General features: G+C 45.4%; 2 long non-coding RNA genes across 2 annotated transcripts; one reads left to right on the top strand and one right to left on the bottom strand.

The window, feature by feature from the left end:
* Positions 1 to 88,663: 88,663 nt before the first annotated feature.
* On the bottom strand, positions 88,664 to 116,849 carry LOC136651996 (uncharacterized). The gene is made up of 4 exons (XR_010794554.1): positions 116,786 to 116,849; positions 94,043 to 94,169; positions 91,390 to 91,450; positions 88,664 to 90,176 (listed from the first exon to the last, which is right to left on the bottom strand). It is a non-coding gene; the product is annotated as an uncharacterized lncRNA (long non-coding RNA).
* On the top strand, positions 112,047 to 143,673 carry LOC136651997 (uncharacterized). Its single transcript, XR_010794555.1, has 3 exons — positions 112,047 to 112,167; positions 130,246 to 130,329; positions 143,588 to 143,673. It is a non-coding gene; the product is annotated as an uncharacterized lncRNA (long non-coding RNA).
* Positions 143,674 to 144,179: the final 506 nt, after the last annotated feature.

Below are 144,179 nucleotides of genomic sequence, written 5' to 3'. Positions count from 1 at the left end.
TAAAAATCAAATTGCCACTCCCATGTTCTTTACAGTATTTTACAGTAAAAGCTCTTTACTTCCTTCTCTTGGGCTATCTGGTCTCCTTCCAGCCCACAGCACATGTGGTACATACTCCATCAGCAGAGCTGCATGCTCTGGCTGGAGGGGATAGATTTGGGCTGTGTGGCTGTTTCCACTTACTATCAATCCATCACATTTTTCTGATTTCTGGTAATTACCTCACTGATTACTCTGTCCTTCCATCCTTCCCCTAGAACCGCAGGCCTTTTTATCAGAAGGATGGAAAGAGAGAAGGCAGGTGCTGCAGCTGACTCTCAGGTGACTACTGCATGATGGGAGTTCTATGCTCAATGAAGAAAGAGTGCATAGTGAGGTGCTGAGCAAGCCAAATGGAGGTGGCCGATGACACTTGCACAGTGCCTAGAAACATACCCTGGCAAGGAATAGCTAAACAATCATTTCAAAACACATCCTTTTCCTACAGCCTTTAAGTCAAATTTTCACTTTTAAATATCAAAAGCATGCTGGTATTTTTTTTTTTAAATAGCAGTCTGTTATCATTCACTTTTTTAAAATGACCACATGCAGAGTGCATGAGTGATAACGTGGATATTCAGTTCCCAAATCAGAAAGTCAGTACTGGGAGTGCGCAGTTTTTGGCAAGTACAATTCAGCAGCATTTGGTGAAGATTCAGTAAAAGCAACTTCTAACGCTATTGGGAAAGCCAATATACTGTGTACTTATTAAATGTGTCAAGTTGGAGGATGTCTTGCATATCTCACCCCAACAGAAACTGCTCACATGTCTCAGTGCCCTAACATGATGCAATTACGTAGGGGGAAATGATAGAAGCATGGTAAGATTGCACTATTGCCTTTTATATTTGACTTGCAAATAGCATGAAATTGCTTGGTAGCCCATGTTTCAGCTGAGTAACAACAGATCAGATAAGCTTCTCAGTTGATGAGGGAGGATCATGGAAAAAGTCCACCCTATTTGTGGAATGGCAGGCAGATTTCTGCCGCTCTTTGAATGATTCAGATCTCCTCCCCTCCTCAGCCACAGTTCAGGCCTTGCCCATAGGACAAAATGCTACAATGGGCAGAAGATCAGAGAATGCACTTTTTTTGCTTTTTTTTTTTCCTGAGGGGATAGACATGCAAAGACGTTTCATGCTCTTCCTGTTCCATGCATGGGGCAATTGTGTGGCCCCCCCCCCCAAAAAAAATGCCCCAACATTTATATGAGGATAGATCTCTTGCACAACCATCCATATGGCTCACAACCACCTATGAATCACTTTGTCTGCAGTGAGGATAGAAGGAGAAGTCTGCGTAGACTGTGCAGATAGAGACATATAACTTGCAGGGTTCCAGTGGCACACCTAGTGTAGGGCAGGGATGGGTTGCCCCAGATTCCACCCCAGAACATCACATGAAGGGGTGTCACTGTGAGGCCAGCCATGATGATGGTGGTCGTGATCGCAATTTTGAAGGTCTTCGCAGCATTGGGAGCTCTGCAGAGGCTGGCGCAGGACCTCCCCGCACCCCTGGGAGTCTGCTGCAGGCTCTGGTAAGCGACAGCAAGCCTCTGCGCCCCTCCAAGGCAGCACGATCCAGCAGATTGTGTCACCGCCTTCCCCCCACCCCTACCCCACACACTTACTGCAACTCAAACTCTCCTTGAGAGTTTGAGAACGCTGACCCATGTCCAAGCTGTCAGTCCTTCATGATCCACTCCGAAGGATCTCACTTCCCCCTAAGAGGGTCTGCCCCAAAGTTTGAGAAATACCACCATACTGTATCATGTTGATGATAGCAAACTAATTTTCCAATTACTGCTTAGAGAGCTGAAAGTGGTTAGCAAACTGTACCAGGTCAAATGAGTGGGAGCTAAATGTGCATTTTGCCTGCTGCAATATTGTCCCCATTACGTGCTTTAGCTCAAACTGGGCAGTAGAGTGTGCTACCTTATTCATTCCAGATAGATTCCAATTGCAGGGTGATGTTGCAGAAACTCATTTAGTTGCATTAACAGTGTGTTAAAAGTCAATTTTTAAGAAAAAAAGTATTTTTAAGGAGTTGCTATTTTAATCACTGGTCTCAGCTAATGTGGACTAGAATGGAAGAGAGACTAGCCTTAATATACATGTAAGCCTAACTGAGTGCAGAGATGTCTTAGGGCCCAATCCTATGATTTTCCGTTCCACTGCACAGGACTTTTTTCTTTTCTTTTTAGATATGACAACCAGAACTGGACATGATATTCCAGATTGATTTGTACAACGGCATAATAAGATTGGCTGCTTTGTTCTCAATCTGTTTTTTAATCATCTCTTGAGCATAGAATTAGCCTTCTTCACAGCCGCTGCACAGTGGGTTAACACGTTCATTGAGATATCCTCCACAGCATGTTCTCCCACCATAGCATGCAGGTGTGCCAAAATGGGCTGCTCTGCATTCTGTGTTAGGAGCGGGGGGTGCTAATTGGGAGGCTTGGGAAGGGAAAATACCGCCACTGTATTGCCTCAGACCTATGCCAGCTCTTTACTTAGCACAAATCAGAGTATGTCAGCTTGCTCCAGAGAGAACAGCATCAAGCACAAGTTGACTGCGCAAGGTGTCACCCCCTCTGCCTCCAACATACCTTCTGCCCTCCCAACATTCTGCCCTTCCCCCACCCCACTGACTTACCAGAGTTGGCAGGAATCCTTTTTGCTGCTGCCACATTCAGGGTCCTCTCTGCCATCTGCGGCAATGACCTGAAAGCATATGGCTCTGAACACTCCTGAAACATGACAGCAGAAAGCATGTACTGTTGCTAGAACACTAGTTCTGGTAGCGGTAGTGCTATGTTGGATGGGGCTCTTTCTAACATTGAAGTGTGTCTGCCATTTTGAGGCCCATTCCCCCAGATTGGAGAGAACCTTCTGGAGCTCTTCATTCTAGAGTTCACCACCTGAAAACGTTTCCTGTCATCTGCAAACTTGGCCACCTCGCTGTTCTACTCCATCTTTGTAGTTCTGCTATGCTGTGCATTTCACTCTGTATAGTGGTGCACTTGCTGAAATAATGCAACATGCCAGCAGTAGTGATGCCACTGTGCAAATCAAGTCTGCGCTGCACATTCTTGATACAAAAACTACATCTCTGTATAGCAGTGATTCCCAAACTGTGAACCGTGGCTCCCCTGGAAGCCACAGAAACCAGGCAGGGAAGCTGTGGAATCGAAAAACTCACTGCCCTATACAATGTATAGGATTGTAGCCCTTATGGGAGCTGCAGCCTAGTAGGTCAAGGGAGCCACCAGTCAAAAACGTTTGGGAACCACTGCTTTATTGGAAGGCCAACCACATAGAAGCAAGCCTAAGCAGAAATCTGTCATGTTGGAAAGGGCAAACAAATGATTTATTTTGGCAAGGTTGGCCTCTTTACAAAGCTGTTTAGATTATTTCTACAGGTCAATGTTTGAAACCAAATCAAAGTGGAAAAATACTAGTTGAGCCTAATGGAGAAACTGTGTTTAATCCTGTAGACCATCTGGCCGGCTGATGCACAGTGATGTGACTCCCTTGAAAGCAATAGATTTATAGCAGTTTTCATAAATGCTGGTCTAGCTTATTTTTATTTCCAGTTTTTTGTGGGTTTTTTTTTGCTATGTGTGTTTTTTGGGTTTGCTTTTTGTTTTAAGATTTGGAAGCGAGATTGACTGGTGCAATGGCTCGTATATAATGAGAATCACGGCCTTCCTTTGGCACTCCCTGAGTCTTTGCCAAAGAAAGGAACGAAAATCAACTCGGGCTAATCTTTTTCTTAGCTTTGAAAAAAGAACAGATGGGTCCTGAAGCAGAACTGCCAGATTTGAGTGTGAAAGTCTGTTCTCGTGATATTCCCAGCCTAAGAGGAGAAGCTGCAAAAGCAAGAGGAGCTGGATCCTTAAAAGGAAAAAAATATATTAAAACAACCCTGCCAAGTTCTGTCTGACCATCATTTCTATTAAGTTCACTGTGGGTTCCTATCAGCATGTTTAATTTCTTGTCCCAGAGCATCTGAGGTCCAACCGGGCGTGTTATTGAAAAGATTGTTCTGCATAAACTACATGTCAATAATGTTGGTTTAGACGCCTCGTTGGAGGAATGTATTTTTTACCTAACAATGTCGAATGCTTCTTGTTCAGTGTTTCTCAACCAGTGGTACTTGTACCGTTGGTGGTGCTTGAAGTGGTGTCCACTGGTATGCAGATCCCCACCATCTGGCAGCGAGACCAGCAACACAATGTCACAAGCAGCAATATGAGACTCAGGGCACAATCCTAACTTGCGCTGGAACAGGCAAACCAGGAGGATTGCACTGTATCCAGCACAGGATTGTGGCCAGCAGTGGCTTAGCCAGAGGCAAGGAGAAACATGTCCCCTTACCCCTGGGTAAGGGCTGCTGGCCACAATGGATCTCCTCTGACTTGCGCCACTGCCTGAGGTGGCACAAGTCCGAGGAGAGCAGAGTGACTTGAAGCCGCTCCGTTCTCCCCAGGAACAGGGGTTGGGATCCAGCATAAGTGCTGGATCCCAGCCCCACCTTCTGCTCCCCACCTGCCCCCTGGGCTGCCCATTGCCCTCCCTGCCCCCGCCCAGGAATGCCTCCCACCCTCCTCCTCCCCGCCCCCCCACGCCTACCTTTTTCGCTTCGGAGGGGAAGCCGGCACAGAGGCATCTGTCAGCCTCCGCAGGCCAGTGCTTCTCGGAGCGCCGGCTTGGCTTCCCCTTGAGGAGGCACAAACATGGCATCAGCCTCCAAGCCTGGCATAGCACTTTTCCTCACCGGGGATTGGACTGGGACTACTGTTCACAGCTTTCCTAGTGAGAACTCTTTATATTTAAAGGATTTGTATCCTGCTCTTTAATCAACAAGGCTTCCGGAGCAGAGGAGTCACAATGGAGAATGCCACCCAGACCGCAACTTACCTTCCGCAGCTCAGTTACCCGGAAGTTCAGGGGTGATGTAGCAATGTTATTACATCGCCCCCAACCTTTTAGGCTATTGCATTCATGTAATAACTTGCCTCCAGATCACCTCCATTTGGCAATCTTCAAGCCCAGACAACTCCCAGACCCTCTGGTGAGTGACAAAAACACAATCACTGGCAAGTGCAGGAGGCAACTGGGCCTGAAGATTGCTGAAGATCACCAAACAGCAAGCAATGTGGCCCCAAAGTGCCCCCTTCTGGCCAGTTCCCAGGCAGCCTGCACCAGCTGCCCCAAAAAGCGTACTACACTACAGTTCCAGAGTGACTTATATTCAATCAATGAACGTAAGAACATAAGAACAGCCCCACTGGATCAGGCCTTAGGCCCATCTAGTCCAGCTTCCTGTATCTCACAGCGGCCCACCAAATGCCCTAGGGAGCACACCAGATAGCAAGAGACCTCATCCTGGTGCCCTCCCTTGCATCTGGCATTCTGACATAACCCATTTCTAAAATCAGGAGATTGTACATGCACATCATGGCTTGTAACCCGTAATGGATTTTTCCTCCAGTAACTTGTCCAATCCCCTTTTAAAGGCGTCCAGGCCAGATGCCATCACCACATCCATGACATTGTTCACAACAATGACATTGTTGCAACAGAAAAAGGGGTGAAGGTGGGGTTACACGTCATTGCTTTCTCCCCTTCTACCTTATCACATGGCGGTTTCTGGTACTATGGACTCTATAAGTTGGGAAGAACTCCATTCAAAAGCAGGAACAGGTGAAGGTGGCAATAGAAACTCTTCACCTTGCAGGTTTTTCTCCTCCTCCTCTTCACAGAGCACTTGGTGGTTTCATCTTATGGTTTTCGCTGAAGACTTCTCTCCAAGGTGGTCCTCCCCCAGGGCTTGGGTAGGGCAAAATTTTTCATTTACTTTAGACCCCATTAGTGCAGCAGCCACTGCTGCACTGTGCCAAAAATGGGGGGGACGGGACACCATCCTTCCATACATGGGCAATCTTTTTTCTGCTGCTGCTGTTACTGTCTTTATCACTGCTCCCATGGGACAACGATACTATGCTGGGCTAAAGTAGGGGCAAGTGCTCGCCCCCTCTTAAATATAAGGGAATGGCCACTTGGACTCTTTGCTCAGCTAGCAGGGAAAACTGTTGTGCTTCCGCAAACTGGGAGAAAACAGTTAGCTGTGGTAACAATCCAGACAAGGCAGAGGTGCTGCTAGCCGATAGGATTCCTGACCTATAGTAGAGAGTACCACTTATTTTGGATGGGGTTGCACTCCCTCAGAAAAAAATCAGGCTCACGGTAAGGAGGTGCTCCTTTAAAGGTCTGACTTTGCCTGGGATGGTCAGGTACTGGTCGTGCTCAGGAGTGCTGGGGACACAGATTTAGTGAAAGCAGATCTGGCCAATGTAAACATGCCAGAGTCACATCAGAATTGGTCTACTATAATGAACTCTACATGGGGCTGTCCTCAAAAAGCATACAGAAGTTTTAAAGGTCAAAATCTAGACCTTGATATGAACCTGAAGCACACTGGAATATTTGTCTCTTTCCCATGTGAATCTGCCACGATTTCCATTCATTAGTTGAGACTCTGCTCCACATTCCCCCACCATCAGAGATTTAGTTGGGGGTAACGTGGGGTGGATTTTTTTCAACTGCAGCCCTTTGGTCTTAGAAGTTCCTTCCCTCGGAGGCTTATTTAGTCCCTCATAATTGACATTACAGCACCTGGTGAAGACTAATTTGATTTGTCAGGTATTTCAGTGCCGTGGAATATCCCACGGTTGACCTGGTTTATGTTTCCCTGATGCTTTTTGTCTTGATTATTACCATCAGTGTATTTTTATGGGTTTAATTGCTTATTTAACTGTTTTAACACTGAGATGCAAAAAGTGGTTTTATTTTGCTTTTGCAAACTGCCGGGAACCTCTCTGGAAGACCAGCATCGGGATTAAACTCTGTAACTAAATAAACAAGCAAACCAACATATAAACTGGACTACTTTTTTCACATTTGAAGAATAAGACGTTTGTCCATTGTGCTTGAGCATCCACCCCATTAATTAAAAAAGATGATATGCCAAATACATTAATCACATGCCGTTCATATACGCAAGCGAGTGGAGCCCTTCGGCTCGTGGTGTATTCCCCATTTGGCCCATAATGCCGAACTTCAGTCAGGGCCTGGTGCCCCTTCCAGGAGGCTGAAGTTATTCCTTCTTAAATCACCAAAGCCTTTTTGCAATTAGTAGTGTTTTCACAGTTGTTCAAATTAGGCTTGGCCGTTTGAGACGTTTAATACATATTCCCATTACAAGTGCTGCGATTAGAGGGAAGGTCAGAGAGTTTATGCGGTTGACAGCGCCTAACAGAATACAAATGTTCGGGAGCATGTTGCCATGGAAACCTGGTGTGTACACATTTGCCTGGGCTGTTTCACGCTAATGGCCATGCCCTACCTAGGCCCTTGAAGATTTGTCGGTATGTTCCGTGAAGCACTAAGTGTTTTTTGGGTTTTTTTCCTGGCATGCTTCCTTAAGCTAATAAAGTACCATACAAGGCACAAGCTCAGGTAAGAGGCCTGCCACTTATGCGAATTGTTTAGTGCTCGCAACTGACGCTTGGGGCTATTTCTAAACACATTAGCCATTTAAGCAGCATGAGGCTTTTTGATTGGCCACATTGCCATGCATTAAGCACAGTTCACACTGGGAACCTCTCTCTCTCTCCCTGCTCTGCCATTTCGGCGCATTTTGCAAACTGTGGTGACAGTTCTTTGTAGCAAGAGACAAAACATGCTTCTTGTGGAGAATGGGGCTTCCAGGACATGTCCTCTGTATGCATGAATGAAGCAGATGAGGTGAGCCCCTCCTGGAAGTCACATCTCCAGAAGTTATATGCCTTAGAAGGCATCCACATCAGAGGTCTTCAACAGGTCGGTCAGGATTCACAAGTGGGTCATTGACTGACTTCAGCTGGGTTTCATGGTTGCGCTGCCACCACCATTTTGTTTTGAGAAAGAAGCTAGCCTACTTTGATCAGTAGCCAAAATACAGGCCCTACATGAGAGGAATTCTGCCAGAGACTTTGGTGAGGTTGCTTTGGTAAAGACTCCCACCAATCTTCAGTGACACTCCCCTCTCAGTTTCCTACCCACCAATAGCTCCCTGCCACAACACTCCCACAACACATCACAGCACACTGTCTTTCCTCACCTCCTCCTTTTCTCATAAGAACAAAAGAAGAGCCCCGCTGGATCAGGCCAAAGGCCCATCTAGTCCAGCTTCCTGTATCTCACAGTAGCCCACCAAATGCCCCATGGAGCACACAAGACAACAGGCACAACCTGCGTGCTGGTGCCCTCCCCTGCATCTGGCAATCAGAGACAGCCTGCCTCTAAAACCAAGAGCTTGCACATACCTACTATGACTTGTAACCCATAATGAACTTCTCCTCCAGAAATTTGTCCAATTCCCTCTTAAATGCATCCAGACAAGATGCCACCACTACTTCTTGTGGCAAAGAGTTCCACAAACTAATTACACGCTGGGTAAAGAAATATTTTCTTCTGTCTCTACTAACTCTCCCAACACTCAACTTTCGTGGATGTCCTCTGGTGGTATGTGAGAGGGAAAAGAGCGTCTCTCTATCCACTCTGTCCATCCCCCGCATAATTTTGTATGTCTCAATCATCATCAGCAGCATCATCATCATCATCATAATACAGGTATTTATATACTGCCTTTCTTGGTCCTCAGATTTCTCCTTAGACTTTATTCAAGGTGGTTTACATAGGCAGGCAAGTTAAATCCCCATAGGGATTTTTACAATTTGAAAGAAGGTTTCTATCTTTCAAGAAACCACAATATTCAGATGTTTCTTTCTGATCTGGTCGCACATTCTGGCCTCTATCCTCCCATGCTCAGAGCAGATGGAATAGCTCAGCTTGTCAGCTGCTTCAAGGTCGCACGGTGCCGGTGGCTTCGAACTGGTGACCTTCGGATGCTATCTTCAGGCAAATGGAGGCTCAACCCTCTAGACCAGACCTCCTGCCCCATGTCTCTGCCTTTCAGCACTGAGTGCAAGTTGTTGCCATGCCACACCTTCCACTGCCCCTCCTTTCGTCCTATTGATCTGGAAGGAACTATCAATGGGCACAGTAGTAGCACATGCTGATTGGCCACTTCCAGGTGGGAATGTTCATTCACCCCTCCCCACTGGACTTTTGCAAATGGAACCCATGTTTCAGGATGGCATCATTTTGAGGTCAGACTCTGTTCCTGACAAGCTGAAGATCAATGATCTACAGCAGGGGTGCCCAAACCCCAGCCCGGGGGCCACTTGCGGCCCTTGAGGACTCCCAATCTGGCCCGCAGGGAGCCCCCAGTCTCCAATGAGTCTCCGGCCCTCCCAAGACTTGCTGGAGCCCATGCTGGCCCGACGCAACTGCTCTCAGCATGAAGGTGACTGTTTGAATTCTCGCATGAGCTGTGAGACAAGGGCTGCTTGCTGTTTCACATCTGTGATGTAGTAGCAGCAGCAAAGGAAACACCGGCCTTGCTTTGTGCAAGGTCTTTTATAGGCCTTGAGCTATTGCAAGACCTTCATTCATTCATATAAGTTCCATCTCTAATATAGTCATTTATGTAAATTTATTCAAATTTTATTCCCGGCCCCCGCTACAGTATCAGAGAGATGTGGCCCTCCTGCCAAAAAGTTAGGACAGCCCTGGTCTACAGACAGTGATCAGAGAGGATTTCTAGTATCCCTTTCCTGTTGTAGCATCCAAATTTAGAACTTTCATGAGGACTTGAAGCAGCATAAGTCACATCATGGCAAAAATAACCTATAGATCAGCTCTCAGTCTTCACCTTTACTCCAATCTAGACACTGAGGGTACTTTGTATTGGGAACCAATGTGCAATCCTGTGAAGTATAGCCCAGCCTCCAGTCCTTCCCCACCCTCACATTCTTTAGACTAGAAGAAACTTTCTGGAGGTGTGTTTTAGATCCTTGTAGATAAATCAGTTAAGCAGCCATACAAAGAGCCCACCTGAATCATCAGGTCCGGCTTTCTAGCTTTCTGCTTGTTTGTGCACCCCCCAATGAACTCTTGAGACAACAGACCTGGGAGAAAGGGCCACTTTATTAGCAGTTATAGTACAGAAGGAGAGGCTGAGACTCACAGTTGCTGTGGCAGCAAAGCACCTGTGGTGCGGAGGCTGGACCACTGGAAGACACCAGAATCACATCTGCCCCCCAGGCTGGGTGTGCACCCGACTCCAAGCCTTGCCCCTTTCTCAGGTGGCGCAGCTCATCCAGGTACATCCCATAAGGGAGAGGCAGCCAGACCGTGAGCCATGCCATCTCGAGCCGCTGAGCCTCTGAGGCAGACCCCGCGGTGCCGGCCAGGGCCCCGTCTATGTCCTCGTGCCACTGAGCCCCTGAGGACTGCAAGTGGGTTCTGCCCTGCCTATGCTGCCTGAAGGTGCATGCCAAAGTCCATCTTACGCCTTCTAACCCACACCATCTGCCATCATAAAGTGACCGATGTTAGTCAGCAGAGGAAAAATCCCCCCAACCCTTGACAGTCTGATGTAGGTGAAAAAGCTACCCACCATCAGCCAATCCTGGCAGGCAGCAAAAAATTCCTACCCGGCCCTGAACGGTGACCAGTAGAACTCAGACTGCTCTGGGATGGGCGGGCGGGCGGGTGGGTGTCAGTACTGTGCCCACGTGCAAGAGGAGGAAGAGGGCTGGGTGCTGGTGGCTAAAAAGCCCTCTCAGACTGCCCAGTTCCAGCCCTTCTCCAATCCCCCCACAGGGGAGGAGACTCTCATGTTCCAGGATGGGCCAAACAAACCCTGATCCCTCGGCTTACATTGAGTGATCGGCATGGTTTGTTGGCCCCCCCCCCCCAATGAACACTCAGACCTGGGAGAAAAGGCCACTTTATTGGCAACTTCATAGTGGCCAATCAGATGTCTCTAAGAAAACCACTTCATTATAGCCCCCTCTTACTGTGACCAGCTGAGCAACTGGTATTCAGAGGTATACCATCTCTGATTTTGGAGGCTCCAGATAGCCATCATGACAACCCAATCCTGTGGCCTTTCTGCGTCAGTGGATTGTGCAGTCCATTGATGCTGAAGGCCCAGTGACCGTGGAAACTTTGTGTTTCCATCACATTGGCAGAGACAGCCAGCAGCTCCATGCATCACTAGACTCAACTGGACACTCTGCTACTGCCAATAAGTTGGTGATAGAAGTGGGCAAGGGCAGAGAATAAGAGAATTTGGGGGGTGGAACCCCAGTTCTCCTTGGACTTATGCCAGTTCCATAGCTGGTGAGGGTCTGAGGTAACACAAAGGCAGCCAGAACACCTACATGGAAGTAGTACTTACCTATCATTGGCCTTCTGGTCATCCCCACTGCACCCCCATTGTATGCAGCACAGCCTCCACTGGTATGGCTGCATTCTATGGCACAGCAGGGGATAGGATTGGGCTGTATAGGCTGTGACAAATTTCTCCTGCATGAATTTTTCTAACTGTCTTTTAAAGTCACCTACAACAGTGGCTGTTGCCTTATCCCATCACAACTAATTCCATAAATTAATAACGTACTTATCTAGAAGATTTATATTCCATCTTTCAACTGAATGTGGCTTACAATAACTTCCCATAATGCAATAAACACATACACTCTCTCCAAATCCAGCAGCTCTTAGTCCTCTGACCAATAGCAGAGACAAATGACGGGCAGCCCAATCCTGAGCTGCCCGGAGCTCCGGGACCCAGCAGCTCCACAGAGGGCTCCCACCGGATCCTGCGCCTCCTGTGCTACCGCAGGAGTCTCCTCAGGAGAAGGGGACGTTCGTAAGTAAGGGAAGCAGCCCCACAATGGGGCTACTCACTTTAGAGGTGACCTTTTGTTCACAGCTAAAGCAAAGGCGCTCATGTAGGGTAAGCAGACCTGCCCGAGCACTTTGGATCCTGCAGAGCTCGGCTCCACGGATCCACCTCTTCCCCTCCCCCGACACATCTCCCCCATGCCCCTGGCCATGCCTCCCCCTCCCCGGAACTCCTCCCCCACACCCCCCGACCACGCCCCATCTCCTGTTCCGCAGTCCAGTGGTCCAGGGGACCACCGAGCCACAGAACCCAGGCATCCGCTGCACACTGGCTCAGCAGCAGCCGGAGCTGAGCTAGCTCTGGCAGGAGCCCGGCGGTAAGCCCCACAAACATGCCTTACAGCACATTTGCAACTGTGGTCCATGGCACAGAGCCGCGGCGCAGACCGCAGGATCGGGCTCTAAGTCTCTTCTTTTCTCCAGCACCAACTTGCAGCTGGAACAGAGGTTGAGAAGAGAACTTTCTGGCAGGGAGGGGGAAATCAAACTCCTTGCAAACTTCCTTCTTAACTGACCAATGGTTGGAATCAGACTGGTCCTCCTCTTGCCAAGATTTTCTTTCTGGGAAGTGAGGAGAAACTCTCAGGGGCCCTTACTACTCTGGCCGATGGGGGAGGCCAGAACTTGTTTCCCTTCTATTCTGCAATCCTGACTAATGGAGAAAAGTACTACCCCTTCAGTTTGTTCTGAACCCCCTGCCAATCAATGTCATTACTAGAATGTCAAGTTCTAGTATTATGAAAGAAGGCACATCTAGGGTGGAATTCTGTCATCAAGCTTCAGCAGTGGGAATGAGATGAAGTTGAAGCTGAGATGAAGCATCACTTGAGCACCTTGGTTCTGGCTGACTCAGAAACAATCCAAGAAGACAACTCCATCCAGAGGTTTATGTAGCAGCGTGCTAGTGGGACAGCACATGGAAACTAGAGAGACTGTAACTCAGTGGTAGGCTGCATGCTTTGCAAGCAGAAGATCTTAAGTCCAATCCCTGGCACCTCTGAGAAGGCTGAGAAAGTCCAGTCTGTAATATTGACCTAGATGGACCAATGATCTGACTTAGTAGAAGGCAAATTCCTATGTGGCTCAGTTTATCCTAACACATTTGGAAGTCTTGGTCATGGAGCCCTCTGTCATCATTCTTTTATTGTATAGAAGGCAAGTACTCAGAAGAGAGACAGTTTACCCTTCCAAGGAAGAATTTTATCAATGTGTATCACTGGAAGTGGCCACAAAGTCATTCCAGTCTCATCCCTGCTATAAGCAGGCCTGTCAATCCCTCAACGTCTTTCCCCTCCCCGCCCCTCCCCAATCAATTTCTACAATCCAGGCCAGAGGATGCTACAGGCAATGAAGAAGTGCTGCCGAAAGATGCTGGCAAAGCAAATGATTCCAAAAGTCTTAAGCAAGCAGATTCCTCCTGGCCATTAGGAACCAGCATAGTTATTCTTCAAAGGGAGCATCTTATGGTAGGATAACAACAGCTGGGACATTTGTACTTTGATAAGAGGATTAGACGACCGACACACACACACAGTCAAGCAATTCTGTAGGTTTTTCTTCCCTCCCCAGAAAATTTGGAAATGATGATGTGTTATATTGTGTTATATGATGATGTGTTATATTGTGTTATAATATATATATATATATATATATATATATATATATATATATATATATATATATATATATATATATTGTGTTATGTGTTATATTGTGTTATATTGTGTTATATATTGTGATGTGTTATGATGTGTTATATTGTGTTATGTTGTGAACTTTTAGTTGAAAAGCGGTATATAAATACTGTTAATAATTATACTGTTCGAGCAGCATGAGGTTCCCCTTACTCTCTTCCAATTCAAGAAGCAGGGAGAGGAGGACCTTTGGAAGTGAGCAGGCAGACAATGACATTAGTCAGCTACATGGATGGTCTGACCCTGCCTGGCAATTAAGAGCACAATCCTAAGATTGTGCTGGGTCGGTGCAGGTTCCTTACCTGCTGTGCTGTAAAGCACATTTGTGCCTACTCCAGTGTCAGCCATGCTGGCACATGGAGGTGTGCTGGTCCATGGAAGTCAGAAAGAGTCTCCACTGCAACAGAATGGGGTAAGTCTGCACCGGGGAGTTCAGCCAGCACTGGGATCTGGGGAGGGAGAGAAGGAGGTGTTTCGGGGCAGGGGGAAAGCAGATTGTGGGCAGGCCCGTGGACAGGCAGCTTCCCCAACACTTTAAATTGTACTTCCAGAAAACTGGAAGCACAGTTTCCGACTCCGTCTGGAGTCTCAGAGAGACTTCTGCAGGCTCCTAAAGGTGTAAGAGGTTCCACGCCCAGGGCATTTGCCCCATGAAATGAATGGGAGGTCTGCCACTGGTCCTGATCTCAATTACTACCCTATGGCAGCTGTTACCAGGGCTAGTGACAGGCTATTTGGCTCCCTAGGCAGGGCTACCTGTAATAGAAATTTTTCATAAGAATTATATTCCATAGCACTGTTGTGGTACTTACCTTAAAATTAAAAACATGGTCATTTGCATTTTGTATAAAACTGTGCCTCTCAAAGGTCAGTATCACACTGCTCCAATATCTGCACCTTAGGCAGCTTGCCTAGTTGGCGTAATGATAGCACCGGCCATGGTTGCTACACATAAGTAACCTTCAGTTTGTAAGTAAGGCATTTGATGATGTGTGCAGTTTGTCTCTCAAACATCTGCTTCTACTGGGCCACCTCCTTCCCACTTCTAGCTGAGGCCATCTAACACCAACTGGTCTGTCAGGAGAACACCAGGAGACAGAGACAGGAAAGCAGGCAAACATTCAGACCACCTGCTCCTGCTTCAGCTTTGTTATTGCTGGGTTGTTGTTTTTTAATTGAAAGTGGGTTAATAATATAGTGATTGTACCTTCTCAACACTCTGAGAGGTTTGGGGGACTCTGGCCCAAAAGCAGAAGGAAAACCAGACTAATAAATAGGGACTGACTACGTGTCATGGGGATGGGCTGGCAAGAGGGATGGAGAAGATGAACATGGCCTAGGGTGTGTCAGGAAAGCTGTTATGAAACGCACTGTCTTGAGGAAGAAAGTTCTCTGGACAAGAACAGGGAAGTGGCTTGACAGACACAGATAGTGGGGACATTACCACCTCTTGTTGCTATCAACACAGTGTGTGTCTTGAACATTCTGAATCCAGGAAAGGGGGGGAAGGCTCCTTTGACAGTTTCTGCAACTTTCTTTTTCCTGATTAAGAGAGAGGTAGTTCTACATCTGGATGACTTTTGGGGGGGAAAAACAAAACTCTCAGTTACAGCCATTTCCTCCCAATACACACCCTGAAGTCATCTTTATTTAGAGCTTCTATAGTTTACATCAGACAGAACGAAGGCTTCACACAGACAATCTAAACAGGGTCACATCAAAACGATCTTATGTGGCTTCAATTTTTTTTTTAAATTGAAGATAAAGTTTCTGGCACTGCAGTAGGGGAAGGGTAGGACAGCATTTTGGATGCACTTCACACAGCTCTTTTGCGAGTCAGCTTCAAAGGCATTTTACAAGAGGAGAAAAAAAATCGAATCGGGATGAGTCAGTGGCTCTGGCAGGAGGTAAAGTTATTAAAGGCCAATATGGTTCATACAGACTTGGAGGATGAAAAATGGCAAAAAGGAGTCAAAAAGGAGAACCTTACTTGGTCTATCTAAACGTTGCTAACATGAAAAGCTTTTGTGTTGCCATGTGTGCCGGCAAAGGTAGTGCATGACATAATGCGTGCACTCCAATACACTAATGAAATACATTACAGATGTACAATCAACTCAGATCTCAACCCTGAGGCAGTGACGGGCCCCAGATCACCAGCCAAATCCATGAAAAGAATTTTTAACCTCGAGGCCAAACCAGACATGACATGGGTGAACTGTGATCAGATCTTCCAACACCTTTTTCTTTAAGTAAAAGCAGCCATGGGAGCACCCAGACGTGGGCTGTGGCACCTGGGGAGAGGGGGGTGTCACCCTGATCTAAATCAACCTCGGTTACTACAGAGATGAAAACATACAGACACATACAGGTTTTCCCGGGGGGGGGGGGGAGAGCATTAATACTCCCCCCCCCGCATGCACCAATTTTCCAATGTAAATTGCCTCCCAAGTCACAATTGTGACAGGGTATAAAATATACAGGCCCTCACATCATGTCCATGTGTTGTCTTCTTCGCAGACGGCCGGCACGCACTGTCGCAAACATGACAGGGCGCATTTGCGGGAGTTAACATGCAAAGCAACTGGTGAGGAGAGGTAAGTCAAGGCATGGGGGGAGGTGGTGAGGAGGCGTGGCAGGGAAGGAGGGGGGCAGGAAGGGAGTGGGACCAGAGGAGCTCAACCCTGCCAGATCCTGAGCCCTATGTCTATGTCGCGTGGCCTGACATCGGCTTCTTGATTCTGTGCCGGCTAAAGAGCTGCCGGCAACTGCATAGGATTGGACCCTTACTTGCTCCAGCTAGCGATGGGGGATATCTATCTATCTATCTATCTATCTATCTATCTATCTATCTATCTATCTATCTATCTATCTATCTATCTAAGAAAGAAAGAAAGAAAGAAAGAAAGAAAGAAAGAAAGAAAGAAAGAAAGAAAGAAAGAAAGAAAGAAAGAAAGAAAGAAAGAAAGAAAGAAAGAAAGAAAGAAAGAAAGAATACTTCTGTTCACCAGCTCAGGGCGCAATCCAAACCTGAGCTGGAGCAGGTAAGCCAGGAGGCTTGCGCTGCATCCAATGCAGTTTTGTTGGATGCAGCGGCTCAGCCAGCGGCAAGGGGAAGCTCTTCCCCTTATCCCTGGGTAAGAGCTGCACGCCCCAATGGGTCTCCTCGGACCTGCGCCACCTCTAGTCCAAGGACAGCGGATCGACTGGAAGCCACTCCATTCTCTCTGGGGACGGGGGTTGGGATCTGGCATAACCGCCAGGTCCCAGCCCCGCGCCCGGCTCCCCGCGTGCCCGGCTCCCCGCGTGCCCGCCCCCAGGGCCACTCATCGCCCCCGGGGTCGCCCTCCCCCCACCCAGAAATGCCCCTCCCACCCCTCCCCTCCCCCCCACACCTACCTTCGCCACTTGTGCCAGTGTGAGCGTGCAGACACAAGCGGCGGTATGGGAGCTGCCGCAGAGGCTTCTGCCTGCCTCCACGCATCAGCACATCTGAATGCACCAATGCGGCTCCCGCCCATGGAGGCACAAACATGCCTTACGTTTGCGACACTCCAGGGCCTCCTATGCCGGCATAACTGCCAGTTAGGATTACGCCCCAAGTAAGAACAAAAAAATTCACAATATGTTTTACACAGCAAAGCAAATAAGACAATTCACTCTTCCAAAGAGATTCTCAACCTAAACAACATACACACCCACCCCACACACACTCATATGTGCATGCAATGGAAACATCAGCAATGAAAACATCAGTAACAGCCACTGGGATAGATTCCATGCTGCGATAAATAGGAACAGTTGCTCTCTCCCTGCTGGATATAAGAAAGCCACCCCATTAACAGGTGTCTCTTTGTCCAGTTAGCAGGGGCACTAACATGGGATTGCATTCAAGGAATGATTGCCCCTATGGTCTCTCTCTCTCTCTCTCTCTCTCTCTCTCTCTCTCTCTCTCTCTCTCTCTCTCTCTCTCTCTCTCTCAGTCCTACAATAGCTTCCTGAGACTTCTGTTTTCCAAGCGGAATACTCTCCCTAGACAGCTTTGCAGGGCTATGACACATACACCCCGCCTCTCTTTCCTGGGACTGCCTTCTCTGCAGTTTTATGTAAAAAGTGCTGTCAATTTGGCAGCATCTGGAACGGAGGGTTATAAAAAAGTAGGGCAATGTTTCCTAATGAGATGCCTGAATTAGTCAAATGATCTTCTGTATGCCAAGGATACCACCGAGCGGGGCTGCCGTCACCACCCTCTTCTCCCCCACAACTGAGCATTCAGATTTAGAAGACTGCCCCATTGCCAGAGGTGACTCTGCCCGCTTGGGTGATCAAACACCTCATGCTTTGATTGGCTCATCAGGTCATCACTTTCTACTCATTTCTCTTATCTCCTCTCTGCCTTCCCCACACTTGAAGAAGCCACTTCATCACACTTCAATGCCGAAGGATGAGGGATTCAGCCAATAACAGTTCAGATGTCATTTTCGAGAGATTGCATTAACCAAACCTGCTGCTTTAAGTGGTCCACCCTTCGTATTATTTCTCTGGACCTCCTCCACTGAAATAGATGGAGACAATAAAGCTGTAGAAGGGGATCATTATCACCATCTGAGGCCCAAGCGTCACATTATAGGGAGATTTGTAGGCATGAACAACCTGTATCTCTCTCCCCCTTGTATCTTTCAGCTACATGAAAGATGAAAAAAGAGGAATGTACACAGAGGACTGGAACACTGGCAGTCCTGGGTGCCCTGCCACCCTGGGACAGAGCATAAAAATGCTGCCCCCCAATCGGAAGTAATTGTGGTGACGTAGTAACACAATGACATCACTGCAATTACTTCCGGTATTATCACATTGCTCTGATGACTTCCCCCTCATAGTTTTTCTTTCAAAGGGGAAGAAGCGGGCAACCCTCAGAGTGGTGCAGAACCACACCAATAATTGCTGCGAGTTCACTAAAGGTGCAGTTCCATGTTGCTCTGAGGGCTGCCCCCTTCTTCCCCTTTAAAAATAAAGTGGCAGAAGGGAGCAGCTGTCAGAGTGGTGTGGTCCAGAACTGCACTGCTAGTGGCTGCGAACGACAAAATGGATGGCTGAGGCAGGCAGTGGATGGCAGTGCCGCACCCCCGGGGGCACTTGTCCCCCTTGACCTCCCTAGGTATGCTAGTGATGTGGAATCATTATGTTAACCTTTCCCCATCCCTCACAAGGGGCATCCAGTGAATCGGAACGAGGAAAAGGGACACATTAACATGATAATACCACATGTTCCTTTTTTCCAGTCACATGTTTCTGGGGAGATGGGGGGAACATCAGCAGTCTTCCCTAGAAGTACATGTGATGGGCAGTCTGCAAGAGCCTATGCCAGCGATTTTCAACCTTTTTCATCTCGTGACACACTGACAAGGCACTAAAATTGTCAAGGCACATCATCAGGCTTTTGACAATTGACAAGGCACACCATGCTGCCAGTGGAGGGCTCACATCCCCATTGGCCCTATTAATAAATGATCTTCCCCCAGGTTCCTGTGGCACACCTGTGGACCACACGCGGCACACTAGTGTGCCATGGCACAGTGGTTGAAAATGGCTGGCCTATGCTTTTACACACTGTGTACCACTTATAATGAAAGGCTCTCTGTACATCACTTCCACAGGCTGTGGAACTTCACCATCAAACCATGCAGCCAACCCATGATGTCAAGAACCTCATGCACTGAATAGATTTGTCTCTCCCATCATTGTAAAGTCGCCAACTCATTCTCAAAGCTCTCTGCGAGTTAGAGGCTCTGCAGTCCAGTCGCACTATCTAAAAACAAGCAGTCACTACACAAACAGATTTCTACAGGCGGGTTCTCTGTGTTGGCCTCTAAAAAGGATTACAGAGGGTCTTAATTTAGATCTCACACACTTGGCCAATGTTGAGCAAGGCATGTTAAAAGCACCGGCTATTTAGGCGAGTTTTCAAAATACTATTTACAGAGCTCTCGCCCACACTGTAATCCTAAGGAGAAATGTATTTCCAAAACGGCTTTGGTTTCACACTAAAACCTTAAAGCCTCCTAATCCTCAGGAGGGTCTACATGCTCAAACACATTAGAAAACAGAATGAGTGCTATTCCTAGAGGCCGCTTCCCAAAAGATGTCAACATGATTGGAGGTCTTGCTTTTTCTGCTGTTTTCAGGGGCAAGGCGACGGGGTAATTTAAGATTGCACCAGCTGTGAAAGTAGCAGTAGATGCATTTGTGAAAACTGAATGAGAACACTGATCATTGTTGGTGTTAACATAGTGCTATCCGGTGAGTGTGGAACTCTACAAAGTTTACAAAGAAAGTGACAGAACAAGGAATCTGGGAGAAGCCCCTCCCCACTTCTTCTCCAGGCTTCCTTTTTCCAGTCCAACCTTGCTGCTGCATTCAAAACATAGCAGAACAGGGAGGAGGGGACAGGTAAGCAGAAAGGATTGAAGGACCTGGCTCCATCACTGCTGAAAAGGCAGCAGCAGTTCCTTGACTGGGCAGAGGACCACCAGCACCACTGATTCTTCTCCTCCTCTGTTTCTGGAGAAGAATCTCCTCCTGATTCTTCTCCTCCTCTGTTTCCAAACTGAAGGGAAGAGGAGATGGCAGGAGGGCAGGACGTTCACCTTTGTCACGGCCACTATTGTTGTCGCCGCCACTTCTCTTCCACTTCCAAACTCAGGAGGCAGGCAGCAAGGGTAAGCATGCCCATATGGGGCAATAGCAGCAATGGGGACACAGCAGAATTTTCTGCCACATTTCAAACGCCCTTTCCTGTGGGGCTGGGCCCCACGGGATCAGAGCTATTATAAACTCCTTAGAAAGCACTAAATATCTTCTTTCCACAAATAAGATCCCCTGCCCGTTACTCATGCAATGTATGTCCTCACACCAACACTGAGAGTCCTGGGTCCTGTATTTATGCCCCAATCCTACCCCTGATACTTGCACCGATGCAGCTGGGCAATGGAGGTATGCACTGCATCCTATGGTGGGGCAAACAGGAGGCCTCCTTGAAGTAAGGGAACATTTGTTCCCTTACCTCTAAGTAAGCCCCCTGTTGCCCTATATGTCTACTCAGCTCTGTGCCAGCTCTTTGGCTGACACAAGTCTAAGTGGATCCATGGGGCTGTGGCAAGATCAGGCAGGGGACAGAGGCTATTAGAGGCACCTCTGCCACAGATAACCGCGCTCTGTCTGCCCTGACAAGGCTCCCAGCAGCTCTAATTCCAGCCCCAATCCTCCCCCTGTCTGCCCGGTTACTCATACTGCCCACCCACCACCTGCACCATCTTACTGGCACCAGGGGAGCCAGACAAGCCACTACCATGTGCCCAGCGCCACTGGCGCTGCATGCCATTTGTGGCAGCAGCTTGGTAGTGCACCACATTGCATTGCATTTTGCAATGCTGCAAACCAGCACAGCACAGCACAGACTGATAGGTGATAGGACTGGGCACTCAATCTGTGATCACTTTACAGTTCAGTGTGGATTCATGTCCTGAATTCCCTGCCACCATCCGCTGTCATCTAGACACACACACCAAGTAAGGCTCTGTAAAAAGTTGTGATCTGAGAAGGAAATGTCCAGGACTTCCCTGCAGAAAGACTATAAGACAAATGCTGGCATAAAAATGTTTTAGCACATCTTTATTTTTCCACTCACAGAGCAGGCTACGCCCCCAGCTCCAGCTCTGAGGCAGGCTTCTCCAAGGAGGTGTGGGCAGCAGTTGCTAAGAGAGATCTGAAGCAGAAAAGGAGGAAAGCCAAAGAAAAATATAGATTAAATACAGAAGTGCAGGAGGAGGTAATATTAAAAGGGAGACAGCAAAAGAAGCAAACCCCTCCAATTACTTGGGCATACAATGCAGACCTGCAATCACAGTGTGTTCTCACTGGGATTCTTATTTTGATTAACGATGAATGAGGGTGATATGTTATTTTGGTTTTGTTGTTTAAATATTGCATCTGAAAGACTATAAATGTCACAAGCTCTGCGGAAAATACTGAACCATGATGTACAGATCCCACAGTTGGTTCTGGGAAATCACACATTTAGGGCGCTATCCTAACCCCTTTCCAGCACTGACATAAGGGCAATGCAGCTCCGAGGTAAGGGAACAAACATTCCCTTACTTTGAGGAGGCCTCTGTGAGTGACACCCAACTGCAGGATGCAGCACATGTCCCATTGGCACCGCTATGCCAGTGCTGAAAAGCACTGACATAAGGGGTTAGGATTGCACCCTTACTGACTTTAATAGCAAGGCATTCGAAGCAGCAAGGCAAACCATTGTGCTCTGTCTTTGTTAGGGGGCCAATCCTATCTGGGCCTTATGCTGACAGATCTCACAATCCATCACAGTAAGACCCCATGCATGGTAAGTGCTTCACTGTTCTGTTGACTACTACCACCAGTGCAAAACCCTGGAGTCTATACACGGGTGACACTGGCCCACAGAACCTCCACTGTTGCTGCTGAGTCACTGGCAGAAGCAGTTCAGGGCAGTATCATGGGCGGATTAGGGAAGGGAGTGGGCCTTAGGGTGGGATGGGACAGGAGGGGGAGAATTTCAGTGGAAGCCATACATGCCGAGATTGTATCCCCCTTCCCAGACTGCCCGCAAGGCACTGCAATCCCAACCTGCCGACCGGCTTGGCTGTATCCAGTGCAGGTTAAGTGCGGGCTGGGGCGCAACTTGGAGTAAGAGGATTTATGCGCCCTTAGCCCAGCCAACCCAATGGAGCTACTCCATTGGCACAATTACTGGCACAAATCTGAGTCATGTAAGGCTGCCAGGGACAGGGGTTAGGATTTGGCCTAAGGGCTGGATCCTGGTGCCACCCCCCTTCCTGGACTGTTCTGCCCACTGTCCCACCTGCCGCCTGCCCTCCCCTCATCCTGGAATGCCCATTCCACCCTTCCCCACCATCCCCAAACCTCTGTACAGGCCTACAGAGACCAGCGCGAACTCATTGAGCCGCATCAGCAGGGAGGTCAGATCTGGTCTAAGTGGGCCAGCATGAGACCTTGCACCAGCCCAGCTGACTCAAAAGGAGGTGCAATGCTGATGGCATATTTGAGACACTCCTGAGCTGGTGCAAGGGACTTGCACCAGCCAAAGTCAGCTCAGAATTGTGTCCAGGGTCTCCTCAGACTTATGCTAGCTAAACACCGTAGAGTCATATCAGGACTGACTCTAGACTGTACCCTGTGGGTTCCCCCATCCAAGTGGGCCCCTCCACCACATTAAGGATTTGAGCACAGAGGTGGTCTCAGGGATAGACCTGAGTAATATGGCAACACTTGCTTGCCAAGAGCTTAAGAACCTCAGACCCTTCTGAGGTTCTTAAGCTCTTGGCAACCAAGTGTTGCCAACCTCTTATGCCAGCTCTGAATTATGTCCTTGAGAGGATATATTTTCTTTTTTCGATGCCGGACAAAAAATAATGAAGGGAAGTATATACTTGGGGTACAGTGAACCACAATGTCATGTTTAAGTGGAGATCTGAAAGATGACTAGAGATCATTTCATGAATGGGACTCATGAGCTTTAACCGTTCATTACCTCACCATGGTTTTCATGATATTATTGATGTCAGAGTAGCATCCCAGAGCACCAGATCAATAAAAAAAAAAAGTATTGCTTTGTTAGACAAACTGAAACAGGACCAGCCCTAAAGACATATTCTATTCTATAACACCCACTTCAAGTTGTCTGAGTATTGGAAACCTGCAGAATATGCTCCAAAAGTGTTCTCCCAGATTTCTAACTGTACTGTGCACAGATATTATATTTTTACTCATAGATGAAACATTGATACTCATCCAAAAAATAAAAAAGCCAGATAGATAATATTCAGCTCAGAATGGTGAACAGGAGCTCACTCTATCACTTCCATTTACCTTGTTCCATTTCTCATTTTACTCACATCTTTCAATAACAATATTTTTACTGTACGCTCATTTATAATCAATTTTCACAGAACAATGTAAAACATGGACATAAACGAAAGGACAAAAATTAAACTAACCTTTTACCGTATTTTGAAGTCTGGAGAGATGATGTGTAGCATACTGACTATGTGACTCTGCTGTAAATCAGAACAGTCTTGGTTTATTGTCTCTGCCATGTCTTTGCCATCTTGTCTCTGCCATGAACCCATAAGGGGCCCAATCCTATTGGGCCCTAGCACTGGCACCAAGTTCCAGTGCCAGCACTGGATGTCAAAAACATGCCGTAAAGCACATTTCAGCAGAATAGCCCTGCACGTGCCCAATCTTGTCTGATCTCAGAAGCTAAGCAGGGTCAGGCCTGGTTAGTACTTGGATGGGAGACCGCCTGGGAATACCGGGTGCTGTAGGCTTATACCATAGTCTTTCGAGACTGAATGCTGCCAACCAGGGAGCACTGGCACCAGGACAATGTCAGCTGATGCTGGACCCAGTGCCCAGTGGAGGATGCTTCTCAGCCAACCCAAGCAAGGTAAGAGTGCCGAGCAGAGGTGCAGGCTTTTGGGCGGGGAGAGGTGTTCCAGGATGGAGGAACTGGCCTGGGAGGAAGTGGGACCAGCAGAGCCCTGCTCCACTGATCCTATCCTCCATGTTGGGCTGCAAAGCTCAACATGGAGGTTCTCCAGTATGCGCCAGCACAGACTCAAGTAGCCCCATTGTGGGGCCTGAGCCCAGGGCCTCTGAGAGGAATTGTATCAAGGGGTACAAAGTTTCCTTTGGGCCCCTTCCCAAAGGGGGAAGGGTGAAACAGAGTGGGGGCAGAATGGGGTGGGCAGAATGGGGGCAAAACAGGCATGGAGAAAGAGGCAACAGCTGGAATAGTCTTTGGAGCCCAGGTCTACCAGTCTTCCCAATGCAGAGCTCAGGTCTACCTGCCTGCCCAGCGTTGGCAGCTAGATACAGTAATATGGAAGGACCACACTCCTAAGTCTCTCTAAAATATTTCAAACATAGAAAATCATTGCAGGAGATTAGTATCATTGTGTTAGGCTCACATAGAGTGGAAAGTGTAATGTGTAACCAAACTGACTTCTGCAACAGCTGCAGTCCCACAGCTGTGTCGCTGAGCTCCTCTACCCTCCTTCATGGTAAGTGAATCCACAAGCCAAAGAGCTACTGTAACAGGTCTGTTTCTTCCCAGATGTGACACTGTAAAGGAATGTATGCATTCCTGGGCCTGGTATGTATGGCTTGTGACGGCAGTTGCTGCCAAGCGCCCATGGTAATGCCCCCAGCATCCCACGTGGGCAGTGAGTCTGGATAAGATTGGAAAATGTAAGATCCCAGGAAATTCCTGGGCTCCCTCCTTTGACTCCTGGGTCTGGATACAAATTACCCCCTTTACCCCCTCTCCTAGGGGGAGACCCTGGGCCTGGGTACAAATTACCCCCTTTCCCCCCCCCTCCTAGGCCCTAGCCCTTACTAAGGGGAAGGGTACAAATGTCCCCTTCCCCCAAAAAGATCTTCAGTGGTCTTCTTGGGGCCACGGGATACAGAGGTTGCCATTTTGGCACCACTGCACCTGGTAGTCCCGCCAAGGGTAGGACTGGACTGTAGGTTACCTTAGGCAAGCCTCAGTTCCCCAGCTGCAATATGGGAATTATAAAACAAAAGTGTTTTAAGAGTTGTTGTAAGGAGTACATTAAAACAGTAGAGACAAAGTTCTGTACTCATGCAGAAAGCGCTATTCAAATACTAAGTGTTATAATCTGCCGTATACTTCATCTGAATTCCTCCAGCCCTCAGTCACTATTCAACAAGCTCTAGGTTAGCCCTGATAGCATCAGTGTTGATAAGTAGATTTAAAATGTGCAGATCAAATTTAAAAAAAAAAAATTAAAAAAAGCAGGTAAGCTCTGGAGGAACTTATTAGCAATTGCTACACTAGCCTCTGGGTCAATTAGAAATGTGATCTGTTCTACATAAACTCACAAGCTTCGCTTGGTTTACTGCTTCTTTGATTTGATATAAGAAGTTCTCCATAAAGTGCATCTCCCACACTTTATTATTCACGAATGGAATTTCATCACACTCCATTTGACTGGGGTGGGAAGGAGGTAGATAAAGGCTGGGAAGGGAGAAGTATCGGCAAGTATCCTATTCCCCTTCCGGATCCCATTCTGCATTCCCAGATCCACTCTGACTTGCTTCAGAAAAAGAGCTGGTGTGAGTCCAAGTAGTTCCATCCAGGCATTGTAGGCTTACACCTGAGCAAGGAAACAAATGTCCCCTTGGAGACCTCAAGGACTCCCTTCCCCCCCCGCCCCCCAAGAATCAGCATGTGCTCCAGTGGTGTGGCTGCATCAGTGGGTTGGTAGATATATTTGGACTGCTAATGTCCAAAAGTATCTTTTCAGCACAATCCTAACCATGTGTACTCAAGGAATTGTGCTTAGTGGGGTTTGCTGCCAGGAAAGATTGTATAGGATTGCAGCCTTTGTCTGTTATGGAGAAAAGCTTGAGTGTGTGTGCCACTCGATCAATTTAAACATAGATATGAGAAAGAATCTATTGATGTCCATTCTGAAAGTATTCAGTGACCAAGTTTACAGACCAGCACAGCTTCATGGAACACACACTGAACACACGGAGTGTGTTTACATCACTACATCCGACAAGTGACCCCAGGATCCTTCTAGGTCAGCCAGGTGACAACAGCCTTATCAATCCAGAGGCTGCACCACAATTTCAATTAACTTCCTGTGCTATTAAACTGCCATTCTCAATATGCTTTGTAGGCAGAGCATTATAATGGCACCCTGCTAGTTCATCTTTTCACCTCTAATTTCTGTAAGCATTCAGCCCAAAGCAGGCACTAATAGGTCTTCAATGGGGAGGATTATTTTAGAATTGCACAATGATAGGAAATCACAAGATTTCCTAAGAAGAGCATGAGTGTGAATGGAAACAAGACCTTAAAAGGTAAAAAGAAAACCAAACTTGGAAGGCATTGTTCTCCATTGTATTACCCTTCTCAGTATGCCATTGGTAACTTAAGAACATAAGAAGAACCCTGCTGCAACAGGCCAAGGGCCCATTAGTCCAGCTTCCTGTGTCCTATCAGATGCCCTAGCAAACATTCAAAACAATAAGATGCTCCTATCCTGTTGACACTCCTTTGCATCTGGCATTCGGAGGCAGGCCACCTCTGAAACCCAGAAGTTGCCTACCATCATCATGGCTCGAAACCTGTGACGGACTTTTCTTCCATGAGTCTGTCTAATCTCCTTTTAAAGGAACCTGGGTTAGGTACCATCACAACATGCTGTGGTGAGAAGTTTCACAGACGTGAGCAAATATGGGGTCATTACATGCTGTAATTTTCCATGGTTCCAATCCAAGAGTGTCTATTCTTCTCCCACAATTTGGAGGGTGGGGGGAAATATCCAAAAAGCCTGTGAATGCTTGTGCTTGAATAAAAGCTCCTTTCGGAATCTGCCCTTATACTATTTTAAAATGAGGAACCAACCTCGCTTTCACTGATTTATTTTATTTATTTTTTAATTCTGCCAGCAATGGCTGACTTGAAAAGTAGGTCCTAAATTTAGAATGGGAGTAGATTGCTGGAGGAATAATTAGGTATTGTTACACAGTTTAAAAAGAATGAAAAGCTGTCAGAGACTTGTTCTACTCATAGTAGTTGTATAGTTAATTATATGCTCTTTTCAGAGTAATTGAGTCTGATCAGTCAGTTATTCTTGCTATATGGCACGCCTGAATAAAGTGATCCATTTCAACGAAGGGCTAGAGCACAAATGAAGAGCTCAACATTTAAATGAACTCCTTGCACTCTTAGAAGGAAGAATAACAGTAAATTGCCCCAGTCCAGCAATTTGCCATGGTAGAGATGCTCCTTTGTGCAGTTGCAGCAGCGGAACTCCCAAGCCCCGTGCCTGAGGGCAAAGGTCCTCGATGGTGCCCCCGCACAGGATGCAGCCACCCCCTCATGCAAATTCCCCCACCCACCCACTTACCTAGAGTGCACAGAGCCTTGCACAACTCCAGAACAAGTTGGGGAATCCTCCTGAAGCTTCCCTAATGCTTTAAACCAGGGGTGCCCAAACCCCGGCCCTGGGGCCACATGCGGCCCTCAAGGCCTCTCAATGTGGCCCTCAGGGAGCCCCCAGTCTCCAATGAGCCTCTGGACCTCCAGAGATTTGTTGCAGCCCACACTGGCCCGACACAACTGCTCTGAGCATGAAGGCAACTGTTTGACCTTTTTGCATGCGCTGTGGGATGAAGGCTTCCTCCACTGCTTGCTGTTTCATGTCTGTGATGCAGTAGCGGCAGCAAAGGAAAGGCCAGTCTTGCTTTGTGCAAGGCCTTTTATAGGCCTTCAGCTATTGCAAGACCTTCATTCATTCATATAAGTTCATCTTTAATATATTCATTTATGTAAACTTATGTAAATTTATTCAAATTTTAAATGTAAATTAATTCTTTCTTTCCCTGGCCCCCGACGCAGTGTCAGAGAGATGATGTGGCCCTCCTGCCAAAAACTTTGGACACCCCTGCTTTAAACTATGCTTCCGGCAAACATTTTCCAACTGTGTTGGGAGCCTCAGGGAAGCTAAAAGCGTGTGAGGCTCTGCGCCCAGGGCATTTGTCCAGTTCATGTAATGGCAGGTCCACTGCTGTACAGTCGCTCATAACTAAAGGCTCTGAACAGGCATTGCTTCCAAAACGTGGAGATGTCTCCCCTGAAATCAATGGAGTAGGCCACACAAACCTCAGATATGTACACATACGTAATAAAAATATTTAGCGTTTGTATAGAGGTATTCAGAGCGCTTATCCTACAACAGCCCTGTAAAGTAAGGCATTATTTTTTCTACAGCTCCATCAATGTACACAGTGCTTTACATAAGAGTACAACTTCTTTGATGGGGTGGGGCTTGCAATCTAGATGCAACAGAGGAAAGGGAGGAAAATAGAGTTAACTTCATATTGTAGATGAGAGGAGCTTACTACCTGGAGAATTCAGATTCAAACTGGGAACTGCCTGATTTGTAGCTCACTCTCCCAGCTGTATAGGAGTCTTTATTTTTATTCATTTTATTTACTACATTTGTATCCCGCCTTTCTCCCTGAAGGGCCCCATGGGATTTTCTTAAATTAAGTCTGACCCCCCCCCCATCTCAGTATTACTTGCAGCAACAAGCAGTATTTCTCCAGAGTTCCAGATAGGAGCTCTGCCTGGAGATACCAGGCAGTGGCTTTGCTACGGGGGTGTGGGCCACACTGGGTGATGCACACGGGGGCAACATCATTACTCAACAAAATATTTTAAATATTGGTATTTTTTAATAACACCATCATGTATACACCAATTGATGTGTAATTTCATGCATAATTCAGTGAAACAAACCACATTGAAATATCTCTGTTCTATCAAAAGTTATATCCAGTAAGGGCAGGGTGATGGTACATGCAGAGGAGGTCCATCAGAGGAGTTACACACTGGCCTCCCGCACAGGGTGACACAAACCCTAGTGATGCCACTGATGCCAAAAACAATTGAGTCACTTGCGGAAAATGACCTCTCTCTTCACCCAAAGAACTTCATGGCTCAGTTCTTGGCTCAGCTAAGAACTCTCCCTTCTCCCTCACCTCCCCAGGTCAAACATGCTATAGATCCACTGCATCATGCTGGTTCCCTTCAAGCATTTGCTGGTAATCCACTTTAGATACAGCTCCAGGAGAAAAAATAACTAAAAGTAGAAAAGAGGCGTTTGCTTTCAAAATTAGGTTTGTGGGGTAAATCAAAGGGAAAGGGATGTCTCCAGCCACTCTTTACCTTGGTAATGGGGGCCTAGTGAGGTGTAAGCTTGTCAGTTGGGCATGTTGGCTCAGATGCCTTTCCTCACTCTCCACTATTGCATGCTCTTAGGTAACTTCTAATTACAATGTTCAGAATGCTTGTAAAACTAATGGCTCCCGGCTCTGTTGCAAAATGGACACGTTCGGGTGTGCCGTTTGCACAAAGATTTCATCTCTTTTTCTCCCTCTTTGCTTTGTCCTCCCTCCTGACTTTCTGTTTAAAAAATTACAGCTGAAGCAAGCATGCTCATGTGCTAGAAGCAATTCCAGAGCATTCCAGAAATGTTACTTAGTTCCATTAGGATCTTGGGAACCTTGGGGCAAAGCCTGCCTCAATTTCAGCACTGGATATCGCAGGGGCATTGCAGCCCTGCTGCGCCAAGGCTGAATCGGATTGGGCTGCCCATCTATTTTGAGCCATTTGCGTGTCTACTTTGAACTTATCCCAAGTTTCCAGTCAGGGATTCCCTTAAACATCACTTCAGCTGCTCAAGGAACCGGGCAACCCAAAGCAAGAGCTTCTTTTGAGCATTGGCAGTACTGGTCAAGAGGCAGTACTGGTCAAGTGAGACTAGCCCTCCCATTACAAGTGAGCCCCCAGTGAGGGGCTCACTTCTTGCCTGTAGCCCTACAGAAAATTGCAAGTCTGCCATAATCTTTCATTGTGGTTGGACACTTGTATTTCCCTGCTCCTTTCTATTCTCTTCTCCCAATTCTCCACCTCGACTTCTGCTATTGCAAAAACGCTGGTGTTTCAGCCCCAATTCCCCCTGGATACTTCCTGATTTCCCTAAATCCTGCTCTCCCTTACTTTGCAATCCTTTGCTTGCACCATTACTTGCCCCTTCCCCTTGTAAGGATTTGCCCCAACTCCTTTCTTTTACCTAAAATTTTGTTGGCAACCTTCAGTCTCGAAAGACTATGGTATTGCTCTCTGAAAGGTGGTTCTGGAACAGCGTCTAGTGCGGCTGAAAAGGCCAATTCGGGAGTGGCAGTCCCTTCCACACTGGTCTGTCCCTGGTCTGTCTCTCTGGCTATGGGCCTTCCTTCTTTGCCTCTTAGCCTCAGACTGTTGGCCAAGTGTCTCTTCACATGTCTACCTAAAATTGCATGTGTCTACCAAGTGTCTACCTAAAATTGCATATGTTTAAAGCCCAGTAGTTCAGGGATCAACTCTTGTGTACATTTATGTGTGCACATAAATCTCTTATTACAGTGGCATCCCCATTTATTCCAGTTGGAGGAAACCAACCATTCCTTTGCATATGGGTGACCACACAATGAAAAACTTCTGATGGCATGAATGAGCCAGCATCTCATGCTACCCCACCATTTGTGTGCAGATGAATCTCTGGCCTGGAGCACGAATTTAGAAATGAATGTTTTGTAGTGTCCAATTATTATGTTACCTAGGGTTGAAAGACCTTTCCCTAATTAACTAGATTAGTCATGAATGGCAGTTTATTCGCCTACCCCAGACTGACATGGGAGGGTAGGTTTGTTCAGTAAATTTCATGCATTAAAAATTAGACACTGTGGTGTCTTCTTGAGGGGTGTGAAAGTAAATAGATTGCTAAATGCAGAGGAGTGGTAGAGAGATGCAAGTATCTTGTGGTCTTTTGTGCTCCCTGACGCCTCTGGTGGGTTGCTGTGAGATACAGGAAGCTGGACTAGGTGGGCCCTGGGCCTGATCCAGCAGGGCTCTTATATTTTTATGTTCTTATGTTCCTTAGGACGATTCTAAAAAGCACAAAACTTTGATAACACAATTCATTGTTTTCTCTGTCTAGCATCTTTCTAGATAATTCCTACGACCTATGCAATCAAAAATCAAAATGGGCTTTCGGGTGCCTGCAATTTGTTTCCTAATTGGGATATCACTTTCAAAGGCGTCATTAAAGAGATTAAAACACTTGGTGTCAAAGCAGAAGTGTCAGTCCCCAGGTTAGAAAGCTTTCACTTCTCATTTATAGTAAACTTAACAGCTTCCCTAATTAGCCCCCCCAACGATAACACATATGCAAAAACACTACATTACAGAGGACACCTACATGCCCTTTTAGGTAATCAGATAAACAACTACAGGATTGCTTTCTGTTATTGGCTTAGTAGAGCATCTCTGAAAAGGTTTCGTTCCGATTACCAAGACATGTTCCTACAAGTCCAGCGCACAGTCCCAGGACTGTGTCTTGGCTTGACAAAGTGGACTGTGAAATTAATGTGTTCACAGGAAATATCTGTTCATTTTTAAATTTATTTTTAAAATATTTTCATCCCACCTGTTTTAAAACAAGTTTAATGGGCTTACAGACTTAAAAGCAGCCTTAACTCATATTTGCCTGGCCCGCAGGTGTACACATTTGGTCCCTGTTGCGTATATGCAACGTTGGGCAGAAATGCCTTAAAAATAACATCACTAACTGCAGTTACGACAAGGAAAAAGACAAAAGCAATCTAAATACAAGGAAAAAGCAACATCACACTAAACAGAACCTGAGAAAGCACATTTGAGGAGGTGTGTTGTAAGCATCCTCTGAAACTGTGGGCAAGAGGAAGCCAGACACAGCTCCACATGGAGAGAGCTATTACAGAGAAGGCTCTCTCATGTGTCCCCCAAGCCACACTTCAAAGGGCAAAGGGCATGCACAGGAAAACATCCCCAGAGAATTTCAGAGCATGGGTAGATTCCTATGGGAGTCTCCGACTACTTAACACTTTTCCACTGGTTAATATGTCAGTTTTCATCACATCAACAGATGCATTGCAGTTCAAGAGCCACTGTTTCTGACAGGGGGATGCACAAGTTTCTCAGTGTTTGGCCAGTTCTTGGGTAGAGCTTTTTGCACATATTCTAAGCAAATGTCCACAAACCGTTCAGCCTTTTCAAACCATCTGTTCAGTTTGACTGCTTGCGAAGGCTCAATATGCTCATGAAAGGTCAAACGTTTGTGAGCATCAATCACAAAGGTTTGAATGAAAAAGAACTTCCCCAAATGGTTGATTCACTCACAAAGATTCAAACTTTTGTGGACTGGTTTGTGCCAGTCACGACTGCAAATATTCAAGCAAAGGTGGGGGAGGCGGACTGGGGCAAGGTGGTGGGGGAAGGATGAAACGTGGTGAGGGTGGACAGAAGGAGGAGGCAATGGGGGCAGGGGATGAACAGATTCAGTCCACAGGCAGATTCAGAGGCAGTAACAGCCTGACCTCCTTCCCAGGTTTGATCCACCTTCACGAGTCATTGTGGACTTGTGCCAGCAATATTGCTGGTTCAGGTCCAGCTTGACCCAATGGGCCAGCAGGGGCTTACCATGGGAACAAATGTTCCCTGTCCCCGAGGAGGCCTTCGGAGGCCAAAACTCCCCTGTGGGTGTCAGTGGGCACCTCACTGGTGCCACTGTATCACTGTACAGAGAGTTCCAGTAAATAGGACTCGGCCCTCAGTCGATTTACTGCAGGTCACAGAGAATTTATGATATAAACTGGATGTACTGCAACTTCTCTATCAGCTTTGTTTGTGTGCATGTGAGTACAGATAGATACAGATCAGTGATTTTCAACCTTTTTCATCTCTTGGGACGCTGACAAGGCACTAAAATTGTCAAGGCACACTATGAGGTTTTTGAAAACTGACAAGGCACATGGTGCTGCCAGTGGAGGGTTCACATTCCCATTGGTCCTACTAATAAATGACCTTCTCCCAAATTCCTGTGGCACACCTGTGGACCACTCGGGGCACACCAATGTGCCCTGGCACAGTAGTTGAAAATGGCTGATATAGATTTGAAAAAAACTTGGGGAAAATACTGTTTTAGGGTCCTATGACATGTTTCCATTCGCAGCTTATTTTCAATGCAAACCCCATGCATGTCTACTCAGAAGTAAGACCTATGGAGTTCAATGGGTCCTATTTCCAGGTAAGTAGGTCTAGAACTTCAGCCATATGCATGCATACAAAATGATTCTATTAAAATGCTGCATCTAAATGTCTCAGCTGGATCACAAAATTTTAGCAGAATATTCCATTTCATTTACTCATGTTTGTATTTGTGTTCTGGTGTGTCGTTGTCGTCCCCGGTCCATGTGTCAGAGTTGCAACTTAGTTCTTATCCTGCCTGAACTACTTGAGATACCGTATTTTCTTTACACTGTGAGTGTGTCAGGAGTTGCCATAATTGCATGATGGATGCTGTTATTTATGTAAAGGGGATTGTGACTTTTTCCATTATAAAATATGAAACACAAGTGTGGATAGCATGCACAGCAGTTGCTCCTCAACCGGTTTCTTTCACACAGTACCCAAATGAATGCTCCCACATTTAGACCGGTCATGGTTTGCTATTCAGAATACCTTAAATGTAATGCAATTACGGTGCAACATACAAGCAAGTGAAAATATGTTTTTCTTATTTTATTGGCTATCCCATAAACACGGTAAACAAGCCAGCTTTTCAAAATTTACAACGCATGCTTGTTTGAAATGCCCTTAAGCAATCGGTTTTGCTCAGAATATCTACTTCAAAAAGTAATGATCATCCTGGAGTCTTTTTCCAACAGAATGAAACTTATTAATTTGGACGATGGTCTTTCCATTTCCAGGCAGAAGAAGGACCAAACCAGCCCCCCAAAAACTACCAGTCCAGATCATTACCAGCTATGTCATCATTTTAGGCTGTGTTCTTTTTTTTACCTTCTAGTGCTAGAAGCGCTAGAAAGCTGTTTTTAGTTTTTTAAAGCTTCCAGCACACTTGGTCACATTCTTTTTTCAGGTTCCAGCATGCTAGCTATGCTAGAATTTCTCTGAGCAAGAAAGGATGGCTGACTCTATGCTTACATCACTTCCTCCTATTTTCCTACCTCAAGAACTGAGGAACCTGTCAAAAACATGGTGGTCCCCAGAGTGTATGGAAGCAACATGGCAACCTGCATACAATTGACTTCAATGAGGAGATGCCATTTTGTTGTTTTTAAATTAACCACACTGAATGCATGCTAGTAGCATGCTGAAAACATGACTTCCACCAGTTCTCCTTAAAGAACGCAGCCTTAATGACGGTAATAGCAATTGTACAAAGCTAGATGTTGCCTGTTGACTTGGCATACTCCATTGAAAAGCAGTATTCTGGATGACCGAGCCAACGCAGGCGTCTCTGTTTCAGCAGTGCATACATGCTAGGGATTCCAGCACATTCCAGGACTGTGTTGTTTGGAACTTTGTCCTGCCAGGTGATGCCGAGAATGCGTCGGAGGCAGCGCATGTGGAAAGCATTTGGTTTTCTCTCCTGTTGTGAGCGAAGAGTCCATGACTTGCTGCAGTACAGAAGTATACTCAGGACGCAAAGGTACTCAGGATCCCAAAGGATCTCCTCTATGGAGAACTCGTGCAAGGAAAGCGCCCTACAGGTAGACCACAGCTGTGATACAAGGACATCTGCCAGAGGGATCTGAAGGCCTTAGGAGTGGATCTCAACAAGTGGGAAACCCTGGCCTCTGAGCGGCCTGCTTGGTGGCAGGCTGTGCAGCATGGCCTTTCCCAGTTTGAAGAGACACTTGGCCAACAGTCTGAGGCTAAGAGGCAAAGAAGGAAGGCCTGTAGCCAGGGAGACAGACCAGGGACAGGCTGCACTTGCTCCCGGTGTGGAAGGGATTGTCACTCCCGAATTGACCTTTTCAGCCACACTAGACGCTGTTCCAGAACCACCTCTAAGAGCGTGATACCATAGTCTTTTGAGACTGAAGGTTGCCAACACCCATTCTGGATGAAATACATACTCACAATGTGTTAATGGTACAGGCGCTGTTTTACAGCTACTGTGAACATCTGTTACTGGCAATGTTAGTTTTGCAAGGGGCATTTTCTTCCAATATCAAAATCTAAATTTGTATCAACATTCAGAAAGAATACTAAATCAGCACAAGTGGAGTTGGTTTTATTCAGCAATCTCAAGCAACCAAGTCGTGAGCCAGACTAGGTAGAAGGTCTGAGTCTCCCCCTAGGGCACAGTCCTTCCAGCATTCTGGCATGCAGCATCCAATTTGGAGCAGGATCAGCTGCTGAAAGGGAGACCGAGAGGCTGTTGATGTTCTGTGCAGAAGAGTGGAGTGTGGAGGAGTGAGCTGGCAAGAAATGGGTAACGTTCTTGAGAAACTGGTTTGAAGCTTGGTGTAGCTGCCTGCAAGAGCTTGGAAAGTGCAAGAGCCAGTAGCCAGAATGACAACTGCACTATGAAGGGAAACACCTGCAGGAATGGAGGTTCTACAAGATTTTCTCATGGAACAACAACTTGTAAAAATCTCACTGAAAAATGGATTCATGTTCAACCTACCTATTTAAACTGCCTTGAGTTTATTGAGAAAGAAAGAAAGAAAGAAAGAAAGAAAGAAAGAAAGAAAGAAAGAAAGAAAGAAAGAAAGAAAGAAAGAAAGAAAGAAAGAAAGAAAGAAAGAACCACAACATGGCAGAAGGAAAGGGAAGCTGGTGTCCAACAGGCTGTATTGTTAAGAACATCCTTAACTCCTCAGTACCAATGGCAGTGGTATCACCCAATGCACTAGGACACCAGAGGGCCGCATCAAATATCTGGCATGGTGTTGAGGGCCGGAAAAAAAATTTAAATATAAAATTTAAATAGATAAATTAGAGATGGAATTTAGATGAGTGAATAAATGAATGAATGGGGTCATTCATTCCACCTCTCTGGCCCTCAGAACACCCTCCAGACACAACCAGAGCACAGCTCTGGTCATGTACATTTGAGTGGGCCAGAGGCTTTCAGGGGACAAGAGGCTGGCCACGAGCCAGATAGAGGCTTGTCGCAGGCTGCATCTGGCCCCCGGGCCAGGGTTTGGAGACCCCTGCATTAGGAGATGGTGAGTGCCATGTGCAAAGTTCTATCTCAGGGCTCCCATTCTTTGGCATCGCCACTGACTTCCATTTATGCACTAAAGTACTAAACCTGGAGTAGGGAAGCTTCTCATTGCTCACTATCAGAAATGCAATTAATGAAACAAGGATTTTTTTGTCTTTAGATCTTTCCAGGCATTTTCTTTTGCATTTTAATCACTGTCGCCTGGCTTGCATGCCTTACAGGGGCATCAATTGTGAAAACAGCCATGCCTCCAAAATCTACAATCAAGTTCCTGAACTAACCATAGGTGAATGTTCAGTTCATTTGCTGAGGATGTAATTGAAAATACCTCTAATGTGTTAAGATGAAAGCACTCCACAATCTAACAAGGCAGATTAAGCAGTTGCACCACCAAAACTCTCTTCACACTACATGGGAGGTTAATGTCTCAAACAAATGGTGAGAGTCACAGTAGTCAACTGAGAGAAAATGAGAGAAGGAATAGCAGTGAGGTTGTTTTAATCCTCACAATTAGAGCATTTGCACCAGTGACAACCTTAATAGTTGCAAGGTAAATAAAACAAAGGAATCCCACAGTGTGGGAGATAGCAAGCCTATAGGGCAGTGGTATTCAAACTGGGGCATCGCAACGCCCCAGCCTGTGGGTCCTGGCCTCTGCCCCCTTAAGGGGCGGGGGCAGCCAGGAGACAGGGGGAAGGCAGCAGCGTGATCCGCAGGATCGCACCACTCAGGGGGGCTGCAGGGGCTTGGGTGCACTTGCCCAAGCCTCCTGCAGCCTCCCAGGGGTGCGGGGAGCCCTGTGCAACCTTCGGCAGGGCTCCCCAGGTCAGGAAAAGTGAAAGTGGAGCGATCACACCCCGTTCCGCAAAACCGGAAGCAGAGCACGATCGCTCCACTTTCCCTTCTGATGGGGCTGCAGGGACTGGGGTGCACCCTCCAGTCCCTGCAGCAGCCGCCCCTGTGTGCGGGGAGCTGTGCAAGTGCCTGCAGGGTGCCCCAAGTCAGGGAAAGGGAGAGTTGGGCGATGGCGCTTCGCTTCCGCTTTTGCGGAGGCAGAGCAGATCGCTCCACTCTGCCTTTCCCTGACCTGGGGCGCCCTGCAGGCGCTCGCGCAGGGTTCCCCACACACAGGGACGGCTGCTGCAGGGACAGGAGGGTGCATCCCAGTCCCTGCAGCCCCCAGAGCGATGCAATCCTGGGGATCGCGTCGCTGCCTTCCCCCTGCCCCTACTGCCTCCCCCCCACCCCTGCAAAGACTTACTGCAGGTTTCAAAGTCCCAGAGAGTTTGAAAACCACAGCTATAGGGCTATTAAGTGAGTTAGCATCTTACTAACTTGATACCTTGTTTGTTCAGCTGAAACGCATTTGGCAGCACTTCTAAGTCATTTTTGCATTTAAAACAAAAGAGGGAAATACTGTAGAATAAGCAGTGTCCAACCACAGTGTCATCATTTCCATAAAGGACACCTTCCTCATAAACATCTTTCCCAATATGTTGAAGCTACAGCCTTTGCCTTACATCCCAGGCCCACCATCTTCCTGATGACTACTGAAGAAAGTAATCTTCCCAAGAACTTAGGACCTGATCCTAATGGGACCACGCCAGCCCACGCTGGCATGGAGTGTCACAAACGCCATAAGGCACATCTATGACACTTACTACTGGGCCAATGAGGGTACTGGCTCAGCATGAGCCCGCACTGAGCCAGCACTGAGCAGAAGAGTGATGATTGCTTCCTGGAGCTTTGGACAAGTGCCAAATGGTGGACTGGTAAGTTGGGGCATGAGGAGAGGCATTCGGGGGGGAGGGCAGGAAGAAGGCATGGTGGGGGAGGGAGAAGGCAGGAGGGGGCAGAGATGGCAGCAGACTCTCCCACCATATCCTAACCCCCCTCCCGACCTAGGAGGCCTGACACGGGTCTCCTCATAAGAACATAAGAACATAAGAACAGCCCCACTGGATCAGGCCATAGGCCCATCTAGTCCAGCTTCCTGTATCTCACAGCGGCCCACCAAATGCCCCAGGGAGCACACCAGATAACAAGAGACCTGGTGCTCTCCCCTACATCTGGCATTCTGACTTAACCCATTCCTAAAATCAGGAGGTTGCGCATACACATCATGGCTTGTACCCCATAATGGATTTTTCCTCCAGAAACTCGTCCAATCCCCTTTTAAAGGCATCTAGGCTAGATGCCAGCACCACATCCTGTGGCAAGGAGTTCCACAGACCGACCACGCGCTGAGTAAAGAAATATTTTCTTTTGTCTGTCCTAACCCGCCCAACACTCAATTTTAGTGGATGTCCCCTGGTTCTGGTATTATGTGAGAGTGTAAAGAGCATCTCCCTATCCACTCTGTCCATCCCCTGCATAATTTTGTATGTCTCAATCATGTCCCCCCTCAAGCGTCTCTTTTCTAGGCTGAAGAGGCCCAAACGCCGTAGCCTTTCCTCATAAGGAAGGTGCCCCAGCCCCGTAATCATCTTAGTTGCTCTCTTTTGCACCTTTTCCATTTCCACTATGTCTTTTTTGAGATGCGGCGACCAGAACTGGACACAATACTCCAGGTGTGGCCTTACCATAGATTTGTACAACGGCATTATAATACTAACCGTTTTGTTCTCAATACCCTTCCTAATGATCCCAAGCATAGAATTGGCCTTCTTCACTGCCGCCGCACATTGGGTCGACACTTTCATCGACCTGTCCACCACCACCCCAAGATCCCTCTCCTGATCTGTCACAGACAGCTCAGACCCCATCAGCCTATATCTAAAGTTTTGATTTTTTGCCCCAATGTGCATGACTTTACACTTACTGACATTGAAGCGCATCTGCCATTTTGCTGCCCATTCTGCCAGTCTGGAGAGATCCTTCTGGAGCTCCTCACAATCACTTCTGGTCTTTACCACTCGGAAAAGTTTGGTGTCATCTGCAAACTTAGCCACTTCACTGCTCAATCCTGTCTCCAGGTCATTTATGAAGAGGTTGAAAAGCACCGGTCCCAGGACAGATCCTTGGGGCACACCGCTTTTCACCTCTCTCCATTGTGAAAATTGCCCATTGACACCCACTCTCTGCTTCCTGGCCTCCAACCAGTTCTCAATCCACGAGAGGACCTGTCCTCTAATTCCCTGACTGTGGAGTTTTTTCAGTAGCCTTTGGTGAGGGACCGTGTCAAACGCCTTCTGAAAGTCCAGATATATAATGTCCATGGGTTCTCCCGCATCCACATGCCTGTTGACCTTTTCAAAGAATTCTATAAGGTTTGTGAGGCAAGACTTACCCTTACAGAAGCCATGCTGACTCTCCCTCAGCAAGGCCTGTCCGTCTATGTGTTTTGAGATCCTATCTTTGATGAGGCATTCCACCATCTTACCCGGTATGGATGTTAGGCTGACCGGCCTATAGTTTCCCGGGTCCCCCCTCTTTCCCTTTTTAAAAATAGGCGTGACATTTGCTATCCTCCAATCTTCTGGCACCATGGCCGTTTTGAGGGACAAGTTGCATACCTTAGTCAAGAGATCTGCAACTTCATTCTTCAATTCCTTAATAACCCTTGGGTGTATGCCATCAGGGCCCGGTGACTTATTGATCTTTAATTTATCAATGAGGTCTGAAACATCTTCTCTTTTAACCTCTATCTGACTTAACTCCTCGGTTAGGAGGGGCTGTTCGGGCAGCGGTATCTGCCCGAGGTCTTCTGCCGTGAAGACAGATGCAAAGAACTCATTTAATTTCTCTGCCATCTCTAAGTCTCCTTTTATCTCCCCTTTCCCTCCCTCACCATCCAGAGGGCCAACCGCTTCTCTGGCGGGTTTCCTGCTTCTAACATATTTGAAGAAGCTTTTATTATTCCCCTTAATGTTGCTGGCCATGCGTTCCTCATAGTCTCGCTTGGCCTCCCCTATCACCTTCTTACATTTCTTTTGCCACAGTTTATGTTCCTTTTTATTCTCTTCATTAGGGCAAGACTTCCATTTACGGAAGGAAGCTTCCTTGCCCTTCACAGCCTCTCTAACTTGGCTGGTTAGCCATGCGGGCACCCTCCTGGATTTAGTGGAACCCTTCTTTCTTTGCGGTATACACCTCTGCTGGGCCTCTATTACTGTTGTTTTAAGCAGCCTCCATGTACTCTGGAGAGACTGGACTCTTTTTACCCTCCCTTTCAACCTCCTTCTAACCAGCCTCCTCATTTGAGGGAAGTCCGCCCGTCGGAAGTCAAGGGTTTTTGTTAGAGATTTGCCTGGTATTCTTCCCCCAACGTGCACGTCAAAACGGATCGCAGCATGATCACTGTTCCCCAATGGCTCAGTAACGTTTACATCTCTAACCAGGTCCTGCGTACCGCACAAAATTAAATCCAGAGTCACCTGTCCTCTGGTGGGCTCCGTGACTAGCTGATCTAAGCCACAGTCATTTAGCACGTCAAGAAATCCGGTTTCCTTATCGTGACCAGAACACAAATTGACCCAGTCAATATGAGGATAATTGAAGTCCCCCATGATTACAACCCTGTCCTTCCTTGTCACCTCCCTGATCTGTTTCCTCATTTCAAGGTCCCCATCAGATTTCTGGTCTGGAGGACGATAGCACACCCCCAGTATTACATCGCTGCTCAAGCCTGGTAATTTAACCCACAGAGATTCTACGGTGGAGTCGGACCCACCTTCAATCTCTACTTTGCTGGATTCTATCCCTTCCTTAACATAAAGGGCCACCCCACCTCCAACACGCCCCTGCCTGTCCCTCCTGTAGAGTTTATAGCCCGGGATTGCAGTATCCCACTGATTCTCCGCATTCCACCAGGTTTCCGTTATGCCCACGATGTCAATATTTTCCCTTGTCACCAGACATTCCAGTTCTCCCACCTTTGCTCGTAGACTTCGGGCATTCGCATAAAAGCATTTATACACGGAATGCCCCAGGATGGGCTGCTTATTCGCTCCTTTGTCCCCGCATCCTCTCATTGTGCCAAACTGTCTATCACATCCCATCTCCCTACCTTTCCCAATTTCTTCTCCTACCCTGCCTTTGTCTTGCTGTTCTCTAACCTCCCCATCCTCAACCCATAGGGATGAGGAGTCCCGAACCGGATGCCCCTCGGCTCCTGTCGGCCTTCCCCCAGGGATCAGTTTAAAAGCTGCTCTGCCACCTTTTTAATGTTATGCGCCAGCAGTCTGGTTCCATTCTGGTTCAAATGGAGCCCGTCCCTCTTGTACAGGCCCCGCTTGTCCCAAAACGTTCCCCAGTGCCTAACGAATCTAAACCCCTCCTCCCTACACCACCGTCTCATCCACGCATTGAGACCCCTGATCTCCGCCTGCCTAGCTGGCCCTGCGCGTGGAACAGGTAGCACTTCAGAGAACGCTACCTTTGAGGTCCTGGCTTTCAGCTTCCTGCCTAAAAGCCTAAATTTGGCCTCCAGGACCTCCCAGCTACACTTGCCCACGTCGTTGGTGCCGACATGCACCACAGCCGCTACCTCTCCCCCAGCACTGTCTACTAGCCTGTCTAGACGAGAAGTGATGTCCGCAACCTTCGCACCAGGCAGGCAAGTCACCATGCGGTCCTCACATCCGTCGCAAACCCCCTCTCTATGTTTCTAATAATCGAATCCCCCACTACAAGAAGCCCCCGACCCCCCTCCCGCCGAGGAGTATCCCGAGTGCGCTCGGATACGGGCCCATCTCCTGGAGAAGGGATCCCCCCTAGGGGATTGTTTCCCTCCTCTCCAGGATGACGTCCTCCAGTCCCGAGACTTCCCACCCGGGCAGCCGAGGAGCTGCACGCCTGAGGTTGGGACGAAGCCTGATCGTCCCCAGAAGTCTCCCCACGGTCCTCCTCTGGCTGCCTGTGCTTCTCCAGGTCGGCCACCAAGGCTTCAAGGGAGCGGACGCGTTCCCTGAGAGCCTGGAGCTCCTTGCACCGAGGACACACCCAATCTGCACCTCTAATCTGCACCAGCTCAATAGTGGGCACAGATCCGCGAAAACCAACCCGCCATTCTGTGTTCTGCCCAGAGACACCACACCTTTCTCCTTTGCCCTGCCTCTGTTGCTTACAGAGCGGGCTGAAGGCTCCACTGACGAAACTCACCTCTTCCCTTCCCTCCCCCAGTTCACTGAACTGAATGTTCTCCAAGACCAGTATGACAAAGGAGATGAAGGCAAACTAGTTTTGTTTGCTTATGGGGAGGGACCCTTAACCTATTCACATCTAGGGATGCGTGTGGGTGTGCAGGCATCCAGATCTAAGAATAATGCATCTCCGACATAATTGTCATACTTTCCATTGCACATTGCTGCACACATCCTTGCCATTTTTTTCTGGACAATCCAAGCCACACATCTGCAGCCAGAGTCATCAATAGTATGCATGCCACACTTTCAATGGAAGGCATCCTGCTTTGGCCAAAATCACTTCTATTTCTAAGACAACCCAAAGCAGCCAAGTATAGATCTTAAATAGGAAAGAGTTGCTTTGTTTTTGTTTTATTTTTCTCCATATGCCTCTTTGCAGTCCTCATTAAGTCAACAAAATTATTATAAGAAATTGTACTGTAATTTTGTTTCTAGCTATTTTTTTACAGCAGACTGAGCCATCACTTAGCATTTTAGATGACCTGCTCTGTGATTCAAAGCATTTCCAGAGATCCACAATAGCAACAATGGCAGACCTCCCATTCACTCTATGAGGCAAATGCCCCAGGCACAGAGCCTCATGTGCCTTTAGGACCCCGCAGAAGTCTCTCTGAGGCTCCTGATGGGGTCGGAAACTGTGCTTCCAGCTTTCCCGAAGCATAGTTTAAAGCGCCAGGGAACCTCAGAGATGCTTCCCTGATGTGTCCTGGAGTCGCACGAGGCTCCATGAGCCCATGGGAGGGGCGGATTTGCACATGGGGGTGGTGACATCCCACAGGGGGCACCATTGCAGACTTTTGCCTAGGGGTGCAGGGCTGGGGAGGTCCGCCACTGAATAGCATTCATTTTTCTTTTTTTTGTAAGACCTTTATTGGCATAAAATACAGAGAAAGAACAAAACAAAACAAAAATATACAAAGACAACACAACATGAACATCAGTCTTCTCCTCACACACTGCCCAGAGTCCCAGGGCTCTGCCTGGCTATTACCCCAGATAAAAAGGAAGCGACATTATCCAGGGTCTTAGAATCAGGTGTGGAAAGGTGAGACTGAAGCATGATTGAGTCCTTCCAGCCCTGCATCCTAGCTAACAATGGGCCTAGATATTTCTTGCGTGACGCATCATGTAGCGGGCAGTGGAAAAAGGTATGCATTAGAGTCTCAATGCAATCCCTACCACACTTGCATTTCCTCTCTGAGTAGGGAATACCACTGAACCTGCCCATTAACAAGGCTGATGGAAGAGTGTTACATCTTGCAAGTGTGAGAGCTCTCCGAGCCTGCGGGCACACCAGGTGGTAAAAGAAGGAGGCTGGTTTCCCAAAACTGACTGGAATATGGAGATGGAGTGGAGAGCATGTGGTTCTGGCAGCACTAAACAGCTCTTATTGTTCAATATCAAGAATTCTTTCTTTGACGATTCTGTACGCTGCATCACAGCCAATCATACCTAACTCTGCAGTGGCCAGCCCAATTGACTTAATTTTAGTTAGAAGATCAGTGATCTCTAAAGGCAGGACTGGATCCGATAATAATTGGTGCATTGGACCAGAGGAGGTAGGGTTAAATAAAATCCTAAACCAAAATTTCAGTAGTCTTAACCATGCAGTAGTCCTTAATCGAATTAACCCCACCTCGAGACACAGAACCGAGTAGGGAAATAGCATTCTTTAATCAAAGAGCATCTGCTCCATGTTCTTTGGTATACCAAACATTTTCATCTATATCTTCCAGAAAGGGAAATGCAACTGAACTACATTGATATCATCACATGTCTAAATTCCCTGCTAGCATATGAGGGATGGCCAAACCTCATGAAGCTGAGCCTGATGCCCCCTCCCACCAAGAATAAAGAAAAACAGTTCCTTCATGCTGAGAACTCCCATACTGCACTGTTTTACTTAAAGAGATGGCAAAGAAGGACCTAGATAAGTGGCTGCTTTCCCTAACATCTTCCTTGTATTGTCCCTTTAAGTTTAAATGGACCACACAAAGAAGGAATGAGGGGAAGGGGTAGCAAAGCAAGTTGTTATTGCCCATGCAGGTTTTTCAGCATGGGCAATACCAAGCCAGTTCATTCCTCTTTCTCCTTCCTCATGCAGTCCAACCATGTGAGGAAAGAATGAGAGAACAGGGTAATAAAGTCGATGATCCCCTTCTCGCTTGCTTTTAGCAAGTAGGAAGCTAATTGATGCAGCTCGCATCTATAGGAGGCTGGAGAGAAGTGGCAGCAGGCTCAGGGTGAAAGGCACCCAGAATCCACAGCTCTTCCCACCACCCACCCTGATGCATGCCGCATCAAGTCACCTCATGGTTCCGCTGGACCAACGGCACAAAAATCCAGCAAAGAATAAGTTTGACTATTTCTGGACTTCTGCTTGGTCCTTTGACAAATGGTTGGCAACCTTCAGTCTTGAAAGACTGTATAAGCCTACAACACTCAGTATTCCCAAGCGGTCTCCCATCCAAGTACTAACCAGGCCTGACCCTGCTTAGCTTCCATGATCAAACAAGATCAGGTCCTTTGACAGCAGTCAAGTCATGGGATACAAACCAACTCAAACCAGTAAAATATTTGCTTCATTAACTGGGAATCCCTGCTGATCAGATACAGCAGGGCCCATCCTATCACCTAGTCCTATCCCCCCTTCCTGCTGCCAGAACTAGTGTTCAAGCAGCAGGGTGCACTTTTGCGGCGGCCGTGAACAACCTTCTGAAAGCGCCCAGAGCCAGCAACAGAGAGTGAAGTGGGTCTGTGCCCGCGGGCAACAGTAGCAGCAGACAAAGTGCCCGCCAATAAATGTAGTTTGGTGGGGAGGGGGGAACAGGGCAGGGGAGGGCTGGCAGCGTGGCAGAGGCAGGGGGGTGTGGCACCCAGTGTGGGCGTCTTGCACTGGATGCTGTCCTCTGACACCAGATGGTATGCCTCCATTTTGTCTTTGGATTTGCACCAGCTAAAGAGCTGTGGGAGTTTTACAAGGAGGAATGGGAAAATATTTACCAGGAATTTACCTGGGAAAAGCCAACACCCAGCCAGTCCAGTAAGTGCTCATCTATCATGTACTGGACTTGGACATGGAAGAACTGGATTAAATCTAGCCTCAGTTTATGAATTTAATACATTGGCCTCACTTTTTAATTAGTTGCTACCTCTCATTCTTAATACCGTTGATATAAAGAGGGATTTTTCTCATAGGGCTGTTGGGAAGAAAAAATATAGACTAAGGAAGGATCAGAAAGGAAGCTTCCACATTAAAAAAAGAAGGAATGCAAGAGTACCTGGCATGCAATTTCAGGGTTCAACCTGAAATGGAGTTGAGCTTTGGTGCACATTCCAAGTGAATGGATCGCAATGGGTCCATTTAAAGGCTTTCAATGGCTCAGAAGGGGTTGAATATGCCCACAAAAGGTCATGACTTTGCAAGGAATAATCACTTACAAAGGTTCAAATAAAAAAATAAGCTTTGTGAGTGGTTGATTTGCTCACAATGGTTCGAACTTTTCCAGACACACTCCTGTTCATTGTGATCCTGACTGCAAATATCCCAGCAGGGGAGTTCAATATCTCAAGCTCCCATGGTTGAAAGCTTGTAACGTCACTGCTAAAAATGCTGTAGAAAATGATTAACAAGAATCACACTCGTTCATTCATGCATTCAGTTCTGGCAGCTGACCCTGTATCTGTAACACTGAATAGAGCCTCTGTGCCCCACTAGATGCTAAAATGGTTGGCAACCTTCAGTCTCGAAAGACTATGGTATAAGCCTACAGCACCCGGTATTCCCAGGTGGTCTCCCATCCAAGTACTAACCAGGCCTGACCCTGCTTAGCTTCCAAGATCAGACAATATTGGGCATGTGCAGGGTAACACTAGATGCTGGAGCAGTGATTTTCAACTTTTTTCATCACACGGCACATTGACCAGGCATTAAAATTGTCAAGGCATACCATCAGGTTTTTGACAATTGACAAGGCACACCGTGCTGCTGGTGGGGGCTCACATCCCCCATTGGCCCTACTAATAAATGACCTTCTGTCAAATTCCTGTGGCACACCTGTGGACCACTCGCGGCACACCAGTGTGCCACGGCGCATTGGTTGAAAATGTCTGTGTTGGAGGCTGCTACCTCTAATGTGCACTAGATAGCCAAATTTCACTGGTTAAGAGCGGGACACACTGGGTGAAAAAATTGTCCCTTGTGCTCTGTTTTGTCAGTATGGCAGAGGGCTGTTAGTGGAGCAAAAAGCAGAGCAGGAAGCATTGCCCTCGCTCTGATTAGGCTTTATGTTGTCATTGAACGGTCCAATTTATATAGCTACAGACCATCATCAAGAATCCTATTATTCAGAGGAAGAGATTTACTTCCTCCCCTTTACTCACATTTTTTTTTAAGTCACCAAAGCTACAGCTCTAGGAACAAAGCAGCTATGGACAGGCAGAGAACAACATGCAAAAAAAAAAAGGAAGCAAGGTGGATTTGTGAAACCTTCCCTTTCAAACCCCTTTTGTCCCCTCCTAAATTTGGGGGGCAAAAATTTGGCACAGCCCCGGTTTGAATCAAGCATGTTGCATGCTATGGATTTCCAAACTGTTTTTTGCAATGTTTATGTCATATCTATTCATCCTTTTGCTTGGCTTTAGACCCATTTATTAATCTTTTCCTAGTGAGAGATTACTAGCCCTGTTTCCATTACAGTTCACTAGAACAGACTGCTGTATGATGGATGGCCACATTTGCCCACAAATGGAGTAGATCCCCTAGCTAATGAAAGCAACAGAATGCAGCTCCTGATTAGGCTACCTTCTGACCTTCTTCTAACTGCCTTTATCACAATGCCCTTGACATGCTATGCAATGTACCCAGATCCATTCTTTCTTATATTTTGTGCTACTACATTTGCATTAAAGGAAAAAGAAACATGCAAATCTCAAAAGCATTTCTTTCCCACCTCTCCCCTCCTCTTAGGGTGCAATCCTAACTTGTGCTGGAAACTGGCAGGCCAGTGGGCCTGCACTGCATCCAGCGCAAGTTTGGAGTCAAAAGCAGCACAGACTGAGGCAAGGGGAAACCTTTTCCCTTACCCTGTGTCACGCTGCAATGGCCCCAATGGGTCTACTCAGAGCTGCACCACATGACGAGGTGGCACAGATCCAAGCAGTCCGGAAGCATGCTGTGCTGCCCAGGAACGAGGTCAGGATCCAGCATAACTGCAGGATCATGGCCCCATCTCCCACTCCCCACCGCCCCCAGGAACGACCGCCGCCCGCCCTCCCTCCACCCTGAAACACCTCCCTCCCGCCTCCTCCTCGCTCTCCCCATGCCCCCCAGACCCAGCGTCGGCTGAGCTTGGTTGAAACAATTCACCCTTTCCCTGGGGCCCATGTTGGCGTGGGGAGACCAGCGCACGTCTGTGTGCCAACCTATCTCCCCTTTGAGTGGCGCAAAAGTGCTTTACGGTACTTTTGTGGCACTCTTGAGCTGGCGCACAGGAATTGCTTCAGCCCAGGTGTGGGTGTAGATTGGGCCCTTTGTGACACCAAACAAGACCATTCTGTGCTGTCAGTACCCTTTCATTAGTCCCCTCATCTTCTACTGTTACAAGCAAAGTTTGAAAGAATCCTGAAGATTTTTTTCAGGGCTGGCCCATCCATGAGGCCAACTGAGGTGGTTGCCTCAGGCAGTGAATTAGCAGGAGGTGCTGTGTACCAGCCTCCAAACCTGCCCACCTCCACCTGCTTCTCATTCCCAGGAAGTTCCAAAAAGGAAGTGGAGACCAGAGCCAAAGAGTAAATGTGAAGGGAGAAGAGTAGTGGCTATGCCACCTCTAGTCCACTTCTCTCATCAATTCCATTTCCTTCTTTCTTTTGAGAATGAGAGGAAGAGAAGGACCACTGTGCATAGCAGCTGATGTGCTGCTTTGTAAGGGGGTCACATTTGGCTTACTGCCCCAGGTGCCAGGAGGCCTTGAACAGTCCTGATAATTTGGATGAATCATGATATAATTATAATTATAAAACAATCGTCCTGGGGTATCAAACATAAGGCCCATGGGCCTAATGTGGCCTACAGAAACTCTTTATCCAGCCCACATGATAATTGAGATTTCCCAGCACCTCCTTTCAGCAGTGCCACTTCTGCCAAGGCTCTGGGAGGGAGAGTCAGAAGGAGACCTCAGAAGGCAAGGAATGCTATAGGAGCAGACCACAAAGGGCAAGAGGGACTTCACAAAGCACCTCTCACAGCTGAGCTACAAAGCAAAGCCTAGGCAGAAGGAGCACTGCTGAAAGGGTGGCTCACGTAATAACTGGACTCTCCTAGTGTCTCTCACCCAACATGATAACTGGGCTCTCCTATATCTTGAAAATATCATCAAGATATGCACATTTCTCTTTTGTCATTTGCCGTTGATGAGTTCCTACTTGAGAACAAAGTGCTTATTCCTGGTCATTATCTTCTTAATGATGTCACTTCCTGCCTAATGATGTCACTTCTGGCCCTCAGCAGGTGCCATGAATTCTATTCGGTCTGCTGTATGAAATGAGTTTGACAGCCCTGCAATAGTCTATGTTCCCCAGCTACTGTCTGGGCTGCCTGTCTGACACATCTTTTGTTAGTAGTCCTGTTGGAAGATGCTGAGTTGCAGCATAGTCCCGGAGCCTTTAACTAGATTTTCTTCATTGCTAAGCTGTATTTCTAGTTCCTGTTACACTTTCTTTCCTTAGTGCCCTCAAGCTCCTTTCTGAGTTTCTTTCTGGCTAAGTCTCAGCCCAAATCAGTGACTAGTTAGGGCTCTGACTTGAGCTTGTCTCAGCCAGTAGTGAGAATATCATTACTGGGGGATTAACTCCTTTTTTTTCTCCCACTCTGCAGATGGTCTTTAAATCCATCAGTAGGCTCTTTGCCCTAAGACAGACTCTCATCCTCATGGATTGCATATGAGGATGAAGTTGGATGTGTTTTAATTGAAGCATCTCAGACAAAGGCATGTTCTGGCACAACAGAACTACGCTAGTTGAAAAGCCCACTTTGAGGTGGTCCGCAATTACTGCACTGAGACAGCTTCGGAGTTAAACCGTTTTACTTATGATTGCTTCATTGCATTTAAATCTCATCTCTCCTCAATCTAGGAATTCAAAGTAGAGTATATGGGGTTGCCATCCAAGCATGGACCAGACTGACACCCCAATCCTGAGCTGCCTGGGGCACGGGGCTGCAGCAGTGCCGAAAATGGCTGCTGCCACATCCTGCACACTCTGGGCAGCTGCTGGGGAGAAGGAGACGAAAGTCCCCTTTCCCCGGGTAAACTGAGTAGCCCCACAATGGGGCTGCTCGATTCACCCCCGACCAAAAGGTTGGCGATGAATCAATAGGGTGGTGAGCCCAACACAGAAGCTCTGGATCCCACCTCTTTAACCCTGCTCCCTCCCCCGGCACACCTCCTCCCCGCCCTCTCCCTACCCTCTGCCTGCCTTCCCCCTCCCTGGAACACTTCCTCCACACCTCCCTTCATGCCTCCACTTACCTCTCTACTGCTCCGCGGTCCACATGACCACCGAGCTGTGGTGGCTGCCTGGCAGTAGCCCAGCACCAGCCAGTGCTGGACTACCACTGGCACTTGCCTGGCAGTAGGGGCCCACAAACATGCCTTACGGCACGTTTGTGATAGTGCACACCAGTCGTAAGCCGGCGCGCACTGTTCAGGATTGGGCCCTTAGACCTGCTTAATTTCAACAAGCTGCCTGTATGTGTCGTGTGTCCTTAGACTGCAGATCATGTTTGCATATATGCAAGTTCATGCATGTACATTGCATACATTTGTATATAAGTAATCTGAAATCAACTGAGCTCAAGAAGGAACTTAACTGTGTATGGTGCTCTTCAAGGTGGGTGATGGTACATAATAGTGGTTATGACTTGAGTCACATTTTGGCTCTACAAGGAACTAATTAAAGCCCTTAGGCCAGGCTTTAAATTAGAGAAGAAAAGGGAGATGGGTTTTAACGAAATCCACACTCCTACCCCTGACTCCCCACAGCCAAATCATGGCCCTTCTGCAGCCTTCTAAAAACAGTAGTCATCACAAACGGTAAGGGGACCAGGTCTTTTCAGGCCCTGCTATAGTTCAAATACTGCATCAGTTAAGCCATTGACAGCCTCCACTATCCATCTATAACATGACAAACTGGAATATAATCGCTAAGGGCAGTTGTGAAGAACCTTATGTGTCCTGTTCCATCCAGAGTCAATTGGCGTTACCTTTTTTCTGACCTTCAGAAAATGAACAGAGGATGATTGAAATCACACCTGGTGTCTCTACTCGGCCCACTTGACAGCCATATGTTCATCCAACTAACAGTGAACATGACGTACAGTTGGCCCTCCTCCACAGATGCAGACTTGGCACCTGTGGATTTCAGTTCACACCAGAGACTTCCAGTTGCATCCAGGAGGTTCTTTGAGACCCAACCATGGATTACATGGATTACAGCTAGGAAGTCTCCACACTTCTTCGTGCATTGCTTCCTTCTACTTTGAATCCAAGGAGCAAAGGAGGAAGGAGGAAGAACAGTGGCAACCACTGGAGTGCCACTGAGTGAGGGAGGCATTTGGTGGCTGTCTCAAGCACTGAGAAGTGCTGGACTGGCCTTGGTTGGGACTATAAAAAATATAAGTAATGAAAGTGGAAAAAGAGATTAGCTTTATCACAATATAGAGATAGGGTTTTAGCACCATATACTTAAGAAGGGATTAAAATAAATATTCCTTTGGTGCTTTGTGAACGTTCCGATGACAGGGGTCAAAGTGGGCGACTGTGATGTGTTCCAAATTATTTTAATTTTGCAGGCTTTAATCACAGGGTGATAAGAAATGCAGCTGCACAGGCTTCCTTTAAGGATTTTGTGCGACATTCCTTGGTCTATGCAGAAATTTGGGCGGCTATCAAAAACGGGATGCCATCTGCCTCTCTAATGATTTATCTTCCCTTTCAAAGCTGAGCATGTTCACCAGGAAAGATCAGTGGAAACAAAAGCTATTTCACTCCGGACATCCACCCTCTTTTCTTCAATGACACTGTGCTGTGTCAGGCAGCATTGATAGTAATTGGTCCAGAGTCTGCAAGTCACGCAGAGATGGAACATTGACTATCTGATTATTTTTATAAGGTCAACCAGCACTGCCAGATTCACCATGGAATCAAGAAGGGCCATTCTTGACAGATGAAATGAGGAACCTTGACTTCCCCCAAAGTTCTCCTTGTTTCTGACTCCAAGAGGCTGCCAATTACTTGAGCCAGTCCCTCATCACAGTGACAAAAAGGAATGCTTTCTTCTTCATCCTCCTTTTCCTCCTATTTCAATTAACAGCTAAGAACCTTTAAATAAAGGTTAGTGGAGGAATAATAGTCAAAAGGTTCATGGCTCAAAGAAAAAAATGCAATTACATTTAATTAGTTTGATGACTAATGCTAACCCAGATTAATGGGGCAGTCAAAAGTTCAGCTCACTCAATCTGTCCCAATTTGTGTGGCAATTACTTGTTCTGTGGCCTTGATACTATGAGGGCTTGACCTTTCTCGTTGGGGTCTTCAGTACAAAGATTCCCTAGATGATCCTCATCTGAATGACACAGAAATCCAAACTAAGAACTTGTGCTGTTAATGAAAACATTATTAACTCTTTGCAAAACGTTATTAACTCTTTGCATGACTTGGTGAAAAGACATTTGGCTTTTTAGAAAAAAGAACAACCAATGGGTGGAGAATGTAATACAGTGACCCAATCCTAACTAACCCCACATGGTGGTTGTCAGGTTAAGGGCACATTTGTCCTCTTGCTCCACAGTAAACCCCAGCAGCTGCAATGGGTTAACTCAGACCTGTACCAGATATATCACTGGTATAAGTCCATGCTGATCTGTGCAAGTGGATCAGACCCGAGAAGGGGGTTTGGATATCGCACACACTGGTGGTACTTCTAATCCAGCCACCCTCCTGAGCCAGATCAGCACATTCCCTGCCCCGCCCCATTTCCTCTCCATTCCACCACCACCCAGGTACGGGCCTGGCCACTGTAGTGCCTGGGACCAGGTTCAACACATGCCTGCTTCCCCCCCCCCCACCCCCGGCCCATACTTACCTGGTTGCATGAAGCCTTGCCCTCAGCACTCCAAAAGCCATCTGAGGCCTCTGGAGTGCCGTTAAAAGTACATCCAGTTTTCCAACTGAAAATCAGAAGTATTGTTAAGGGTGCTACAGAAGCCTTGGATGGCTTTTGGAGCACCAAGGGGAAGGTTATCAAATGGGGTATGCACTGCATTCTGCAGTGAGGGGAGCAGTCACGAAGGTGCCCTCAAGGTAAGGAAATGATAGTTCCTTTACCTCATGGCTGCATTGTGACTGCATAAGTACTGGAAAGCTGGATAGGATTGGGCTCTTACAGCATGTAGCCACACCAACAGAAACTGTGCTGCATGTTATTTTGGGGGGGGAGGGGGGGAATCAGGCAACCTGCAGATGATATTTTTTAATTTAAGTTGCTCCATTGCCTATGAGTCTCCTTGGTCATACATCAGCCATTTTGGAGGAGTATGTCCAAGGAGAGAGAAGGAAGGGGAGGTTTTACAAAAGAGGGTAAATTCAAGGATAGATTGGGCAGTAAGGTTGCTATCCTATACATGCTCTTCTGGGAGAAAGCCCCAATGAACAGAAGGGGAATTATTACTGAGTAGACAAATATAGGTTCATACTATAATCCACTATCTTTTTTACATAGATAAGGGCACTTAACTATTACTTGGCATGACATTTGAATGACCAAGGCGTTGGAAAATTGGCAAAGAAGGAAGGCCCGTAGCCAGGGAGACAGACCAGGGACAGACTGCACTTGCTCCCAGTGTGGAAGGGATTGTCACTCCCAAATTGGCCTTTTCAGCCACAATAGATGCTGTTCCAGAACCACCATTCAGAGCGCGATACCATAGTCTTTCGAGACTGAAGGTTGCCAACAAGGTTTGCAATTGGCTAGCAAATCAGAATCGGAAAGTGTGCTTTGAAGTGGTAGGATTTGTCTTTGCTGTGGTTTGGTGTGATGTCTGAATTGAAAATCCATAGTGCCAGGGTCATCCCCAGTTTGCTTGAGGCCCCTGGGCAAAGACAAAGAACAAAGAGCAACAGTGCTCGAGACTCTCCCAACCAATCCACCCCAAAGGTTGAGAACCAAGCTAGGAGAACCAAGCTTGCACCCCATTCCTGCAAGATTTATGGCCATATATTTCTGTCATGCAACACAGAACTTGGTCCGTCTTGGTCATGGTTGAAACTGCTAGTTCAATGTTTCTCAAACTATGGGTCGGGACCCACTAGGTGGGTCATGAGCCGATTTCAGGTGGGTCCCCATTCATTTCAATATTTTATTTTTAATATATCAGATTGATTGCTACCATGGTATGTGACTGCATTTGGGGAAATGTTACAGACCTGTACTTCTAAGAGGCTACTATGTATATTCTTTTAACAATGATAGCCAATGGGACTTACTCCCGGGTAAGTGTGGGTAGGATTGCTGCCTAGGATTGTTAAAACTCTTCCTGCTTGATGATGTCACTTCCGGTCATGACATCACTTCTGGTGGGTCCTGACAGATTCTCATTCTAAAAAGTGGGTCCTGGTGCTAAATGTGTGAGAACCACTGGGCTAGTTGGTATGAATAGTACACACTCTGTAATGGGAAATTCAACTGATTGCAGCAAAAATCTCTTAAGATCTGTTTGTTCCCAATCCCAACCACAAGGTGCCTTATTACATGTTTAGTATTACATGTTTAGCATTTGACTGTCAAAATAGTTGCAACAAGACCAGTTTTAGATCCAATTCCCAAATGATGATGCTGTTCCCAATTAACCTTAAGGTATTCTCAAACAGAAAAATCACAGATTGTCTATTTGGAATTTTAACATATATCAAGAACAGTAAATCAGGTGAATTATAACTGTGTTTACGAAACAGATATGCCAGTGCTCTCTCTCTCTCTCTCTCTCTCTCTCTCTCTCTCTCTCTCTCTCTGTGTAGCACTTCCTGGTCTTCTCAGAGAATCCGGAAGACTCAAAAGCCATTTGTTCTTTCATAAGGACTCCCATTATACTGGACCAAGTAAATTACAAGTAAAATATTGACATTTGGTGTGGGTATAAGTCAATCAAGTGTGAAAAAGAAAATCCATTTGGATGACCCTGGCCTCTGGACTCTCTCCAAAGCAAGAAACTAGTGCCTTAGATAAGAAAAGTACAGCATTTGGGATGGTAATTCTGGGATTGCATTAAAATATAAAAGAAAGTCCCTACCTATTTAATTCTAAAGAAAGATTTAGAACCCAATTCTTTTACTAAATCGGGCACTTCTTAAAACATAATGAACTAATATTTCCTCATTAGTATCATCAAGATGCAATATACATATACAGAGCATTTTTCTTTTTTTTAAAAAAAGTGCCTCCATGGATTTTTCCCCCTGCTAAGATAAAAGGAAATCACTGTGTTTTCCCATAGTTCCTAAAAAATAATTGATGGGCGTTAAGGGAAGAGAGGCGAATGATTGATTGCCAAAGCTGTAATTCAATCACAGGATAATCTGATGGTATCTCAACCTGCACAAGATTTCCTCTGGAAGTTTATGATCTTATCAGCATTCTACAGCTGAATTATAGTGTGGTCATTAATCTCTCCTATCCATTATTCTATACCGCTGTAGTGACAAATGCATTCATATATATGTCTAGTCTAAAACAGCATTAACTGCTAACAAGGCCCATCATATATGTTTATAAAAGTTTGAGCTCAGACTTTGAGCTTATAAAAGTTTGAGCTTAGGAGGCCACTCAGATGTAACAGTCATTGTGATTCTTAGAACTGTTACCTGTCTGGTCAATAAGTTCATACAGCTTCCTTGGAGGAACGATAGTGAATTGGTGTATACCATGATCATTCATATTTGAGAAAAGTTTTATTTTACTTATGTCACTGTGCAGTGCAGACACGGAGTGGTTTATAAATCATGGCCTAACCCAGTTTTGACTGCCAGCTACAATTCTCCTTCATCTATTCCCTCTTTGTCTTCCCCTCACACATTCCAATTTCTTTCCTAACTTCTTAGATTAGGCAAAATGATACTTTACCATTGTTTCAGAATTGACAAATTTAGGGCATAATCCTAACCTACTTTCCAGCACTGACATAAGGGCAATGCAACTTCAAGGTAAGGGAACAAACATTGCCATACCTTGAGAAGGCCTCCGTGACTGCCCCCCAACTGCAGGATGAAGCACATGCCCCACTGGCACAACTATGCCAGTGCTGGAAAACTGGTTAGGATTGCACCCTTAGGCCCCAATCCTATCCAACTTTCCAGCATTGATGCAGCTGCAATGCAGCCCTGTGGTAAGGGAAAAAACATTCCTTTCCTTTGAGGAGGCATCCATGATTGCTACTTCACCACAGGATGCAGCACATGCCCTGTTGGTCCAGCTGCATCATTGCTGGAAAGTTAATAGGATTGGGCCCTTATAGCACAATCCTATGCCTGTGTACTCAGAAGTAAGCCTCACCACAATCAATGGGACTTTCTCCCAGGTGTGTCAAGAATTGCAGCCTTAGGTTGTGACCTAAGTTTAGTTAGCCATGACCTAGTACCCAATTCTAACTGGCCATTGCATCATCAGAACTCATGTCCTGGTGGCGCAGCAGGCTATCCAGCATCACAAAATGTGATGTGCTACTGCACACAACCAGGCCGACACTGAAAAGGCAATCTGTGGTGGCCACAACAGCAACCTTTGAAGATGTGCTGGTGCAGGGGGCAGGCTGTGGGTAGAAAGTGAGCAGAGAGAATATGGCAGGAGCAGAAAGAATATGGCAGGGCCCATGACAGAGAAGGGGAGTGTTGAGGGCAACATTGTAATTTGGGCTGCACTGCCAAAATGTGAACTCCATCAGCGCAGCCGTTGATAAAATTGGCATAACGGAAACCTGGTGGAATGCAGAAAATCTGTGGGATACCACAAACTCTATAAACTCTACAGGAGGGACAGGGAGGGGTGTGTTGGAGGTGGGGTGGCCATTTACGTTAAGGAAGGGATAGAATCCAGCAAAGTAGAGATTGAAGGCGGGTTCGACTCCACCATAGAATCTCTGTGGGTTAAATTACCAGGCCTGAGGAGCAATGTAATATGGGGGCGTACTATCATCCTCCAGACCAGAAACCAGAAGGGGACCTTAAAATGAGGAAACAGATCAGGGAGGTGACAAGGAGGGACAGGGTTGCAATCATGGGGGACTTCAATTATCCTCATATTGACTGGGTCAATTTGTGTTCTGGTCACGAAAAGGAGACTGGATTTCTTGACATGATAAATGACTGTGCCTTAGAGCAGCTAGTCATGGAGCCCACCAGAGGACAGGTGACTCTGGATTTAATATTGTGCAGTACTCAGGACCTGGTTAGTGATGTAAATGTTACTGAGCCATTGGGGAACAGTGATCATGCTGTGATCCGTTTCGACATGCACATCGGGGGAAGAATACCAGGCAAATCCCTCACAAAAACCCTTGACTTCCGATGTGTGGACTTCCCTCAAATGAGGAGGCTCGTTAGAAGGAGGTTGGAACGGAAGGTAAAACGAGTCCAATCTCTCCAGAGTGCATGGAGGCTGCTTAAAACAACAGTGATAAAGGCCCAGCGGAAGTGTATACCTCAAAGGAAGAAGGGCTCCACTAAGTCCAGAAGGGTGCCCGCATGGCTAACCAGCCAAGTTAGAGAGGCCGTAAAGGGCAAGGAAGCTTCCTTCCATAAATGGAAGTCTTGCCCTAATGAAGAGAATAAAAAAGAACATAAACTGTGGCAAAAGAAATGTAAGAAGGTGATACGGGAGGCCAAGCAAGACTATGAGGAACGTATGGCCAGCAACATTAAGGGGAATAATAAAAGCTTCTTCAAATATGTTAGAAGCAGGAAACCCACCAGAGAAGCGGTTGGCCCTCTGGATGGTGAGGGTGGGAAAAGGGAGATAAAAGGAGACTTAGATGGCAGAGAAATTAACTGAGTTCTTTGCATCTGTCTTCATGGCAGAAGACCTTGGCCAAATACCGCTGCCCAAACGGCCCCTCCTGACCAAGGAATTAAGTCAGATAGAGGTTAAAAGAGAAGATGTTTGAGACCTCATTGATAAATTAAGATCAATAAGCCCTGATGGCATCCACCCAAGAGTTATTAAGGGATTAAAGAATGAAGTTGCTGATCTCTTGACTAAAATATGCAACTTGTCCCTCAAAACGGCCACGGTGCCAGAGGATTGGAGGATAGCAAATGTCATACCAATCTTTAAAAAGGGAAAGAGGGGGGACCCGGGAAACTATAGGCCAGTCAGCCTAATATCTATACTGGGTAAGATGGTGGAATGCCTCATCAAAGATAGAATCTCAAAACACACAGTTGAACAGGCCTTGCTGAGGGAGAATCAGCATGGCTTCTGTAAGGGTAAATCCTGCCTCACAAACCTTTTAGAATTTTTGAAAAGGTCAGCAGGCATGTGGATGCGGGAGAACCCGTGGACATTATATATCTGGACTTTCAGAAGGCGTTCGACATGGTCCCTCACCAAAGGCTACTGAAAAAACTCCACAGTCAGGGAATTAGAGGGCAGGCCCTCTCATGGATTGGGAACTGGTTGAAGACCAGAAAACAGAGAGTGGGTGTCAATGGGCAATTTTCACAATGGAGAGAGGTGAAAAGCGGTGTGCCCCAAGGATCTGTCCTGGGGCCGGTGCTCTTCAACATCTTCATAAATGACCTGGAGACGGGGTGAGCAGTGAAGTGGCTAAGTTTGCAGACGACACCAAACATTTCGGAGTGGTGAAGACCAGACGTGATTGTGAGGAGCTCCAGAAGGATCTCTCCAAACTGGCAGAATGGACAGCAAAATAGCAGATGCTTTTCAATGTCAGTAAGTGTAAAGTCATGCACATTGGGGCAAAAAGTCAAAACTTCACATATAGGCTAATGGGTTCTGAGCTGTCTGTGACAGATCAGGAGAGAGATCTTGGGGGGGGGGGTTGACAGGTCAATGAAAATGTCGACCCAATGTGCAGCGGCAGTAAAGAAGGCCAATTCTATGCTTGGGTTCATTAGAAAAGGTATTGAGAACAAAACAGCTAATATTATAATGCCGTTGTACAAATCGATGGTAAGGCCACACCTGGAGTATTGCTTCCAGTTCTGGTCGCCACATCTCAAAAAGGATATAGTGGAAATGGAAAAGGTGCAAAAGAGAGCAACTAAGATGATTACTGGGCTGGGGCACCTTCCTTATGAGGAAAGGCTATAAGAGACAAAAGAGAAAAGTGCCTGAGGGGGGACATACTTGAGACATACAAAATTATGCATGGGAAGGATGAAGTGGATAGAAAGATGCTCTTTACATTCTCACATAACGCCAGAACTAGGGGACATCCACTAAAATTGAGTGTTGGGAGGGTTAGGACAGACAAAAGAAAATATTTCTTTACTCAGCATGTGGTCAGTCTGTGGAACACCTTGCTACAGGATGTGGTGACGGCATCTGGCCTGGATGCCTTTAAAGGGGATTGGACAAGTTTCTGGGGGAAAAATACATTACGGGTTACAAGCCATGATGTGTATGTGCAACCTCCTGATTTTAGAAATGGGCTATGTCAGAATGCCAATGCAAGGGAGGGCACCAGGATGCAGGTCTCTTGTTATCTGGTGTGCTCCCTGGGGCATTTGTTGGGCTGCTGTGAGATACAGGAAGCTGGACTAGGTGGGCCTATGGCCTGATCCAGTGGGGCTGTTCTTAGGTTCTTATGTTATGTTCTTACATGTTCCGAGTAAATACCTGCAAAAGCTTGAGCCTTTGAAAACTAGCTGTTCTATTGCATGCAAAGGCTTGTTATCTACGGCTGCTAAAAGTTGAAATGTGCAGAGCATCAACCACTTGCCAAGGCACCCCTGAAAAGAAGCATTGAGAGTACCCAATTCTCTGCCAAGGGTACATGTTGCAGTTCAGTAACTGAGAGCTGCTGCTGACTGAACTGGGAGAGGCTGATGATCACACAGGCCAATTAAAGATCTTCTGTGGGCCATATCTGGCCCGTGGGCTGTACATTTGACGTCCTTGTTGTGGACAGTTTGTAAGTAGGCATTTTGGTTCCCAAGCCCTTTTCATATGTTGTGTGCAAAGTGGGAAGTGGGATTGTGCAAGCTCGGTTTTTGAGCAATTTTTCTCCAGAGTTCCCCACAACGGTGGTCTTTCTCTCTCTCTGATCAGGACCTCCTGAAAAAGCAAGGATCCCAACTGTGCAGAGAGAACCCTCTCTGTGTACAGGTGTGCATAAGGGGATTCTTTCCAGACCTTGTGCAGGTAATCTGTGTTTTGATGCTGCTTCTTTCATACGTTGATAGATCTGAAGGGGGCTCCACGAACATGGTTGAACTGAATAGCATGGTAAAGCCTGCCATGGTGAGCTTGCTTCTCCTCCCTCCAATCTCAGTGTATTTACTCACTCTGGATATATTGTCTGAACAGGGCTAGTGGCTCAGAGAATTGGGCCATAAATGACATTTCTTCTGCAAAAGTGGACTCTTGTGTCTCTTTCAGAGATGAAGAGAGCCTGGGCCTACCCTGCTTAACGCTCCACTTGACGGCAACTCCTCTCGGCCACCGAGAGTCTGCTCATCAGTATATCAGCATGTCGTCAGTTCTCGGGTACTTCTGGTTGTTTTGAACTGGCAGCCTCAGATCTTCAGGCATACAAGGCGGCAGCTCTACCAACTGAGCCAGACCTCCTGCCCATGTTCATAAGTCATGTTCATATGACTGTAAACATGATGGAGACTTCCAGCCTGTACAATGCAAGTGGCTCAATGGATCTTTAACCACTGCTCAAACTACAGTGGCTTGAAGGAAGACATGCTTCCTCCTAGTCTCTCCATCACCAAAAATGATTGTGCATCCCCATTTGTCTTGCTTCCAAAGGCAGCTGTCATTGTGGATGATTGTAGAACAGCAAACTATCTAATTTGGAGTGGCTGAAAACTGTACCTTTCTGTGTACCCAGCACAAAATTCTGAATCACTTGGGATTTATGGGAATTCTGGGAGAGATACGGATATTGCAATGTGTGTCACCTATCTGCCTCTGTATTTAGGTGGTAAGAAGATGGCTCCCCCCCCCCCCAATAGAGCTGGTGATTTAAAATGCCAGAAAGACAAGTAACGAGTCCCAGGTGTGTCCAATTTCAAAGACAAATCCCCTGTAAATCTATTTCTTACTTGTCATCTTTCTGTTGAGATTTGTTCATGCTTTGACAATATTCACTATAGCAATCACATATGAACAAGCATGTATGATACCTTAAAAAAACAAAAAAACAAATAACTAAGCTTGGTAGATAGATGATGTATAGGAATTGCTGCCTGAGATGTTATTAGCTATGAAAGAGAAAGCACCATCACATAAAGTACCTATCTTGCTGCGCGTGTTTCTCCCCAAATTGTGAATGAAATGTTGATAAGGTTCCATGAAAGGTACACACATATTTCATTGGTGCATTTCTGCACAGCTGGAACCCAGTTGGGCTGTAAAAGGACAAGAGACGATGCATCACAAAGCAAGTTCTTGTGGCATTTCTAGTTTAGATACTCCTGTTGTAAGGGAAGACAGGAGGGCAGAATGGGGACATAGCCTAGCAGTTAGCGATGGAGCAGAATGGAGCCTGCAGTTAGCGATAACACCCACTCTGCTCTTTGCTTTACTCTTCTTAGTGGGAAAATGGTAGCTTTCACTGCTACCACCTAAAACGAGGAACCTGGACAGAAAGAGCCTGCCTTAGGATATCATCTTTCTAGGATTAAAAAAAGCAGTCCCAAAATCCAAGAGGTCCCATCTAAAGCCAAGCAGTAGAAAAAGGCAGTAGTCTGCAACCTACTCCTTCCCAAGTGCACTGAAATTGGGAAGCCACAACTCTAGAAGTAAAAGAGGCTTATTTAAAAGGCTGACAAAGGAAAATGTCTTTTGTTGTTGTTGTTGTTTTTTGCAAAGTTGGCAAGTCCAAATAAAATAAAATAAAATAAAAATGAGTTCAGGACCTTCTTAATAACGGATGTAAATTATTTGCCACGCTTGGATTTTACAGGTTTTGCCCTTCTCTAAAAAGTTCTGCTGCTGGTTTTGTGTGATATTGTAAATGTTTTAAGGTTTTTTTAAATATTCAAGGATATTTTAATGGTTTACTGTAATTACTGTTTTAAATATGGTTTTCTGATTTTTCTTTTTTTTTAAGCGGCTTTGAGTTAACTTAGGGAGAAATGTGGGTTAAAAGTTTGTCAATTAATTAATTAATCAAGCAAGCAATCAATTAAATAAATCTTTGATGTGGCTAACTGGGTACAATCCATGTCCAGCAGGCATGGTAGGGTCATGTGGCAGGGCAAGGTTGGGCACCAGAATGAGGTCTCTTGTTATCTGGTGTGCTCCCTGGGGCATTTGGTGGGCCGCTGGGAGATACAGGAAGCTGAACTAGATGGGCCTATGGTCTGATCCAGTGGGGCTGTTCTTATGTTCTTATGGCTGTGGTACTGCTGTCTCTTGCAGCAGTGCTCACAGAATGGCCACCAATGGACTGCTACATGCACTGACAGCAGCCATTTTACAACAGAAGTCACTTCTGGTGTCGTAACACACTCTACCCGGCAGCCCAGTCCTCTGTAGGATTGGGCTTTTTAAAATGCCAGTGTAGAACAGGGGTGGCCAACTTTTCAACTTTAGGACTCTGAGACCTTTAAGAATTGTGTCGAAGAGAGAATTTCGGAAGGTGCAGCTTGTCACCTGTGAGATGACAAACTGCACTTGCTGAAATTCCCTCTTCTACACAATTCTTAAAGGTCCAGGAGCCTTAAAGTTGAAAGGTTGGCCACCTCTGGTGCAGAAGGATCTAATTAATCCTTAGCCATAAATATGGCAGAAAACAGTTGTGGACCTACCATTAAGTCTGATGGGGCAAATGCCCCAGGTACAAGCCTCTAGGACCCTGTGAGGGGTCTATGAGACTCCCGACGGGGTCAGAAACCGTGCTTCTGGTTTCCCAGAAGCACAGTTTATAGTGTAGGGGAACCTCAGAGAGGCTTCCGCAATGCAACTCTGGGTCGCGCGAGGCTCCATGAGCCTCAGGTGAGTGGGGGGGGTGGATTTTCACACAGGAAGGGTGGCAACAGCCCACAGATGTTTGCCCTGGGTGTGGGGCTGGGGAGGTCCGCCACTGGCAGAAAAACCAAATTCTTATTTAAAAATGAGCGCATCCCAACAAATCTGCCCACAGAAAAGTCAGAACTAACAAAGTGGACCAGGATTGTAATACACAGGATACATGGAAAGAAAGAATCCCACCTATGAACCTTCTCTGATAAAAATCACAATTAATGGAACTCCGTTGCGCAGGCCGCCATTAATGTTTCACCATTGAGTCTTTCTACCCTTCTAATTACTGTTAACGTCAAAAACTAATTAGGTACAGTCAGGGAAATAAATGAAAGATTAACTAGTCTTTCTTTTAACATTGTAAAAAGAACACTGGAGAACGACACATAAGAAATTGGGAGCAGGCAGGCATTACTTGTTCTTCATAGGTCTCCTCCTACGGTTTCTGATGAATAACTTGTTACACAGTCCACAAGTTACAGGCTTCAGTGCGTTCCACTACATTCATGTCTTCCCGTGAATAGCAGCCTTTTTTCTGTCCAGATCTTTAGATGAGGTCTTCTTATGTTGCAGTCAATCACATCTGATACCAAATATATCAGTATAGTCAGAGGATTGAAAAGATATCGCATAGACCTCCAGCATTGTGGGTGTTTTACAGGTTGCTTTTTCACAAAAGAAGCTTGCGTTCCTTAACGAAAACTAAAGGGGGCATTATTTAATTCTGGTGTTTTATTTTTCTGACTTTACAGCTAACATTTCAGGTCGTTTATTGGAATATTCAATTTGCTGTTCAAATCCCACTCTTCCTTATACTGTACTTGAAACAGTACTCTGATAAGATACCCTGGAGGCAGAATCTAACACAACAGGGCAGGGTCTAGGAGAGGGGGGGTAAAGGGGGTAATTTGTACCCGGGCCCAGGGTCAGGAAGGGGGCCCAGGAGCCAAAGGAGGGGGCCCAGAAATTTCCTTGGATCTTACATTCTCCAATCTCACTATCCATGCAGAATGCTGGGGGCAATACTGTGGGCACATGGCCACAACTATTGCCATATACACCAGGCCCAGGACTGCATACATTCCTTAACAGTGTCACATATGGGAGGAAACTGACCTGCTACAATAGCTCTTTGGTTTGTGGACCTGGACTGCAAAGATTATTCCAGCTGATGCCACTTTCCCCCTCCCTGTTTTGCCCCCATTGCCACCCCCATTCTGTTTCACCCCCCCCTTTGGGAAGGGGCCCAAAAGAAACTCTGTACCCCCTGATAAAATTCCTCTCCGAGGCCCTGCAACAGGGAGCAACTGACCATGTAAAGGCACAGCGCTAAAAATACAAATCCATAAAACAGCAAGAAATGCAAACTACAGCAAAGTTTAAGAAAGAATGAATAACGCTGAACATAGCAGCAGCCTCCCTACTGAACATCTATAGCTGAGCAGTAGCATAATGGTATATTTTGAAATGCAGGCGCTGGTTATGATGACACCCCTGTTAAGACAATACAACAAAAAACTGAATGTTACATTTATGTGCCCCTTTTCACTGCTCCCCTCCTGAGGACTGGTTTTCATCTGTCAGCAGCCCCAACTGGCTACTGCTTCAGGCTGAGCTGCCACCTTACCTGAATAACCTAAGCAGGATCACCTCAGCTTTCTGCTTTGATGGGTGGCCAGAAGCAGCTGGCTCAGTGGAGTAGCTAAGGGGAAACCAAGGGATCCATTGCCTTGGGTTCCATGCCTTGAGGAGGTGACAAGGGGGTGCCATTCATAGGCCTTTTAAGGCCCAGAGAGGCCATGCGTGTCTTCCCTGAGCCATAGAAGGCCTCCAGGAGGCCTTAGAAAGGCACTTCCAATTTTAGGCAAAACCCGAAGTACCTTCCTAAGGCCTCCAGGAGGCCTTCTGAGGCCCCAAGGGGGGTGTATAGGGAGGTATGAGATGTTAAAATTTTATGGGCCCTAGGTACCGGACATCCTAGCTACACCACTACACTGGCTAGAGACAAAGGAATATGAAATGTCAAGAAATGAATAACATCCTGAGAACCAGCCTAAGGCTAGTTTTGCAGCTGCCTGTGGAAGCTTGGAATGCACAAGAGCTGTGTAACTAGGACAACAACCGCACAATGAAGTGAAACATCTAGAAAAATGATCTATGAGATTTTCTCATGGAATAACACTTGTAAAAACCCCATTTGGAAAAAAAAATGGGTCTATGCCTATGCAAACCTCCTTGGGTCTATGAGAATCTAGTCTATAAGAAACGCTAGATATGAATTTCTGAGGGAGGGGGTGGTGCCTCTGGCATTAAAGCAAGCAGTGGTTTTCTCCCTCCTGAAAAAGCCCTCTCTAGATCCCTCTATATTGGATAATTACTGGCCAGTCTCGAACCTCCCATTTCTGGGCAAGGTGATCGAGTGGGTGGTGGCATCTCAGCTCCAGAGGATTCTGGATGAAGCGGATTATCTGGATCCCTTTCAATCTGGCTTCAGGCCTGGCTTTGGGACGGAGACGGCCTTGGTCGCCTTGGTGGATGACCTACGCCGAGGACTGGATGGAGGCAGTGCATCCTTGCTAGTCCTTTTGGACCTCTCAGCAGCTTTCGACACCATTGACCATGGTGTCCTTCTGGGAAGGTTGGCCGAGGTGGGGATCGGGGACATTGTTTTGCAGTGATTCCGGTCCTTCTTGGCCAACAGGTCCCAGATGGTGGTATTGGGGGACTCCTATTCGGCACCCTGGCCCTTGAGGTGTGGGCTGCCACAGGGTTCTATATTGTCCCCCATGTTGTTTAACATCTACATGAAACTGCTGGGAGAGGTCATCCGGGAATTTGGAGTTGGGTGCCATCAGTATGCTGATGACACTCAGCTCTATCTCTCCTTTCCACCTGAGTCCAGGGTTTCTGTCTCTGTCCTGGAGCGTTGCCTGGAGGCAGTTGGGATCTGGATGAGGGCGAACAAGCTGAGATTAAATCCGTACAAGACAGAGGTCCTCCTGGTGCAGAAATCCATGATGCGGGTGCTGGACTATCGCCCTGCTCTGAATGGGTTTGCACTCCCCCTGAAAGAGCAGGTTCGCAGCTTGGGGGTTCTCCTGGACTCGCAGCTCCTCCTGGATGCCCAGGTGTCAGCTGTAGCCAGGGATGCCTTTGCCCAGCTTTGGTTGGTGCGCCAGCTGCGACCGTGCCTGTCTCAGGCGGATCTGGCCACGGTGGTCCATGCCATAGTGACATCAAGATTAGATTATTGTAACATGCTGTACATGGGCCTGCCCCTGAAGATGGTCCGGAAGCTACAACTAGTGCAGAATGTGGCGGCTCGTGTGGTTGCTGGGGGTCGGCGGTTTGACTCTGTCATACCGCTACTCCGGCGGCTGCACTGGCTGCCCATTCATTTCCGGGCTGAATTCGAAGTGCTGATTATGACCTTTAAAGCCCTAAAAGGCTTGGGACCAGCGTATTTGAGAGACCGCCTTCTTCTGTATAATCTGGTCCGTTCTCTAAGGTCATCAGAAGGGGCCCTTTTGGTTGTGCCGTCATTGAGAGTAGTGAAGGGAATGGCGGCCAGAAACAGGGCCTTTTCGGTGGTGGCAACTGCACTATGGAATTCCCTCCCTTTTGAATTGAGAGCAGCTTCCTCATTACTAGCATTCCGGCGGGGCCTGAAGACTTTTTTATTCAGGAAAGCCTTCGAGGCACTATAAGGGCTGTTTTTATAAATTTATAACTTATGCTGCTATGTAACTTATCTTGTTTTTAAATGTTTTGTATTTTTAACGTGTATTTGTATTTTTTTAACCTGATTGTTAGCCGCCTTGGGTGCCCTTCGGGGAGAAAGGCGGAATACAAATCCAATAAGTAAGTAAGTAAGTAAGTAAGTAAGTAAGTAAGTAAATAAATAAATAAATAAATAAATAAATAAATATGAATGCTGTAATAAATAAATAAATAGATTTCTAGAAACAATGAGATCATCACTACATGATGATATCATCAAGGGCAGCAGTGCCCTCACTCTGGATGAGCTATGCATGCTTTCAATGATGACATCACACATCCAAATCTGATCAGCTACAAGATTATTTCATTGTTTCTTAGAAACGGAAAGCCAATCCTTGGAGGGGTGAAATGGCAGTGAAGTTGCAGTTTCATTACAGAACAGAGGCAGAAACAGTAATTGGTGGGGAATGCTGGGAAATGTTTCATCTATCCCTCCCCTTCAAAGCCCTCTTTTCAAACCAAAATTCAAACCTGGAGTAAATTCAATGAGGGTTGCACTAATGTACATCTACTACAACAGCTGTGTAATAGTTGCAAGCCTTGGCACTTAATATGTTTGTCTGCTAAGACCCTGACTCATGGCAAAATTATAGCACAGCATTCTGAGATTTACAGATTTTAAAGACATAACACATTATGTTTCTTTCACCTTTGGAGATCTTCTTGTGATTCATCGCTTGCACTCTATGACATTTAAAATCTGTCAGACATTTCTGGAGTTTAGAGTGGAGTCCAATTTTGCAGTTACTATACAGTAAAGTATATAAGGGACATTGTGCAGTGATCAAACAAAAGTGTCAAAGATATGAAATCCCTTTTCTCAGTTTTTAACAATGTTCACTTTCTTCTGGTGGGTACAGTCTAGTGCCCTGAGCTGCAACGATTTTTAGAAGGTGCTAAGTCTGGCTACAGAATGGACAGCCATTTCAAAGTCTGCAATCTGCTGGTTGGTTACAAGTAATGATCCTAACTAGCTGGCTTTGTTCATCTTTTCATCACATACAACCTTCGAATGCTCTCAGCAAACCTTCTTCTCCCTCATATTTAGCAAGTTCCAAAAATAGCCTTGGAGGTAAAGGAAACATGACTTTTAAAACATTGCATGACCCTCCATGGGCTTGTTTGTACATCAGCCATAGAGGCCTTGATCATAATGGGGGGTTTAACCCTTTGCTCCCACCACAGTCCAAATGTGAGTATGAGTCCTCCACAGCCTCTATACATCAAAATATAAACACACCCACAAAGAAGACTCTCCAAACACATAGAGGCAAATGACTGTTTAAAGTAAGATCCACTTTGATCTTGGCAGCAAACAGGGTAGCAGTGTAGTGGATAAGGTTGCCAGCTTGTCACAAATAACGTGACTGGCAAGAAGAGCCCATCTATGTTCATCTACTCACTCCACTGCTTTTTTTCCTCCTCCCATTCCATGGGTAGGAAAAGGAAGAGGAAAACAGCCTGAAAGAGGAAGTACAGAGGAGAAGAGCGTGGTGAGCTAGAATGTCTCTGACGCTCTAGCTCTCCACTCTATTGCTCCACACATTCTCTCTTGCTACATCTCATTCTTCTTTCTCCAATCTATGCAGTGGCTCAAGCAGAGGCTAATGCATCAACAGGTAAGGGGGGTGGCCTTAGGCACTGGGAGATCTTGGGTCTCCCTTGGAAACAAATCAAAAGGCTAAGGACGGGAATAGCGTGACCTATTCTGTCTCTGCTTCAACAATTACACATCCATGACTTTCTGTTCAGTAAGAGTAGGACCTAAATAGATTTTTGTTTGTGCACAGTGAGTTTGTTTTTCTCTTTTTCATACGCACAAAAGAGCACATATCGTGGAAAGCTCAGAGACCTTCTGTTAGGTAGATAAAATCAGCTGGGCAAACTGTTACTGATTGAACAGTTTCTTACCTCACGTACCATTGCAACAGGCTAATCTTCTCCTCCAGGATAAATGGTGGACACTGACTAGATGAAGAACCTTCTTTCAATGTAATGCATTGACAGGACAATTGGCACACAAAAAAGCACTCTGTTATTAACCAAAGAGCACCTTGAATGTCTCTACTATGCCTCCAACATGGTCTTAGCTGCTAACTTGATGAACCAGCTGATTCTTCTAGCAACTCAAGATGCACCCCCTCTTAATATTCCCCATGCAGCTACAGCATTTATTGTTTATTGTTCGTTTGTACAGTCCCATCTGTATATTTGGTGCTGTACAAAGTAGAAGAGGAGAGAAACGTGCTCCAAGGAGGTTATCATCATTTGTTTCTTGGTGTAAAGCTGTTTATGACCTCAGGAGGGCCCCCAAGGTGGCTTACAACCGTAAATGAAAACAGCAGAGGACAATCAATACAGCTCCATGGAAGCAAAACAAAAACAAACCCAGCCGTAATGGAGAAACCATGACCTAAATATCACAACGAGGAGGAGAAGAAAAATCAAAAGCACGGCAAATCAAACTGGTCAGAACAATGCTCAACTGAACGCCGAGGCAACAAAGGAAGGAGAAGGAAGTGGAGGCAAGAGGAAGCCCAGGGGAAGAATATGGGCTGGTTTGGATGATTTTGTCTGACTTGCTGCCCAATTATGGGGGATGGAGCATGTGCATGGCCATCTACCTTCGCTCCCTTAGCCGGCACATTTGTACTTCGGCATATAGCAAAATCCAGTGCATGCTTACTCAGTAGTAAGTCCCACTTTATGAATGCGCACAACTTGTACACAAATAGCTCTAGTTCAGAAGATACGACAACTGGCTTACTGAATTGTGTGGGGAGGAGCATGTCACACAAAGAAGCAAACAACAGTTGGAGTTCATGGACAGCTTGCAATGCTGCATCTACCCTATATTCCTTCATCCTACAGGGTCACCATCTGCATTGAGCTTCCACTCTCTCACATTTATTTATTCATTGGCTATACACAGTTCCCCTCCCTCAGTTTGTCCTCACAACGACCCTGTCAGGTAGATTCAGCAGGAGAAACATTATCTTCAATAAAAGATCACCCCCGTAAGCTTTGTTTCCATTTAAGGATTTGAACTTAAGTCTCAGCGCACCATGTCCAACACACTGACTCCTAGACCGGCTCTTATTGCTATTCCCCTCCCCCCAACACACACACACACACAGACAGGTGTGAATGGATGTGTGTTCTTTCACCACACATACACACACAGTGCCAATTTGTTATTGTCAATGTTATTATCATCATCATTTATGATGACAATGATGATGTATGTATGGTACGAAGGCCGCAATCCTAACCAACTTTCCAGCACTGACATAAGAGCAATGCAACTCCAAGGTAAGGGAACAAACATTGCCTTACCTTGACGAGGCCTCCATGGCTGCCCCCCAACTGATGCAGCACATGCCCCACTGGCACAGCTATGCCAGTACTAGAAAGTTGGTTAGGATTGTGCCCGTACTCTGTTAAGTTGCACTTTGGCTCATTCCTTCAATAAATAATCTAATATTTCAAACCTGACATGTCTATCTTTAGTGGAATTGGATGGTTGGTTGGTAACCTTCAGTCTCGAAAGACTATGGTATAAGCCTACAGCACCTAGTATTCCCAGGCAGTCTCCCATCCACGTACTAACCAGGCCTGACCCTGCTTAGCTTCCGAGACTGGGCATGTGCAGGGTAACAATTGCTGGGTTAAAGAGGGGCTTTTAAAAAAAAAAAACTAATGTTAAGTGGAAAATTAGGGAAGAACTGTCCCTTGGAAAACTGGCTGTACTTTGCAACCCTTTCCCGTGCAAGAGAGAGAAAAATCAAAGGACTTTTGGTGAATTGTTTGTGAGTGTAGAACTTTGGAAGTTTGCCAGTAAAAGCATGGAATGATACCGGTTACAAGAGCCCAAGCAAGTCAATGTGTGTAATGAGCCGTTCTTTAGTGTTTGGCATTTAGCAAGTGTTATTTGCCTGTCAGAAGCACATCAGGGTAGCCTTTCCTAAATAAATAATCTGTGAAATAAAATTCCTAGCCTAGCACCGACGATTGCTGCAGGTCGAGCCTCTGCCACAGGTGACTAGTTTTTGGGAAACAGCCAAGTTGTGGCTAAATTCTGGAGTGGGAGTAACAGAGGCTGGCACATTACCAGGGTGCAGCACTGAGCACACTGCCTCAGGCACCAGAAGGCCTTGGGTTGGTCTTGAATACATACATTGTAGGGGGAAAAAAGCCTTCCTTCTCCATGAAAAGCAACATCAAACTATGAGGGTGTCTGTTCTAGCAGACACATTGCTTGTAGTTCCTGTCCAACCATCTTTCAATCATCTTCATACCCACTGTTCCAAATGGCTACTGTGTTACCTACAGATCAGACAAGCCATGGGAGATTATATTTGCTTCTTTGCTTGATGCATTCTTGATGATGTTGGCTCCTCCACATCTGACTCTCTCCTGCCATTTTCTCCAGCCCTCCATATTCCAGAGACAATGGTGGAGGGTTGTCTTGATTTCCAAGGGTAGCCCGATGAATTTTGGTCGCTTTCGGGGGCAGGGCTTACAGGGCTCGAAAGCCCCATTTTCCATGCTAGCTTTTCAGAGAAGAATTTCCACTATATCATTAAGCTTTAGGAAGTGGCATATGGAAGCAGAGAGGGTGCATCGGTCAGCATTGTGCATGATTTTCCCAGCAGGGCACAAGCCCTGACATCAGTAGATGCAACTATCATTTAGCAACCATCTCCGTCCACAGTGCTGACTGAGGTACCAGCTACCCCTGGTATAGAAGTAGGCTAGCTGTTTGGCTTGAAAGCCACACTGGGGTGTGGAAACAGAGGGCCATAATACATATATAATACATACATAATACATAATCTTTATCTGCAGATTCATGATCCACAGTTTATCTCACTGTGGGTCCCAAACCCATGGATCTCCCCACTTGCTGTCCTCCAAATGTATCCTCCACACAGCTCCTGATGTGTTTGAAGGTCTTTCCAAGGGCCAAGGAGGCTGTGCATGACCTCCCTGACCCTGAGGAGGCCCTCTAAAGCCTCCGGAAGACCAAAACTAGGCATTTCTGGTTTTTCACCAAGACCCCACCTGTAGTTCTTGCTATAACCACTATCAAAACTTTGATTCATGTTGCATTTTTAAAGGAATGTTTGTCTTAGGACATCCCCAAGCCCCACTTCAGAATTCTCAGGTTTTTGGATGTATCCAATCTTTGCAGGCCTGCTTAATATGAACTGAAGTAGTTGAGAGTAATAAGGGAAGATTGGGAAAACAGGCAAGACTGGGTTGCTTTGACATGAGCTCTATTCTTTTTGGTTTGTTATATCCACACCTTTTTTTAGGCTAAGTGTAACAAATGCATCCATGTATTAAGGATATACAGTCCTGTGGTTTTGAAATCATCACTGACTGCGTCTTGGCTGGATAAATATTTGATTACAATTGTGTGAAGCCAGGGGGAGACAATCGCATGAGCATCTGTGTCATGCCAGGGCAGGGGAATATAAGATGAAGGTGTCACAGAAACGGATACAGCATACATGATTTTATGCATGAAATAAATTCAACTGAGCTAAAACTTCAGATTGTCTCATCAAACTCCTGGGATTTGTAGCAAAAGGTGTCAGTGAATGGCAGTTATTATCATCATTCTGGAAAACCAAAGTCAGGAGCAACATATTTTCAGCTGACTTGGTTTCCAACATTTTGAGCACAGTCATACCCGCCATAATGTCTTCTGGAATGACAAGAGTTTCCAAATGCAGAATAATGCACAATCATTCCACATTTGCCAATGCAAATATTTCTCATTTACATAGCATGTGCTGAGTATTAGCTCGATGTTGCCTTTACAACTCTGTGTGGAGAATAAGTATAATTCGCTTCATGTTGCAGCAGGGGACCTGAGGCAAAGAGGGAGTGACTTGCCTAAAGCCACCTGGTAAGATCACAGCAGAGGCCACATTTGAAATAGGCCAGTTCAATCTCTAAGAGCCCAGTGCTAACCGACTTTCCAGCACTGATGGAGCCACAATGCTGTCCCGAAGTAAGGGAGCAAACATTACCTTGAGGGAGGCCTCCATGACTGCCCCCCATCACAGAATGGAGAATGTGACCCATTGGCATGGCTGCATTGGTTTTGGGCAGTTGGACTGCTACACCAGCAATCCCACACCACTATGCACCCTGAGTAGATGCCACTGTGAAGCCCACCTGAATGAGACAGGCAGGCAGGCAGACAGACAGGCAGACAGAATGCACTTTTTATCCTATACACTGCAGTTCAGCTAGGAGCACCATCCAACCCAAGAGAAAACTGAAGGGGGGGAAGCACCCAATGGCGTCACTAGGGTTTGTGTCACCCCATGCAGCAGGCCAGCACGTCACCCCTATGATGGACTTCCTCCCATGCATTGGGCGGGGCAATGCCCCAGGCAGTGAGCATGGTGATGTGCCATTGCTCTGCTGATTTTTTTGGATATAACTTTTGATAGAATAGAGGTATTTCAACGTGGTTTGTTTCATTGCATTCTGCATGAAATTACACATTGATTGATATATAACACGATAGTATTACTTGAAAATACCAAGATTTTAACCATTTTGGCCAGTAGTGGTGTCACCCCCACACACACACATGTCACCCGTTGCAACCTGCACCACCCTAGTGATGCCACTGGAAGGACCTCAACAGCTTCTGCACAGTGAGCTCTTGTCCATGACACAGGCAAAAGGACAATCCCCAGCACGTTCGAATTACACCAGGAAGCAGGTCATTTCTTTCAGCGACGCTTGATTATGCTCTGACCTTTCTGCTCCATTTGCCCATCGACAAGCCTTTACATGACACACGAACAAGCACAATGCAGGTACTGCCTTCATCATCAGTGGTTGGTTGTGTGTGTGGGGGGGGGGGTCCCACTGCCAAGGGGGAAAAACCATCTTTGTTGCAACACCACTTTAAGCAGGGCAGACCCAGGCTCTCTTAGTCTCTGAAAGAGACACAAGAGTCCACTTTCGCCGAAGAAATGTCGTTTATGGCCCAATTCTCTGAGCCACTAGCCCTGTTCAGACAATATATCCAGAGTGAGTAAATACACTGAGATTGGAGGGAGGAGAAGCAAGCTCACCATGGCAGGCTTTACCATGCTATTCAGTTCAACCATGTTGGTGGAGCCCCTTTCAGATCTATCAACGTATGAAAGAAGCAGCATCAAAACACAGATTACCTGCACAAGGTCTGGAAAGAATCCCCTTATGCACACCTGTACACAGAGAGGGTTCTCTCTGCACAGTTGGGATCCATGCTTTTTCAGGAGGTCCTGATGAGAGAGAGAGAAAGACCACCATTGTGGGGGACTCTGGAGAAAAATTGCTCAGAAACTGAGCTTGCACAATCCCACTTCCCCCTTTGCACACACAACATATGAAAAGGGCTTGGGAACCAAACTGCCTACTTACAAACCGTCCACAACAGGGACGTCAAATGTACAGCCCACGGGCCAGATATGGACCACAGAAGATCTTTAATTGGCCTGTGTGATCATCAGGCTCTCCCGGTTCAGTCAACAACAGCTCTCAGTTACTGAACTGCAGCATGTACCCTTGGCAGAGAATTGGGTACTCTCAATGCTTCTTTTCAGGGGTGCCTTGGCAAGTGGTTGATGCTTCGCACATTTAAACTTTTAGCAGCCGTAAACTTTTAACAAGCCTTTGCATGCAATAGAACAGCCAGTTTTCAAAGGCTCAAACTTTTGCAGGTATTTACTCAGAACATGTAAGAACATAACAAGAACATAAGAACAGCCCCACTGGATCAGGCCATAGGCCCATCTAGTCCAGCTTCCTGTATCTCACAGCGGCCCACCAAATGCCCCAGGGAGCAGACAAGACAACAAGAGACCTGCATCCTGGTGCCCTCCCTTGCATCTGACATTCTGACATAGCCCATTTCTAAAATCAGGAGGTTGCACATACACATCATGGCTTGTAACCTGTAATGGATTTTTCCTCCAGAAACTTGTCTGATCCCCTTTTAAAGGCATCCAGGCCAGATGCCATCACCACATCCTGCGGCAAGGAGTTCCACAGACCAACCACACGCTGAGTAAAGAAATATTTTCTTTTGTCTGTCCTAACCCTCCCAACACTCAATTTTAGTGGATGTCCCCTGGTTCTGGTGTTATGTGAGAGTGAAAAGAGCATCTTTCTATCCACTTCATCCTTCCCATGCATAATTTTGTATGTCTCAATCATGTCCCCCCTCAGGCACTTTTCTCTTCTGTCTCTTTTCTAGGCTGAAGAGGCCCAAACGCCATAGCCTTTCCTCATAAAGAAGGTGCCCCAGCCCATTAATCATCTTAGTCGCTCTTTTTTGCACCTTTTCCATTTCCACTATATCCTTTTTGAGATGCGGCTACCAGAACTGGACACAATACTCCAGGTGTGGCCTTACCATCGATTTGTACAACGGCATTTTAATATTAGCCGTTTTGTTCTCAATCCCTTTTCTAATGATCCCAAGCATAGAATTGGTCTTCTTCACTGCCGCCACGCATTGGGTCGACACTTTCATCGACCTGTCCACCACCACCCCAAGATCTCTCTCCTGATCTGTCACAGACAGCTCAGAACCCATTAGCCTATTTGTGAAGTTTTGATTTTTTGCCTCAGTGTGCATGACTTTACACTTACTGACATTGAAATGCATCTGCCATTTTGCTGCCCATTCTGCCAGTCTGGAGAGATCCTTCTGGAGCTCCTCACAATCACTTCTGGTCTTCACCACTCAGAAAAGTTGGGTGTCGTCTGCAAACTTAGCCACCTCACTGCTCAATCCTATTTCCAGGTCATTTATGAAGAGGTTGAAAAGCACCGAGTACAAGTGCTCAGCTTGACTTCAGGTAGATGTTTATGCATTCCTTGCCTACATATATACAGTCTGTACATTCACAGGTTCTATTCCTCCGTGACACTGAGAGCATGTCCGCCACAGGGCCTACCACTGCTATCTTGCAATTCCCCATGCACGTTCACCCACCCAGATGTACACTCATGTATAGTGCTTCCAAATGCTTATTGATGAACGACTTCAGTTAATAATTATAATCTAATTATCTGAGAATACCCACTCTGTATCACCACAAGGCGGCCGGCCCCTCCCTCTCCTTCTGTTAATGCCTCCCCCTACCCCAAGTGAGCAGCTTGGCAACCAAGAACAGAATTAACACAGCATGGAATGTCACAGGTACTAAAAGATGACAGCATGGAACTGCGGAATCTCCCAGCATTTCTGATAATTGCATCCAGCCCCCCCATTGATCATTCTGCAATTAGCAACTGTATTTCTTCTGCCTTCAAGTCATCAGCCAAACCCTCATGGAAAGCACAATTACTCTAAGAGCCCTGAAGTGAAACAAAAATGATAGTGACCTTTAAAAAAAAAAAAAAAACAGCCTTGATGTGTGAAAGCATTTCTGTTGTATTGATACAACATAGACATATTGATAAGAGTTTTGCTCATGCTCCCTTGCAATCAGCTCAGATCTGTGCCAGTGATATTGCTGGCACGAGTCTATGTTAGTCCATGAAGGCAGATCAGGCCCAGGAAGGAGGTTAGGATTTGGTAGGCGCCGCTGCTGCCCAACCCCCAACCTCCCAGGCCCAATCCACCCATCCCTCACCCCCACTGTCTCCTTGTTTCGCCCTTTCCCCACCCCAATCTACCCTCACCTCCTTCCTCCCCTCCTTCTCCTTCCTTTGAGATCCGCCTGCACACACAGGAAGATCCCAGCCTTCCCATTGGTGCTCCGGCAGCCAACATTGCCAGCGCATGAAGGAGCACAGAAAACTTCCCACAGGCATGAGTTCCATGGGGAGGGGTCACCACTGAGAAGACCCTCCAACATGTCCCCTCTAGCCACACCTCTGACAGTAAAGGGAGGTGCAAGGGAACCTTCTCAACAGACTTCAAGGGTGCGGGTAGATTCATGTGGGCGGAATATATTCTTCTCCTTGCACAGAGGACCATAGGACTGAACTGTAAGTTTACCTACTATGGGTTTTTGAATGCTGAAGGTTTTTTTGGAAATTCTCACCCAAAAGAAGTAATGTTTGGACTGTTACTGAGGTCCCAATCCTATCCAACTTTCCAGCACCAGTGCAACCACAACGCAGCCCGGTGGTAAGGGAACAAATGTTCCCACACCTTGAGGAGGCCTCTGTGACTGCTGCCCCACCACAGGATGCAGTGCATGCCCTACTGGCAGGGCTGCACCAGCACTGGAAAATTGAATAGGATTGGGCACTTAATCTTCTCCAGTTGCTGCTTTTAAAAAAAGAAAGAAAGAAAGTTTACATTAGGCTGTCCCAAGACAGTCATCATTTGTGGAACAGAGAAGGAGCAAGCCACAAATGGGATTAATGATCAGGATTAAAATTGAGTCACTAGGGGAAAAAAATAGGGTTTGTTTCCTGCAGTGCGTGGGGACCCAACAGTGGTACATGCAGACATTTCAAGGGGAAATGTGCAATGGAGTGCGCTTCTGTTTTGCTTCACCTTGCTTTTGATCTTATAGCATCAGACAGTTTACTCAAAGCTTTTATGTTTACCTGTTGCTGCCATGACTACACTTCCATCCACGCAACCAACTCCATGCAGCTTGAAGGCACCGCTAAACTTAAGTCGCATTCCAGGTTCACCTGACTGTGTCAATGAGGTCACAGTAGTTTAATGGTACATTACACCTTGCAAACGGTAAGCAGCAGGATCATAATATTTAGATGAGCAGGAAACTAATAGCAGCCTGTCTCTCTTCCATCAGCGACACTTACACAAACAAGCTGACAGAGAACTGACACAGAGATAATTCCTTCCAGCTCAGCTTACCAGTCAGTTCAGTGCCAAGTCTCTAGGGGTTTTCTGACTTGACTCACAAAGCTCAGGCAAAAACAGGTTTGAGGGGGGACTGTGGGGAGGGGCCACGGCTCAGTGGGAGAGCACCTGCTTTGCATGGAAAAGGTCGCGGTTTCATTCAATTACATTTCCAGGTAGGACGCAGAACTACCCTTGCCTGAAACCCTGGAGAGCTGCTGAGAATCAGCACCGATGAACTCTGAGCTAGATGGACTGATTCTGTATAAGGCAGCTACCTATGTAACATGCACGTAAACCATACTTAGGAGCACAACGGTCCAGTCCCCTTGGTTGGCAACCTTCAGTCTCGAAAGACTATGGTGTAAGCCTACAGCACCCAGTATTCCAAGGCAGTCTCCCATCCAAGTATTAACCAGGCCCGACCCTGCTTAACTTCCAAGATCAGACGAGATTGGGCATCTGCCCTTGGTACTCCAGAAAATCACATGGAAGTAACCATGAAGGGAAAGACACTATATAACTCCAAAATGGTAACGCATGTCTGATTTCTGCCAGACAGAAGCTAGGAACTTTCCACTTTTCTTCCCAAAAAATGGCCTTTTCAAATAGTGCCAGAATTATGGAACTCCTTCCCTAAGAATGTGTGCCTGAAGCAGAACTGGAATCACAGTTCACCAATATTGGGCAGCAGCAAAAAGCCATGGGCCTGCAGAAGGGCCCACAGATCATCCCTGAGATGACCTCTGTGCCATGGCCTTGGTGTGGTGGTGGTGGCAGAAGTATTTTCTTGAAGCCCACCCAAGTGAGACTGGGTCTGAAAGGCAGTTCGCCAAGGGCCTTTGGATACCTGGAGCCGGCCCTAATCCAAGGTCTTCTTTGCTTTTTTTTAAGTTGCCATGTGAAGTCCGTCCTGTTAGCTCAGACTTTTAATGGCTTTTTGTGCTATTTGTCCCATTTTAATAGCCTGCTGTGCCACTTTGTTTGGGGGCACCCTTCGTTGTTTGTTTTTCAACTGCCATCTCATTGTGGCTTTTGTTTCTTCCATTTGATCCTTCGAGTTGATCGTTTGCTAGTCTCTTTATGTTGTATTGCATTTTTTATTGGTCTGCGGTAAGCTGTCGTGAGGCTGCGGTAAAAGGCAGAAGAGAAAAAAGACCTCATATCAGTGAGTAAAGTGCCTCTCATGTTTGCTTTCAGTGAAGTCTGTGAGTTACTGGGAGCAGTGGGTTGCCCTCCCGGTTCACACGGATAGCGCACAGTGACAACAAATGCTTACTATGATCCCAATGTAGAATGCCCCTGCAAATCCGGGGCACTGGAATCCAGGCGTGTGGTGAACCGCACAGAGGACCACTTTGGCACTCCCACACATTCTATTCAGCCTAACCACCAAAAATAAGTAATGATCAGAGGGACAATAAGCTTGTGTTAACTGTGCTTTTTATTTCATACCCAGAATGCTCACATGAAGAAAAGAAAAGAAAAAAGGCATGGAACAGAACAGACTAAAATAGAATACTACCAGACTGCATTGTCCTTTTATTCTTTTTGCAAGCCTCCTCTAGTAGTCTACCATTTTAGTACAGTATGTATCCTCTTATTTAGAACAGGGATGGGCATGTCTAAAAAGAGCACACACAGAGAAACACCGCAACTGTCTTCAAGGCTCGGGCATAGCTGACACTCCTTGAGCCCCTCAGCAGGATTCTGCTAGCTAAAAATTCTTCAGATGTTCTTGGCTGACAAGCTAGTTTGCTAGCCTGCCGTTTTCCCGGCCTTAACAGGCAGGTCTACGGAAGCTAATGAATGCTCTGTATCCCAGCAAGCCTCCCTGACCCTGCTATAAAATACTTTTCGTCAGCTAACTGGATAAAAGGGCTTAAAATAGGGTGCCCTTTACTTTCTATCAGCTTAAAATTTTCCAGCCAACCAATCTATTTATTTATAGTGCCCAGAACTGTTGGAGCTGGGCTGGTTTAAATCTACACTGATCCACAACCAGGGGTAAAAAGAAACACATGATTTAACTCTTTGCATTCTCCTTGCAAGGGTTTTCCCCAAGAGCACATGGCCAGTGCAACCATTACTTGCTAATTTGCTTTTTTGGCACAGTATTTGCCTGCTTTTTCATCCAAGGAAGAAGTCTTTGTTCTGACGGGTCCCCGGAGCAACCCCGATGGTTTTTTTTTCTAATCTCTCTGTAAACACAAGAAGTGCCTTATTGTTTGTTTTGTACATCTAAATAGGTTTTTAATAAACATGATAATGAGGATGCCATGTCTAGGATTTGTCAGTCATGCACAGCTATCTATTTGCAGGGAGTCTGCCAGATGGTGCACGGAAATGCGTTCCCAGGAGAGTTATTGTTTCAGCCCCAAGATGTTTGGGATGCTCATGGGAAGGCTGCTCTCAGTGCACTTGCCCTTGGCTACATCTCATGTCAGAGTTTGCCTAGTACTGGATGGTCTGACAGGGGTGCCAAGGGGCATCAAAGACACTAGAGGTGCTTCTTGCATTTCTCACCTCTGGCATTCCAATGTAAATGTTGTACCAGCTGGAATGTACATGTGGTTTTTAAAATGTCTTGCTTTAACTTGCAGACCCACATTGGAAGCCTTCATATGCATAGACAAGCAGTCTAAGACTTCCTCCTCACTAGCCAAGTAGTCTGAAATGACTGTTCACCTGTGTTTTACTGAGAATACAGACAACGACATTCCTATGTTTTCTCTGTGGTCCTCCTGCCTTTTTTCAGACTTGATTTCTGTTGATTTTTTTCTCCAACGGGTCCAGGGGGATGTGGGGGAAAAAATTGCAACAGGGGACATTGTGCCTTTAAACTTCCTTTCTGTTTCTTCTCTTTCTAGTTTCTTCCTGTACAGCAGGTAGAGGCATTATCAATGAATCAGGACCAGTCCAAGACCTCCTGATGCCTGAGAAAACATGCCAAGTACAGCACTCAAGGGACACAGTACATGGGGAAAGCCTGCCTTCACATCTGCCCACCAATCCTGTGTTTGTCCGAGTAGACAGGAACCAGATAGGGAAATATGCACGATATCAGGCAGTCCAAATATTCCTGTCCTTGTTATTTAACAGCAGGACTACACAGCCAGGTCTTTGGGCAAAAGCTTTTCTTCACTCTGTTCCCTGCTGGCAGCCTAGATCTTTTTGCTATGGCCCAGTCTCTCTTTTTATCCTCTGAGAATTTCTAAGATTGCTTTTTCTTTGTCTACTTCCTCAGTTCTGGACATGGACATGCGAATTGGAAGGGAAACAATCTCTGACCTCTCCCATTGTCCAGAGGACTAACGCTGCAGTCTTATGCCTTCCTAGTCAGACATAAGTCCTACTGTATTCAATTGGGTTTAGTGCCAGGAAAGTGAGGATAGGTTTGTACTCCAAGTGTGCCTGGAAGGATCTCCCCCTGCTTCCCAGCAATGTGATCAGCCTGGCTCTACTTCAGCTGGAGAAGAAGGAGCAGCTGCAGGAAGCTCACTATTTCCCCTCTCTCCAGAAAGGACTTTCTTCTGCTTCTCCAGTTGCAATTCTTGGTCTCTGCCACTGTCCAGAGCAGTGGTTCTCAAATGTTTTGCTTCGGGACCCACTTTTTAGAATGAGAATTTATCAAGACCCACTGGAAGTGATGTCATGACTGGAAGTGACATCATCAAGTAACATCTTCTAAATTAAATAAGTAATAAATGAATGCAAAAATGAATGCAACTTCAGTGTACAGTGGGGCTTCAGCTCTTTCTATGTGCCCAAAAAGGGTTTTCACAGAAAACAGGGATGGGTGAAAACAGGAACAGCACTGAGCAAATTTGTGACAGTGCAACTAGTTCTGGTTAACAACTCAGTGGGAAAGCCCCGTGCATTACCTTAGGTCAGTGGCTCTCAAACTATGTGCCGCGGTGTTTGAGAGTACCATGGCAAACTCATAGGGGGACTATGAGATATCCCCCATGGTCCAATGGCTCTACCAGGTGCTGCCATTTTGGAACTTGTGAGAATCACATGAGGACTTGTACAATTCAAGATGGTGGTGCCTGGGAGAGCCAAGAAGAAAAGGCTGCCATGAAAAAGGGTGCTGTGACCTAGATAAGCTTGGGAACCGCTGCCTTAGATTGTTGGAGGGGAACAAGCACAGCGTATCTGTGAACTGTCTCTGGTATCTGCTCCATCTGCACCTAGGACTGTTTGGGACCTTGGGGAGGATCCTATAGTCTCAAGCTTTTACACAGGCTTCTGCTGCAAAATTGAAACTGTGCTTCCAGTTCTCTCTCAGGTGGCTTTCTCACCCGGAGATGTTCTAGGCTTGCTTCTTAAAGAGACAGAGCTCAACACCACAAATCTAAGACACTGCAGACTCCCAAAGGAGGGGAAGGGCTATGGCTCAATGGCAGAGCATCTGATTTGCATAGAGAAAATCCCAGATTTAATCCCTCCCATTTCCAGATAGGGCAGAGAAAAATTCCTGTCTGAAATTCCTCCAGAGAATCACTGTCAGGCTGGGTTGACAGTTCTGATGAAGAAGAACCAGTGACCTTATTCAGCATAAGGCAGTCTCCTACAAATCCCCTAAGGAGTCCAAGTGGTACCTGCACAAAATAAAAATGGTAATTGGTTGTACATACCATGCCGTTCTTTTAACACTGCTGGTATTTGAGCACGTTTAGTCAGCTAAAAAGCGGAGTAAACATCTTTAATGTGCTATGTCTTTTTAGAAAGGAGTTAGGATTTTAGTAGCTTTATCTGAAAGCCCTGCCGTTCTAGCTGTCAGTCTTCTTGGAAGGGATAACTGTGATGTGATAACTAATAAAAACTCACTCTGCCACGGCTTCAGACACAAGGCTTGTGACAACAGCAGAAAGCAAGAAAAGAAAAGAAAAGAAACTCCGAGAGCCCCATTGCCAGATATTTGCAAGCCAGGAAAAGCAACCTTGGGAAACCAGCCATGTGGCCTTTTGATACTCACAAATGTGACAATATGCTGGCTGCCACATGTGATCTCTGGGAAAGAGACTCCGAGGATTGTTTGTTTCCATCTGACAGTGCCAGGAGCTGAGGCAGGCGTTGACAGCAGAAACGGATTGTCAGCAAGAGATTGTCCACCGAGCCTTGCAGATGTTGTCTGAGCGTCAGCCAATATGTTGTGGGAGCTTGGGCTGTGAGCTCAAGAGTTGTAGGTGCAACCAGCGGCATCGCTAGGGGGGTGAGGGTGACGCACTCAGGAGAAGGTAACACTACTACTGATCAAAATTGTGAAAATCTTGGTATTTTTGAATAATGCCATCATGTTGTATATCATTCAATGGGTAGTTTAATGTAGAATGCAGTGAAACAAACCATGTTGAAATATCTGTATTCTGTCAAATGTTACAGCCAAATAATCAGAAAGGAAAACACAACTGCCCTTATGTAACAAAAAGTGGATTGCCTTTACTCAAAACTGACCAATGAGATTGATTGTTCCGAGAGCCAATTAGGTGTTTGCTATGATGACACAGCAGGAAGCCAATAAGGTGTTAGTATGAGTCAGCTCTCATTTCCATGGATCAGAGCTAATACTAGAACTCTTATTCAGTTGTGTGAGTGTCGTCAAGAAAGCCACTGTTTTTTTGTTGGTTACTGAATTGTTGGTTGATCTGTACTGCTATATATTACAATAAATAAATAAAGTTAATGGGGGTTATGCCACTGCATTTGGCCTGTGTGTATGATACTGTAATTTATTCTGTGCAGTCTGGTACGGGAGCAGGTCCATCATGGGAGTGACACAATGAGCTCTCTCACACTAGGCGACACAAAGTGATGCCTCTGGGTTCAACACCTCGCCAAATGAAGCTCATTAGGCAGCCCTGAAACAAACCATGAATCCTCACGCTAACCTTTGTCACATGTTCTTGTCAGGATACATGCCAGTCTTTGGTGTTAAAGGCTGGATAAACATGCAATACTGCCATTTTTAATCATTGTGCCACAGCCCTGCTGAAGCAGGCCATGAGTACAAAGGAATCATTACTTTCCCCCAAGATAGAGTTATTCTACTGCCTAGCGGATCCCAGTAGAAGACAAAACTTCTAAGCTACAGCTGTGCAGTTTGTGGGAGTTCCCCCTTTCACTGTGAGATTTCACCTTTAGCCCCCATACACACAAGTAAATAACCACACGTGTAATGAAATATCACCCTTGCACACCATCTCTGTCACTAACATTTTTGCCCCCCATGAGTACACTGCATTCCAGATTGCAGTACTGTGTGTTTCTCTGTGATCCAGAAATATGCATGGTGTGTTATTTAAAGACACATTGAGCAGCTGTTCCATTCTGGTCAAAATTCAGCCCAGTCAAATGCTCCAAAACCAGCCCAGTGCAATATCAAATTTAATTAAGGGATTGTTAATTTGAGATAATGTCATTGTGCCTTGACATGGCCTTTAAAAACTGGGCTGATCATAATGGTGACCTCTCACTACAAAGGCAGATACGGTCCCAAGGAGGACAACGGTATCAAATAAAGCATGAATCCTCATAGATTCTGTTAGCATTGTGTGGACACATGACCAAACACTGAGCAGAAACCCATGCATCATACACAAGAAAGACACATGAAACTTGGCAGATCTCTTTAAAATGTCTGGGAAGCATCTGGCTGCAGCTGCGATTTCCTTCCTGGTCAAAGCAACACCACTGGGAAAAAGAAAACATTTTTGAGATGCAAAGCAAAATTATGAGTCATCTGGAATGGGATTTCACCTTCTGCCTCCCATTTCAGCCCAACAAATACGATTATTTCAGAAATAAAACACCAATCTCACCTAAAAAGGCTAGGACAATTTGAAAAAAAGAAATGAAGCTTTGGTTTATTTTTTTAATTTAGTTTATTTATTGTTACCTTTATGTTCTGCCCTTGAGCTCAGATAAGACTCCCAGGGTGGTTTATAATAATTGAGACAGAACAATCGAGCCATAAAACCTCACCTTATAGTGCAATAACTAAATAAAAACAGGACAAAATAAAGACAGAGCTTTAGGAAGGAGATTCTAATCCATTTTCACCTTTCCTATTCATAGGCCTATAAAATTGAGGGTCAGAAACGTTTTCCCCAAAGTTTATGGTGGTTTGACATGAATTTGGGGTGCCAATTCCAAAAATGGCATCCATTTTGCCCTATCACGTCTAGTTTTGGAGATATAGTATAGCTTCATTAGTGAATGGTTCAAGCAGCTTCCTCATGAGGAAGCTGCTTGAACCATTCACTAAAGAGGATATGCCGTGTCTCCAAAACTAGACATGATAGGGCAAAATGGGATGCCATTTTTGGAATCAGCACCCCAAATATACCCAGGAATTGGTGTAACATTTAAGGAAGCAAAATGTGTGCTATTAAGTACCTTTTCTATCATTAAGAGCGGCTTCTCGGCTGGCCCTACCCCTGGCCCTTTCCACCTCTGGATCAAGCAGAATTGAGGATTCTCTTCTTCGGGTCTGGATCCACCTTTTCTCCAGGGGCCTGCTCCCTTCCCTCGGTTTTCACCACACTGCCCTCACTCTTGGTCTCTTGAGCTGCTATTGAAGGCTGTTCAGCTCCACCCACCACCCACACCCTGTCCCACCACTCACACATCCCCCAATTCAGACCTGCTAGATGCTAAAGCAGTTTTTCTCAGACTGTGGCTTGGGACCCACTATGTGAGTCGCAAACCAATTTCAGGTGAGTCCCCATTCATTTCAATATTTTATTTTTAATTTATCAGACTTGATGCTACCATGGTATGTGATTGCATCAGGGGAAATGTTACGGACCTGTACTTTTAATAGACTACTATGTATACGCTTTTAACAATGATTGTAAATGGGACTTACTCCTGCATAAGCGTGGGTAGGATTGTCGCCTAGGATGGTTAAAAATGTTCCTGCTTGATGATGTCACTTCCGGTCATGGCATCACTTCCTGATAGAATCTCATTCTAAAAAGTGGGTCCCTGTGCTAAATGTGTGAGAACCACTGTCCTAAAGGATCCTCACACAGATATCTGCCTTCTTCCCCAACAGCCTTCCATCTTGGGAGTGTTTTCCATCCCCATGTCATTTACCAGTAATTGCAAGGGTGATTCCCCCTACTGCAGGTTTGGTTGGCTATGATAGCACCAGAAATACCAGGTGCCCTCCTGGTACAAGAGGAACGAGCAAACAAAGAGGACCGACCTCCATCAGGCACCTGAACAAGTACACTGATGCCAAAAGGCTTGCCTGTGTCTTGGCAGCAGCCAGGGTCTCCTGGGGTCTTTGGCCTGTGTATAATTGCATGTGCTGTCTTGGTGCTGGCATCATGGTCACAGTGCAGGGATAGCATCATGTGTGGGACCTCGTTGGGGGTGGGGGGGTCTACCATTCACAACCCAGCGAGGGCCTATGTAGGGACCGATCCGGCCTCGCAGAGTAGCTGTATAAATCACACAAGTCTACAGAATAGTAAGAAAGTCTAGAGTTTTACAGTGATTCTATAATTTCTTAACTGTATATGTGAGTCACATATACTGTAGAGCAGCAGTTTTCAAACTGTGGGCTGCCACCCAATTTTTGGTGGGTCACACAGCAGCATTACGTGGAAGCCACAAGGCATTCTGGAGCATGACCAGGCCAACAAAGTGGGTCATGCACCAGTGTTACCCAAAAGTTGCAGGCATGCTGGGGTGCTACCCAGAAGCAGCAGGGCATTCTGCGGTGTGACACAACACAAAAAGATATGACACAAAAAGATGGAGAGTTTAAAAATTCCTGAGTCTTCTATTCACATAGAGTTAGGAAATTCTAGAATCACTGTGCCAATTTGGATCTACAGAGTGACACAACTCAGAGCAGCCAATGGGCTTACTTCCAGTGATCCTCTGTGATGACACAGATGGCTTCTGGGAGCAAGCCAGGGTAACAGCAGCTTCACCTCCTCTACCCTATGAGAGTGGGAGATGGATGAACTGCCCTTCCATGGTCACCTGCCAACTTGCTACCCCAGTAAGCTGAAATGGGACCATGTCAAAAGACTCTTGCTGGAGGAGGAAAAAGAAGGAAAGGGAGAAAGGATGCCATGCTAGTGATAGGGGATGGGAAAGAGAGACAAACTGGGGGAAGGAGACAGCTGCTTTAAGGGGCTAGTCACATCAGGGGACAGCTATGCCAGGTCATGGAAGTAGTACATGTCAAGATGCCTGGATCATTCCTTTGCCTCACATCCTGGCGCAACCTGGTGCTGGCTATGAGAGTGGAAGATGGAGGAACTGCCTTTCTTTGGTCATCTGCTCACCAGCCAACTTGCTAACCCAGCTGCTAGAGGAGAACTGCTGGCATGTGGTCTGTCAGCACCGTATCATTCATGGTCCAATGTACAAAGCAGGCAGTCCCACAATTCCTCCTTGCTCATCAGTCTTCTTATAGATCAGACAAGTCCTCAGATAAATTACCAGGCAGAATGAAGCCTGTGGTCAGAAAATCAACACAGAATGGTTTTTGTTTCTCCACAATGTGACAATCTCCTGTGATCATAGTCTAGAAGTCGCCTCCATCCAGATCAGTGTTTAGCATTTATTTCTGGCTTCCTAACTATACATTACCAAATCTGAGCTGAGATGATGAAGCATAATTAGCAGTCTTTCTCTAGGGAAAACCTGAGATTTTGTGGGAACTGCTTAAATAAATCCATAAATATAGCACAGAATGCAAGTGTCATTGCATTTCAAAACCATTTGGCATAGGAATAATGGACAATGTACTAAATATATATCTAGTATATCTTCTCCTGGAGCATGGTGTCCCCCGAGTTCGTAAAAACACATGGAAGTGAAATATTTCAAACTGCAGATACAACTCATACAGTAAAGCTACAGTTTTCAAAATTAGCCTAAGGCTGCAATCCAAACCACACTTTCCTGAGAGTAAGCCCCATAGAACAAAATAGGACTTACTTCTGAGTAGACCTAGTTAGGATTGTGCCCTAAGAAAGAGCCAAAGAAGCATAAATGACATGTCAAACAGGACACAAATCCAATCACTGTCCCTTAAGTTGAGAATACAAAATGTGGATATAGAAACCCAGATTCCATTGTGTCTATATAGGCAACAATGGGGCACCAAAAGAAGAAAAGCAAACATTTGAAAAGTAAGAACATAAGAAGAGCACCGCTGGACTAGGCCAAAGGTCCATCTTGTTCCTGTGGCCCACTAGATGCTTCAGGGAGCACACAAGATGCCTGCTTCCTGGTGCCACTCCCTTGCACCTGAAGTAGCCTACTTCCAAAACCAAGAGGTTGCACATGCTCATCATGGCTTGTAACCTGAGATGGCCTTATCTTCCAGAAATATGTCCAATCCTCTTTTAAAGGCATCTAGACCAGATGCCATCACCACATCCTGTGGCAAGGCGTTCCACAGACTAATTATGCAATGGATAAAGAAATGTTTTATTTTGGCTGTTCTAACTCTCCCAACACTCAATTTTAGTGGCTGTCCCTTTGTTCTGGTGTTGCGTAAGAGGGAAGAGAACATCCCTCTATCCACTGTATCCATTCATTGCATAATTTTGTACATCTCAGTCATGTTTCCCCCCCCCCCACACACACACACACACACATACCTTTTTTCTAGAATGAACAGCCCCAAATGCTGTAGCCTTTCCTCATAAGTGAGGTGCCCCAGGCCAATCATTTTGGTCTCTTCTGCACCTTCTCCAGTTCCATTATATCCTTTTTGAGATGCGGTGACCAGAACTGAATGCAATACTCCAGGAATAGTCTTACCATCAATTTCTACAATGGCACCTTGGTGTACAAGGTGCACCAAAGTGTGTAGAAGATCATTGATTCTTACAATTTAAATAATTTTCCAGGCTTGCTCTTGTGTACAGGTGCACCCCCAAATTCGCAGGGGTTCTGTTCCAGAAGCCCCCGTGGTGATATGAAACCATAGATACAGACAAACATTTCCCCCCATCCACCGACACTATAAAAAAGGTGACTTCTGGTTTTACCATGAAACCAGAAGTGACGTTTTTAATACGTACATTATAAGGCATTTTTCATGCCTTATAAGGGGGCACATGTGGAGGGGGCATGCATGGGGGGCAGCGCACAGGGTCCTGTGGACCTGATCCATGGATAAGTGAATCCATGGATACAGGATCCATGGGTATGGAGGCCCCCCTTATACATTTACAGATACATTTCCCAAATATACAACATTCATATCCAACATGGTGTGATGCATGCAGTAAGAAATGAAAACTTACCAATATAATGGCTTTAATCATTTTTAATGTTTTACATATAAAGCTAGTAAAATTCCAGATACTTTTAAAATATTTTTTTCCATTCAGACTTATATATTATCTGTTTCACGACAGATGTTATTCATGTCATAAATGTCAGGCTCTTAATATGGGAGATTATGTATCATTGGACTAAAAACAGTGCAGTTTGCATAATATTGTGTCCTCTTTCTGCCCAAATAAGGATGTTAGCGATAGGTACTTATCAGCAGGAATTATCTGAAAATAGGTTGATTGCTAAAAGAGCTCTGACCTACTCTAGGCCACTGTAAGATTTCTAACTGCTCCAGAAATATTGCAGTAAGAGGACAGGGAGTGGCAGCGCCCTTCATTGGGCGGAGCGGTAACAGCATTGCAAAGCAAGAGCTGAGTGTGCATGAAACAGAGATCTCGGGGATGTGTGCAAAGAGCCTGCTTGGGTTAATCAATGGCCAGTGAAACTGATTCTAGGGAACATAGCATTGCTTCACCAATAGACACGACAATGGTATAGGCAGGGGGATAAAAGTTGCTGTGAAGGCTGGTGTAGAATGCTAAGCGCAAGATCTCATCAGACTTCAGGTTGTCTGGGTAGAGGACATGGGCAACAGGCAAGGTTTTTTCACTGGAGTTGCCTATCTTCAGTTCCACATTGGTATAATTGACACCCTTGCAAAAGATGCTCTCTTGCTTGGAAAGGTGCACGCTTGCCAGAGGTGCAGAGTCTGGGAGGCTTGCAACTGAGTCAATTTTATCAATCAAGTGAACAGCATTTTTGAATTCTGCGCTTTCAAAAGGGTACATATAGTCTCGCTTCTCTCTGCGGAAGACGATCTGGCCCTCCTTTTGGGAACCCGGAAGGGTGCATATCTCCGTTTCCTCCGTTGAGGAAACTAGGACTTGCTCAGTGTCTGAAGAATTGATGTACCACACACATAGGTCCAGACTCTTCCGTCCACAGTGATCCCACAGGCCTTCACTGTCACCTGTGTGGCATCGATACACACTGTGTCCATATTTGGCACAACGGTAGTTATTATGGCAAGGCAAACCCATGGGAGTCACATCACGGAATGGGGAGCAGCGTTCAATACCTTTGAGTGTATTGCATTGGAAAGAGCCATTGGTTGCTCGGCAACCAGTGATACAGATGTTGTTGTCCTGAGAATATTGGAGGAGTTCCTGCTGGCCAAACAATCCACAGTAGTGCCATTTGCCATTCCTTAAGTAGCAGCTGTGGTAAGAGGCTCCCCATAAGTCACAGGACGTGGCACAGTTTTGGCCTGTAGCATCTAAGCCTGGTTCTAAGGAACAGTAGTCCCAATTTTTCCCATTGCCACCGCTCTTCTCACACCAAGTGTAGTCATAGCCATGAAACCCACAAGCACCAGTGCATACTCCTCCAGAACTTGTATAATGAATAACGATACCGGAGACGGTAAGTGGCACAATGGAAGAGTATAAAATCAGAGCTGCAAGAGTAATGAACATCTTCTTTAGACCCTGAAATGCAAAACATTACGGTAACTTTAAGCACTCAAGAGTCTTAGCAATTGCTTTCTATCCAGGGGTAAGTCTCGATGGCACTGGGGGGGGGGATCTACTCTGACCTGCACTACCTAAATAGCTGGCACAGGACCTTGTGTACCCTTGCCACAATATTGGGTCTTGGGGTTAGGATATCAGCTTTGCTAGCACCATTCCTGCCAGCACTCCCAGCAGCATGCTAAATAGCATGCTGTTAAAGCCCCTTTTATGACTGGCACTGACTGCTTTATACCAGTCAGCACCAGCAGAGGATGATGCAAGTCATCAGAGGATAAGTATCAGATTGGACCCCTAGGCCCAAATCCTAGCCACCTTTCCAGCACTGCCATAGCTGTGCCAATGGGACGTGTGCTGCATCTTGCAGTTGAGTGGCACTCATGGAGGCCTCCTCATAAGAACATAAGAACAGCCCCACTGGATCAGGCCATAGGCCCATCTAGTCCAGCTTCCTGTATCCCACAGCGGCCCACCAAATGCCCCAGGGAGCACACCAGATAACAAGAGACCTCATTCTGGTGCCCTCCCTTGCATCTGGCATTCTGACATGTTTGTTCCCTTACCTCAGAGCTGCATTGCCCTTATGTCGGTGCTGGAAAGTGGGTTAGGATTGTGCCCCTAGTCATTCAATCTCCATTGCCTCCCATTCATAACAATTAGAACCTAAAACCTTAATTTCCATTCCAGTACTGGAAGCCTTATCATCCTCTTCCGTTCTGTACTTTCAGTATTATACAGTACCATAAACCATAAAGAGGCACTTTTTCAAGTGGGTGCTCCTTTTTTTAGCAGGGGGAGAGTAACTGGCCCACCTCACCCCAGCAGTGTCTTTTCTAGTGGCTGTCTGCTGGTATTCCTTGGCATCTTTTTAGATTGTGAGCCCTTTTGGGACAGGGAGCCATTTAGTTATTTGATTTTTCTCTGTAAACCGCTTTGTGAACTTTTAGTTGAAAAGCGGTATATAAATACTGTTGTTGTTAATAATAATAATAATAATAATAATAATAATAATAATAATAATAATAATAATAAACCATGAGACCACATGGTCTCAGAGAGTCAGTAATGAGTGACTCCATGGCTACTTAGGGATAAAATTGTCTCACTAATCAAAGTGACCCATGAGATAAAACTGGTCCTACCAATGAATAACAAGAAGTAAAAAATTTACCAGTGTGGATAGTAACCAGAGAATCCTGAAAAATCAGATAAGGTGCAAAAGATGACCACTCCTAGGGAAAAAAGAAAAGTGCCATCAATCAGCCGGTTCAATTCCAATTGAATAAGACTAATAAAGAATTCCTTTTCATTGGAGATCTGCCAGAATCTGAGCATCATCCAGAGGCTATAATCTGAGCATCATCCAGAATCAGGCTAAATGTATTGGGGCTGGCTTTTACAGGTGCAGTTTACATGCACATTGAAAAGGTTTGGATTTTCAATTTGGTCATTTGATGAGAGTTTACCTTGCTTTATAAAATATGCATACAATTGTTAGCAGGGATTGTTTTGGGGATGCTGAAACTTTCCTCAAGATAAAACATGCAGACAAAAGTCTCAATGATGAAATGTCAATAAATAAAACAATACATTAGACAGAACAACGGTCTGATGATCATCTTGCAATTTTTTTTCGCAAGACATGGGCAATGCAAGGTACTCAGAGGGGGGAAAACGTGGATAAATAGCAAAGACTGGTCTGGTTTTTGGAGTCACATCACTGCCGGTCCTCTGGCAGCCCTGTATCATTTCCAGCCTACTTTTGTGTGCTTCTGATTGGGCCAGTTACTCATAATAATATTCCTATACCATCTTTCTCCAGCCAGCAGCAGTGCTGCTCCCAACATCTGGGATAGGAGAAGAGGCAACACATTTGCAAAGTCTTGTGGCCTAGTGGCAGTGCACATGCTCTGAATGCAGAAGGTCCCAAGTTCAATCCTCTGTCTTTCCTAATGGGGAATGGGAAAGACCCCTGCCTCTGCTAGATGGATGAAGGCCTGGCTCAATATATGGCAGCTTTCTATGTTCAAGGAACATGGATCTTTGCAGACGGTGTCGGTGAGGTGACAAAACCTATAAGCTGTTATTGTTATTACTGGCTTAGTTTGGTCTGATCAACTGCATTGTCCAGACCAGGGATGTCAAGCATAAGGCCGGGGTACCTAAACCCCGGCCCGGGGGCCATTTACAGCCCTCAGAGACCCCGAAACCGGCCCATGGGGAGCCCCCAATATCCAAGAAGCCTCTGGCCCTCTGGAGATTTGCTGGAGCCCGCACTGGCCCAACGCAACTACTCTCAACATGAGGGCCAACTGTTGACCACTCATCCAAGCTGTGGACTGGGGGCCCCTTCTGCCGCTGCTGTTTCATGTGTGTGAAGCAGCAGCAGCAGCAAAGGAAAGGCCAGCCTTGCTTTGTGCAAGGACTTTTATAGGCCTTGAGCTATCGTGAGATCTTCATATAAATTCCATCTCTAATGTATTCATTTATGTAAATTTATTCAAATTTTAAATGCAAATTAATTCTTTTTTTCTGGCCTCCAGCACAGTGTCAGAGAGATGATGTGGCCTTCCTGCCAAAAATTTTGGACACCCCTGCTTTATGGAGTCCACAGCACTGACAATCTTAGTGCAATCTGCACAGTTCAGTCATTTTCAGAGCCATGAATTGACAAATGGCAAGCAAAGGGGGGGAACTTATTTCTCTAGAAAAACCCAAAGGTGACATGTACAATAAATGTGCCGTCACTTATCCCATTCCTTTGTAAAGAGGAGTAACAGAATGTGTTTCAAAACCTGGTAGGATGAGCTGTATAGAAAGTGAAACCTTGTAAGTGGAAAGTGGAACAACAGAAGCTCATGATCCCAACTCTCTCTCTCTCTCTCTCTCTCTCTCTCTCTCTCTCTCTCACACACACACACACACACACACACACACACCACCCCACCACCACCACCACCATAAGCAAGTGCTAAGGATGACCTTTCTCAGCTCTGCTCTCCTACTTATTACCTCCTCTTGCATCTTCTTCTAAGTTTCACAAAAGTGAAAGTTGCAGCTACCATCTGGCAAGCATACCTTTAAACGCAGGTATGTCTATGGGAACAGGAAACAGGATAACCACCAGATTTCTGTAAATCAAAATCCCCAATTTGGGGGATTGGGGAGTGGGGGTGAGATGGGGGAATGATCATTCATATTCAGAGGGGCTGTTTCCTGCATTCTGCATCCCGGTAACTGTATTCAGAAATGCAAACAAAATGAAAAACCCAAACCGATCATTGAAAAGAAAGGGGTTCTCTTAATATCCCCTTGGAAAATGTTCCACAGGAATATAATGTTGGGTAATGGAAGGAACGCCCCAGCTCTGAGCCATGCCCCTGCAGCAAAGCAAGATTTACTATCCCAAAACAGCCAGTAACAATCATACAGTCTGTTACCTTCTCTCCATTCCACCACAAATTCCCTCCATTGCAAATGAGCTAAAAATCAAGTGCCCTCCTTTTAAGCAAAGCAGCAGTTTTGTTTTGAAATGAGCAGAGCAATGCTGGAGAGTAGGATGGTTATCTCTGCTCTACTCTTCTTTATCCCTAATTTGCCTAAAGTAGGTCTTTAACAGCCCAATCCTATGCATGTCTATTCAGAAGTAAGTACCATTGTGTTCAGTGAGATTTACTATCAGGGAAATGTACATAGGATTGTAGCCTAAGGCTGCAATCCTATCCACATTTCCCCAGGAGTAAGCCTCATTGAACACAACAGGACTTATTTCTGAGTAGACATGACTAGGACTGTGCTGTAAACAAGACATTGCAGTTACTTACTTCTTTCCCCTTTAAGCACGCCTCTTGCGGTCTCGCTGTCTCTCTCTGTCTCCTGGACCTTAGGAGCAATGATGAGTGCGCAGGACTTTTTGCTATTTATATACTGAGGAAATGCAAACTCTTTGACCTGGTTAAAAGCCAACAAAACAAAAACAAAACTGCAGATGAGGCACTTTTTCACTTGCTTTCTCTTTGCACAAATTGCTTTCTGTTTCCCCAAATCCACCTGCCTTAGATAGAAAGCCAAGTGGGATCCAGAAGAAAATGACATCTGAGGTGATATTATACCCAACTTACAATGAATTGTGCAGGTAACAGTAATTGTCTTGAACAGGTGGGCAACTTTGGGGTCTATTTAGCAATTAGATATGGTATCAAGCCTTGGCAGAGAAAGCTTCACTAAGATTTAGTGAAATAGTATGAATTAACAAACCATGGTTTGTGATAGGCTAACAAGCCAGGTGGGTTTGAAAACCACTGTTTGTGTAAACTGTGCCAAACCGTGGCTTGGCATTGTCTGTATTGATGAACAATAGTTACCATTGTGGCTCTGCCTCCAGAGATACTGCACATAGACACAGGAGTGCTGCCTGGACTAAAAATGAAGCTGACCACTACAGCTTGCTTGATTATTTGGAAGCTCAAGCCATGGTTTGGGCTCTAAACTATGGTCAGTACAATGATTTTATGTGATGTGTGAATTGGGTCTTTCTTTAAAGCCATTTACTGAGTTAGACACATCCATACCAGTAGTCAGGTTTTGTATCGTTTGATATTTGACACTATATGTGACAATATTTGCCAAGATACATATAACCAACAACATTTAAATTCTGAATTCCAAATCAAAATACTATCAAAATACTATTTCTGACATTTTTCCCAAAATTTTGTTTCAGCCCTAATACATCTTTATGGAAACCTTATGCGGTACGTTGCGTGTTCAAAATGTGTTCGGAGACAGGGATTTTCTAAGATTCCACAATGAGTTTCATGGCTGTGAAAATATTGAATACTGGGCTTCCAACATTCAAAGTCAACATTCTGCCTACAGTACTGAATTGCTATTTGCCTTTTTCTGCTATAGAATTTGGTTGGTACTACACGGCAGAATGGGGTGGGATTGGGATTGAAGAGTTCTAGAATGAAAGACTGGACTGTACCACTTCAGATAGATGCAGATAGATAGACTGCACCACTTCAGATAGATGCAGGTAGAGGGTCACATTTTTGAATGTCCCCCTATAAAGAAAAAAAATCCTTCCTGCACATAGAAAACTAGCACAGCACAGCAAATATCAGGTTAGACACTTTCACCTTGCTGTGCCAGTTTTCTGTCTGTAGAGGTGTGGGATTTTTTTTAACATAAGGGAGCAATAAAAATGTTATTTCCCCCCCCCCCACCTGCACTTGGAAGTGGTACAGTTCATTCTAGCACCTCAAGACTTCTCCATCACCTCATTTTGCTTCATGCTTACATTGCTCCAGCTGATGGTCTTTGCTAATAGTATTCTTGGCCTGCAAATGGGGCAATTCTTCTGCAATTCTGGATCATTACAATTAATATCATTATTGTACATGGCACCTTCACATAAAAATCGAATCCCATAATTCAGTGAAAATGAGCCACTGCCATTTGATATGGTAGCACTGCCATTGGAGATGGCCAACTGAGGGATTTCAGTAATTACCTGCTGAAGGAACCTTATTGGTTATATTCTCCATCCCAAGAATCTAATTTGTACAATATACAACCGTCTGCTCCCATATCTGTGTGCATGAGCTCTAATTAATTAATTGCCCTCTGCCTTTATCAGGGCTCCCCTTGGGTTTTAGAATGATCTAGAATTTTTAGATTTTTTCCATGCAACTGTTAAATACCAGCTTCAGCAGCCTTACAGAAGTTCTTGCTTTCTGGAGACTTCGCACAGTGCATTTGGAGAGGCTGACTCATGCAAAAATCCCCTGGAGAGAAAAGGGTTACTTGCAATCCATTGCAAAGAATTTGTGGGCTACACTGGAACATTCCATCATAGCGTGCCTTGTTTTTCAGTGTTTTGCCCTCCTCTTGGAATGACCTGATGATAAGAAAGTTTACCTTACAGTGGCTGCCTAAAGGAAGCATAATCCATTATGTTTATCCAAAAGAAGGCAAAGTGGGAATTTTAGTCTTGCTTCACATAGAGAAGCATCCAGTGTTAACAAGGTAAGAGTATATCTACTCTACAAACCTCTATCTACCCTATACCTATTTAGAGGTCATTGAAAGAATCCTAGGAATTGTAGTTGGTGAGCATTTATATACAGAAATGGTAGTTAGCAGAGTTCTTTAAAGTGGGGGAATAGTTTTTCAACCAGTGTGTTTAGAAGATATCCACTAGTATTCAGTGGATACTAGTATATCCACTAGTATTTGCAACATTTCATCACAACCACCTGGCCCCTTGCCATCCCCCACTTTTGGTCCTGTATTGTCCAACCGGTAGTAGAGAAAGTATCCCTGGGAAAGATAAGTATTCCTTCCTTTTCCCCTCCTCATAATCACACACCCAATTTTTATATGTTGTTTCCTAATTTGTACGGACAATAAGATCATTACATGAAGCCCAGCCCCATGTCCCTCCAGTGACTGGTACAGGACCTTTTCGGTAGTGGTACCTTGGCTGAAAAATGCCCTCCCATTTGGATCCATCACTATTTGCATGCTAATGAACTTTGAAAACTTGATTATTTCAGAAAGGCTTCTGGGTAAACATTGGTTAAGACTGCAATCCTATACACATGTCCCTGGCAGTAAGTCCCAGTGAATTTCATGGACCTGCTGAATAGACGTACATTAGATTACAGCGTGACAGGTAAATTATGCTGTGCTCTGTTATTGAAGGCTGTTGTTGTTATTCTACTGCTGGTTTATTTTTTTAACAATTAAAAAAAACTTAAGATGGAAATTAAGAACCTGGAAGATTCAGGTTCAAATCCCCACTCAGTCATGAAGCTTCCTGGGTGACCTTGGGCCAGTCAGTATCTCTCAGCTTCACCTACCTCACAGGGTTGTTGTGAAGACAAAAGAAGGGAAGGAACTATGTACATCACCCTGAGCTCCTTGGAAGAAGGGGGGGGGGTTAAAAATGTGAAAAATAAAATAAATTGTAAACGGCTTTTATTATTGTTATCTACCATGGGCAGTGTGAGAATAATTTTAACAAATAAAAAATAATAATATCTAGGGGCTAGTGAAGGTTCTTATATGGACTTCAGCTGATGGATGCAGTTGGGTCCCTAAGAGATTATCTGCTTAGAAAAATACACATCACACAGCTTCAGTCTCAGTCCACCTGGGATTGTACTACTTCAGAAGACAAGCAGGGATCACAGATATGAATGCTTCTCCATGGCAAGAACCCTCTGAGAACACAGAAAACTGAAACATCAGGGAGAAAGTTAGGTTAACATTCTTCTCCCTGACGTGCTGTCTTTCCATAGACAGAGCATGAAGTCATGAAGAAATCCCCCAGCTCCATTCTAATGAAGTGTTTCAGGCCCAGGAGGGCTGTACAAGACGACTTTTTTTTTAAAGCGTAGATTAGCCTATTGAGCCAAGTGGCTGTAAGGTTAACTGGTTACACTAAGCCCAATTTCACACATGCCATTTAAAAACGGTTTTGAGCCTCTCTTGGCAAACATGCATGAAAGACCAAAATGCACTTTTGCATTTGTTTGGTTCAGCTTTTGAAATTAATTCATGGGCCATGCAAGAAGGTGGATTTGCAGCCAACTTATACATGACTTTTTTGTGTTATCTTTAAACAGATGCATTCCTCCTAAATTTAGTCCTTTGTCCACCATTTTTTTCACTGAATTTTACATGTTTGGGAATGTTTGTGTGCCCGTTGGGCAAAAAGGTGGAGTACAAATTAATAACAACAACAACAACAACAACAACAACAACAACAACAACAACAACAACAACAACAATAATAATAATAATAATAATAATAATAATAATAATAATAATAATAATAATAATAATAATAATAATGACTTTCTAAACATTTCAGTCTTCTTCCTGCATAGAAGTGCCTTTATGGCTATGATGTAGCAAGGTTCCTTAACCCAGTTCCTCTTGTTTTTCATCTTCACTGGCTTTTGATTTCATCATCCCTGGTCTCTAGTTTCTAATAAGTTGGTAAGTTTGAGGGAAGGGTTTGTAGGTTTTACCATTGCTTAGTCATTAAAAAAAATTATCTAAGGCAGTGATTTTCAACCAGTGAGCCACAGCACATTGGTGTACTGCAAATGGTTCACAGGTGTGGTGCAGAAGATTGGGAGAGGGTCATTTATTTGTAGGGTCATTAAGGAATGTGAGCCTCCCACCAGCAGTCGGGTGTGCCTTGTCAATCGTCAAAAAAACTAGTGATGTGCTTGACAATTTTAGCACATTGTCAGTGTGCTGTGAGTTGAAAAAAGTTGAAAATCACTGATCTATGGTATTACAGGTATGTGTCTCTTGACAGGGATACCTTCTCTGAAATCATTAGGAGCATTCATCATTGTGTGAACGTCATACCATACCAGCTGGGTAGCACCCCAAAACGCCTTGCAGCAGCCAGATAATGCCCCAAAATGCCTTGTAGCAGCCAAGTGACATCCCTGAATGCTTGGCGTGCCACAGCCAGTGCCTCCCACAACCCGCAGTTTGGAAACTGCAGCTCCGTTATGGGACCACTGCAGTATATGCCATCAGTCATTGACCAATATGTTGTTATGCAGTGCATACCATATGTGTCATTATGCAGTGCATGTGTTGGCAACCTTCAGTCTCAAAAGACTATGGTATCGCGCTCTGAAAGGTGGTTCTGGAACAGTGCCTAGTGTGGCTGAAAACGCCAATTCGGGAGTGACAATCCCTTCCACACTGGCAGCAAGTGCAGTCTGTCCCTGGCCTGTCTCCCTGGCTATGGGCCTTCCTTCTTTGCCTCTTAGCCTCAGACTGTTGGCCAAGTATCTCTTCAAACTGGGAAAGGCCATGCTGCACAGCCTGCCTCCAAGCGGGCCGCTCAGAGGCCAGGGTTTCCCACTTGTTGAGGTCCACTCCTAAGGCCTTCAGATCCCTCTTGCAGATGTCCTTGTATCGCAGCTGTGGTCTACCTGTAGGGCGCTTTCCTTGCACAAGTTCTCCATAGAGGAGATCCTTTGGGATCCGGCCATCATCCATTCTCACGACATGACCGAGCCAACGCAGGCGTCTCTGTTTCAGCAGTGCATTCATGCTAGGGATTCCAGTTCATTCCAGGACTGTTTTGTTTGGAACTTTGTCCTGCCAGGTGATGCTGAGAATGCGTCGGAGGCAGCGCATGTGGAAAGCGTTCAGTTCCTCTCTGTTCCTCTCTGTTCAGTTTCTGTACTGCAGCGAGTCATGCAGTGCATATGTGTACTAATTCCTAAGTGCATTTGCATGCCCATTTGAAAAAATAATAAAACCACTTGTGAAATTTACAGGTTTTGTATTGGCCTTGTCAGTTCCATGACAGATCAGAGAGGCAAAGCCATGAAGGCTTCAAATTTCCTTGTTCCACATTTCAGCCCACCCTCATTATATACACACTTGGTGTATGACACTGCAGTCGATTCCTAAACCATAACTGTGACAATCAAATTCATCTGAATATTCGGGGAACTCCACAGAAATGGATTGACCCAGAGCTGTGGTAAGTTCACTGGCCCATCACTATTGTACAAGGAACATTCTACATCTGAAATGGGCACAGAACTGAACTTTTTAACCAAACCAGCAGTGGTCATCTCAGTTGTGAAAAAACAGCAGTGGTTATCCCAGTTGTGGTTAGTATACTAGGTGTAGTCCCAAAAATTCTTGAAGTGTAGTTAAAACATCTGAACATTTGACTATTGGTCAAATTGAAAAAGCTACCCTGCTTGGTTCAGCACACATTATTCATAAATACATTATGACATCCTAGGCTCCTAGGTGGGGCCCGACTAGTAATTAATGCCAACTTCAGCTAAAGAATGAGCAGCTGTGATATGCATTTATTATTATTATTATTATTATTATTATTATTATTATTATTATTATTATTATTATTATTATTATTATTATTATTATTCAGGGCAAATAGGGGCATGGATTTTGGTATCATCTTCATCATCATTATGAGATTTTCACACAATCAGATAGACAAACCAGTCAATAACATCTACCTGACTGTGCAAAAATCTCATCAACATCCTTGGGAAGGACTCAATAGGTGGATACAAACAAAATCCAGTCAGAAACAACATGACTGTGCGAAAATATGATGATGATGCCAAAATCCACATCCCCATTTACCCTGAAAACAGGAGCTCTAAAGAGCTTCGGCAGCCTGAGCCTTATTTGTCACTAAATTAACTAGAGAGCCGACAAGAACAATGAATCCACCATTCATGCCCATTAAGCTGACTGTGAAAGGTTTCATTCACTTACCAGCTGGCAGCATGGAACACAATCTAAAGATGGGAACAAGCTCAATTTTTAGAGCCAAGTTGGGCCTCCCTGCAATTTGAAAACAAGGGGCAATTCACTATGCATGGAATGCGGCCAGGCACTCCTGGTATTATAATCAAATGAGACCACACAGAGCAACAGAGAACACTTGATCACCTACTGGGCTACTGGGAAAGAGAGATGGGGATTTCAGAACTCTCACAGTACAAAGACTGCAAAAGAAGATGGACCAGCAGATGTCTTAGATAAAACAGTGTTCACAGTTTCACAGGGCCATTTCCCCCCTCTTATCGACACTATTGACATTCGATTTCATGAAATGATTTTTCCTTCACAAGCTTATTTTCTTAGGGTGGCTCCCCTCCTCAGTCAGGCTGCCTCCTCTCTGCTTAGCTTGCTAGCCCCCCCCCCGACCTTTTATCTCTCATGCTGGGCTGTGTCAGATCACAAAAGCAGCCCCATCAACTATGGGCATCTGAACCCGTTGTGGCTGCCTCTGCCCCTCCAGAGTCAAGGCTTCCTACCCCACTCTCAGTGCATGTGGTGCCACTCCCCTTATGTCTGGCAGGACCAGCCAGTGTACCATCCTCCAAGGCCATGCTGGCATCCTTGTCTCCAGGGTAGAAGGGGCTATGCTCACTTCAGAGGCCCCTCCCAGAACACCAGGCAACTCTGGCACTTCCCCAAGTGTTCTGCCTGGCCAATCCCTGCTGAGCCTGGAGCAGTGTTGGCCTGGCATCCATGTGTACTGATGGAGTTCTAAAGGCTTGCAGGGATAGGGAACCCCAGGTCCCCAAGTTGACAGAGGGGTCTCTCAGAATCTGGGGGTTTTGTTTGGCTGGTCACCTTCTTCCCATGTTCTTCATAGCCTCCTCCCCCCTTTCCCACTGGGATGGCCATTAAGTTGTCCCTGGCAACCTCTTTTGCCCTCCGGTGCAGCCACTTGGGTGGGGAACTAGCTCACCAGACCCCACAGCCCTGGGCAAAGGGATTGGCAGGATTGAGTCCAGTTCTAACAAACCCAGAGCTGGGTTGGGTCATCCCATGTGTATCAGCCATCACTGGAGTCTGTGGTCTTCCCCCACAGTCTCCTTCAGCAAGCCATGACCAGTTGCTTCTCTTGCTTTTACTCTGCAGTATGTATATAAAGCAATTTGTGTAACTCAACTGTGCTGTGATTGAGTTTGTTCTGTCCCACAGCTTTGCTAAGAGCATTCATGCAGCCTCCACACCTCGCTCAGTGCACAGAAAGTGCAAAACAGCCTCCTTGCGCCATTCATTTCAGTGATCAAAAAAAATGTATCCTTCGCTGAACCAACATTCTTTCTGACTCCATACAAAAGTCTTCCCCAATCTTTTCACCATACTATCTCGGCCTCTCCTTTTTCCTTTTGATTCCCTCTGAATCCCTCCATTGTTGAAAACCTTGGGTCTACACAAGGCTCCCCACAAGCTGCGCCGCCTTCCCATTTGCATTCAGTTATAAATGTTGACTTTTGGCATTTGCCAACGCCGAGTTACTAATGCAGATGCTAAACAATGTGCTTATAATGGTTGCCAATGAAGAAAAGAAGTCCTAATGAGAATTTACTCAATTGTCATCTCAGTTTTCCATGAATGCAGTTATTTGTCATTGGCTTCTATCTTTTGACTGAGGACAATCATGCCAGCTGCTCTCTGAATGGGGACTTTGCAGCTACATTGAAATAGACTGTTTGTCTTCATTAGAGTTTTGTACAAAATCACTCAGTGGATACTGTCACACTCTTGTTAGGAAAGCCCTATCTCATAGCTCTACACTAACATCCCAGTCTGCTTAGACAGGCCATTACGGCTTACTTAGTTTCTGATGCTTTCTACATCAGTATTTCTCAAATTGTGAGTCAGGACCTACTAGGTGGGTCGCAAGCCAATTTCAGGTAGGTCCCCATTCATTTAAATATTTTATTAAATGATGATTAAAATATTAGATGATGCTATCATGGGATGTGACTGCACCAGGGCTGGCCAACCTTTCAACTTTAGGGCTCCTGGACCTTTAACAACTGTGTAGAGGAGAAAATTTCTCTCATCTATGGGATGACAGGCTGCACCTGCTGCAATGCCCCCTTCTACACAATTGTTAAAGGTCCAGGAGCCATAAATTTGAAAGGTTGGCTACCCCTGCAGTAGTCTAATTAGGTTGTGTCCAAAGAATGAATGGCAATGGCTTGATCTGTGTTGGCCAATTGCATCTTTACAACTGCAGTTATGTATACATTTACATTGCTTGCACACATAGAGCATTGTATGAAATATATTCATATAGTTGTTTCACTCTGTCCGTTGCTGAATTACAGTATTTCTTTTTTTGGACTCGCATTTAGCGTATCCAGATTTAGGGTGCAAAGAGGAGAACACTCCTTAGACCACCTCCTTCAGAACAATCCCATTGATTTCAAAGTAGCTACTCCAAAGTAAAAGGTTTGAGAATTGCCATCACTCTGTAGCCACATATGGCATCCAAAAGAGGTGGATGTTTGTAATTTTGAATATAGCTCCTCATTAGCATCTTCTTTCACTTCGCTTTTCCTCGTTGATTTAATCCCTTTATCTCTTTTTATTTGCAATATGCCAAATATATTCTCATCTTTCAAAAGTGCAATTATAATTTCCTGTCAGAGAAAAAGGAGGGGAAAAAAAAGATTAGCGGTTTGCGCACCAGCTGAACCAGATGCCTTCAGAAAAACAGCAGCTGTAAGTTGAGGATTCAAACTGGTTTTTCACATTTAAATGTAATTCAAAATGCAGTGCTGCTGCAGAAAGTTCTGACGATCTTCTTTCTTTTTAGTTAAGAACTATCCTGAAGATTTGCCCCTTCTTGAATTGTCCTGTCTGCTGGAGGGAAGATGGTTGATCAAGGACAGAATATCGATGCACACTCCTCATTTCGCTAGCAGCAAGCTCGTCCAGGGGGTGTGTTACTTGTTGTTTGACTTCCTTTGGAGGAGAGTTTGGTTCTCCCCCCACCTCCACCACCCCCCCATTGCTTATGACTCTATTTGCAAACACTTTGCAAACAGAACCTTTTTGGAAAAGGAAGTGGACAGGTGAAAACTAGACTCGTAGCTGCTAGAGGAATGTGAGAGGAGGCAACAGTGAGAATGCAAACAGGAAGCAGAGTCTAGTATTCTCGTTGTCTGCTTCCTCAGCTATCTGCCTATGAGCATAATGGGGGGGAATTTGAGTAGAGTTTGCTACTATCCACGGTTTTAGGTATCTGCGGCAGCAGGAGGAACGTATTCCCCTTTTCCACTCCATTCCTCTTTTCCTTTTCAAATGGAAGGTGAAAAAGAGGAATGGAAGTAGTGGAGAGGAGGATGACAACAGTGAGAGGGTTGAGATGAATGACAGCTGCACCTCTCATCAATGTACTACCTGAGGTGATCACCTCCATCTTTCTCATAGATGGGGCAGCCTTGCACATCAGATCCTTAGAGAGAAGCACCCTGAGGTGGGATGGAGTGTATCATCTTTTTGGAAAAGGGACAGGTGAACACTAGACTCATAGCTGCTAGAAGAATGTGAGAGGAGGCAACAGTGAGAACACATTCTCTTCTCACATACTCTGATGACTTTCCCATTTCAAACAGAGAGAGAGAGAGGGAGGGAGAGAGAGAGAGAGAGAGCGCTCTGGCCATTAGTTCCCATAAACGAATATCAACCAGCTATTCAATGGGAACTGGGTCATAGCTCAGTGATGCAGCACATGTTTTGCATGCACATGCTCCCAAGTTTAATTCCTTGCATCACAAAATAGTGCTGGAGAAGTCCTTCATTTAAAACCCTAGACAGACTCTACCAGTCGGTGTGTAAAACTCTGAATAAGATGTACCAATGACAGCTATATTTGTACATAATGCATGTATGCATACATGTATAGATGTATGTGCATGTATGGGTGCATGCACATGTGTTCACCCAGAATTTGTATCAGAAGCACAATCCAACAGCCCTAAGATCTACTGAAAAAACAGTCTGATGCTAAAAAAACAAATTGGACAATGATATCAATGCTTTTGTGCTGCAGTTGATATTTGTGCTGGTTACTCCCTTAGCTTACTGTCAAGCCTAGTCTTGAAGCATTGCGCTGGCACAAAAACCACTGGAATTCCTATACCTTACAACATTGCAGCAGTTTATGGCTCCCCAGGCTACACGTTTTGCTTTGATCTCTACGAATTAACAGAAGTCCATCAGAGGCAAAGACACTTTCAGGACATGTGTTGTGTTTCATGTGGGCTCATGTCCTCAGGAACCAAGCAGAGGCCAATAAATGACTTGCACAGGTCAGCAAGCATCTGTCAGTTGGCAAAAGCTATAAAAGTCTTTCATCTCTTTTTGTCATTTAGAGAAATGACTTTTTTTCCTTCAAGCGAGGCAATAAAGACAAATTGCTAATTGGTCTCATTAATGCCATGATGAGAAAATCCTAAGGGATGAGAAGAAATGATCCTGTGTGTTTCCTGATGTTACTTTATTTCTTACAAATGTCATCATGAATTGCGGGTAGCTATTAAGCTATCAATAGTAAAATTTCCATGATACTAAAAACTCTATTTTATTTGACCTCTTCATAGCAGAATCAAGAAGGATGCAATCAAGAATGCCCACTTTTTTTCTAGATGAATAAATGGAAAATATGTTTCAAGAGATCTTGTAAAAAAGCACAATGGAAAAGGTTTGCTGTTCAGTTAAAAGAGTTATTTCCAAAGGACAGGAATTTAAAGCACATTTTGAACCATTCTGAATTTATGTCTTCATTAGGTACCGAATGAACAAGAGAATTTGCGATTCAAAAGTCTTTCTTTTCTAGCTGCCAAACATTATGTTCAACAAATCTAAAGAATGCCTATTGTATTTCCCATGCCTCAATCTTAACTGGGAAGCAATCTTTCAGAAAAGAAGCCATCTGTATGCAATTCAGTGGACAATTTGCAGGTGCTCAGAGAGCTCTCCCCCTAATCTGAAGATATAGGTGAAGAAAGACCAAATCATTGCCCAGTATGGAAATCTTGAGAACTGGTATGGAAAATAAGGGGAAGTCTTTTCTTGCAATTTTGTCCTGATTTGGGGAGGACAGTTGGACAGCAGGAGGTATTTTTTACTTACCCATCCCCCCTCCCCGGTAGGCTGCCTAATTGCCTGCAAATCTCTGTGGATCTACACCACTCATTTACTGGTGCAAGTCCAAAGACAGACAGGGGGCAGGGTGGGTAGAAACATGGGGGATAAGATCCAGCATATGATTCACCCCATCTCTATCCTGACACAAATCTCAGTTCCTCCCCAATGCATCCTGCCCACAACCTTCCTCCACTGCCAACTTATGAGCACCTGTACAGCCTTTTAGAGCCACTGCTGTGCATCTATGGCACCAAACTTGCAGCTTTCAAGAGCATAAAGCAGGGGTCTCAAACTCCAGCCCAGGGGGGCCAGATGTGGCCCGTGGAGAGCCTCTATCCAACCCACAACCAGCCTCTGATCAGTTGACCGAACACAATCAGAGTTGTATTTGTGGGGGGGGGATGGGGTTCCATTTAAGTGTGCGTTTTACTTCTTGGGCTGTGTTGGTGCTTGGAGAAATCCTGGACATTTGAGCTCATTCATTCATTCATTCATTCATGTAAGTTCCATCTAATATATTTATTTAAATTTTATATTTAATTTTTTTCTGGCCCTCGACACTGTGCCAGATATTTGATGCAGCCCTTTGGCCAAAAAGTTTAGAGACCCCTAGCACAAATGACTAACATAAAGGACCTTGTGCTGCTGGAGCACTAGTTCCAGCAGTGCCAGGCCCCAATTGGACTGGGGCCCTAATCTGGTTAACAACCCTGGTTCTCAGTATTTCAAAATTCAATTCACACTAGCAAAGTTATAAATTCCAGAATCAGGCAAAAACTCCAGTATGTACTGTACAATGCCTGATAGGCATAAAAGGAAGATATTCTACAAAGGATTGTTTAATGCACAGAAACAGGCCCAAGATCAGCTTTATGGCTTAATAGCACAGTGTTCTTTCCAGGAACATGAGCCCAAAATTAGAGACTTTTGAAGGTCCCTGAATGACTTTCATCTTGTTGGGAGTGTTGCCTCAGCCTCTCCACCATGCAAAAATCTGTGGCTCGCTCTCTTTAAAGGATTCGCCAATGTGCTGCTTCCAGCAGAAGCCTCATGCGAGGCCCTCCATCTGCCCTTTCCTTCTGCCTGCAAGTCATTTATATTCAGGCAAGCCGAATTATTTAGCTGTTATGTATAATAAGATGATTGAGAGGCTCGGAGACCCACATTTTAGCAGGTCAGACACAGCCTCGCACGGAGGCCCCAAGCGGATTCACATGCAAATAACGAAAGGTTGAGTGCAAGACGAAAAGGAGGCAGGAGTGGAATTGCTGTTGACACGGCAGAGTCCCACATGTCTGCCTATCCATGAGAAGAAAGGGAGTGGGAAACATTGACACCGGCAATGCAGGCGTGAGCATTATTCATACCCGTCACCTGTCTCCACTGTACCGAGGCAAATCACAATCAGCGATTGCACAGGCACTCCTGGCTGGAGGCAAATGCAATGAGCAGAGCCATAAATTCAATTCCATTTTGCATTTGCGAATGTTAATGACCCACTGGCAATTCCAAGCACGGAATGGAAGCAAAACATTCCGCGGCTGTTGTTCCACTATGTCACTGGTCATTCCCAACCCTCTCCCCCTCTCCTTAAAGCAATCCTGTAATTCCACTGCCATGGATGATCCAGGGTCATGAAAGTCAAAGTCATTCCAATTTGATCTCAGACAACTAGGGACAAAAATTAGGATGCTTCCTTCCTTGGTCATGGCTGTGCTCAAACATTTGTATTCAAATTAGAATGCTCTCCCTCTTTTAAGTATTCGCTAATGGTCAAAGGTCATGGTAAGAATGAGGGCAGGGATGGCCAACTTCTAAGCCTGGGGGCCAAACTATCGCCCAGCCATGCTTTTTGAGGGGTGGACTATCTTTGGTTAAAATGTCTTTGCCAGAATCAGAGCCGAGCATTTGGGGTGTACATATAGGAGTCATGAGATTCAGAGTGGAGCAGACGAAGACATACATATTATAATTAATAATAATATCACCAACGTTTGTAATTAGCCATAATTATCTCATTCAGAATACAAATTTGCCCTGCTTGCCCTGCAATGCTTGGGTGTCTTATGAACCGAGCATCATCTCCCCCAAAGTTCTGCATGTGAAATGAGATTCTGTCCATGCACAGTCATCATTCAGCAGACCAGGTAACCAAAGCCTTGTAAGCATCTGAGCAAAGTCCCTTAAGATTAACCCCCTTGCTTTCAATGAAACTCTTGTCGAGTCCTGTAAACTATGTGACTAACCCACCTGACCAAGCAGCCTTTTGTTTGTAGAGTCTCTTCACTATCTGGGTCAGTTCTAATTTTTTTTCTTCAAACATTTAATGTGATTGTTGGCCTCCATCCAAATGGAAAATCTTCTCTTGCTCCAGGTGTGTTTGGTTTTCGACAGGGAGCAGGGCACTGAATTTCCAAGTGGCTTTCCACCATAGGCAGCTCTGGGAGCTACAGTTTCAAGGTGGGGGGAGGATATGATAAGCCATACATACACCATACCATACACACACATGCACCAACGTTATGTGGACAAAACTATCAGAAAAGTTAAGGGTGTTTTTTTTTTTTTTCCCAAACTGAGAAAGCTCATAATTGTAGCACCAATTCTGAATTGAGATGAAGGGTGTTCACTCATCACCAATAATCACTATAGCTGGAAATTGTTCCCTACGTTGACATGTGAATTGCAAAGTTCAAACTAGTGGAGGATCTGGAAAACAGGGCAAAAGGGAAAGCCAAGGACAGATTCTGATCAGCTTCAACAAGGGTTGAAGTGCCAAGTTTTCCCATCCCAAGCTCCCCCAACAACCAGGTTAGTTCCCTACCAATATTCACCCACCCTCCATGTATATATCCTCCACACTTCCTTCCCCTTCTCTGCCTTTTGAAAAAACAGAAAGCAGGTTGGATGAGGCACAGTGATGGCAATGGTGGTATTTATTTATTTTTTCATGTTTTTATATCATCCTCCATCCAAGGAGCTCAGGGTGTTGCACATGGTTCCTTCCTCTTTTTTGTCCTCACAACAACCCTGTGAGGTAGGTTAGGCGGAGAGATAGTGACCATGGTTAAGCTTCATGGTTAAGCAGGGATTTGGACCCGGATCTTCCATGTCTAAGTCCAACTCCTGAACCATTATTACACCATCCTGGCTCCACTGACACCAGCAGATACAGGAGGATGGAGGCAGTCAGGCTCCCAGCCGGCAGGCTAATAACATGATAGGCTGGCCAGCATGGTACCACCACCTACACAAATCCACCACAAGCAGTCACATTGCCACACTTCATTACCAAGCAGGCCTTGAGTCAAAGTCCCAGATGCAACTTGCAGACCTTCAGCTGGTGCTACATCCATTAACGGAGGTCAGCAGAGGATAGGGGTACTTTTTGGAGGCCTCCAATGTGTTTAGTCAGTGCCTTCAATTTGCACAAGCCACCCAGGCCTATGGTCAGCCAATTTCTGATCTGCTAATCACAGAGAGGGATTGCACAAGTGATGACATTCAATTTGTGTGCTCAGCATTCATGGATTGGACCAGATAATTACTTCCTGTCTTTTTTTTTTTTTCCTTTTGGCCTCTTTAAGGAGAAAAAATGGCATAAAAGAATACATGGGTCCAATTCAAGCTAAGCTGCAGTAGCTTTTTCTTCTGGGAAATGGTACACTTTATCAAAGGAGAACACATTCGAAAGGAACACCCAGAGCAGTTACTGAAAGAGACCTAGGGAAAAAAGGGGCCAGGCTGAAACCTAATCTACAGAAACAGAAATGGAACCGGAATATTTGAGTTTATTTCTTTGTGAACACCTAGACCAGCGTCTTTTTTTTTAAGCATAATGCTACTCTCTCTCTCTCTCTCTCTCTCTCTCTCTCTCTCTCTCTCTTTCTTTTTAAATTACACTGCCTGAAAGCTTTGGTATTCACTCTGAATTGGCCTTTGAAATTCGAACTAGAATGGATTGAGTTGGCCAGATGACTTTTTTTTTTTTCCACCAGAGCGGCTTTTTCAGATATTGTGTAGCAAGATCTTTGCAAAATTGGATTGGGAGACTGAAAGGTTCCTAATGACATAAAGGGATACAAAGGTAGCAGGTTTGCTTCCTGATCGCTGGAGGGAGAGATTGCAGCTCAATGACAGGGATGTGCTTTCTGGGCAGAAGATTTCAGGGTTGATCTCTGACATCCCCAGTTCTAAAAAGAATCTGATAGCAGGAGATGGGAAAGAGCAGTAGCTTAGCTATGGGAAGGGTGGTGCGCTAAGTATTGCAGGCGCTTCAATGTGTTGTGTAAGCAGCCCCTCCCAGGCAGGGGAAGTTGCCATTGCTGCCCAGAATGGCTTTGATGACAAGTGGGAGGGGGGCACTTACACAGCAAAGTGGTGGTGTGGTTTGCGGAAGTGGTTTGTGCTCACTTTTTTCTCAACATTCCAAGCCTCGGGGAGACCTGCAGAGGGCTGTGCAGGGTTCCCTGCACCTCCTGGAGCCTGCTGCAGCCCTAAGTAGGTGCAAGCAACCCCCTCACCCCCCCCTTAGTGACCCAATCCTGGGGATTAAGTCACTGCCTCTCCCCTTCCACCACCCCGTAAGGAACGGGGGAAACTTTACACACACTGGTGGGTCACAATCTACTGCCTTAGAGATACCAAGAGCATAATTTGGAAAGCGAGAACAAAGAAGAAAGATGGATGAAGGAATGAGTGGAGGGGGTAAAAAATAAAAAAATAAAAATTAAAAGTGGATTATTGCAAGTCTTTCCTGAATTTAGAAAGGTTAAAGAACACTGTTTTACAAGGCCAGCTGTCTTTTAGAGTTTTAGCAAATTTTTAAAACTAGATATTTTTGTCACACAGAACTATCATCCAAAAGTAAGTTTCTGATACACACTAAGACTGCTGGCCAGTTTTGCTGCATACCCTTTGCTGGGAACAAAGCATTTGATTTCACATGATGGACATAATATGTTTTTAAGCATTCATGATTTCAAGAAGAGAATTAGGCATGTGCTTATCACTCTGACATTGAAATCAATGTATGCATTAGAAAAGTGGTTCTCAAGCTTTTTGGCACCAGGACCCACTTTTTAGGATGACAATCTGTTGGGACCCACTGGAAGTGATGTCATGGCTGGAAGTGACATCATCAGTTTAGGCTTTAAACCTAAACCTTGATCAGCCAAAGGTCTGATGTGGTCTGACACAGCCCACTCATGCTGTTACTTTGTATAGCTTGGAATTCAAACATTCCAGCTTGGAAATCAAAGCAGGATGCAGGCTTAAATCCTTCTCCAACCACACAGCCCTTCCCCCTTTACAGCATCCCATCTTCCCATCTATTCAGGGCAAGGCACCATGTCTCTCTCCCACCAGGATCCTGACCTGCCCAGCAGTTCTGTGTCCTGTTTTCTCAGCTCTGTATTTTCAATAGCAGCGGAGCTAGGTGCTACGTGACTCACTTGAAATTGGCTCACAAGCCACCTAGTGGGTCCTGACCCACAGTTCGAGAAATACTGCATTAGAACACTTAGAGCAGGGGTGCCCAAACCCCGGCCCTGGGGCCACTTGCAGCCCTCGAGGCCTCTCAATGTGGCCCTCAGGGAGCCCACAGTCTCCAATGAGCCTCTGGCCCTCCGGAGATTTGTTGGAGCCCACACTGGCCTGACACAACTGCTCTCAGTGTGAGTGTGACTGTTTGACCTCTCATGTGAATTGTGGGATGAGGGCTCCCTCCACTGCTTCTTGTTTCATGTCTGTGATGCAGTAGCGGCAGCAAAGGAAAGGCAAGCCTTGCTTTGTGCAAGGCCTTGAGATATTGCAAGACCTTCATTCATTCATATAAGTTCATCTTTAATATATTCATTTATGTAAACTTATGTAAATTTATTCAAATTTTAAATGTAAATTAATTCTTTTTTTCCCTGGCTCCCGACACAGTGTCAGAGAGATGATGTGGCCCTCCTGCCAAAAACTTTGGACACCCCGACTTAGAGCCTAATCATATGCCTGTCTACTCAAAAGTAAGTCCTATTATAGTCAGTGGAGTTTACTTCCAGGTAAGTGTGAATAGGATTGCAACCTTAGCTTTGGATGGACCATGCCCAGAGTCAATTCAATCACACACAGGTCCTGTCTAGAGAAGGGGCTGGGAGCTTGGTTGAGCATTCCTGAAATAATGTAGCAAACATGTTCTCTATTAAGTCATGCTGTCCTGACCAGAGCTGCAATCATGTTTCAAAATAAACCACAAGAACATTCTCTTCTGGGATGAACAGTACAATGTAACTTCCCCTCTGGATTTGCTGATAATGCTTCTTCTCCTCCCACAGTTACACTGAACATAGTTACAGTTCCTGTAACTCTTCTTGCCATTGATAGCTCCATGGGTGTGGCTGCCCTTCATCTAGTGAGCCCGATAGTAAGGAAAAGGCAACAGCTGGGGTGGCAGATGTCACAAAATGTGAGTCCTGAGAAACACAATGATATAGCATATGAATATTAACTAAGCTGCTTAGTAGAATACAGAAGGCTGACATATCCTGAATCAAACTACTGGTCCATTTTGCTCACTATTGTTTTCACCAGTGTTCTTCAACCTGTGGGTTGGGACCCCAAGGGGTCACGGAGCCTCATTGGGGGGGGGGGGTCACTGCAACCTTTCAAAACCTTTGCAAGAGAGGGCTTAGAACAATCCTATAATGGTACCACCTTATCAAAACTGAGTTCTTGATATAATCCTGTACAGTCTCTTGCTGTCTTGCCCCACAGCTCCTTAGGCAGGCCCTGCCAAGGCAGCCACCTCGCAGGGTTGTTGTGAAAACACAAGAGATAGGGGGAAATGGGACAGGCAGGTGGGTGGATTGGGTTCTGGGAGAGGACGGGGTTGGTGGTGGAAAGTCTATTTTTATTGAGGTCATGGCAGAAATAAGGCTGAAGAAAATTGGTCTACACTGCCTGGTCACAGATCTTCAGGGTTTCTATCAAGAGACATTTCCCAACCCTACCTGGAGTTGCGATGGACCAAACTTGGGATTTACTGCATGCAAAGCATAAGCTATAGCCATTATATATATTAGAATACTCTCCAGGAAAGGTCGTAAAGATGACTATAGATTGCACTAGCCATTCCTGACATGTTTGATTTGTAAAACCATCTCAAGGCAGAATTCAGAATTGCTAGTAACTTGTAAAAACACAGTACACCTAAGTCCAAATTCAGCAAATACAAAAGGCTGATCAAACATGCCCTAAGGCAGCGATTTTCAACCTTTTCCATCTCATGGCACACTGACAAGGTGCTAAAATTGTCAACACACACCACCAGTTTTTTGACAATTGACAAAGCACACCATGAGGTGCTTGGGGGGGCTCACCCCCCCCCATTGGCCCTACTAATAAATGACCCTCCCCCACACTCCCAAGGCACACCTGGAAACCATTTGCACACACCAATGTGCCACCTCACAGTGGCTGAAAATAGCTGCCCTCAGGAGATGAGTTTCAACACTATTGATAGTGACTCATATAACTTGTATTGAGTTTTTGTACAGGTTAAACTGGTTTGGTTCTCAAGATCAAGCAGATGCAGATGAGCCTCCAGCACTCCAGAGCCCTTGCCTTCAACCCTCCCCCCCCCCCAGCAGTCTTTAAACAGAAGGAAACATCCCAATCTGCTCCTTTTGACAGTAAGCTCACAGCCAGTCTTTACTACCCATTGTCTTTGATAATGCAATGCCGAAAGGAAGCCAAGCCAAACCTTCTGCCTGATTTAGGATTTGGGGGGGGAGGGGCTGTGCTGCAAATCTCTCTTGGGAAACAAGAATGGGGGGAAAAAATCTCCTTGTTGCAAATTAAGAGACAAGAATTGCAGACCTTCTACAGATCCTGAACTTGGAGGCATTCGATTTTCAGTTTTTAATTGTAAACTATTTTGGGCACCCTTGTTTCCCCGGTGACATGACTGAAGTAAGGAAGCAAACAATCCAACTATTATTCCAGGAGCTCAGAGTGACATAATCAGAGACTATCTTAATCTTCTGTTAATCTTGAGTTTGCTGTAAGCTTTGCTGTTGTTGACTGCTAGCTATCAGGGATGGAACTATGTAAAAGCAAGGGAACAGGCTCCTGTTGTGCTCAAACCTGGAGTGAGTAATTGTCTGTTTTGGCCTCAGTTAAACCATGGGGGTTGTTCATCAACTCTCTCTCCTTGGATTGTAGCATAACAGCAGGGCCAAAATAGTTCACTTTCAGTTGCCTATTGCAACAGGTGAAAATTTTACACACCTGGGAGAAACATTCTCACACAGCTCAGATGGAGTGGGTAAAAACCCACTGAGGTCAATGGGACTACTCACAAGTAAAACACTGTCACTTTTTACTGTTTGAGTTATTATTTGAGATGTTTCCTTACTCCAGTAAACTCACATTCAGAGGTCCCAAAATTACAGGCTGCAGGCCACATCCAGCCCACTGAAACAATCTGACTGGCTCTCTGAGCCCTTATACGTAACAGTCCCACCACCACTCCTTCTCCCAATGTGCGCCTTCTTCCTCCTACTGGATGAGACCACTGCTGGGCTGGGTAGGGGGAGGGGATAGAAATGGGAGAGGAGAAGCTGTGGGAGTGGGTGAATCTGACAGTGATGGTGTGTGCTGGATCCTATCCTCCTTACCCACAGCCTTCTCCCACCTCCTTTCTCTACTTTCCTTCCTTTCTCTCCTTTCTGTCCTGCAAAATTGCTGCTGCAGGTCTGAGGAGACCCATTGCAGGGCAGGATGTTTACTAGAGGGAAAATGGGTTTTTAGTTGCCTTTCCCTTTCAAAGCCTCCCACTCTACTCACCCACCCCCACTGGAAACCGCATTTGCCTTTTTAGTGCAGCTGCACTGGTAGGAGAATAAAATTGGGCCATAAATTTCATTCGTTGATTCATGCATTTTTCACAGTTCTATACCACGCTTCTTCCCTGGAGCTCAGGGGGGTGCACATGGTTCCTGCTCTCCTTTGGTCCTTACAACAACCCTGTGAGGTGTTGGTGAGACTGAGAATGACTGGCCCAAGGTCACCCAGGAAGCTTTGTGACTGAGCAGGGATTTGAACCTGGATCTTCCAGGTCTAAGTCCAATTTCTGAACTATAACACCATCCTGGCTCGCCCTTTTCTTTTTCTTGCCAAATTCTCCCCACATTCAGTAAACACAGTGAAGGGAGAGCGGGACTGTGCCCTGAAGTCACACATTTGGAGTTCATGAGCCCGTGGGAGTCCTGGTTTTTATGTGCATGTACATTCTCTCACTCATGAGCACCAAACATGTCACCAACGGCAGAGACATGGCCAGCAGGGACATCTGTCAGCAGGGGGGGTCAGTAAGCTCAGTTCCATTCTCTTATTGTCTCATTTACTGGGCACAGTAAACCTCTCTCAACCGCTGGGGATAAGAACAGGCCCTCAGTTTGGCTGTACTAACTAAACAGCCACCGGGTAGATGGGACTCCTTAGCCTGGGAAGGCAGCTCATCTGAGAGAAGGAAAACTCTGATCCCAAACCTCCACTGCCTTGTGGCTACATCCACTTATGGAAAAGGCTTCAGGAGTCAACCTCGAGGCAAAATCCGGAGCCAAAGTCCCTGAGGCAGTTCATGGCTGAACACAGTCACACTCTGGCAACTCTTGCAACACCGCTGGAACCAACCGTATTGGCTTCTGCCTTTCCATTGGACCATTTCAGCCATGTGGAGAGGGCAGATTTGCTGCATGGGTAACAGTCTATCCTCCATATCTACTTTACCCAGGCTGCGCGCACTGGAGAGGACATTCTGTTCCAGAACCACCATTCAGAGCATGATACCATAGTCTTCCAAGACTGAAGGATGCCAACACACTGGGCACATGGAACATTTTTGTGAGAAGAGAGCAAAGGATGGTGAGACTAGCAAGTACACTCTCACTATTCCCCCCACACCCCTTTGCATTCTTCCTAGCTTGTTATCCACAAGGGGTCAAGGGCACTCTTGAATTAAAAGACTAGAGCAGTGTTTCTCAAACTGTGGGTCAGGACCCACTAGGTGGGTCATGAGCCAATTTCAAGTGGGTCCCCATTCATTTCAATATTATATTTTTAATATATTGGACTTGATGCTACCATGGTATGTGATTGCACTTGGGGAAATGTTACAAACCTGTACCTTTAACAAGCTGCTATGTATATTCTTTTAACAATTATAGTCAATGGGACTTACTCCTGGGTAAGATTTCAGCCTAGGATTGTTAAAAAATTTTCCTGCTTGATGATGTCACTTCTGATCATGACATCACTTCCACGGGGTCCTGACAGATTCTTATTCTAAAAAGTGGGTCCAGGTGCTAAATGTGTGAGAACTACTGGACTAGAGGAAGAATCCAACCAAGCTGCAGCACTTCCATCCCATCTCTAACAAAAGGAAAGTGATCAGTGGGACATAATATTCTTTAACTTTGGTTAGAAAAACCTGTTAAATATTTTTGCCCCCTGAAAATGTGAGAATTGTAATTTTAAAAGATGGCTAAGCAAAACGCTGTTTTGACATCTTTGTGCTCCCCAGTGCAGATGAATTTAAGTTTATAGGAAACTCTTCACATTCATAAAACTGTTATTTACAACTCCTGTTTTAACAAGTATGCTGACCTTCACGTCCTGTACCTATCTGTATTCAATGACCCAGGCAAAGAGTACACTTCTTGGAAGCTATCAATACTGGTGTAGACCAGACCACAGACTGTCTGGTGTTTTTAACCCTTTACCCCACAGAGTGTGCAGGACTATGGTTTATTGGGTTACCATTCTAAAGCCTTAAGCAGCTTGTAGCTTCTGACACAGATTTGCCTTGACTCAGGCAGCTCCGGTGTTGTCTAGTTTCAGTTTCAAGGCAGGGATGAGTTTTCCAGGCTGTGTTTCAAACCTTGCTATAATACTAGAAGCAGCCAGGAATGCGTAAACATTAGACAGTGCAGAACACTGGAAGCCTTGAGCAAGCTGTGAGCAGGCTGAGTCTCCACAAGAAATCCAGTTCTTCTGGCTCAAAGAAAGTGCCTGGCACTTACCTTTCTGCTGCTAGTACAAGTGCTAGGCTTTAATACCAGCCTGGTGGCAACTCAGGGACTCAAATAGCTCTGCAGTTATATAAATGGGAGATAAGCAGCCACAGTTCCCAGGCAATGTGTCTTGTGGAGTGGTCAAGGACCAATTACTAGTGACAGCCTCATATGCAGATTTGCTGTACACCAGGGGTTATTGCTTCCTTGTTCTTGCTGGCCCACCCACAATTCTATGCTGTCAAAAGGGCAGTCAGGGCAAAGGGGAATGTAAAGCCTCCCCAGTCTATACAAACCTTCTGACTGCTTGCACTGTGTGGTTTTTGCCAAGTGCAAAGAGCACTTTTGCTTAGAAAAGGACATAACTTTCCTCATTGAGAGCTGGAGACATTCTGGCAAAAGCCCTTCCCTGTTGGTGGCAGACAAATGAACAGCAAGAGAACCCTGCTGAATTCCTTCTCTCTTCCTGCATACTCAGCCCACATGGAAGGTTGATGTGGGGAGATCTATGGCAGTCAAACTGTGAGATCAGTTTCAGTTGCACCCCCTAGAAATCAGGTCCAGAAACGCTAAGCAATGTAGATGTTTCAAAATGTGCTGCTTGCTGCTAGTCACAGATAACCACTGAGCAACAACTGGGCAGCCACATTGTGTAGTGAACCATTTTCAAGGCCAACCTTATGTAGCAAGCGTTACTGTAGTCCGCATGAAAAGTTAGCAGGGTGTGAGCAACAGAAATAACAGCTGCGCATTCTTTACTCTAAAATAATCACCTGGAAAGACCCTTTGATAAATTTAATTGCACAGTTGGCAGAATGTCATAACTGGGAACAAAGCAAATAAGCTAGGAAGGGTATAGTAATACTTATCAGGAGCAACCAGAAGACAAGGATATGTGTTAGAGGAATGATTTTCAACTGGTGTGCTATGGCGTACCATGCATGGTCTGCAAGTGCGCTGCAAGAGTTTAGGGGAGGGTCATTTATTATTTGGCCATTGGGGAATGTGAGCACCCCCAACAGCTCTGCAGTGCGCATTGTCAATTGTCAAAAAACCGATGCTGTATCCTGAAAATTTTAGTGCCTTGTCAGTGTGCCTTGAAAAATCACTTAGTGGTACGATGACAGCACTATACAGGTACTATGTATTGCATTTCTAAACAGAAGTAAGTCCCACTGTGTTAAAAGGAATTTTTACCTTAAGCCAGGCAGCAACTGTTACCCTGCACATGCCTGATCTTGTCTGATCTTGGAAGCTAAGCAGGGTCAGGCCTGGTTAGTACTTGGATGGGAGACTGCCTGGGAATACCGGGTGCTGTAGGCTTATACCATAGTCTTTTGAGACTGAAGGTTGCCAACCATTTCTGCCCAATGTTGCATATACACAACAGGGACCAAATGTGTACACCTGTGGGCTGGCCAAAAATGGGTTAATGGCTTGTTAGGTGTTATGGGCCTATATGATCATGTTTACAGTTGTTGCTCCTAGCCTAATGGCACATCTAGACTATTTGCTACCTGTCCAGCCAGTAAAGGTCATACCACATCATACCACATGTCCAATCTTATTGTTGCTTTGATGGTTCTCACTGATCCAGCTAGCACCTATTGTACCTTCTGCCTAATAGCCTCTGTAATGTTTTATGACTATCTGTGTAAAGTGTAAACTGCACAGGAAACACAGCCAAGGGTGTATATTTGTAATCCTGATGTTACCATTCAAGGACAGAATCAGCTCTTCAAAAGTCCTTTAATACGCTGGTGTACATAGGGAGGGTCAACGGTTGCAAGTGCTCCCAGGTGGAACAGCTGGGTGGGGTGGTGCCCACTGCCTCCCCATCCAGAGGCATTCTGAGAGCCAGAGAGGCCACTCACAGCATAAGTCATGTGATGGTGGGGCAGCACAATGGCCAAGACCACCACTGTCTTAATAAGCCCCCTTCTTATTCTTGAGCAGAATTAACTCTACTAAAATAGTCTGCAATGCTTACTTATTTATAGGAAGTAGTCCACTGTTTTGCATTCGGCCTTTTCCTTCAATGATTACACTTTTCAGGGGCAGCTTTTATAGAATTATTTCCCTTGTGAAGAGACAGTAGTAGAGACATGACATTTTTTTCTGGTATCTATTTATAAATAAATTTATAAATATTGTTGCTTTGATGGTTCTGAACTGATCCAGCCAGCACCTACTGTACCTTCTGCCTAATAAATTTATAAATAAATTTATAAATAAACAGGGTGGTTGGCAACCTTCAGTCTCGAAAGACTATGGTATAAGCCTACAGCACCTGGTATTCCCAGGCGGTCTCCTATCCAAGTACTAACCAGGCCTGGCCCTGCTTAGCTTCTGAGATCAGACGAGATCAGGCATGTGCAACTGGGAGGCAGACAACACATATGTGAAACAGCATATTTCTGCAACTTTTTGCAGATGGTGGATGTTTTATGCAAGAATTCTACTTCTAGGCCTGGTCAGTGGTGTCACAAGGGTTTGTGACACCGAGTACGGGCAGCCATTATGTCACCCCCATGATGGACTTCCTCCCATGTAAGTCCCATGTGGGGCAATGCCCCATTGCCCCACTCCTGCTGGTTCTTGTATATCTGCTCTTTGTGAGGGATGTCAAAGCAGTTCAGACATGAGAACCATTGGACAGAAGTCCTGGCATGTTCCAGAGCCAATTACATGAGGAGTAGGATTTGTCTGAATTAGGACTCAGGCTCCTCTGAGGTGTGTATGACCACCACTTAAACCCTTTGTGCCCAGAAGCAGAGGCCCCAATTTGCATAACTGCAACCTTAGAAACAGAGGTCCTGTTATAAAAGTCAGGGAAGAAAAAAATTGAAACAGGAAACAGAAACTTACTAATTAAGGAAACAGGAAACTTAAGGAAACAGGAAACAGAAACTTACTAATTAAGGGGCAATTCATCACTAAGCCCCCCCCCACACACACACACACCTGCACTGAACAGGGAGCAATAAAAAGCACTTTCAATGACAAAACTTTTAATTAACATTGCTTGGTCTTATTTGTGAGTAATACTGTAAAAAAAAGGTCTTGGCTGGAGGGAAGAGTATTGCTGGGCAATGCAGTCTATTGTGTTGGATCCTCCATTTCAATTCTTCTTCCAGCTAATTGTGGAAAAACAGGACCTCAGCAGCTCTAAAATGCTCTTGTGTAGAAGCAACCTTTGGTCTGCATAAAGATACTCTTTCTCCTGCCTTGTGACTCCCATGCTTTAATATCTGACCTTTACTCTGAAATCTGCCTGGCCCTGTTTTGTGTAAGCAATTTCTCTGCCAACTGATTTGCTTTGTTTTTAGGGCGTATAAAGTTGGGTTTGAGCTTTTTCATTTCTTGAGGGAGATGCTAGTGGGAGTGGCTGTTGATCAGTGGTGAAGGACATGCAAAAGGCTCCAGGTTCAATCCCTGGCATCTCCACAGAGGGACACAGGGTGGATTTCTGCTGGGCAGCCCAATCCTAACCTGAGCTGGAACAGGCAGGCCAAGTGGCCTGCACTGTATCCAGCACAGATTAGGAAGTGGAGGGAGGACAACATGGGGTAAGGGGATATTTTCCCCCTTACCACATGTCAAGCCCAAGTAACCCCTAGGGGGTGACTTGGCTCTGTGCCAGCAAAATAGCTGGCACAAATCTGAGCAACCAGCCTTACATTTGGCACAGGTTACCTTGGCCTGTCCCACACCCCTCCCAGGCCCAATCTGCATCCCAGACCACCCTGCCCCTGCCCCAAAACACCTCTCTACCTCCCACATCCTCCCACCACCTTCTCCCTCCCCCCCTGCATCAGCCTGCCCAGCTGGCAAAAACTTACCCTCTTTGGCCTCTGTGAGCTGGTGCGAACACGCTTTATGGCACATTTGTGACACTCAGGAGATGGTGCAGGAGGCCTGCACCAGTGCAACAAACAGTTAAGATTGCACCCAAAGTTGGATTCAAAAATTCTTTAAAGAGGTTTTAAAAAAGGATCATCTAAATCTGTCCTTATTTGAAGACTTCTCCCATTATCAGTCCAGTTTCACAAGCACAAAAAACTGTGATTGTGGACTAAACATCTACATAATCAACAAGATTATTTGAGAATCTATATACTGTATTGCAGGTTGTATGCTTTATGATCTATGTTGCTGTGTCAGCATCTCTGGCAGACTGAAGATTTTAAAAAATGAGACAAAGCACAGCAGTCACTGAAGCCAAATCTTAGCTTCAACAGGTTTGAGGCAACTTCATTAAAGGCAAGTAAATATTCTACTGCTACACATTTATAGCACTCTTTGAGGACACAAAGCACTTCACATGGATTATCTTAATTATGTCCTCCATGGTGGCAGAGGAGCCTGGAGAGACTTCTCTGCCTTCCTTGCCTGGCGGAGGAGGTCAAGAACAGCAGGGGAATAATCTCTCCACACTTCTTTCTGGCACCCTGGTGGTGAGAGAAGCATGGAGCAATCCTATTGCTCCATGGAGCATGGAGCATGGCCAATTCTATGCTTGGGATCATTAGGAAAGGTACTGAGAACAAAACGGCTAGTATTATAATGCCGTTGTACAAATCGATGGTAAGGCCACACCTGGAGTATTGTGTCCAGTTCTGGTCACCGCATCTCAAAAAAAGACATAGTGGAAATGGAAAAGGTGCAAAAGAGAGCGACTAAGATGATTACGGGGCTAGGGCACCTTCCTTCTGAGGAAAGGCTACGGCGTTTGGGCCTCTTCAGCCTAGAAAAGAGGCGCCTGAGGCCCCCCCCTGAGGCATGATTGAGACATACAAAATTATGCAGGGGATGGAAAGAGTGGATAGGGAGATGCTCTTTACACTCTCACATAACACCAGAACCAGGGGACATCCACTAAAATTGAGTGTTGGGAGAGTTAGAACAGACAAAAGAAAATATTTCTTTACTCAGCATGTGGTTGGTCTGTGGAACTCCTTGCCACAGGATGTGGTGACAGCATCTGGCCTGGATGCCTATAAAAGGGATTGGACAAGTTTCTGGAGGAAAAATCCATTACGGGGTACAAGCCATGATGTGTATGCACAACCTCCTGATTTTAGAAATGGGTTATGTCAGAATGCCAGATGCAAGGGAGGGCAACAGGATGAGGTCTCTTGTTATCTGGTGTGCTCCCTGGGGCATTTGGTGGGCCGCTGTGAGATACAGGAAGCTGGACTAGATGGGCCTATGGCCTGATCCAGTGGGGCTGATCTTATGTTCTTATGTTATGTAATCACTTTGCTCTTCTTTCTCAGCCATCCAGGTCAGGATGGGAGGGGGAGCAATCTCTGGAAACTCTAGACTTCCTTCAGCATCCATAGTAATGAGCGAGGAGTGTCCACAAATAGCCTTCCTCTGAGGTCTCACCACCATTGCAAATAGGGGCTGGCAGGAGAAAGCAGCAACAAGTCACTTTGTGGAGCAATTCATGCCACCACAAATTGGAAAGCTTCAGGGGTCATCCAGTTGGGTGTGTGACCTGTCCAATCTGTGATCACCCTAACAACAACTATCCTGTAAGGTATGTCAGTGTAGTTATCATTCCCATTAGTGCAGCTGAGGCTGGAAGAGAGTGGCTTGCCTAAGGCCACCTATTCATTTCCTAGCAGAGGAAAGATTTGAACTGGGGACATCCTAATTTTCATTCTGGTCTTGTACAGCCCAATCCTATGCATGTCTACTCAGAGTAACTCCCATTGAGTTTAATGAAAACTACTCCCAAGCCAATCCTTGGGATTACAGTTGAATTCTATGCATATTTTCACAGAAGTGCCCATTGTATGCATTTGTCCATTGTATGAAATACCCATTGTCAGAAGAACCTATTGTTTGCAATGGATCTTACTCTCAAGTAAGTATTATAGAAGGGGTGGGCCACATTTTGGCAGGAGGTGTCATCTCTCTGACACTGTGTCAGGGGCCAGGAAAAAAAAAAAAGAATTAATTTACATTTCAAATTTGATACATAAATGAATATGTTAGAGATGAAACTTATATGAATGAATTAATTTCACTGAGCTTATTTATAAAACACATGAGAACTATAATACCGGCATGTAGAACCACATGAGAACTATGAACTGTTTGCCACGCACCTCTTGTCAGAATGCCAGATGCAAGGGAGGGCACCAGGATGAGGTCTCTTGTTATCTGGTGTGCTCCCTGGGGCATTTGGTGGGCCGCTGTGAGATACAGGAAGCTGGACTAGATGGGCCTGTGGCCTGATCCAGTGGGGCTGTTCTTATGTTCTTGCACAGTGAAAACATGCATACAGACCAAGCCAGAAACACATGGAGACATAAGTTGTTCAGAGGCAATTGGGGAGGGGGGCATTAAAATAATACCCAGGGGGAAGCAGAAAACACATGGAGACTATACAAGGCCTTGCTCGAACTCGGTCCACAGCTCATGTCTGGTGGTTGTGACTGGCAGTCGCAGGCCAGCACGGGCTCCAACAGTCTCCAATGGGCCAGAGGCTCATTGGAGACTGGGGGCTCCCCGGGGGCCAGATTGGGGATCCCCAAGGGCCACAAATGGCCCACAGGCTCTGGTTTGCCCACTCCTGTGTTATAGGATTGTAGTCTGGGCCACTAGGCTATACCAACTCTTTTGTAAACCTCTCTGTAATTTTGGGGGCAGGGAGGAAACGCAAGACAATCCTCATACAAATGACTTATTTTTTCAGTACCTTTGTCTGTCAAGACAGGAACTGGGATGAGGTTCATTTATTTTTATCCTACACCATTTAACAATCCCTCCTCCCCCCCCCTTCCAAGGAAACATTTTCATTTTCTTACATAGGCTGGGTTTCCTGTAGAGCAGCCACCAGCCTTCTCCTCGTGATGATTTAATGATTTGTCTTGGAAACGTTCCCCGTTGAAATACAGTCCTCTGTCTAAAATCAGCTTCTCCTAGACTCCAGTGTTCTGGTGCGTTGCCAGTTTGGTTATCAATTAACTAAATAATTCAAAGCCTGATGTCATTTGAGCAGAGGAAGGGGGTAACTGGAATGACGTTTCAGAAATGCTACTGGTATTATAATCCTCAGAAATCTGGATGCACAGCATCTCATTTGGCTCATTCTGGTGATGAGGAAGTATTAAAAATGCGACCCCCACCCCAACCATGGTCTTAAAATATAGAGGCAGGATTTTTATCCTGGGGACAATTTTATTTCATTTACGTGTTCGATCCTTGCTATGAATCTGGCTTCCGTCCCCTGAACTCTTGGTAACAATAGCAGTGGTAGCACCAAATGCTCCATCAGGGGCTGGGAAGGAAGCATGGGGGGTGACAAATGGAGGGATTTTTTTTTCCCCCAGGACCCACCCACAACAACCTAGTGCCAACAATGGATGGCATCAAGGGTTCAACCAGGTTGGGTAGTGGTAGTCAGAAAACATGACCAGTCAACCCCCTGAACTTCCCAGTCCTGGTCAGCCACCACTGATTTCTCCCATTTACCTATGGGAAGAGGCTCCACCCATTACCACCACCAGTACACTGGGGGGGTAGTGCAGGGGACTTCCCCCAAATCTCTTGGACCCAGTACTATTGATTTTATACCAACTCAGGGTATGCCCAAGAACTCCTGTCACATGCCAAATATTCTTCCCCTTACCTGAGAAGGTGGCAGCCTTTGTTCTTCCCACTCTCCAATGTTCTAGCTCAGCACTTTCCTCCCTCCACATTACCTCATTCTTTCTGTCTCTGTCTTTTCCCAGTCCAGGAGAAGGAACAGGGGAGACAAGTAGGCAGCCGGAAATGGAGCCCCCCACCAAACTGCTGCCTGAGGTGACAGCTTCAGCTTGTTTCATGGGTGGGCCATCCCTGTTCCAGCTATTATCTTCTAATAATTCTTCGCTTTTGTCTAACAGTTGCTGACTATGCAAAGTACCCAATTGAATGATTTTGATGCAAGCCTTACAGCTCTGTAAGGTTAATAAGTTTGTAGCTGGGGCTGAGAAGTAGTGGATTGCTTTAGGCCACCTTCTGAGGGAAATCCTAATTTGCCTATCTGTCCCTTACTGTGCACACCTATCCATGTTTACTCAGGCTTTCAATGGAACTTACTCTCAGGTACGTGCGTCTAGAATTGCAGCCTTAGCCATTACATCACTCCAGTGACTCTGCTATAAAAGGCTGAGTCCAAGCCTATGCATGTCTACTCAGAAGTAAGTCCCATTATAGTCAATGGGACTTACTCCCTGGAAAGTGTGGATAGGATTGTAGCCTATGTTTCCCTGGCAAATCCTACTTTTGGTGACTATTCAAATATAAGGATTACACAGACCTACAAAATTGAGGGTCAGAACAGTTTTTCCCAAACTTTTATGGTGGGTTTGATATGAATTTGGGGCACCGATTCAAAAAATGGCATCTGTTTTGCCCTATCACATCTAGTTTTGGAGATATACTACAGCCTCTTTAGTGAATAGTTCAAGCAGCTTCCTCATGAGGAAGCCATGGTGTAGGCTTCCTCATGAGGAAGCTGCTTGAACCACTCACTAAAGAGGCTGTAGTATATCTCCAAAACTAGATGTGATAGGGCAAAACAAAACGGATGCCATTTTTTGAATCGGCACCCCAAATGTACCCAGGAATTGGTGTAACGTTTAAGGAAGCAAAATGTGTGTTGGCCTGTGTTATTGACAGATGACAGGAAATAGCTGTTTTGAGCTCCATTCATACTGTGCCATCAGTGAATATTTTTAAGACTGTATATTTTTCAAGTGCAGGAGTCTTCCTTGAAAAAGCAAAGCGGAATTTTTTTCAGGCATGTGCATCCCAGAGCATCACCTCTGTCTTTTTGAATGAAATGCTCCAATGTCTGGTTGCAGTGTCAGACAGGTGTGCTTGGAAGCACATTACATGGTTCACTGGCTTATTTTATCTCCTTCCTCCAAGCTATTGGTTATAAGATGCCACACCACTTCAGCTGCACTCTGCTTTCAAAAGCAAATAAGAGGCCAGGAGGGAGAACAGGCTGACGTAAGGACCAGAGTACAGGACTCCTAGGATCACACAGTGTTCTGTGTATCTTACGCCAGGGTGTGGCTTTTGCAAGTTGTAAAAACTCACTCACAGGGAGTTCACTTCCACCAGGAAACCCCCTGCACTGTGCTCACTGTGTGGAAAGGGATGGGAAAGGAAATGTGTGCTTCGGCTCCAAGCCCCACCAAGAAAGCACATGCTAGCAGCAAGTTTGGACATCACTTAAACACTTAGAAATGCTCCTTTAAAAAGAAAAGGCCTCTTTTCTTAGACTGTGTGGCCTTTTCAGACAAGGAACTATTGATTTATTTTGCTATGTAAACCACACTGTGAACTTTTTTTTTTAAGCTCTATATAAATATCGTCATCCCATGATCCTCTTCTTTTTTGAACATATAAGAACATATGGTTCTTATACAGCTGTTGTGACAAACAGAAACCCATGTAGTACTTTTAGTGCACAGGAAAGTATACTTTCTCTACTAGCACTTCCAGTGATTGTTAAAGTGACATGAGGAATGTGACTATATCAAGCTATTAGTTAGTGCCTATGCCATCACGGGTGACAAGTAAGGTATTCTTCTGCACCCCCCAACCCTCTCTCACTGTTTTACAGCACAATCCTATGCAGGCCTACTCAGAATTAAGCTCTATTGAGTTCAATTGGACTTACTCCCAGGTAACTGTGTTTAGGATTGCAGCCTTAGGGCCAAATACTATCGAACTTTCCAGCAGTGATGCAGCTGCAATGCAGCCCTGAGGTAAGGAAACAATCATTCCCTTATGCCTGTTGTTTTCAAACTCTCCAGGAGTTTGAAAAGCGTAGTAAATCCTTGCAGGGACAGGGGGAAGGCAGTGACGCGATCCCCAGGATTGCACCACTGGGGGGGGGTGCAGGGACTGGGACGCACTCACCAGTCCCTACAGCATCATCCTGGGGGTGCTCCACTTCCGGTGCTCTATTTTCACTTAGAACCAGCTGGAGAGCCCTGCAGGCACTCACACAGGGCTCCCCGCACCCCCAGGACGATGCTGCAGGGACTGGTGAGTGCATCCCAGTCCCTGCAGCTCCCCTGAGCGGCGCAATGCTGGAGATCACCTCGCTGCCTCCTCCCTGCCTGCCCCCTACCCCCGCCCCTTAAGGGGTAGAGGCCAGGGCCTTCAGGCTGGGGCATCCTGACACCCCAGTCTGAAAACCTCTGCCTTACCGTGAGGAAGCCTCCATGACTATCTTCCCCACTGCAGGATACAGCACATGCACCACTGGCATGCCCGCATCAGTGCTGGAAAGTTGGATAGGATTGGGCCCTTTGACTGCAACTTCAGGCATACTTATTTGATAATGGAGCCCACTGAAGTCAATAGGACTTATTTGTGCTGTTAGAGAATGAGTGCTCCTCCCCAGTGCATTACTCCAGCAGGAGCACTTACACAGTTCATAAGTCAGGTGCGTGATTTTACCCCCACCCTGTTAATCTTCCCATCACATTAAATGTGCCCGAAGTAAAAAACTACAATAGGCTGACTCCAGGAAGAATCCTTCAAAGATTGAGACGCTATGCTAACCAGCTTCTCTCACAAAGGCATTTCCAGAGTTCATCAACAATGTCATCAAAAGGAAGCTTAAATCCTGTGCCAAATGATATCCATGGCAAAGCTTCCATGGGTTAAGGGACCTGAATCATACCAATTGTTCAAAGGCCATGTATATCAGAAAGAACTACAGTGTAATAGTTTTATGAGAGCCAACTAAAAGTCACCGTGTGTGACATTCTTAAGATAGTGATTCACATGAACATATGAAGCTACCTAATCCTGAGTGAAATCACTGGTCCATCCAGCCCAGTACAGTACTGTAGTCTCAGTTGAGTAGAAGGAGCTCTCCAGAGTTTCAGATGGCTCTTTCCTCAGCATACCTGGAGATCCCAGGACCGCAAACTGGGTTTTCTGCAAGCAAAACAGATGCTCTGCCTTCATACTGCAGTCAGACCCCAAAGGGGAAACTCAGGAAGTTCTTTTCAGCCATTTCATTTGTGGGAGAGCCAGCAAGTTCTCCTAATGGTTACCTGACTCTGGGACTTTTTATTAAAGGAGGTAATCTCATTTATTTTGATGTGAGCTATCTCTAAAAGATGCATAAAGCCATCATAACACTTTGCATCTCAGTGAATTTACTTGGACATAGGAAAGTCCCATTACTGCCAATTTCATTTTTATCCCTGCCAGTGTACTTAGGATCACAACAAAAGAAGGATATTTTTGCTGCTTCAGGATGCTAATATTTTTATGGTGTGCTTTTCATCTCTAATGTAAAGGAATAGGACAATTCTTCTGACTTGGCATGACTGCTGAATTTCATGACACATACATCACTGTGACAGGACAGCAGGTTATTTTAGGGTGAGGCCACAGGGTGATATATCTTTGTAGGCAAAACCTCTATCTCACGATTGTAGTCTTACAACCAGTAATATATGACAGAATGTCCCTTCTAACATTATTTTCAACAGCTCTAACTTCAGCATATATCCAGGCATGGAAAGAGGGGGGCAGAAGGGCAAAATCTCAAAAAAAATCAGGCTTCCAAGGACCCCAGATGATGACAAAACTATACAACACAAATTTATTACAAAATAAATTTAGGTACTTCAATCTCAACCTACCCAAGGTCACATTTCCACTACTGCTTTAATCAACTTTCAATGCACTTCTACTGTTGTTGGCATCCTTTAGTCTTGGAAGGCTATGGTATCGCGCTCTGAATGGTGGTTCTGGAACAGAGTGTCCTCTCCAGTGCACGAAGCCTGGGTAAAGTAGGTATGGAGGATAGACTGTTACCCATGCAGCAAATCCCCCTTCTCCATGTCACTGAAATGGTCCAATGGAAAGGCAGAGGCCAATACAGTTGGTTCCAGCGGCGTTGCAGGAGTTGCCAGAATGTGACAGTGTTCAGCCATGAACTGCCTCAGGGACTCTGGCTCCAGATTTTGCCTCAAGGTTGACTCCTGAAGCCTTTTCCATAAGTGGATGTGATGTAGCCACAAGGCAGTGGAGGTTTGGGATAAGAGTTTTCCTTCTCTCAGATGAGCTGCCTTCCCAGGCTAATGAGTCCCATCTACCCAGTGCACTTCTACTAACCCAATCCATTTAGGAAGGGAGGGCAATCAGCCATCTTGCCCTAGGCCCAATGCCAGCTCAGTGGCCCTGCATGTATCCATATTTAAAAGTCCTCAGTTTCAAACTACCTATTGTGTTTACAAAGAACATGGACTGATGAACTATCAGGCAATTCTTAAGCCACACACTTGGCTTGAAGAACTCTATGCTGCCAAGCTCACTTGGCATTTTCATTTCCAATATTTGCACTCAAATCCTATAAGAGTAATTCTTGTATGGGAGCAAACTTGTACAGGCCTCTGTCTTCATGTAATCTTGTGCTGCTCAAGTAGTTCCCTTTGCTGGATCTGAAACCTGAAAGTACAATTCCCCTGGGCGTTTCTCAAAACTCAGTTTAGTTGCACTTTGCCTGATTGTCCCCCATGTTATCAAATCTGCTGGATCTCATTCCCACCTCCAAGAGGGAGAAGGGAATGCTTTGCTATGGAATTTTTTTTTTTTATTTCTTGCTATCTCAAGTGAAAGTTATTGTCAATTTCATCTCTTTACTTTTGGGCAACAGTGAAATTGAAAATACTTCAAAACATGCATTGTTGGAAAAGGGGAGGCATGCTCTCCAAGGTTCCTGAACCTTATATGGCCCACCATATGGGGGATAAGATCAGACCAAGGTATGTCTAAATCAGATCTTGTCTCTAACAATGGATAACGATATGGCCCTAGAAAGCTCTCAGGCACGCTACTTTCCTTATTGTTTGTCTCTATCACTTACAGGACTCAAGAAGTTCAGGGCCCAATCCTATCCAGCTTTTCAGCACCAGTGCAACCACAATGCAGCCCCAAGGTAAAGGAACAAATGTTCCCATACCTTGAGAAAGCCTCTGTGACTGCCTGCCCACTACAGGATACAGTGCACGTCCCACTGGCACAGCTACACTGGCACTGGAAAAATTGGATAGGATTGGGCCTTCACTGTCTCCATTTAGCTATCATAGCCCAATCCTATGCAACTTTCCAGCACTGGTGCAGCTGCAATGCAGCCCTGAGGTAAGAGAACAAATGTTCCTATACCTTGAGAGTTCCTCTGTAACTGCCTCCCAACCAAAGGACGCAGTGCAAGCCCCATTGGCATGCTTGCACCGGCCCTGGAAAATTGGATAGGACTGGGCCCATAGTTGAGAGTTACCAATAGCCTTGTTTGTCACAATGTTATCTTACAGTGCAAGCCTATGCATGTCTATTCAAAAGTAAGTCCCACAGTTTTCAGTGGGTCTTACTTTTAGGAGGATTGTAGCTCTAATTGCTCTCACCACTTATTAAACATTTTATTTCAGATTTATACACCACCGTTTCTCCAAGAAGCTAAGGGATGAACACATAACTCTTCCTTTTAACCTCACAACAAGCACATGAGGTAGGTTAAGCTGTTGACTAATACAAGGTCACCCAGTCAGCTTCATAGCTGAGCAAGAATTTGAACCTAAGTCTTCCTAGGCCAAGTTCAACATTCTAAACACAGCACTACTGTGATCTCACACCCAGCAGCCCCACAACCCCAGGATTTATTATTTTTTACTAGGACTGATTAATGACATCTTAGTCAATCATATTAAAAATATGCCTTTCTTTTTACGAGAAAAAAGAATATATGATGGAATGAAGAATGCCTAGGATGATACATGCTGTGACTCATCATCTAAAAACAAAGTCTGCTTTTCTCTATAGAACTATTGTTGTTTTCCCCATATGCAAAATTATGCTATTATTTAATCAATGAGATAACACTTGCAAATGCCATCTCCAGTTTCCATATGTGCCTGACCTAAAAATATTACACATTTTAAAGATCTCCAGATGGATTGTCAGAGCACCTTTTTAATTGATCAATAATTTTAATCTAATAGATTAATCAACTAAATGTTGTAGCTCTTGTTTTTTTTTTCCACCAGAGAGTGCTTCCAGGCAGAGCAGAATACCAGCACCTACCTTTTAGGAATTACTGCAAAAAAAAGATCACAAATGAATATTGCACCCTTGCAAAATGAGGACTTGTGCAAGTTCAGTGGAAAGGCAAGCAAACAAGAAAGAACAGTAGGGTTTTGTATGTTGTTTAAATAGGTGCACTTTTGCTGTTTAGAATCCAAACATCTCTTTAAATATACAATGACTTTTTCAGGTCTTTTTGAATCACAAAGATAGCTGCTCTTTATCAATGCATTGTCTTCCTTTTCAGTCTGCCAGGGAGAAAAATCCCTGACCTACCCAAACAAACAAGGGTGGGGGGCAGGAAAAGTGTGAACTCCCTTTCCCCATTTATGTTAATACAGGCACTTCAAAGCCAGAGATTTGTTTTTGGCCAAGGAAGCTCAATCAAATAGCAACAGTTCAGAAGAAAGGTTGGGTTCCAGCCCAACCTCCTGTTTATCTAAGGCGGGTCTTTTCCCCACCTGTTCTCCCAGGAGAACTTTCTTGCAAAAGAAATGCCAGTTTTCCCTTCCTTTTTCTCTATTGTGTGGTTTCCCAATCTTTTTTCCCCTGAAGCAATCCCTATGGTGGCAATTTAGATCTCCACCCTTGGCATCAGGCAGGCTGCTAGTATATTTACTCCTGTTTCAAGTTGTCTCTCAGATGCTCTCCAGGAAATGCTGTGGAAGGATGAAAAAAACCAGACAGGTGCCTACTCTAGACTCAGCCCAAAATACCTACACAGAGCCTGCATAAAATCGGGCAAGCTTAACACAGATCTGCAGGAAGGTTTCTTTGGCTGACCTACTTTCTTGCCCTGTCTGCTACAGTTACAGCAGTGCTGCTCAGAGAGCTATTTTTGCACATCTGAGAATCCAGGATAGTAGGAAGTAAGCCAAGCGGCAAGCTGCCACATACTCTTTAAGAACACTTTTGATTATCTGGAGGGGAGGGGGCTTCCCAATGCAAGTTATAGATATATTCGGTTTGGAAGGATGCACATTTAATGTAGAGTGACCAGATGCCAAAAAAGACAGGGCCCCTATAATTAATAGTTATATAAAAGAGTGGATTGATGGCAAACCTCACAAGATGGTCATAAGGATAACTGCGACAATGTAGTGATACACTTTGAGCACTCTTAAGAGCCCCGATGGATCAGGCCAAAGGACCATCTAGTCCAGCTTCCTGTACCTCACAGTGGTCCACCAGATGCCTCAGGCAGCGCAAAAGAGACCTGCATCCTGGTGCCCTCCCTTGCACCTGGCATTCCATGGTAATTCTGAGTGGTATTCTCACACTCTAGATTATTACCATTTAGGGCTGTCATCCAATTAAGCCATTTTTGGCCAAAGTTGCATATACACAACAGGGATCAAATGTGTACACCTGTGGGCCAGGTAGAAACGGGTTAAAGGAATTTTGGTTAATTGCTCTCCCACTACAGGATGCAGTGGAATACACCTGGTTGGCATGGCTGCAACAGTACTGCAAAGTTGGATAGGGTTGGGCCCTAAATTAAACATGACAGCCTGGTTATTTTCAACAAGGAGCAGCTCTTCTTGCCCAGCACCAACATTTTTGCCCAGATTGCCAACATTTTCAGTTCTCCAGAAGCTTTTCAAACATGAGATCCAGGAGGCCTGTCCTTCGCATCTAATCATCCTATCTTATGGGATCTTTAAGTGCACTTCAGTGTTAGTGTTGAAATAGCCTCCAGGTATAGCTTTAAAAAGAAAACAAATCAGAAGTGGGACCTGCAACAAAATGTTTCACCTTCCCAACCCTAATGGCCCATTGCCAAGATACAGTACAAGATGTTAAAGGTTCAGGCCAGCCAATTTCCTCTCCTACCCTCTCCCATGTCATGCAGAGTCCTGGCAGGGCCCCTCCTCTTAACAGCTGCATGACAACAGAAACTCAGCATATGAAACTCTTTCAGCAGGAGATGCTGGGTTGGGAAACTTGCACTTGACAGATTTGTGACTGTCACTCACATCTTAAAGGCACAGGAACCCTGCCCAAATAGAAAAAAGTGGCATCTAGCTACATGACCAAGTTGTACAAGTAGTATCAAAGATGAAAGTGAGTTACATGTTTTGTCCTAAATTCCCATAATTCTATACTTTGAACTCAAAAGTTCAGTGAAGAAATGGGGTTGCCAGCTTTTCAACCAACCACTGCAGCTGTGCCTTTAGCAGCAGCTCAATGTGCAGCCATTAGCAGTCACCACTTCTTGTTTCCATGCTGTAAAAGGGTTCTTCTGCTGATTTCTGTGCATCAAACTACTGTTATGAGGGCACATGAGCATGCCTAGGGTATTTTTTCTAGTCAACTGTCAATCCTAAATATAAATGAAAATCTGTGTGCTTCTTGGTAGGCCGTACTTTTTGTCCCTGATTGGCATAAGATGATTCCCTTGTGAAGAAGTGACAACACTGTAATACAGCCAGCCATAATAGCAACCTATGGGTTGCCATTACATGTATGAGCAGCCTTAAGCATAGGCACCAAATGAGCAACTGCCCACCCCCAAAGACATGTATGTTGTCCCCTGCCATCCCCTATTGCTGAAATCCTGTGGAAACTTGAAGGCACTTTTCACTCAGACTGTTTTTATCATTATAATGACGAATCAATATATACGTACAAAAAACATCACTATATAGAAGAGATGTTTCCCATGGGTTTACATTTAATGCATTAAGTTTTACAAATACGCCATTATTTTTCTTTCAGAAATCTACATGTGGAACCACATTTGCCACCCCCTGAAGTTCGGTTTGTCACTTCTGTATCACCCTGATGCTTTTTTCCTACTGCTGCTATTTAATCTCAGAATTGCATACTCCTTCCTCACCTCTTTCTGCAGGGAAGGTTTTATCTTTTAAAACTATAGCTTTTCAATTACTAGGAAGCTGCTAATCAGTTTGCATCCATTCTTAAAATCAGATTGCACTCATGCATTCAACCGCTCTGTCATTCTTCTTATTCTCAAACAGGACTCTTTTCAAGTATGGAGAAGGTCAGAACTAAGGGAGACATACAGCTCTTAACCTTATTGTTCAATCACAAATATGGTCTCACCTCTCCTTAATACAGATGCCCACTTAGAATTTTTAATTTCTTTGTTAATGGCAGGAGATTCCCTCATTCACATACATCTATCTGTGCAGAGCAGAATCTTAGAGCCAGTTCAGGTGTTATGAAATTCTTCTCCAACCTGCTTATCTCTTTGCCCTCCTTGTATACTAAATTGCTGCCTATTTAACAATCCTATGCAAGGTTTTTATTACTCATTCTCTCACCCACACCCCTTTCCTTGCAAATCTAAGCAATGGAGGAAAATCACATTATCAATGCAGCCTTTTTTCTTGCAAAGCTCAGCAATTTCTCAGAAAGACTTTGTTTGCCACATCTTGACCTTTTACCCAGGCTCTGTTCTTTTCTCCTAAGTTTTATATGACTCCCATGCATTTCTGTTCCATATCACACCTTGTCAAGGCTGGTCAGTTTATTTGCACAGCAGTTCCAAGCTTCCCCATGCATTCAGCATGTTCCTGTGAAGGTTTTGCACTTTTGCTCAGGCTGGCCCACAGCCAGGGAGGCACAGACTGCATTTGCTCCCAGTGTGGGATTGTCACTGCCGAATTGGCCTCTTCAGCCACACTAGACTCTGTTCCAGAACCACTTTTTAAAGCACAAAACCATAGTCTCCCGTCTCCCGGGACTGAAGGATGCTGCTGCTGATGATGGTGATGACCACCACCAGGCATCAAGTTCAGCCTGTGTCAGTGCAGATAAAAATGGTCATGGAAGGACCAAAGCTACTGCTGTACCAAATGCCCTTAGCAAATATTTTCAGCATATAAAGACGGCTCTTGAGGGGCTAAACTGTTCACTGAAATTTCCCCAAAATTTTTCATGCCTCCTTTATTTGGTCAATGTTTCTCCCATAGTTGATTGGCAAGCATTTTTGGTCATGATTTCTTTACTGAATAAATACACATTACCCATTGATCCAAATTAATAATGAGATGAAATTCAATACCACAACACAGTAGATTTGGAAACATATTTAATACACTCTTCTTCATCCAGTTAGTTATCTGATCCCAGCCAATCAGAAATCATGAAGTCAGCTGGATGACATCACAGCAGCACACAATCAACCCAATTTGGCTATATGGTGATGTCAGCAAAGGCAAACAAGGCCTTCACTTTGCTCTCACTCACAATGGAGAAGGCCAGTGGCATCACTAGAATTTGCGTCACCCCATGCAGTGGGCAGGGCAATGTATCATTGCCCCGCCCCCCTGGTTTTTTGGCTGTACCTTTTGTTAGAACACAGATATTTCAATGTGGTTTGTTTCATTGCATTCTGCATGAAATTACGCATTGATTGATATATAACATGATGGTCTTATTCCTCCAAATTCTAATTTTAGTGACTTTGAAAACTTGTAGAGTCACACACACACCCCCGTGTCAACTTACTAACACCTTATTGCAGCAGTTCTCAAACTTTTAGCACTGGGACCCACTTTTTAGAATGACAATCTGTCCAAGACCCATTGGAAGTGATGTCATGGCCAGAAGTGACATCATCAAGCAAATTAAAATAAATAGAAATAATTAAATTAAAATAAAATAAATAATTAAATAAGGGGAGCCAGTCCTATTCCACCAAGTGAATTTTCTCTATAGCCTGCCTGCAATAACACCCCCCCAAAAAGAATCAGTGAGATTTCCAGCCCTCCCCAGTGCCCAGTTTAAAGTTCTTCTATTTCAGGCATATCAAGATAAAACCCACCTGGCTTCACAAGTGCAAAATAGAAAACATTCCCCTCAACAGTTCAAGCCTCTTTTTTGTCCTTTTTAGTGGGGAGGGGGGGAGGCTGCCTTCTGGAGCATTTGTTGCACTCCAGTTCCATTGGATCGGGACCCTTCTGGTGTCCTCACATTCCCCTTTGCCTGGCCTGACCACCAGCCAAGGCTCATCTGCCTACTCACGACTAAATGCACCCGTGAGGCTGCTTCACTTTCCATAGGGCTCAGTAGCTGGGAGGGAGGGACCTCCTTCTCGGGTGTTTTTGGGGGCTGCATTCATTGGATCAGGATCATTCTGACATCCTTGGAGTCCTCTCGGCCTGCCCTTTCCGAAGGACTAGGGCCAGTACGCCTACTTGAGAGTAAACTTTCACTTTCCATAGGGATCCATTCATTTTTTCTTTCCAGTCTTTTGGCCATAACTTTTGAAGGAAAGGAGCCATTTCAATTCTGTTTTTTGCATTGCATTCCGCTGGGAATTCCGCATCCAACGGTGTATGGTATGATGGGGTAGCTCCTAAAGCTGTGATTTTAGGGTGTCACACCCCCAGGGCGCGTCACCCCCCCAGCACGTCACAACCCCTAGCGACGCCACTGGAGAAGGCAAGAGAAAATGTATCAGTCTGCCAGTGCTAGGACAACCTGGCAAAAACTCCCTATCTCGCTACTATGTTCTGGCAAATTCATTGTCTACCAGTGCAACACAGAAAAATAGGGAGTGTTGGGAGGTCATTGTCAAGGCAGTCAGGCCAACACACTTTTACACACAACTAAAATATCAAAAACTTTTTTTTTTCCTCAGGGGAGTGAAACTTTTAAGGAAGATCAGCCCTTTTTGATTCAACTGTATTAAAAAGGTGGCTCCCACAAGCTTAAGAGATCCCCTGAATGTCTACTCATTCCCCCACTTTATCTGGAAGATGGAGGAAAGAGGGTCAGTGGCTGCAGAGCAAAGGAACTCTCCAACCAAACATACAGGAAATGGAAAAACCAGATACCATCTCTGCCTTAGCCCTTCAGATTTTACAGGAATAACAGCCCCATTGAGGGAATAACCCAGGCTTTGTGTGACTATGTCCCTTGTTTATTTACTTACTACATTACCTTGCCTTTCTACCCCACACAGTGAGGCCTCCAAGGCAGCTCAAAGCAGTAATTTAAAAGATAATAATAAAACAACAACTTAAATCATAGCTTTAACTCAAATGAATGGCAACTTAAGAATAGCATCAGTGGGGGAAAAATGCACAGGACTAAACCTCAAGGTACAAGATGAGAAAAACCACAAACTGTTTGTATAAATACCAAAAACAAAAAGGCGACACTGTTTTCTGTAGGCATTGACTTATCAGCAGTAAGGAGGTCATATATATCTTGCTGGGTTAAGAACTTTCAGAATCTGAATGGGGGTTCACACCCCTTATACTAGTTGTTGGCAACCTTCAGTCTCGAAAGACTATGGTATCGCACTCTGAAAGGTGGTTCTGGAACAGCGTCTACTGTGGCTGAAAAGGCCAATTCGGGAGTGACAATCCCTTCCACACCGGGAGCAAGTTCAGTCTGTCCCTGGTCTGTCTCCCTGGCTATGGGCCTTCCTTCTTTGCCTCTTTGCCTCAGACTGTTGGCCAAGTGTCTCTTCAAACTGGGAAAGGCCATGCTGCACAGCCTGCCTCCAAGCGGGCCGCTCAGAGGCCAGGGTTTCCCACCTGCTGAGGTCCACTCCTAAGGCCTTCAGATCCCTCTTGCAGATGTCCTTGTATCGCAGCTGTGGTCTACCTATAGGGTGCTTTCCTTGCACGAGATCTCCATAGAGGAGATCCTTTGGGATCCGGCCATCATCCATTCTCACGACATGACCGAGCCAACGCAGGCGTCTCTGTTTCAGCAGTGCATACATGCTAGGGATTTCAGCATGTTCCAGGACTGTGTGGTTTGGAACTTTGTCCTGCCAGGTGATGCCGAGGATCGTCGGAGGCAGCGCATGTGGAAAGCGTTCATTTTCCTCTCCTGTTGTGAGCGAAGAGTCCATGACTCGCTTATACTTATACCCCTTATACTACCCACTGCTTTATACTGAATCCAACCATTGATCAATCTAGCTCAGTATTATCTACCAAGCAGCAGTGACTCTCCAGGGATTCAGATCCAGGGATTTAGGGATTCAGATCAGGGTCTTTTCCTACCCAACCTGGACATGAAACTGGGACCTTCTGCATATAAAGTTAAGTGCTGTCCCACCAAACTATAATCCCCTCTAGGGCTGGACTAAGACCTCTCGGCAGCTGAGGCAGCATGCCAAATGCTGCCTCCCTTACCTAGTGATGTGCAGGTGGACAGAAGTGAGCTCCCATACCAGTCTGCTGCCTGAGGCAACAGCTTCAGTTGGCCTCTTGGATGGGCCAGCCCACCCCAACAAAGGATAGGCAAGACAGTGGAGAACCTTGCATTAACCACATCTCTGACTGCAGTGAGACACAAAGAACGATGCTTATTCATTACATGCACTATCTTCAGATGGTTCTGTATTCTGGATCTTCCAATCACAGAGCGCTGTACAGGACCTGGGTGAATATGTAACCTCCAGCACTTCCATTAGTGTAAGCAGCATTCTCAGCATAATTTATTAGGCTGCAAAGCGATATGTCACTTGCTCCACCTCAAGAGAATGCCCCACCAGCAACATTAATGCCAAAAGAAATTTCTTAGCACAATGTGCATACGTGGCATCACTGTGTAAGCCTCCCTGCCTCTCTTGTAAGTATCTTAAGCTGCAATCCTATACTCCCTTTCCTGGAAGAAAGTCCCATTGAACACAATGGAATTTGCTTCTGGGTAGACATGCCGAGGATTGTGGCAGTGAATTAGTGAATTTCCAAGGGCAATACAGTGGCCACTGTTGGGCCCTTTCCCACAATACAAATCTAGAGCAGAAACATACACAAGTAATTTTCAAACCACTTCGGGGTTATGTACATTTTTTGGTGCGTGGATGCATACATGTTGCACACACAAATCTACCACACCTATCTCCACTCTATAGATTTTCTTTAGGATGAGTAGGATGACTTTGCAGCTTTTTAACAGTAGTAAAAAGTTAAAATACTGTAGATCAGTACCTATTTACATAGAGTCTTGCTGAGAACTTTTCAAACTTTACAATAAGTAGTCCCTCCTTGGGTTCAGTGGGGCTTACTCCCAGGAAAATGCATACAGGCTTGCAGCCTTACAGTGCAAACCGAGGCATGTCTACTCAGAAGTAAGCTCCATTAAGTTGAATGAAATTTATTCCCAGGTGAGTGTGCACAGGATTGCAGTCTCAGAGTCCAATCCTGGGCTCCATGCACCCATTTCCTGCCGGCACACACTGTCGCAAATGTGCAGTAAGGCACATTTACGAGGCTTACCGCCGGGTGAGCACCCATGCTAGCCCAGCACTGGGCTAGTGCGGAGCGGGCACCTGGCCTCCGCCTCTCGGCGGTCGCATGGACGGCCAAGCCGCGGTAAGGTAAGCGGGGCAGGGGACAGGCAAGGAGGCGGCGTTCCAGGGGGAGGGAGTGGGGAGGGTGGTTTTTAGAAATGGGCTATGTCAGAATGCCAGATGCAAGGGAGGGCACCAGGATGAGGTCTCTTGTTATCTGGTGTGCTCCCTGGGGCATTTGGTGGGCCGCTGTGAGATACAGGAAGCTGGACTAGATGGGCCTATGGCCTGATCCAGTGGGGCTGTTCTTATGTTCGTATGTTACTATGGGGCTTGGCACCCTACATGAATGCTTTTACTGCCGATCTTTTGGTCTATGGTGAATTGAGTAGCCCCATTGCGGGGCTACTTCCCTTTCCTGTGAGAAGGGGACAAAAATCCCCTTCTCTCAAGGTACTGCCCGCAGCTGCTGTGGATGTGCTAGATGCAGCGGCAGCTGTTTTCTGTGCCGCCACAGCCACGTGCCATGGGAGCGCAGGATTGGGCTGTCACTGTTATATTTGCATATTAACAGTGTCTCAGTATAGGTGCCTTTTTGAGACAAAGTTTTAGAGAAAGTATGAGATCCTCTTTGCTAGAAATGTTATCTTTTAAGCTTTTCTTTTTCACTTCCTATTACAGAAGCAACTAATAACACTGGCAAGTGTAACTTGCTTTCAGCCCATTCTGAAAGAAAAACAGAATGGGTTTTAAGAACACTACAATTAGAGCATGCAACTGGGAAATTGCCCATGGCATAGCTAGAGGGGGTGCAAAGCACTAAGTTTTGCAGGACACCTCACCGCAGCGTGCAAGCGGCCTCTCCCCCTCGGAGTCATTCCAGGGAATGGGTGCAAAAGAGGCATATGCCTCTGTTTGGCACCCACCACCCAGAATGACTCTGAAGGGGAGGGGGCTGGATTGCTTGCACACTGCAGTGAGGCTCCCTGCAAAACTTTGTGCTTTGCACCCCCTCTAGCTATGTCATGGGCAATTTCCCAGTTGCATGCTGTAGCTATGCCACTGGCGATTGCAAGTAAAGCATGCCAAGAATGTTTTTAAATTCACACTCACACTCACACACTGTATTTTGTGAAGCGAGCAAAGCAATGGAATTGACTAATTACATCTAAAATAAATGGTCATCCAAAATGACAAAGAATAAAAACAGAACAAATTGAATCTAGTGGTATAAGGAGTTTGGCCACAGCTTTCTTGAAGCACATCTACACTGAAGCAAGTATTCAAACATTCCCAAGTGTCTGCTGGTTATCTTGGCCATCTATTGCCTTGATTGCATAACAATTAGCACAGGTTCCAATCCTCCCCCACTCCCACCCAAGCAAGGCAGATGTGTTGGACATCTAAGGTGCTTCAACAGTCTGCAGTTAATAAAATCTGAAGATAGAATTTAAGAGGTTTTATACAGATTTGGAACCATCTGTGAAAGGTGTAAGATGGTTTCTTCAATACAAACTCATGGCTACTTTGATCATGGAAACTGAACCCCCATCCTCCCAGATTCTGAAAATATAAATCCAAAAGTTTACTCACTCCAGCCTCTGATGCTTCCTTGAAAATCATAGGTTCTTTTAAAGACAGAGATTAGGAAAAAGCACTAGAAACAAGGTAGAAGTTTTATACTGTTACTGTAAAAGTCAGAGATTAATTTTAGGTATTGCGCTAAGCTGAAAGCCAATTGAAGCCAAACTGGGCAACTCAGACAGGCTTGGGACAGGTGTCTTTCCACAGGATTAAAAAATGTTCTCAATGTAATAAATCATTTCATCATCCTCTGATCGTACTCTTCTCCATGCCCTTTCATCAGTAATTTGAAGCACTGCCTACCTGTGGGAAAACATCACCATCACTGACTGAAAAACACTGTGTACATATATATGCAAAGGTGATTTATGAACATATTAAATGCCCATTAAAAAAGAATCATTAAGGGACTAGACTAAAAATAATGATGGCTTAATTGGCAGCTAAGTATATCTGGCAACATTTGGCCGGGGGGGGGGGGGCTGTCTAGAACAAAGCTCCAGGGATGAATCTGAAGGCCACTGGCAATCTGGGACACGTATGAGGAAGGGGTAACTTTGCCTAACAGACATTTCATACTCTCTTGAGAGCTGCTACAAGGCCTTTGCTATTTTCTCTCTCTCTCTCTTCCCTCCCTCCCCCCCCCCCCAAAAAAAATCTGGTCAAGTTGACAAACAGAAGTTCTCTTTAATTGTACCTCCTTGCTAGGGTTACCAAGCGGAATGCATCTTAAAACTTGCAATTTTAGAGGAAATCTCTTAATGTCACAAGACTACCAATCTTTAGAAAATGGGGAACCAGTACTGGGATGCAGCCCATCAGTAAAGAAGTGGGGCTCACTGGCAATGGGGCAGAGCCCCCAAGTAACCTGACCAAATAGTAACCATTACTGCCTGTCAATGTAAGAAAAAAAAGGTGGAGGAAATTGAGAAAAATAAGCCTGCACGAAAATATGGATAGTTAAAGCTTAGGACTGCCATGAATTTTCAAGAGTTGTTTAAAAAAAATACAGTTTAGCAACAGATATGCTTAGACTGGGTTGGATAATTAGAGATAGTGCTAATCAACTTGGGCAGGGGGAGACTACATGTAGATTAATACCTTTGGGGATTAACAGTTGGCCCTGCCACCATCCTGACTCTGTCAACATCAGGTGCCAGGCAAGAGACAGACTGTATCTTCCTTCAGAGGCAGAGAGAATAGAAGCAAGCCAATCTGGGACTTTTTGTTCTTATCCTTAGGAGCTTTTCATCATTCATTTCCAGAGCTTGTTTTCATTGCACAGTTCCAACCAAGTGCCCCAGAGCAAGACAAACTAGACAGAACACAAACTATATTGCATTCTTTACGAAAACAAAGCTAAACAGCAGAATGGAAACTAAATTGCATTCTTTAAAATGAGCTCTTTGTTGTTGTTGTTTTATTTCCAGTTATGTAACATGGCTGCATTCCATGGTATAGAAACCTTTTTCTTAATCTCCTTATGCAACCATTACAAAGTTTTAAACAAAAAAAGAAAAAAAAATCCAAGGTTGATGGGTAATGTTTTGAATAAACTTTGATCATTTTTAAAAAAGATGATAATTGACTCAATGGTGCACTGGCTGGTTTCAAAAAAATGCCCATTGCATGAGATTAAGACACAGCTTGGCAATAAACAGAGACGTGTTGGTACATATTTCAGTTCATGTTGTCATTGCAGCTTGAAAGGATAATGGCAAAATACAGTTAAGCTCTGGAACAATAAACCCTAACATAGATTTTGCAATTTCCATACTAAAGGTTACCTACAAAACAAAAAATAATGGCATTGCTGTGCTCTCCAGGGTGTCTGTATGACACAGGAATGAAAGGACTGAGGATTTATAATCTGGGGGGGGGGGGGGAGAGATCTTTAGCTTGCCATGTTGCATTTGGAATCCAGGCTGTGGGTAACTCAGGGTAAGTGAAGATGACCTAGGAGTTAAGCAACATAAGGATTTAGATGACATTGACATTGCAAGAATGAAGCAAATTAAAAACAAGGAATAAAGGCCACATAACTTTTAGCTTACTGTAAAGCATTTCTCCCCTCAGTTCTACCCATGGGCTCATGCACTTTCCCCACTTTCTCCAGTTGGGAGGAGTTCTAGAGAAGCATTCATAGAATTAAAACTTACACTGTTCAGGTTATTGGCCATAGTCAAATAAAACAGTTGATACCTAAGTTTTTATCTTCTGCTATGACATTCTCAAAAACAGCAGGCACTCAAAAATACAAGGATCCAGGACTTTAAGACCAGCAGGGGATTGAGGTAGAATAAAAAGCATGTGGGACTTGAGGATCAGTAGTGAACTTATTATAAAGTCAGTGCTTGATGACTGACAGCTGGTGCCTTTTTAGAGTTAAGCTGAAAACAGCTTCTTTAATCTATATATATAGGTTCTGTGACTCTAGGGCTTACCAGTTATACTGGATAGCTTGAAGAGGCATGGTGTGGTTTTAGCCTTGCATAGCAGCAGGCAAAATGCATGCCTCAACTAAACCCAACCAGAAGCAAGATATGCCAGTGATGACCATGGAGGACACCTCTGCTGTTGAGGATCTATACTTGGCAAGAGAAGACAGGCCTGGTATTGCTGGCCATATGCAAGAGGAGACCAGGTATGCCTGGCTCTCTAGGACTCGATTACCAATGGACTCTTAAAAACCACCACTTCAACTCCCTGAAATGGACTTGCATGCCATGTCTGTATTTGAAATCAACACGATCTCCCCAGTGTATGTAACCGTGTTTGCTTGTATTTGCTTTTATCTCATTACCATAATTATAAAACTTAAATATTCCTCACTAAGAAGTTAATCTGTTCTTTTTTTTCTTTGCTTGATTTACAGGTAGTGTTAGCTAGAGATAGATGATGGAGCACTCCCTGCAAGCAACAATGGGTGACATCAGCCCTTCTGAGAGTAGCCTTGCATCTCCCAAAAAAGATCAAAAAATAATTCATTAGCATTACTATGTAGTGGTTAAGTATAGTAAGAAGTGTGTGCCACACCTCCTGTGATGGGGTCAAGTTTGGTTACATTCCAATTTTGTTTCTTTCAATCTAATCTCCCTGTGACTTTTTTTCCAGTTAGAGGATTGTCATCCTAAGATCTAGACAACACAAGAAGCAGCCAGACTGGACTGCTTTCCCACTGAATGTTTCCAAATGTTGCTGTTTGAGTCAGACCATTGTCTAAAATTGAGTGTTGGGAGAGTTAGGACAGACAAATGAAAATATTTCTTTACTCAGCATGTACTTAGTCTGTGGAACTCCTTGCTGCAGGATGTGGTGATGGCATCTGGCCTGGATGCCTTTAAAAGGGGATTGGACAAATTTCTGTAGGAAAAATCAATTGCGGGTTACAAGCCATGATGTGTATGTGCAACCTCCTGATTTTAGAAATGGGCTATATCAGAATGTCAGATGCAAGGGAGGGCACCAGGA

The sequence above is a fragment of the Tiliqua scincoides genome, chromosome 5, assembly GCF_035046505.1.
Source record: "Tiliqua scincoides isolate rTilSci1 chromosome 5, rTilSci1.hap2, whole genome shotgun sequence".
NCBI classification, from domain to species: Eukaryota; Metazoa; Chordata; class Lepidosauria; order Squamata; family Scincidae; genus Tiliqua; species Tiliqua scincoides.
This window is presented reverse-complemented; position numbering and strand designations above follow the sequence as displayed.